This window comes from Labrus bergylta, chromosome 17 (assembly GCF_963930695.1).
Source record: "Labrus bergylta chromosome 17, fLabBer1.1, whole genome shotgun sequence".
Lineage (NCBI taxonomy): Eukaryota > Metazoa > Chordata > Actinopteri > Labriformes > Labridae > Labrus > Labrus bergylta.
The window spans coordinates 21,709,669-21,831,713 of NC_089211.1; the positions used below are offsets into that span (position 1 = coordinate 21,709,669).

The 122,045-nt window shown below is 40.8% G+C and overlaps 5 protein-coding genes across 22 annotated transcripts in view; 4 read left to right on the forward strand and 1 right to left on the reverse strand.

Moving 5' to 3' along the window:
• The window catches only part of LOC109987350 (nucleus accumbens-associated protein 2), a 34,077-nt gene extending 33,782 nt beyond the window's left edge, over nt 1-295 (forward strand). For all 4 annotated transcript variants that reach the window (XM_020638393.3, XM_065965394.1, XM_020638394.3 and 1 more), the window contains exon 7: nt 1-295. This exon is cut by the window's left edge and continues 4,626 nt beyond it. The gene's annotated coding sequence lies outside the window, so the exon portion shown is untranslated.
• Nucleotides 296-3,964: 3,669 nt separating this feature from the next.
• On the forward strand, nt 3,965-57,427 carry nup214 (nucleoporin 214). Of its 3 annotated transcripts, none has more exons than XM_065965362.1 (36): nt 3,965-4,147; nt 6,675-6,870; nt 7,016-7,170; nt 7,938-8,136; nt 8,229-8,299; nt 9,251-9,314; nt 9,492-9,595; nt 10,489-10,595; nt 10,748-10,814; nt 11,102-11,225; nt 14,853-15,011; nt 15,856-16,369; nt 16,596-16,726; nt 16,823-16,911; nt 17,513-17,596; nt 18,236-18,385; nt 19,695-19,853; nt 19,975-20,078; nt 20,178-20,357; nt 21,285-21,373; nt 21,483-21,569; nt 21,776-22,087; nt 22,263-22,445; nt 22,757-22,865; nt 25,628-25,691; nt 26,515-26,551; nt 26,738-26,822; nt 28,143-28,195; nt 28,284-29,762; nt 31,974-32,038; nt 32,135-32,315; nt 32,405-32,557; nt 35,510-35,681; nt 37,439-37,584; nt 38,344-38,377; nt 57,298-57,427. In XM_065965362.1, the coding sequence occupies exons 1-36, from the start codon at nt 4,106-4,108 to the stop codon at nt 57,311-57,313; spliced, it is 5,964 nt and encodes a 1,987-aa protein (XP_065821434.1). In that variant the 5' UTR covers nt 3,965-4,105; the 3' UTR covers nt 57,314-57,427. The 3 variants fall into 3 exon arrangements, with proteins under 3 accessions (XP_065821434.1, XP_065821432.1, XP_065821433.1); XM_065965360.1 differs by lacking the exon at nt 57,298-57,427 and adding an exon at nt 40,572-41,310; XM_065965361.1 differs by lacking the exon at nt 57,298-57,427 and adding an exon at nt 40,572-41,310 and having other exon boundaries at nt 22,263-22,430.
• A 4,139-nt stretch (nt 57,428-61,566) lies between these two features.
• fam78ab (family with sequence similarity 78 member Ab) lies at nt 61,567-85,647 on the reverse strand. Of its 3 annotated transcripts, none has more exons than XM_020638388.3 (3): nt 85,076-85,647; nt 73,805-74,108; nt 61,567-67,206 (listed from the first exon to the last, which is right to left on the reverse strand). In XM_020638388.3, the coding sequence occupies exons 2-3, from the start codon at nt 74,065-74,067 to the stop codon at nt 66,681-66,683; spliced, it is 789 nt and encodes a 262-aa protein (XP_020494044.1). In that variant the 5' UTR covers nt 74,068-74,108; nt 85,076-85,647; the 3' UTR covers nt 61,567-66,680. The 3 variants fall into 3 exon arrangements, with proteins under 3 accessions (XP_020494044.1, XP_020494042.1, XP_020494043.1); XM_020638386.3 differs by lacking the exon at nt 85,076-85,647 and adding an exon at nt 81,869-82,058; XM_020638387.3 differs by lacking the exon at nt 85,076-85,647 and adding an exon at nt 74,985-76,691.
• LOC109987344 (inactive phospholipid phosphatase 7) lies at nt 77,192-86,440 on the forward strand. Its single transcript, XM_020638385.3, has 2 exons — nt 77,192-77,785; nt 83,626-86,440. The coding sequence occupies exons 1-2, from the start codon at nt 77,251-77,253 to the stop codon at nt 84,012-84,014; spliced, it is 924 nt and encodes a 307-aa protein (XP_020494041.2). The 5' UTR covers nt 77,192-77,250; the 3' UTR covers nt 84,015-86,440.
• A 5,309-nt stretch (nt 86,441-91,749) lies between these two features.
• prrc2b (proline-rich coiled-coil 2B) lies at nt 91,750-117,615 on the forward strand. 11 transcript variants are annotated; one of them, XM_065965463.1, is made up of 31 exons: nt 91,750-91,909; nt 97,338-97,515; nt 97,604-97,781; nt 98,206-98,308; nt 99,657-99,720; nt 99,916-100,059; nt 100,548-100,861; nt 101,465-101,589; nt 101,680-101,846; nt 102,448-102,532; nt 102,634-102,793; nt 103,744-104,083; nt 104,185-104,441; nt 105,286-105,487; nt 105,602-105,812; nt 106,223-108,262; nt 109,337-109,500; nt 109,656-109,762; nt 109,876-110,017; nt 110,478-110,554; nt 110,665-110,973; nt 111,072-111,173; nt 111,295-111,484; nt 111,575-111,672; nt 111,761-111,888; nt 111,995-112,235; nt 112,723-112,890; nt 113,548-113,648; nt 113,814-113,895; nt 114,141-114,350; nt 115,066-117,615. In XM_065965463.1, exons 2-31 carry the CDS (start codon nt 97,401-97,403, stop codon nt 115,234-115,236), a joined length of 6,795 nt encoding a protein of 2,264 aa, XP_065821535.1. In that variant the 5' UTR covers nt 91,750-91,909; nt 97,338-97,400; the 3' UTR covers nt 115,237-117,615. The 11 variants fall into 11 exon arrangements, with proteins under 11 accessions (XP_065821535.1, XP_065821542.1, XP_065821541.1 ...); XM_065965470.1 differs by having other exon boundaries at nt 113,569-113,648; XM_065965469.1 differs by having other exon boundaries at nt 110,686-110,973.
• Nucleotides 117,616-122,045: the final 4,430 nt, after the last annotated feature.

Consider the following 122,045-nt stretch of genomic DNA (forward strand, 5'->3'; position numbering starts at 1 on the left):
GAAAAGATACGACATTCACAAACATTTCTTTGCAAATAAATTGTTACTCACTTTGTAAAAACTGTTCATCCCACATTACTGTCAGACCGACGGGCACCGCGGTCTTTGGTGGATGGAGTGATGACTTATCCTGAAAATAATACATTTATATGCAAAGAGACACTTGTATCATAAACTGCATGCCACTCAGACACTCACTCGAACCCGATGAAACCTCTGATCTTTATGCACCATGTATTTTATGCTGAATAACTGTTGTCACTGTTGGCAAACAAAGACGGTGGAGTCTACAAGAGGGGCTGTGTTTTTGTTTTTTTTAACCGCAGACCCCGGCCTTTTAATGAATGTTTGATCAAGTTGAATCTATAAAATAGTGATAAAGAGTGGAATACAATGACTAACTACCCAGTTGAGTGTGCAGGTGAACCTGCAGCAGACTCAGAAAAAATGCACTAAAAAGTTTGTATGTGTATGTGTGTGTCCTCGAAAAATAACGCCAGCACTTTAGAACTACTTAGAAAAAAAAACCAAGAAAAAAAGTCAAAGAGTGGTCGAGGGGGGGTGAGGCGAAAGGAGGAGAAAAAACTTTTAAAGCCATGTGTTCAAGAGCGCTGACAATCAGAATAGGAATGAGACCCAAAGTGCATTATGGGAGATCTGACATGACTTGCTGTGCTCTTGCTGTTCGCTTTGTCTTTCTCCGGCTTGCTTTGGTCTGTGCTAGCTTACTTTCCAGAGTGGAGGGGGGAGGGGGGTGGGGGGAGGGGGGTGGGGGGTGGGGGGGGGGGGGGGGGGGGGGGGAAGGAGGTGGTGTTGCTAACTCCAGCCTTCTTGGTTATAAGTGTGCGTCTCTGCAACATGGACTGATGGACGTTTGACTGACACCTTGGTGCTTCGTGATCAGAGCTTGTCATGAACGATATCTGTTGTGCTCTGGTCGGCACTGGCTGAACTAGGCGATCTGGGAACGGGACAATTTCAGTGTTGATTCTGCTCTTGTGTTTCAAATGAAAAAAAAAAAAAATGTTTATGCGCCTTCTGACTCAAGCATCAATAATATATACAACGGAAATGCAAGTTGCCACTTTTGATGTTGCATAAAATCTACCTTTCATTCCCATCATGGTATCTGCCATCATGAGTTTCAGTTGTGTAGTCCAGGAGTACCTGATTTCTTTAAATGCAATACAGAAAAATCTGCTTTCTAATAAAAGTCCTTACTTCACCAAATACTGCCACACATCTTTCTTTGTCTCTGTTTTCTGTAAAACTGTTTCTTGAATATTTTGGATAGCTCTTACTGCTTGAAAGCAGTGTGTCCAGAGAAGAATGCCCACCTTACGATGCGATACAAATGTACAATATCATACACTATGATTTTATAGAAACTTAACATTACAATATGATACAATAGATACATCAGATCAATTAGATACATTACAAAAGAGACGAAATGATACAGTATGATGCAATACTACACAACAGAAATGGAATGGCACAATAGATACAATATGATGCAAGACCATAATACCACATCCAGTCTGTAGGGACTCGAGTATGGAAGTTGGTCTGGTAGCTGGAGAGGTGTAAGGACACTTCCCGAGTACTGCTGAGGTGCTCTTGAGCAAGGAGCCCCCAGCTGCTCTGGTGCGCTCCCTGAGTAGCAGTGTGCAGCAGCCCCACTCTGACATCTCTCCACTAATGCATGTCCACAGGTCCAGTTTGTGCATGTGTGTGATTCGGGTCTGTGTTTGAGAAGCATGTCTCTCAAAAACAGAGTGGAAACCAGAATTTCCCTCAGGGATTAATAAAGTATTTAACATTTCAAAAAAAGATGGGGTATGGTACGATACGATACAATATGATATTACAGCTTTACAGGTTTACAGCTTTGGGGGAGTGGAGGGGGTGCGGGCAGACGGACGCCGACACAAACACTTGAAGGAATCTTGGTGTTCATGTGTTACTTTTAATGACAGCTGTCCTGTTCTATCGGAAAGGTATCCTTAAATGACTTCTTTCCCTGATTTCCGACTCTATCCACTATCATATCTCTACAATAAAGGCACAAAAAGCCCAAAAATAAATCTAACTTGACCTTCAAGGGGAGGCGGGGGGTGCCATTGGGGGGCCGCCCCCCTAATATAGAGGAAACACTGTGGTAAATGGATGATCTGATACTATAGAATTAAAGCGATACTGTATGATAAGCTAGGGTAATATAATAAGATATGATGCAATGCAATATCATTCATTATTCGCCCTTAAATGCACTATTTAATTTTTATTGCACTATTCACCACTGCACTGTTTCATATTTAGTCTTGTAAATATTAGTCTTTTCTTATTATGTTTATTGTTGATATTTAATGTTGTACCTGTACATAAGAGAGCACAGTTCACCAAAGTTAAATCCCTTGCATGTGTAAGCATATCTGGCCAATAAATCTGATTCTAATTCTGATTCTGAAATATCATTTTACAGAAGAATAAATTGAAAACAGATTTATCCCCAAGGAACCTTGTTTGTGCAGTTTCTGTGAGTTGGCATTCATAGCGTTCTAAAACTTTAGGTAAGGAGCTGCGGACACAGGGAAAGGAGAACAATCCTTCTTATTGTTGGTGCAATACTTCAGCAAAATACTTCAATCAGATTTTCATTGCATTTTGTTGAAAACTTCTCTTGGTATAATCAAAGTATTCAGTATACTGCTTTTGGGACTTCAATGCTACTGAACAGAAACTCTTGGCGTGCATTTTTATTTCATGCTAAATCTGTAGACTAAACAAGTCTTAAATTTGTAATCTCAATGTTTGCAAAAAAATATCTCCAGTAATACAGACACCTTTTGGAAAATGCATGAAAAGTGGAGATTACTAACTTCATGTCAACTCTATGCAGATTACTTTTGAGTGAGAAAATATTTCCATCACAGCACACGAAAGTATTGGAAACTGCAGCATACAGGGACAGATTTCCAATTTACTTGACAGATGCAGGACAAATCATCATTTTGAAAACCGACAATAAGAATTATGACAGATGGCGTAAATATGTTCAACCCCTTCAATGTGAGAGATTATCTTTTGAAAGTAAACTCTTTTCAAAGCCAGTTGCCTAATGACTTTTTAGAAAAGTGTATTCACTTGACAGCAGAAATGAGGGAAACTGTGCATTTCTAAATCTATATGAGACATTAAGTGTTTTCACTATTTCTGTTGAATGTATGTTGAATGTTGAATTTCTGTGGTCCTGTAGTTGTAGCTTTATAGCCTAGGCCTAGTTGTTTTTTTGATCTAATACTATATTTTTAAAAATTATTTTAGTCCACACACACGCGAATCCCCTCCTTGACTCTTACCTCTTTTTGTTATTATTTATCTGGATTTTTATACACCTCTTCTATGTACGTATATTTTTTCTTCTTTTTTACCCTATAATAGAGTTAAGTTATATCTGTCTTGTTGGGTTTTATATTTTTATTTTATTATTGTGTTTATCCTTGTAAACATATAGATACAGCTGTAAACAAAAAAGGAAAATTGAAGAACTGTGAATATCATTGTATAAATAGTTGAATCTGAAATAAAAACTAAGTTTAAAAAAATATAAGTCAAAGTCAACTTTATTGTCTATTTCAAAATATGCCACAACCAAAATAAGGTAAAATAAGATAAGGTAAAATAGATCAAATAAAATGAGGTAAAAATAAGATAAATAATATTTACAGTAATAAATTCTAAATTGTGCAATTGTGCATATATATATATTATTTTTATTTCATTTATTATTTTCTTCAAGCTAAATTCTTTTTTTTTCTGTGATTAAACAAATTATTTATTATATGTGACATCTGTTTTTATGTAGGTTATTCTAAAATATGTAAAAAAAAACAAAAAAACACATCGAGGTTTTGAATACCTCGGTGCTCGGCTTTCCGGATCCTCTGCTCTGGTATCCATTAGTCTTCCCGCTTGCCTGGGTTTGAGTTTCGGCAGATCAGACTCATGTGGCGCATCAGAAATTTGTCTTTAACGCGGAAAAACCAAGGAATAAACTAAATTAACAGACCGGCTGGAGCAGCCACATCTGCTGTCTGTTAAAATGAGTGACGACACGGACTCCCCTCCTGAGAGGGAAATGAAGGTTTCCTCTCTTTATTTATAATCTGTGTTGACAGTTTAGCATGTTGAGCTAATGGCTAACTTCTCTAGTTTGTTTGTCTGCTTTCTTCGTAGTAAAACCAAACACACAAAACATTTACAAACCCGTATCGCTATGAGACACAATTAGCAAGTGGAGTCACCTGTTACAATACAAAAAAAAATGTTATTTGTTGTCACTTTTACATTTTCCGATTCGAGCAAGCTACCTGTTAGCATCATAGCTATTACACTGTTATTGAATTGAGGTTGAGTGGATTCATCATGCACGTCATGAAATACCTTTAGTGGTTAATGCATCTTAATGTAACATGACAACTTATTTAAGTTGAACGTAAGTTCGTAGCATGTTGATTATTCCCCCAAAAGATGATCTAAACTAAAAGATTTATCTCCATGTTTGGTTCTCAAAACGATCAGCTGATCTGATTGGACACACAGGTGCTGACAGGAAGTGACGGCAGTTCTTGAGAGCTCTAATCAGTATAGAAACCATCTTATAAGTCGTCGTTTATCAAACAAAAACCATCGTCATTACCATCATTATCATCAATAATATGGAGACCATCATCATTTAGTTAGTAGGTATTCATGAAAGAGCTGGGTCTTTAGCTTTTTCTTAAAGGTGCAGAGGGACTCATTCCACCTCCGGGGGGCGACAGAGAAGAAGAGTCTAGTCAGCGTCTTAGGACCCGGGCCCTTTCTGAATAGTCACAGTTCAGTATGCAGTACGTACTATTCAGTATGGAGTTTCAGTATACTGAACTTTCGTGGTCATTCAGTGGTCATTTTTTGGGTCCACCTCAGTATACTGAACATTTCAGTATGGATACTAACTTCCGGGTTTCATGCAGTATGGATCGGATGCGTGCTTTCAGGAAATTAATTGTGTTTTACCTCCCACAATGCTGTGCGAAATTAAACGTAAATCGTCACGTCGCGTCCGCCTCCGCCTCCAAATCCAAACAAACGAGCGTGGATTAATTGAATCAATTTTTAATCTTAATTTAAAGTCCCGACTGAAATCACTACTTTTAATTAACAACAGACAATATAACAAATATCTGCATTATTATAAAACCTTTCCCCCTCTATTTAAATAATGATTTAACTATTTAAAAGCGTCTTTATTGGTTTATTTTATATTCTGTATATTACTGTCTCTCAGTTGTACTTTCCTGTATGTACTGTATGTTATTTAGTTATTTAATCTGCCTTTTACTTGATTTACGTTGTGATATTGTTTTTTTGTTTACCTGACTGTATATGCGCATTACTGTTCTTGAATAAAGATAAACAAAAGCAAAAAAATAAACACAAAAAAAACGGGTGAATGCGGCCGGTTCGGGAAACGTAAATGACGCCACTTCCATACTGAATGTATCAGAAGAAGTAGGGACAAATATCTGCCTACTGAATAGTAGGTACTAAACAGTATACAGCACGGATAGTAGGTACTGCCTACTGAAAGATTGAGTATGCACTTGGTAATTCGGATACAGCCCCTGTTGTGAAGGTTGGATCAGACGCCTTTCATTGGCAGAGCGTAGTGGGCGGGAGGGAGTGTAGACCTGGATCAGAGAGTTAAAGTAAGGAGGAGATGTTTTTTGTCGCTGTTTTGTAAGAGAGCAGCAGAGTTTTAAATTTGATGCGAGCAGTAACTGGGAGCCAGTGTAAGGAGATGAACAGCGGAGTGACATGTGCTCTTTTAGGAAGGTTAAAGACCAGTCGTGCTGCTGCATTTTGTATCATCTGCAGAGGTTTGATAGTACATGTAGGAAGACCTGCCAGTAGAGAGTTGTAATAGTCGATGCGTGATATCACAAGAGCCTGTACCAGGAGCTGTGTAGCGTGTTCTGATCTAATCTCATCTAAACTAAAAGATTTATCTCCATGTTTGGTCGTCAAAATGAAACTGAATATTTAGCAGAAAGTAACCAAGTACTTGTTGGAAAGATAAGTATGCCTATTCGTGTTTGTTGGCGTTGAAAAGTTGTTTATCTTATAGGTTTTGGGGTTCCCAAATTGGATCCCCCTGTCGCATTAGCCTCTGACAGGGACCCCTCTTGTAATATTCCTTAAATTTCAACTTAACGGCATGTCAATGTCATTGGTAGCGTTTGCCCGATTTGAATTGGCAAGAGTGGTGTGTGTTATTTTTTAAAAGTGAAAGATTGACATCGAAAAAGAGAACATATTTTGAAATGCAGTGCTCAGTAACATCTAAAAAGTCATTTATTAAAATGTTATTGGCAGAAATAATGTTATAAGTTGATTTTTTATTTTTGTTTAATTTTCTCCAATCTACTAAACAATTTTCCGCAACCCCCTCTACCAACTCCTGTTGATCCCCCAGAGGGGTTGGGACCCCCCCACATTGGAAAACACTATGTTAGGTTGCACTATAAGGACACTGCTTATGTTTTTTTTCTTCCTAGATGGAGGTACATTTGGAGTCATTAAACTGGAACCACATATTTTAACCTCTCACGTTTATCTTTCTTCCCCAGGATTTCCAGTTTCGTCAGATGAAGAAGGCAAGAGTTTTTAAATCATCTGAAGAATTGCCAAAGGACAGATCCAGTCTGCTCACCATCTCAAACAAATTTGGTCTTACATTTGTTGGGCTGTACAACACGTTCAAAGTTTACCTCACTCGAGACATTTTGGGAGCTGATAGAAATGACGGCAACGCCAACGAAATAGGTAAAATGATGTTGATTTTAAATATGTATCCATTCAGTTGTGCACTACTTTGTTGTGTAATTGACCGTCACTAAGAGCACATCAAGCTAAACTTCCATCCATGTCTCTTCCTCACAATTGACTCTAATTTTCCTCTTTCTTCTAGTCGAGGGGATACCAGCGTTGGCAGAGGTGACTGTAGATCTGTGTCTGCACCAATTGGCTCTCAGTTGTGATGAACTAACGTTGTCAGTATGTGGCTCGTCGGAGAATCAGGGTTTATCCCTCACTTTCTACGATGTCCGCACCTTCATGAACAAGGTGACTACTTCACTCAGTTTATTTAGCATGCCATGCATTAAGCCTAGTGAGGGAGTCCAATGTGAGTTAGGGTGTTGTTTGAGCTCTCTGGTTCAACACCTCTAGCACTTTAATAATTGCCCATTACTGATAAAATAATTTATATACATTAAATGCAACTGCAGGAAAATTAACAAAATGTTGTTATTCATGACTACCCTGTATGAGCAGCAGTATTCTTGCAGATATCCCCTCTCATGTCCACATGGCAGCCACAGTTATTTTTCTATAAACTAATGAGCAGATTTAATCATTAAGTCCCCAAACTGATACGATACAATATGATATACGTTTGGGAAATTTGACTTGGACTCCCGTGTTGCCTGCATTTAGCTGCAACAATCCACTTGTAAACAGAGAAGTTCATATCAAAGTAAACCACCAACATTGTTTATAGCACATTACTCAGAAAGCACATGATCTGCATCTAAACCAAACAAAACAAATGCTGATGATAGATAGATATTTATTTTATTTTGGTCCATATATAGGAAAACATCTTCTGCAGATGCAACTAGCTCAAGATATTAAAAGGTGGCAGCTACCTTAAAGAATACTTGAACAGAAATTAAACAAAGAAATCAAGATGTCCCACTTTCCCTTTTTAATTTGAATACTTCTCGTGCATTTTAATGTAAACATATCTTCTAAAGCATTCGACCTGTGTGTTATTTTTCTGACTGTATTTCTTGTCTTTATACTTTTTTTTTTTTGCTCATCTTTTCCAGGGACGACCACAAAAGTTACCTTTTGCCTCACTGGCGCCAACAGTTCCCCCTGGCACATTGGTCCAGGACCTGAAGTGGAATCCTGCACAGGCATCCATGTTGGCTACCTGTCAGTCTGACGGCAGCATGATGATTTTGGGTGTAACTGACAGCGTCACAGTCACGGCCGAGCTACCTGCCGCAAATGGCATCACGTGCCGTGAGTGAGACTTTAACACAGTCGCTGAATTGAACCTGTACTCTGCATCTCTATTGTGGCTGAATTATGTTCATTTATCTTCTTTGACGCAGTGTGCTGGAGTCCAAAAGGAAAACAAGTCGTTGCAGGAAAAATGGACGCCACAGTCTGTCAGTATACACCAGTAAGTGAAACATAATGCTTCCTGTTAAAGTGTTATATGCAATGACAGACAAAACTGTAAGATAATTACTGGAAGAATGATGAACAGCAACTGTAACATACAACATCTTCACCCATTTGAAACCCAACAATGGCAGCTGTTTAGCATTTTAATATAGTAATCAATTGGCTTTTGTCGCTAGCCTCAAGTGGACAGTTTTGTGCTCTTCCTCATTGGCACCAAGCAACACCTTTGCTTGGTTTGAGCTACACTCATCGAGGCCAAGACATACCCGAGACCAGACTGAGAAAAGACTGAGAAAAGACTTTAGAAGAGACCTTAAATAACACTGAGAAAACATCCTCTTGTGTGCAGTGGCCGTGTCACTCACTTAGACCGTAAAACCGTGAAGTTTGTGGCTGTAACTGGGGGGATAGAAATCAAATTATGAATGAATTTAAGTTATTCATTCTTTTAGAAACAAGCTGTTTTCCTTCTAATCACAGTAATGACGTGGAAAAATAACCCATCAGTGGTGGTCATGACCGGTCTTGATTTAAAATCTGAAGTCTGGCCAGTTTGAGAACGAGACAAAACCGAGTAAAAATGCTAGAGACCTTAAAAACCTTTCGAGTACTTCAACACTAGCTGGCTTAAAGCACACCAGAGCTTTACATACATGTTGCTACTTTGAATAAATAACTTTTTTCTATTGATTTGAATAATTTGTGTATTGCTTTATGTGTTGTTGCATTGTGACTTGGTTAAATGGTTTTATGACACTAAATGCTTCATTATGTAATAACACTGCATGTATAAAGACCCAACTAGGGATAAGAGTTGACAAAGAGCAGTCAATCACATCAGTGTCATGCTCTTAAAACGATCTGAAATTGCATTAAATTGACCATATAATTAAAAAAATAATAATAATATGAAGAAGAATAACTGATTCTCTCCTCTAACAAAAAGGCACTAGAACTAAAGAAAGTCATCCCGAGCCCAGACTTCTACACCCCTGATGAACCCGTCAAAGGTAAGATGATCCTGTAGCACTAAATGAGGTTTGTTTTAATTCAAGCTTGGCTTTAATTAATTTCCATATAATGATGATACATAACGTTCACTGATTGACTTATGTTGTGTATTCGTTACTGTTTAAGGTCCGACCTTGTTCCTTACTAATGCCTCTCTCTCCTGTTGTCTCCTTTAGTTCTGGATGTGCTGTGGCTGAAAACCTTTGTGTTTGCAGTGGTGTACGCTGCTGCAGACGGCTCTCTTGAGACCCCTCCTGAGCTAGTGTTGATCTCGCTCCCTGTGAGTACGCCCTACATACAAACATCCACTGCATCCTGAGAAAGACTTTTTGTGTTTTTTGTGAGGTTTTGCCCCCCCCCCTCTCTTTCTCATCACCCCAGAAACAGCTGACCATGTATTTATTTTAAAATTTAACACGACAGTTTGGTTCACGATATTTTCTCTGCAGCCGCAACAAAAAGGCAGAAATGTATTTTGGTTTTACCACGTAGTTGAAAAGTCGTTCTGTAGGGACATCAATCAATTTGGAGACGAGAGACTTAAAAATAAATGAATTCTTACATAGGTAAGGCAAGTTTATGTGTAAAGCACTTTTCATACGTGGAGCCATTCAGCTTGTGTTCCAGAGTAAAAGATCATAGCTTTAAACGCACATTATGTCAGCGCAGCGCCCATCATCTTTTTGTCTGAGCACTTTGAGTTTAAATCTTTCAACTTCACTGCCAACGTCACCGGCGTTCTTTTCAAAATAAATGATATTCCCCGTATTTTTTTGCCCTGTACCCACATCATACTCGCTCCATGTCCAGACAAAGTAAGAGGGCAAGCATCCACTGTTAGATGCTCTAAGAGAAGGGGAAACGACGATCTCCAATATAAAACATACATTGAAAAGCAACGTTTTTAAAAGACTGTTGTCAACACGCACTTGCATCACTTTTGTTCTCAGCACACAAGCACTTCATCTAAGTGCTCCAGAGTGAATTTTTAAATTGATTTTAGACCTTGTGCTTATAGGCAGATCATTAACTCATCACCATTGGCAACCTTTCATGAAACAGCGATACTGATGCTGCTATACAGAAGTTTCATCAGTTGTTCCATATTGTAAATTCACCTAATGCAGATGAATACTAAGAAAGTGCTAAATGCATTTTTTTGTCTTTTTGTAGAAGAAGGATGAGAGAGTGGAGACAAAGTACCTGAACTTCAGTGACACAGTGTACGGCAGCTGCACCGAGAGACAGCATCACTACTTCCTCAGCCACGTAGAGGACTGGTAAGAAGAAGCACATTACGAGCATTGGATGGTGTGCAGCTGAAAGCATGTTTACTGTTGGGATAAAAATCTTTATTTTTTTACATGAAAATGTGTTGAATTGGGTTTATTATTTTTTTTAAATGCTTTGCGTTAATGCTCATTCCATCCAGGGACCTCGTGTTTGCTGCGTCAGCGGCGTCCATTGAAGTCAGCGTCATTTCCAGACAAGATGACAAGGTACCTAAATAACTTAAAATCACACGGCTGTGAATATAAATAGAAATACAGTGTCTTTCACAGTTATGATGTGGGGTCGCTAGTGTTGTATTTGGCTCGATTTGATCTCATCTACAACTGAACACGCAGAGTTCTGATGCTCTGTTTTACATTTTAACACATTTTGTTCTGATCTTTTTTTTTTTTTTTTTTTTTTTAGCTTTGATTTACACTTTGTTTGGTTGCTTACTGACTGATGCAACAAAAACAACAAAATGTCAGACTCAGCCGTTATTTGTCCTTTTTAGATCTGGGAGCTTTGGATCCTTGAAGATGCGAGTCGGGCTGAACTGCCGGTGACCGAGACAAACGAAGACACTCTTCCCCTCGGCTTAGCAATAGACTTCACCAGCCAGCAGGAGATCCCCATCAGTGAGTGATTTTTGTCTTTCTGTGTGCTTTCTCTTTTTTTTCTCCTCTCTGACCAGGTTTTGTACACCTACATCATGTCACAACACTTCAGCTGGGCAAACACAGTGTGCTACAGTATAAATAGTGTTGTGGTATATTGAGTCACATTGTACTAATGGACTGTTTTACGACCCACACCCTCACATATTATCCGCCTTTTCAACCAGTTTAAATAAGTCTCAGAGCTTCCCAAAACATTTCTGTGAAGTTTCTTACTAAAAATCCACTCCTGTATTTGATCATGTCTATAAACCCCTCTGTTTCAGCCCTGCTCAGGACAGGCTGTTTCTGTGTCTGTACCTTTAAATGTAAATGAGCTGTGTCTGACCACGCCCCCTCTCTGGAAGGGCTTCGGTGGCTCGGGTTTTCTCGCCCCATACCCTTTTTTTTACGATGAGAAGGTAGACTCAGAGGGCAGAGCAAACACCTAGCTGTGCGAGTGTCACCCACCTGGGGGAGGAGTTACAGCCCTTTGTGATGTCACAAAGGGAAAATCTGAAAATGGTCTGGTTGAGCACACATTTTCTGAAAAGTGGAGCAGGCAAAAGACAGAGAGGATGGTGGACTTTGCTTATAACTGGGGGGTTTGAAGACAGACTAGAGACACTTTATTAGTGTAAAGTGTATTTTGTAAATATGTGACATTTTAAAAAAAGGACGGTAAAGACAATGAAGATAAAATTGAACCGGTTTAGGCAGATATGTACACCATCTGCCTCAAATAATACTAACCACAATTATAAACCTGTTTATGCTCCAAAGAATTTCAGACTGATACAGTTTAGATAATATTTTTTCTGAGTTAAGTAATATCAAACTAGTCTGTTATGGAGAAGACGTTATGAAACATTTAACAATCATCATTCTCCAAATCAGATCGTCCTACATCCATCAGGTTTCTTTGTGCACGCAGCATCCACTGCAGTGCTCCACCACAGCGTGTGTAAAGAATAGTGATAAGCTACCGTCTCAGTACACTGTTTTATCTTAAATGGCCGAATCTGCCAGACATTCACGTAGAGCTGCTGCCGCTGTCTCGTCACATCCCTCCTCGCTCACTCGAAGAACAACCTCCACCCCCCCACCCCCCACCCCCCCCTCCATAAGCATGAGAAAAACCTGCAATTTGAGCAACATTTTGACGTGATTGTCGAGTGATCAAAACCTTTTATCCAAAGAGAGACATTAGATAAGAAAAAGGCAAGGGAGAGCGTTATCTGTGGAGACAAAAAAAAAAAAAAAGCAGAAAAACACACACTCATTAAAATGGCTCAGACAAGCTCGAGGACCACAACAAACAACAAAGCCCAGACAATCCTGTTGCAGAATGCTGATGAGGTTTACCGTGTGCCTCTCCCCGTCTGTTCATCCTCCAGCTTGTCGCTTCTCACTTTCTTTCAAACTTTAGGTTCATCACTGAGATACAACTAAACTTTAGACTCTCTATTTTCTATTCGGTTGTCTGGGAGAACTTAGGACAACTTAATTCCGGAGAATGGAACTTAAATCTGTCCTTCTGTATGTAAATTTTAAATGTCAAGTTATTTGTGTGGTTGGAAGTGTCTCTTGTAGATATAGGTCTGAATTTATGCAGACAGTAAAACACAAATGCACTGTCATAATGTCAGAAGCGCGCACACACAGTACATGGGATGAATATACAGTAGATGCAAAATAGTAGGTTATAGTCAGAGAGGTGAGTCAGCAGTAATTCATCACACACTGACATGCACTGTTACTGCTTTCCTCCCCCGATGGCAGTGTAAGTTATGCTTGAGAAAAAGTCTAAGATATGACACACCACTCTCCTAGAGGGAACAAAGAAGCACAACGTGTTCAGGAAGTGGACTCTTTTTTTTTTTTTTTTTTTGTGTGTGTGTGTGTGTGTGACAAATCTGAAAATGACTAGTATCATCTCTGACTAATGCATCTTTAATTTGGGGTGTGAATACTCAGTGTAGTCATTTAAATGTCAGTTTAGACTGGATTGGCCATTTTAGTCTGCAGCCCACAGAGCACTGCGTGATTTTAGGAAGTGGGTGTGAAGAGCAGGGATGAGTTTTGGGGGGTTTGGCAGGAAGAGGGTTGCAGTGGACTGTGTTTTACCAAACGAGGCATCTTAGCAGAGTTGTCTCTGTGCACGACTACAGCGTGCCTTTATCCGCTCAATACTGGGTACTTATTTTAACCACTGGAAGGCAGAGCGAGCCAAGGTCGATGGGAAAAGCAGAGCAGCAACGTATACACTCTTTTTGTGCTCGAATGCAATAAACACTTTGAAGATTGAAGTGATCAAAAACATCGTCAAGAGAGCGAGCATAGCGAGCGGACAACACTTGACTGTTAATTGTCTCCTTTGTGCCGTGGTGTGATTTGGAAGCACGGAGCTGTGCAGAACGCTCAATAATTTCTCACATGAATCTGTTACTGTGTTATGAAGCTTGTACACGAATGTAGCTCTTAATTAATTGACTCACGACCAACTCTCCTACCAGAGAGCTGGAGGGATCCTTTATACCTCCATGATATGTGGAAGGTTGTCAAAAGTGTCATAAAGGGAGGAAATAATATTAATAATATTTAATACAGAGCACCTTTTAAAAAAAAAAAAAAAAAAAAAAAAGGGTTTGCATCGCTTTGACATACAAGCAAAATCATACATAGGAACCCAGCGACAAAAAATAATCCTACCAACATATTTAACACTAAGCAACAGAAGAGCCCAACACCATCTAAATCCTTTTTAACATTCTCCCTTTTTGTCAATGGATTATCCGCTAACTTTGATCAACTTCGAACTGGAGCCGGGCCGATATTGAATTTTTGGGGCTGATAGCGATATTAGGAAGAGAAATAAATCTGATGCCAATATTTATCTTAGATCTATGTTTGATCTCTAGAGATAGATTTAGTTATGTACATTTATTGTGTTAATCCCTAAAAAGCATTTATCAAACATTTGTGGAAAAGATATATGAAGGTCACTCAACTTGACAGGAACTGATGATGCTTGTTTTAATCCATATAGCGCCCTCTGCTGGTTAAAGAGAACTGCTAGTGTATTGTAATACAATGAACCTCAAACTAATTGCTATTTGACTGGTGAATAAATCTAGTAATCACGTCTGCGATTAAATTAGCAGATAACAATATTCACTTGCTAATATCGGCTGGCCAAATAATCGGTCGGGCTCTGCAATCGACATCACATAACACCAAGTGAATTTTCAGTTATTTATTTTAAGATAACAACATTTTTTGGCTTTTTACTTTTATTTTGAAAAGACAGTTGATTGAGTAGGAAATCAGGAGAGAGTGGGGAATGACACAGGTCGGACTTGAACGCGGGCGGCGCGCTTGGAGGGATAACGTCCGTACATGGGGTGAGAGCTGAGCACAAGGCCGTCACCCCCCCTAAATGTGATTTAGAATGAGTCGCTGAAGGGGAGTAAGACTCAGTGGCCACTGTGTTTGTCAGAGAATGAGGTCATTTGACTCAAGATTGTATGTCTCTCCATCATCTAGATGACAATATTTCTCTGTCTGATTGCCTTTTTGTCTGTATCCCATCTTTTCGCCCTCCCACAGCTGACGAGAAGACCCTGCCTCCAGCGCCCATTATGCTGATGCTCTCCACCGAGGGATTACTCTGCCCCTTTGCTCTGCTCAATCTCAACCCTGGGGTTAAGCAGCTGGTATCAGCACCAGCAGTACTCGCCCCGGAGGGGGAGAGGCTCCCCAAGCCAGGTAAGATAGCCCTTGAACGTGACAGGTGATTAAGTCGTAGCGAGGACTGCACCCTAACTCTTGCCTAGTCACTAGACTTGCCTTGTTAGAGTTTTTTTAAACGGAGGGTCGCTGGTTCAAGTCCTGGTGCGGTCCAAAAATATAGAAGTTGGTCTGGTGGTTTGGAGAGTAGCAGGGCTCCACAGTACTGCCGATGTGCCCTTGAGCAAGGCACTGAACCCCCGACAGCTCTAGTGCTCTCCCTGCGTAGCGAGCAGTGTGTAGCAGCCCCACCCCGACATCTCTCCACTAAAGCATGTCCACCAATTAAAGTTTGGAAGCTGCATGCACCTTTGCATCATCAAGTAGGGCTTACAAAGTGTGCAGTTGTTTGAGTGTCGTGGTGATTACAACAGTTTTTTTTTTATAACAGAATTATCAGTCATCACACATTTTTAAACCCAAAATGTGATCCTTTTTTTCCCCTGTTACTGAGACGTGAAGAATATCTCTAATCCCATTTCGTTTCCCAGTCGTTTTCCTTTGAGTGCCCGCTTCCATTCATTGAATAAGAACAGCTGTTTTGATTACGCAGGGATCTTTGACCAGACTGTGAAGAGCTTAATTTTCTTCCAGGCAGTCTTTCAATCTTTTATTTTTTGCTCAGCTAAACTCACTAAGAAAAGCTTGATGACATTTTTTTCAAACACCTTTGATGAGCATCTAAGCATGAAAAATTATGACTTTTTTTTTTTCTCTCAAAGGCTAATTCAGTTGTTTCTTCAATTAGCCACCTTCGCTTGTAGACAGATTCTCCCATCATGTGAGGAGATTAAAGGAAAGCTGATGTATTTTCTGTTCGCAGGATCTTTGGCAACACAAGCTCCCGGAGTCGCTGCCTCCGTCCCATCTGCCCCAACCGCATTCCCGAACCTCAGCCTTACTCCAGCAGCTGTTTTCACGCCTCCACCCGCCGCCGCTGCCTCCTTCTCCGCTTCCCCGTTCAACATGGGTCCAACAGCTCCCATATCATCATCGTCATCGTCTGGCTTTACTTTCTCAGTCCCGACTACGTACTCCATCTCTACGCCGTCACCTTTCACCCTGGGGGGAGCTACTACAGCGTTTGCCTCGAGCTTCTCCTCCTCCAAACCTCCCTCTGACACTCCCTCAGCTTCTTCTGCCTTTTCTTTTGCACCAACCATCAAACCGTCAACGGTGGCGGCTCTTGCTCCGGCTCCAGCTCCTGCTCCGGCTCCTGCTCCAACTTTAGCTCCGGCTCCTACTCTTATTCCCGCTTCTGCTCCCGCTCCTGCTCCTACACCGCAGAGCCTTGCTGCTCCCTCTCCGCCCCCTGTGAAACTAAATTTAAGTGGAAGGTAAATCATTTCTTTTGTTTTGACATAGCATTTGTCTCTTTATTTCTTGCCTTTATCTTAATTGCATAGGACAATGAATTAGAGTCTGAAATGGGGGGAGAAACTTGGCGACTGAGCTTAACCGGAGCCTCAACATGTACATTGTTTGTATATTCTGACTGAGACATAATCTATCTATACAGACACACACAGCCTTAGATAAAAATCTGTTCTCTCTCTATCCAAGGTTTTCAGCTTTGGAGGCCCCTGCTTCGGTCCCACAGCCCTTCTCCTTCAATTCCCCACTCCCCAAAACAATCGTCTCCAGTACTTTGACCGCACCGCCACCCTCGACCACGAAGCCGCCTGCTGTTCTGGGTAAAGAAAGCCCTGCCCCTGTTCCTTAAATATTTAAATCTGAACGATTGTGTAATTATCAAATGGTAAATTGTGATTCTCATTTTGTTTTTGCAGCTCCAGTGCGTCCAGTTCAAACCAGCACACCAACCACAGTCGTCCAGAAACCTGCTCCTGCCGCCCAGAGCCGTGTGCAAACCCCACAGGTCCTCTTCTGTTTGTTATGAGGCATTTGTTTTTAGTTTTAAGAATCGCATGTATCGATGAAATGGGAAGGATTGCATGACAGGTCGATTTACTGCACCACCCTGATTCCACTTGGTTATATCTAGCTGTTATTGTTTGTCCTGTTATTCAAAGTGAAATTAACAATTTAATGTACTTGGCTGATAAAGTTGCTTCACTTGAGTTCTCACCCACCTCTCACTCCACACACACACACACACACACACACACAACCACACACAACACTAGGACACACACAAACCCACACATGCAGAAAAGTAACAGAGAGTAGAGAAAAATGCCAAATTTACATGAAAAAAATTATGAATGAAAAAATGTAACTCTAGAACTCTGCTGCTGGTTGCTATTAGCAACAGTGTTAACTGAAACCAGATACAGTTCACAGGAAATAAGTTTGGATTAAATTAGAGAAAATATCTATAGTTTTGTTTAGAGCTTGTGCGTTTTTGTTAGGTTTGTGTATTTTATTTATTCTATTTTTGTTATTTGTTTGTGTTTTTGTTGTGATTTTAACGTCTTACTAGCAGGTGCTGATGTAGATACTTTACCTTTACTTTACAGGCAGCTGTTAGCGTGAAGGCTCTGGAGAAGCAGCTCCAGCAAAAGAAAGACGCGGATCCCATCATGGCTGGTATACTGGACGAGGTGAGACTTATTATTCCATCAGGTGGACTTATTGCCATTTTCATTTGGTCGACTTGTGAAAAAAAGTTTAATACTGGCTACATGTACATGCTCGTGTTTAAAAACTGCAGATTTTCTTGTTTGGAAAATTGTACTGTCAGCCTTTTTGGAGTTTCATTGAGGTCTGCTATGTTGTTTGATTGACAGCGTTTCATCTCAAACTTTCTCGTAGCGTTATTTAGCGTTAAGGCTTGTGTCCACAAAAAGCACTTTTTCAATACAAAACAAGTGTAGCTCAGCGTTTTCAGCTGCGTCAGCTGTTTTTTTTTGTTGCTGTGCTCACATTTGAAAACAGTTCAACTTTTTGAACAGTGCTGCGCTTGTCAATGTCACCTCTCTCTCATCAACCAATCAGAATCAAGACAGGGTGGGTCTTCATATATCAGTTTGTCAACAACAATGGCGGGGGAGAAATTGATCATGGCGCTAACTGATGACCCAGTCATTTATGATCTAAGCTTGGAAGGTTATCATGATGTTCATAAAAAGGCTGAAGCGTGAACAGATGTTGGAACACTATTTGCAGACAGTGTCAAAATGAGATTGGACCAAGTTTCCTTCAATCTGTTTTAACTAAGCATTTCTTTGACTTGTCATCAGATTGCACATTTCCAGAAGGAGTTAGACGACCTCAAGGCACGGAGTGCGAGAGCCGACTTCAAGGTCGGCACCAACGACGAGATGAAGGAGCTGAGGAAGGAGTCGGAGGACCTCCATATTTTCACCTTGGAGATAAAGGAAACTACGGAGGTACGGCCATGGTTCAGAAATGTTATCCAAATTAAAGAATTCAAAAAGAGAATCTCAATATTTGGGTATTCTTAGGGCGCCTTGACATTAGGCACGATTGTTTTGCACCTTTGCCCTAGCATGATTGCTCCCCTCTCCCCCGCTGGTCTGTTTCCAAATTAGTAATATCGTTCTGCACTCGAGTACGGTATGTTTGTGTTCACACTGATCAAATGAAACGGACTTTGGGGTCAAGTGTACTTTGATCCGGGCCCGGGTCCCTAATGTGAAACCAACATTAATTGAGCTGGCCCTTTAAATAAATAACACGTGGAGTAAGTTTTTAGTTTTAGCTCGTTTTTAACTTGTGATGTTGAAATGTGTACCATAAAACCCACCCTTATATTCTATTGATTGTGTTTCTATTGACTTGTTTAGTAATCTATGAAATATAACAGAGGATGTCTCATTGCCTCTCAAACCTTAAATGAATGAATTTTGTGTATGTAGACTCGTATGTGTGACTTTATTTCACACTGCTGGTACATGTCTTACCTCTTAAGGTATTTTATTCTAAGACTGTATCTCCTCTTTGATTAGGTTTATTCTCATTATAACCAGCCTTACTGGCATTTTCCCGCCGCCCTGGTGGACACTTTGTGTATCGCTTGTGTTTTCTTAAGTTTCATTTTCACCCTCAGTTCAGTTTCATTTACACAAACAGCAGACTACAGTGTGCATGCAGCTCAGTTATCTCCTTAGGTTTAAACCTTGAAATTAAATATGTCCGTAAGTAACATGTCATATATTGTTTGAATGTATTTTTATGAAGGGATATTTCTGTTTATGAAGATTACATTAAGCCTCCAGTTGTGATTAAACACAGAGATCTGTTTTGCTAAATAGCTAACATTGAAGCATTGTGTCATGTTGTATGTGTACTACAGAGTACTAACACTTTCCGGACTTGTTTAGCTGCTGAATAAATGTGTGTAAGAATGTTATACAGCAATGTTACATGTGAATACATGGGGTTACAATTCATAAGGATATAAAAAGTAGTTTAATTCATATTTTCATCTCATGTACTTCATACATTTAACTATTTACAGTTTCATTTCATGTGTGTATGCTTTACATGTGCAGTATATTGACACAATATTTGTGCTGTATTTTCAGTTTTACAGAAACGACCATCACTAAAGCCACTTTGTTCAAGAAAAGTTGGAGTTTTTGCTCGCTATCTGTCTAGCCTTGTTTAGAAACGCAATCGTGAGGACAGAGTAAGGGTTTTAATAACTTGATTATCACATCCTTAATGTTTTTTTAGTCTCTCCATGGGGACATTGGTACTCTGAAGACCACCTTACTGGAGGGCTTCGCCGGGGCAGAAGAAGCAAAGGCTCAGAGTGAGCTGAGCAGAGACAGAAATTACCGACAGCTGCTTTACAAAAAGCCTCTGGACCCCCGCAGTGAGGAGCATCTGAAGGTGAAAAGCAGGGCGGATGATTCGCATTATATTTGCATGAATAGATACCTTTTTGTTTAGCACGTATACTCCTAGCACGATCTTCATGTTTTTCTGAATCTTTTCTTTTTTTTTTCTCCAGGAGATCCGCAGGTTGTACCAGTATGTCATGTTTGCTGTGGAAGATGTCAACGATGTGTTGGATGTGGAATGGGAGAAACACCTGGAGAAGAAGAAAAAGCAGAAGTAAGAACAACTAATTAATTATTTGATACTGAAAAGATTTTGTGTGATCTTTTGTCATGGAATAATTCTCTCTTCTTCTTTTTTTTCCCCCCCTCACAGACACATGGTGGTGCCGGGGCGTGAGGGTCTGTTCACCACACTGGCCAACAACCTGTACATCATCAACCAGCAAAAGAACAGGCTGGACCAGCTGGTTAAGGAACTCACTTCACTGCGTCTTTACAAAAAGACCACCACTCCAACTATAGACCACAGGACTGCTACTGCCAACACAGCAGGGTAGGTGCAGGGACTCATGTAAACCAATCTGAGAAGAAAAGAGAAATACATTTTGTGCTGTTTGACCTCGATCTCTACGAGTCTTTACAGAGTATAAGAAGTCGTAAAACAATTAACCAAAACCCCGATAGCAATACAAATTGTTAAGGTCAGTCACACCTCTTACGGAAGTGGGACATCCACAAGGTGGTTGCTCACCCTGTTACAAAGATAAGTTTGCTAATCTCCTTACAGTATACATGTGTATGAGTGGGTTCATTTTGAGTTCCTTCTGATGGTTTCTTAACATACTTTCCTCTGCCGTCCGTGTGTGAATTGGTGTGAATTTTCCATCTTAAATTATAACATTTCAACCTCCTGTGTTTCCTCATTTAGAATTCATGAAAATGTTTTTATCTAGTTTTTTTAGTTGCTTCTTACCTTGTTTATGGATTGTGGGCTGAGGTTGGAGGTGGGTGTCCTGTTGTTCCTGCTTGATTTCTTTATATGTAAATCACTTTGTGCTACCTGACAGTATGAGAAGTGCTATACAGATCAAGTCTGGTTGATTGATTGTATGAGTCGGTGTGACCTGTAGTGCTTTGAATAGTCAGAAGAGTAGGGAAGTGTTATACAAGCTCAAGTCCATTTAAAGTGACTGAAATCTTGTAGAAACGTTTCAGTGGTGCATGTTTGAAAATGACCAAACTTTGTATTTAAAGTTAACCTTTCCTTTTATTTGAGTCTTAACTTTGTTTTGAATCATTTCAGCTTATTTGTTGTTTTGATAAATGTTTTTAACATTATATTTCATTTAGTGTAGCCACCTTCTTAGGACATTCTTTCTTTTGATGTGTTTCTGTGCACTAAAACAGCTGAACTTCGAGGTGTTTTTGTGTGTGTGTGTGTGTTGTTGTAACATGAACTTGTTTCTGTGTTTTCTGACAGCATGGAAAACGAGCTAGAGAGTTTAAGAGAAGCACTCCTGAAGGCCAAGCTGGACACCACCTCTCCTAAGACCAAACCCATTTCTCCAGGTATCAACATGTGCTTTTTTTTTTTCTTTCAACATATATGATAGAAAAAATATAATTTTTTCTTAATTTCTACCTACACTAACTAACTCTACACTAAATGTTTCTTCAGCAGTCAAGATTTCACCAGTGAAACAGTCTCAGCTGCGTAACTTCCTCTCAAAGGGTCAGATGCCTCCTGTCCGCTCGACGGCACCAGGTACTCACGTCTGCTCAGATTGAGTTATCAAAGGTCACACTTACAGGAAGTGGAACCTCTGTTATGTTCTCTTTTGTGTTCACTACCAAAACTGTTAATAATAATAATTTGATGATAATTTGTCAGTTTTAATTTCACTCGCTTTTTTAAAAAACTGCAGAAAATTGACTCAAGTTTTCCCGTTTTCTTCATCGACTCTCTTCTAGCCAATCTGTCTCGCTCAGCCTTCCTGTCTCCTAAATACTACGAGGACCTGGACGATGTGAGCTCGACGTCCTCCCTGTCCCAGTCCCTGGAGCCTCACCCGGCTCACCTGGAGCTGGAGGAAGAAGAGGAGCTACAGTCAGAGCCGTTTCCTCTGCCTGTCCTGCCTCTAGCTTTGACCACGCCTCGCCACCCCACAGTCGTCAGGACCCCCTCGATCCAGCCGGGCTTTGGGGCCATACAGTCGACCCCTTTGACCAAACTTCACTCAGTGCAGGGTATGGGCTTTGGCCTCAGCCCTATTGCCAGCCCTAGTGAGTATTGATTTACTTAAGTTTCTTAAAGCGGGTTGTTATTGTCTTGATGAGCTCACCACATCGTCCTTCATCGAGAACTCTCTGCTCAGGACAAAGGGACTAGTGAATGATGATGTGATTTTCAAATGCAGCCTGTGTTTCTTAACTTCTGCTCTCTGTATCGATATTTCAGTTCCATCCAATAAGATCAACCTGAGCGGGGCGGATAGCACTGCTCTCGCCACAAAAACAGTCAAGCACGGAGCCCCACCGACTGAGAGGAACATCCCCGTCACCATCCCCGCCAAGCAGGCGGCTGCTACTGCCGCTCTACAAAGGCAGATGGCCAATCAGAAGCCAGGTGGGAACACATCCAGTGAGAAGAGTTCTTTGTTTACTTTTAAATGGGAATTATTATTAGTGGCAACACTGTGTGCATTGTTTCATATTGTGCTGCTGTTACCGCTGTGGATCACCAGGGGGAGACACAGACTTCAGACTCAGCTCTGTGACCATCAGTCTGAACACTCTTTCACTCAGCTGATAGTTGCAGTTTAATTCACACTAGGCTTGAGATACCATGGAAACGTTGTGTTCATTTATATACTTTTCAACATAAACATTCTGTGTGTGTATGTGTGTGCAGCCATGTTCGTATTGCTCACACAAGTGTTTGTGTGTTTTCAGCTGTCATCAGTGCAACCTTAACAGAGTCCACTTTGAAGACCGTCCCTCAGGTGGTCAACGTCCAGGAGCTCAAGGACAGAGGGCCTCCGCTGGTTTCCAACATCCTCAGGTAAATAATCAGTCTTTTTTTTTTTTTTAAAGTCATTAAGATCATTCAGGTGGGTGACAGTTTCTGCTGTAAAGACATGGATTAATGTTTCTCCCAAACATAACAGTGGAATTAAAGACAGACTGTATATTACCGTAAAATCTGGTGTATAGGACGCACTTTTAATACAACATTTTTAATCTAAAAAGTTGGCTATGGGCAATACCAGCATAAAAAGCTGACAAGAGTGCCGCCACCATCACACACTGCATGCGACCTGAAGTGATTTCAAAATTCACCTCCACTCATTGTGGGTTGCAAACTTTGGTTATACACAGTGACACAGACCAGTCTTGCAGCGCCGCACGTTATTGATATGCGATCAATCACAAAGCCTTTATGTTTTTTGATTTGTTCTGTAATTGCCTGACAGCTCTGTAAAATACACAAATGCAAAACAGTTAAAAAAAAAAATCGAGGCTTGGAGTTTTAAAGTCAGACTAGTAAAATGTCCAAAAGGTTAAAAATTCATTGAAATAGGGGAGCTATAGTCTTCCGATGATCTGGCCTGACTTGAGGAACATTTCACACGAACTGCTCTGATGCTCGCTCGTGTTGCGTGCTGTTAGGACACTGTGTGAGAAATGTTTTATAATGCTCAACCCCAAAATTCAGAAGTTCTTTTGGGTTTGATGGTAACGTTCCTGTGAGAGCTTTACAAGTCAAAAGATGACAGTGGATATCACGTATTTCCCCGAGAGAAAACCAGAACTGTAAACCATATTCCCCACCCACCATTTTTGTAGTTTTAAGGCACTAACTGATGAGACGTTTTAGCTGCAAGTGTCTGAGTCGTAGCAGAGAGATATGCTGTTCAGAATTTACTCAGGACTTAATAATCAAAATATCTTGTTTTTTTGTTTTTTACATTTCACAACGACTTCATTTATTGTAGTTTATTTAGTACTCGTTCATGTGCCTATCCTGTCCTAACATTCAGCAGGTTATGTAATATTAAGGCGTTAAATTATGCCTGCACCGACTTAGATCTATTTCTGATACAGCGAGTAGACATGCCGTCACTACGACTCCTCGAGGGCTCCAGTGTTTGTTTTGAGAGTGTCTCCTCGCTATAGATTTATCAGGTCACTGACTCCACCTAATCTTAGCCCGCGCACACGACAGGCAGAGAGTCAGTGAGAGCGTCTTACATGCCAGCTCGTTTACTCATGCCTGAAATCTCACTTTAATCATTTTAATTTCATCTTCAAATGGTTTGAATTCAATCACGTCCTCATATTCCCTTTTTTGAGGTCATTAGAGAAAGCTATCGTGTTTGATCCTGCCTTATTCATTTGAAAACCACTTTCTTAAAGAGTGAAGCCGACACTCTTTGGCCACTTGGACTGCTCTGCATGCATGCTGTCTAAAGTTTTGTTTTCACCATGTTACCCTCTTAACCTCCCTCACCTCACGTCACCTATTCGACTCTTTATTCGTGATTCACACACCTTCCTCGTTTTTGCCCCCTCCTGTCCTTTGCATCTTACTCTTTCTGCTTCACTGGGCAGCGCTCCACTTTTTGGGCTCTGTATTTCAACACCGCTCTCCTCGGGGCTTTTCCCAAATGAATCCTGCTTACAATAACAAACGAGCAAAGCAAGGCATTGTGCGGGTAAGATGATTATAAGAGCGAGCTTCCCCCCCCCCCCCCCCCCCCCCCCAATGACGCACTAAAACCTCTGTCAAACAAGAATGGATCAGGCCTTTCTTTAGATATTTTGCAAATTAAGAAGCCTTGAATTTTAAAACAGCTTTGCTCTCAAGATCATTTAAGTGCACCCTGGATTCATTTTGAATTTAGAAGCTGATGGGTACAAGTACTCACTGTTGACCCCATTATTCGAGTAACATTTTGTTACTTGTGCACCTGTGCAAGCGCTGCTTTTGGTTACAAAACTTGAACTCATACAACGTTACATGTGTGACCCAGCTTTTTGTTTTCGCCTAACTGAATATACTAGGTCGGAAAATAATTTACGGGATGCAAACATATGATGTATCTCTGGCCACGGCTTCAGCTTCAGTACACACCGAGCCAGATTTCATTAAAAACAACTGTTTTACGGCAGCTACGGCAACTCTCTAGGAACATATTATTAAACCGAAAGCAAAAGCACAACAAATACAGAACTGTCTGCTACACCATGTCAGTCAAGAAAAGTGATGTCTGAAAGTACTTCGACAAAAACGATGAAGTTAATGTGCAGTGCAAGATATGTGGTGTTAAACTTGGGGACCAGAGAAATACTAGTTTGATGCTTAACCACATGCACTTAAAGCACGAAGAGAAAACAGCGGAGACAGAAAACAGGCAGTCTCGCATCACGTCATTTGCTAGCCCTGTTAGCACACGTCGTTGAAGTTGAAATCGCTTTCTGTTGTTGATTATTTATTTATGTTTAAATATTGGATGTTTATGTCATTTTACAGGCGTAAAGTCTACAATTCCGGTCCGGGAGGTCCGTGTCTGACGGACCCTTTTTTTTGTTTACGGTTAAAAAAAATTAATAATAATCCGCGAGTACTCGTTCATTAGGTAATTCGAGTACAGGGATTACTGTAAATTCCCATCCCTAGATGCTAGTTTGTAAAGAGTTGCTATGACGTGTACACCAGCTTGGTTGTTGTTTAATGTTTGTCTTATATTTGTTTTATGTCAGGCTGATATAAAAACACTGAACCCTCTCCCTCCTCTGTTATTTATTTTTATTTTTTCACAGCTCCTCAATTCCAGATCCTGCAGCTCAAGCCTTCACCACAGTTACTTCCAACCAAGCTAAACGAGTGAGTATATCAGCTGTCCCATTCTCAACAGCGCTCAAATTTAACTTCAGCATGTTACGTTCAACCACAGAGGTTTGGCACTTTATAAATAAAACTGTTATATAGCCTGTCAGTGGTGGTCTTACTGCTCTTGATTTAAAATTCAGAGTCCGTCCAGTCCGAGGCAGAGACAAGACAAGACCAATAAAAACCAAGACCGACTTTGAGTGCCTAGAATACCCTAGAAACCCTAGAAACACACATCTGTAGTTATTTTAGGCTTGATCTAATTGTCCGAGGAACACGTTAGTTGGTTAAAGAAATATTTAAATATCAACTTTCTATTGAAGTTGAGGTTTCCAAGCAGCACTGCAGGGTGCACCCATAAATAATCGTCTTCAGTGTAATTTTTTTAACCTAGATAAATCCTCAAAACAAAAACAAAAAATTCAAGTCAGGGTTCTTCTTCTCTTAACTCGACGTGTGAAAACTCACAGACAGATGATAGTTCTGGTGAGAAGATGCACCATTAACGGCATGGCTGAGAAATGTCCCAGCTTCCTCCCATGTCGATGTTACAAGTCACAGCCGGGCGGCAGGGGAACTCCTCGCACAAATCTTCGTCACTGTTCAGGCTCAAGTTCAGCTCGACGGGGGAATGACCCAAACATTTCTCAGATCTCCAAACGCATGCATACAAACACACTCACTGACTTTACCCAGTTTGTTCAAAGAAACCTGCAAAGTGCTTATCTTTAACTCGTAAACATCATTGCTGTAAAGGTTTTTTTTTTCTGTATTATGACTTTAAATCATGAAGCTCTAACAGACCGTTTCTTTGCAGACTCCTGTACAAGGTATCCAGAAGATGACTATGTTTGGTAAGAACGGATCATTATAAACTTAACGTGTGCATAATTGTCTTTTTTTTTTTACTGTTTACATTGTTTTCTTTTCTTACATTTAAACAGCAAACTTTGTTTTGAAATGACACAGACATAAATCAGACGTGACCTGATACCTTTTATACAACTTTTACTGACTGCATGAACTTCTTCGTCTTCCAGGTCAGCCAGCCAAAACAGATGTTTCTGGATCTCCTGCCAGCTCAACAGAGCAAAGCACCGTCAAAGGTTTCCCCTTCGCGTCAGGGTGAGTCCACTTTTGACAATTCAAGTAGCTGCTGAAGTATAAAGAACGACAAAAACATTGTATATTCATGATTATGTTATTTGTTTTTTTTAAAGATTTATTTTTGGGCTTTTTAATGGAGTGATAGGACAGTGGATAGAGTCAGAAATCAGGGAGAGAGAGAGTAGGGAATGACATGTGGAGCCACGGGTGGGATTTGAACCTGGACTGCCCCCTTGGAGGAGCAAAGCCTTCATACATGGGGCGTGCGCATTTACCACTGCGCCACCAGTACCCCGTATTCATTATTATCTTAATGTCAACACAATGTTAAATCATAAAAATAAAATGATCTTGGCTTAAAAGCATTTTTGAACATAAATGTATCATAATCCCTCTTTTGTGTTCTTCTTTAAAGCTGAAAAATTGTGATGAAGATATGATTTGGTTCAATCAGCTTACATTTTCCATCCCGTTATTTATTTGTAGATATTTTGGTCAAGGACTGAACAATACTTTGTTGAAACATCTTAATTGTGATATGGGCATGGGTAGTTAAGCACATCGCAGGACGTGCAATATCAGTAATGTAATCTGAAATTAGACAATTTGTTAATAAAGTTGATCTTCAGACTACAAGTGTTGCTGGAGCATTTTGACCTCTTCAAGCCTTTCGCTCTTCATGCACCTTGCTATTTTGTGAAGTTGTGCCAGACAAACCCCACTCTGCTTCTTCTGTAACCTGAAGCATGTCAAGCTGCCACGAATCGACAATATAACTCTGACATCATCATCATCATCATCAGTGGCCAGCTAACAGAGTCTGTGTCCCCTTTTATGTTGGATGTAGACGTGCAGGCAACACTGCTGCCGTCACTCATACCTGGACAGTATGCTCAATGCAGGCCCCACATACAGCATGGACTGTTTGCATAAAGGATGTGCCAAAACTTGGGGCAACCCTTAGCTAGTTAAAATGGATTTCGTCCTTACGTTGGGATGGGCCTTTGTTTGAAGTTTTACGGTATGTGAGGAGAGAGAGAGGGGAGTGTCATGCTGGATCAGGAGCTGAACCTGTGACCACCAACTGAGCTAAACAAGTGGCCCAAAAGTTTGATTTGTTTGATTTAAATTTTAGTCGCGGTATTCATGAAAAAGCACACCGCACCTATCTGGTATAATTTCTTTCAATATGTAAACTGCAGAAAGAAAAATATTGTTGTGTGCAGCCCTAGTTTGGTCTACATTCATTACATTATCACTGCTCCTGGCACACACTGTTTACTGGCCCTGAAGATGCTCTCGCTGTAGATTCACTGTTACTTACATTTTCTCTTACAGATCTTCTGGCATCAGCTTTTCTGCAGTGCCACAAGGATCTGCGACCTCACAAGGTAAAACACAGCTGCTTGTTTACAGACAGTTGAGGATTCATGCCACAACATGCATCATTTATGTTTTTCAATTTAATGTGTTTTGCAGCGAAGGATACAAATAAATTCGCCTTTGGTGGAAATGGCAAAATTATGTTTGGCCAGACTGCAGAGGAGCCGTTCTCATTCACCCCAAAGTCCACCTCCCCTGCTCTCGGCACTGCGTCACCCACCCTGCCTGCAAATGCACAAGTAGAAAGACCCTCCTCCGCCCTCAGGGTTGATCCACAGCCCCCTAAGATAGCTGGAGGAGAGACTCTGGGCATTTTTTCCGGGCTACGTGTTGGGCCAGGAGAAGAAGCTAAAGATGCATCCATAAAATCTGCTGCTGCTGCGTCGTTTGCATTTGAAACTGGACTTAGTGCAAGTAAAGTAGCAGCACCATTTAGCTTTGGTCCAGTTCTGCAAAAGTCTGCAGAAGATTCCACAGGAGTGGATTTGTCCAAAGGTGCGGCGTCAGGCAGTCTGTTCAAACCCCCTGAATCGACCCCAAAGCCGGCCTTCTCTGTTCCTCCATCTAGCGCAGCCACCTCGGCTTTACCTACGACTTTCAGCAGCCTTCTTGCTACTTCCTCAGAGCCCACAGAGCCACCAAAGGCCACACCACCGCCGCCAGAGCCCACACCTCCACCTGAAAGAGAACCAGATCCTGAACCAGCTATGGAACAAGCAAGTCCGTCAGTATTACTCGGGCCCGCAGCAGATTCCACCACCACAGACTCCGCTGCAGTTACAGCACCAACACCTGCGCCAGCTGCACCCACCACTGAGCCACCCCCCTATATCCCCCCTCCAGCTGAAGTAACCCCTCCACCACCACCATATACATCGACAACAGAGGCCACTCCTGACAGCACTACCACTGTTCCTGCACCCCCTTCGACGGCTTCCCCTTCAGCCGTCCCACAGGCAGCTCCAGCAGTGTTTCAGGTACCCAGTTCTGACAAACCAGGCTCCATTTTTACCCAGCCTGCACCACCAACAACAGACAGCAGTACTGTTGAAGCCACGCCAGTGATCACTACGGTCGCCACTGCAGCCTCTACTTCCACCGCTTCAGTTGTTAGCAGTACATCAACAACTACAGCTAGCACCGGGTTTGGACAACCTGCTGCAGCTCCAGCTTCTTCAGCCCTCGCAGCCCCGGCAGCAACAGGGTTTGGTTCAACTGGCTTTGGCGCAGCGTCAGGAACTGGTTTTAGCAAATTCGGCCAAGTGAGCGGCTTTGGCCAGCCTGCCAGCAGTACAGGAGCCAGCGGCTTTTCTTTTGGCCCAACAGCATTTGGAGCAACTTCTAACAGCGCGACTACCGGAGGGGGTCTTTTTGGTGCCGCAACTGCGAGCAACGCAAGTTCCTTCTCTTCTGACTCAAGCAGCGCCAACACAGCCAGCAGCACCGGCTCAGGACTGTTTGGACAGATCACAGCACCAGCTTTCGGTCAAAGCTCAGGATTTGGACAGGGGACTGTGTTTGGAAGCAACACGACCACATCCTCGTCTTCTGCATTTGGCTTCAGGCAGCCCTCAGGTGAGAAGGATTCTGCACGTAATTGTACTTTTTTTTCTGTTGAGTTATCTCATGAAACATTTGTGTAACTCAATTGTTTTTTTTTTTTGCTCTAGTAGGGTTGTCATGATACCAGAATTTTAGACTTAGATATAATATCGTTACCTGTTTCAATACCACGGAAACATATTCAGAAGGCCAAGGCACCTATAATTTTTTTGTTTTAATCTTGCCGCAATTCCAGGCAACTCCTGCAAACTGTCTAAATTGCACAAATGCATTGGCAACATTCTGTACCAAATGCATTTGTGCTCTTTCTCTTTAGGTCATAATATGTCTGAAGATCTATAGTTTTTTTTGTTTAAGCTTCTGTACTTCTTGATACAATTGATCCTTGAATAACAGTATCATTTTAAAACATGACAGCCTTAAGATACACAATGAAATGAGACATTGTGTGTCTGTCAGTAAGAGTCCAGGCTGAATCTTAAATGCTGTGTTTCACTAGAACCTGCTGCAGCCACTAAATTTGGAAAACCTTATCGACCCAAACACATGAATTACATCACATCAGGATTGTAAGCAAAGAAAAATTGATTTATAAATATATAAATAAAAGAGAAACCTCTGGAATGGGCCTTCTTAAGATAAGACATCTCACCTTAAAGTCACATCCTCAGTTCATCAACTAAATAATGAGATCCTTTCGATTGAAAAGACACCTTCAGGTTTTTTCTTTTCCATAGTGATGAGTCATTAAAACCCCAGTCAGATAGGCTTGATTAGAACTTCAAATTGTATTGTCTAATCAGAACTACACAGCAAGGTTAATTTGGTTGTTTCTAACAATAGGCTTAACATTGACCTGCAACCTCTGAAGTATGTTGTTATGATTTGTCAAACTGGTAAACCTGCTCATAATGTGGAGGTGGAATGTGACACTTCCTTTGGTGTCAAGGCCAGCAGCCTGCAGGGGGGAGGAGATCATGTTGTCTGCAGTATACTTCCAGCTTAAACGAGTGGAGGTGTGGCAGCTTAAGTATAGAGGCTGGCATGGTGGGAGTTGTCCCATTCCCAAAGATTCCCTAAATTCCCAAAGCGGTTTGGGAATGTCTGAGTCTGGGTGGACAGCTGATGTTAAAGTATGAGCTCAGCAGTTAGACGCAGCTCCACGCTTCTGCTTTCTAGGCCTGCACCACATGAGAAAAGTATGCACTGTGCTATAGTAGTGTTTAATATTGTGATAGGGATATGAAGCCTGACAAATAACAGAAATGTTAGTATATACAGTGAAGTGCATTTTAGCTATAACTTTTTTTTAAGGCCCTACCGATATGAGATTTTGTGGGCCGATACTGATGTCGACAGTGGGGAGACAAATAACCTGATACAAATATATCCGCCAAAATCTTTCTATGTTCGTTCTTTAGAGGTAGATAAATATAAATAGACATTTATTGTGTTGATCCCTCAAATGCAGTAATCAAACACTTGTGGAAACGATATGCTGTATAAAGACTCAACTGGACAGTAACATACGTGCATCTCCGCCTGACACTCTGGAGAGTGAAAATCCTTGTTGTAATCCACATAGCGCCCTCTGTTGGTGAAAGCCAGAAAGAGAACTGCTAGTTTAGTACAATGTAATTTAAATGAAAAGCTATTTGACTGGTGAATAAATCTAATAATATCAACGCATATCTGCGATAAAATTGGCCAATACCGATATTCGCTGGATACATTAATATCGGCCAAATTATCGGCCGGCTGATTAATCGGTTAGGCTCTACTTTTTATCTAACACATTACCTGTGTTTGTAACGTGTTTTTCGTCAATCCAAAATAAAGCCCAAAAGTCTTTTTTTTTTTACCACTAAATTGGCACAAAGTAACCTGAGGGTAACTGATAGCTGGCTTAATTTCATCAGACTGCATCATAACGCTATGACAGCCTCGCCATTATATCCAGGCCTCTGTCCATCAGGTAAAATATACACATGCTGAGTGAAGAAGCATCATTTGTTTACATAAAATATTGTTCTTATTTAGTGCAGATAATTTAAATTCAGACTTTTGCCTTGTGTCTATTGCGATAAATTGTTTAGCCCTACTGTCTACAGATTTAAAGGAGGGCACACTTTCAGAAGCTAGCTCGTGCTTTGCATTACACATGGTCAAGAGAAGGAGGTTGTCGGGTGGTGACAGATTTTTTTTCTTTTCTTTTTATCACAGCTTTTGGCACTTCTGCCGCACCTGTGTTTGGCTCACAGCAAAGCAGTGGCAGTGTGTTTGGACAGGTAGGATTCCCTGATTTTATAGATGTATAAAGAAGCCAATCAATATGACTGTCTTTCTTCTGAACACACATTATAACAAAAACAACATTTCTCTAGCCGCAGCAGCCATCCGCTGGTGGAGGTTTGTTTGGTTCAGGTTCAGCCAATACAGCGGGCTCAGCTGGTGGTGGAGGTTTCTTCGGGGGCTTGGGAGGCAAACCGAGCGAAGAAGCTGCAAACAAGAACCCATTTGGCACCGCCGCGGCCCCTGGAGGGTTCGGACAGACGACTCAGCCAGGTAATATGTCGATGGACTTTTCAGTGGTTGCTGCACCTTAGCCATCCTGTTGGAAAAATTTTCGATGTATCCGCTGATTTGTCCTCTAGGACCCAACAGTCTGTTTGGCAGCAGCGGTGCAAAGAGCTTTGGGTTTGGACAGGCCGCCTTTGGTGAGCAGAAACCCAGTGGGACCTTCAGCACTGGTACAGCGAGTGTGGCATCGCAGGGATTTGGCTCCTTCGCTTCTCCGGCAAAAGCAGGTATAGCTGGCTTCAACTTGTTCTTGATTCTAAAAAGTTCTGACTGTCTTTGCGCGAGAGAAAAGCGTGTTTATAAATGTATTTGTAAAATCACTTACATCTTGCCTTATAAATCAGGTGTATGCCCTGACCAAGTGGACATGCATCCATACATTTTATTTATTCAATTTTCATGTGATATCAGGCAATTTGCTAAATGGTATTTATTTAAACATCTTAATTAATCCCTGAGGATAATTCTCTTACAATCTGTAAGTGAGAGACATGCTTCTCACACACATGCACAAACAGGACATGTGGACAAGCCCGAGTTGAGAGATGTCAGAGTTGTCAGGGGTTTGTTGCCAGACCAACTACCATATTGTGGTACTCACTGGAACTTCAACCGGCAATCCTCCGGTTCCCAACCCAAGTCCCTACAGACCTGAACTACTGCTGCCCCAATATGGACTTGTATAGCGCTATTTGTAATCTTCTAGACTGCTCAAAATGATTCTAAACTACTCGTCACATTGACGTAGCTCAAAAATCAGGGTCATGATAACTTGATTGTGATTATTAAAAAAAAATGAGTCACTAATTTCACAACATCTGGATCACGTGTTTATCAAACCTTAACACTCTGATCCAAACACGTACCACCTCTGACACAGTGCCTATGGACAGGACGAGCGCAGCACAGCACTCAGCACAGTAATCGTTTAATCTCAATTATCTTGTTTCCATGATCGTAAGAAGCAAAAGTTGAAACTGGATTAAGTGCTCAGGGCTTCATTCACCCGCTCGCACCACATTCACACGCCGACGGTTACGTTAAGCGCCCAGCTGCTCGTTATTCCATTCACACGCATACCGACGCTCCTTGTGGCGTATTTGCTGCGTTCTGTGCAACTAAACATCTACAAAAAGTCCATCCCCAGCTTCCACTTTTTGAAAGGAGGGCTACTTAATAAGATACTCTGATCCACTTCATGAAAGTGCCACTTGTTTGTGCGTTGTGTAGACATTTTCCAGACCACACTTTCTTCTTACGCTGCCTAAGGGCGCAGTATTCATTCTATTATCAATAGAATGAATCCTAGCATTGTAAATAGAGCTGTTGTTAGAGATGATTTCCACGCTTGTAATAGCAATGTATGATCTTCTCTGGCTTCAGCAGGGCTTTGGTGTAAAGCTGCGTGAGGCCCCGTGATAGTGAGAGGGCTGCAGGTCACCTATACATAATCCCATTTTGCACAGCAGGCGACTCCTGACATTGCTTTCTCCTTTATCGTCTCAGTTACAAGCGAGCGCCCTTATCGCGTCAGCCCAGCAGAGCACAGAGTGATGAAGTCATGCTCCAGTGTTACCTGCTCCAATACCGCTGATGCAACGTTACCTCTGAGCTGTGCTAAGTCACAGTGCAATGAGTCAAAGATGTGATGTATTTATTTCACAGTCAGGTGCACATACAGTGCAGTACACATACAGCCTGAGGGAATGATTTTCATATACATTATTTCAAGACCTAAAAATTTAAAGCCCCTTTGAGGAGTTTTTAACTGGTCATGAAATTAATACTGATGCCTCTTTATGACCTACAAAGAGACTGAAAGAGACCCTCAGATTAAACATTGACTATTTCTATATTGTTCTTTTTAATGCCTGTAACTGCTTGCCGCGGGGGTAGGTGTCACATGGAGTGAATTACAACAGGCTGCAGGGACATTACTTTTTACATTACATTATACACAGAACTGTCAAAATAAAGCAGGATGCATTTTTTTTTTTAAATTAATTCAAAGGACACAATCAACAGAGATAAGAGATACAGCTTTGTCCACAGGCGGGCGCCTAATATTCCTCCCAGGAGCTTTAAAGAATCCAGCTTGGATAATTGCTATTTAATAAAGCTACACTGCTACGGGCAAAAGTTGTGAGAACACACTTTTTTTTTTTGTTAAATTGTTTAAGATCCAGTCTTACCACCATCTCTGGCTTTTTATATCTTGAGGTATCTCTCCATTAATGTAATTTCCCCTCACGGGCTTAATAAAGTATATCTTCTAATCATGCAGCTCCATGCATGGTGAGAAAAAACAGGAGGAACACAATGTGTCACTCAGTGTGGGCTGAGCCTGAGTAAACAGCATTATGATTTAATTTAATGAATCAGTTCATTGACTCATTAAATCTTGAATGTTGGAACATTTTAAGAAACAAACATGAACTCATCCATCTTGATATTCTACAAAACATTCTAAATGCATGATTATATACCACCTGTTTCATTTTAGCTTTACTCTAATCAATAAAAGTTCATCTTATTGCAGCGTGAGTGAGCAGTTTAGTCCAGTAACCTCTGAAAAGCTCTGTTAGAACATTTATTTTAGTAATTGTCTGGAAAATGAACTTCTTCACACCAGATCATTTTGTTTTCAAGGTCTTATTTTAGCTTTTTGCTCTTTTTTTTTTTTTTTTTTCCTCCACAGTTTTTGCATTTCTAGCTATAAGTCGTTGTAGTAGTAACCATCCAAACTATCTCTTAGCCCCTCTGGTGCATCAGCAGGCCTCGGCTCACTATAGCACCATCACTGGCCCACACACACACACACCAAACAGAGTATAATCTTTTTACATTAGCTCAATCAATTATTTATTGGGGCATGCTGGTAGCCAGGCTGTAATTTCAGACCAGCCTTTCTCCCCTGCGACTCCTGCAGCTGAGGCTTTGAGTTGGTGTGAAGTATCTCCATCCTGTCATTGTGCTGTCGGCGTGTTGTTAAAAAACATGGGGTGGTCATGTTGATGAAGGAGTCAAATAAACAATGGGGTAAAAAGCCATCCACAGAAGAAGTTCAATATCACACTCAGGAACACAGAGAATCAATGCTGAAGGACCATGTGACTCCCTGAAATGTTCTGCTGCTTTGCAAACTATTAAAGCCCCTCTCTTCTCTTTCCCGTCTTCAGGTGGATTTGGGAGTGCTCCAGTGTTTGGGAGCCCCCCGGCCTTCGGCAGCTCCCCTGCGTTTGGTGGCGGCGCTGCATTTGGAGCGAGCCCCTCCTTCAGCAACAACATGGGCTCCTCCGCCGGTAAAGTGTTCGGAGAGGGAACAGCTGCTTCCAGCATGGGAGGATTTGGGTAAGAAATTGAAATTGTTCCATGAAATGTAAAAAAAAAAAAAGATGTGTTGGGTAGTTTATTTTTGGGTGTTACATTGTTGGAGTGAGAAAACAGCAGAGAATGTCACCAGGCTTTTTTTGTTGCACACAGAGGAGGCAGCGGAGCAGCAGGGTTTTTGCCTGCAGCGCGGGGAAGAGCGCTTTATTTTCACGACCCGAACATCTGGGTCCGCTTTAACTCGATGCACAATCACAGAAGCATAACGCATGAACTAGTGAAGGGAAGCATGCACGATCATTGTGAAACAGTCTATTAACATGGTGATGACAGGATGAAATTAAACAAATGGAGCGAGTTTTGAAAGCACCGTTCATTTAAACCTCGTCTGAATACCAAGGGACGCTTTCATGCTGTTTAATACACTTGTTATAAATCTGGGGGAAAAAAATGTATGGGATATGTGGAAGTGTCCGCTTGAGGCTGGCTGCAAAAACACCAGAAGTCACATACACACCATTTAAAAAAAAAAAAAAAACATTTTTTTAGAGTAGAAATTAAAATGTTTACGGCCTGGTTAATAAAACAAAATAGATCTGATTAGCTCATGTCTCCATTGGCACACTCTGTACACTAACAGGGGTGAATTTAAAAAAAAAAAACTCATCCGATTTCTTTTATGAAGGATAAGCATTATTCACAATAAAGCACGTAGCTGACCTGATTGACAGGCGGGCGCAGTGTAACGGTTCGTCAAGAAGCTTAAAACCCGCCTCAGCTCCAGCTCTCAGCCTGTCGTTTGGTTGTCTGAAAGTTAGAGTGAGACAGCAGTTCCAGCATGGCGACTGCCATCGATGGGACTCCAAAGCCCCCTGCAGTATGTGACGTCACTCAAGCGTCGTCCATTTTTATGTCCAGTCTTTGGTTTTAAGTGCATTGAGCTTCTCAGCGTAGGGCCTTTTTTTTGGGTGAAACAAATTGGTTTCACTATTTATATCGTTCTGCAGTCTCTTGCAATGTTTGCCTTCTTTATTAGTCTTGTCTTTGATGTGCTCACCCTGAGTCACTGCAAAATCTTTACTCACTTCGTCCATGTCTGTACGCCTCTCTTCTTCATGTACTTCTTCAGCTGAACCGTGTGTGTGTTTTGGACTTTTTGTGCCTTTAATGGAGAGATAGGACAGTGGATAGAGTCGGAAATCAGGAAGAGAGAGAGAGTGGGGAATGACATGCGGGAAAGGAGCCATAGGTTGGATTTGAACCACTGCGCCGCCAGCTCCCCCCCATGCACACATGTTGCATTGCATTGAGTCTACAACCATGGACTCCTGTGCAGGACTAGATTACCTTCTCAGATAATCTCACTGCTGCCTGCAGATTAAACTGGCCGACTCTCGCTCTGTTTTGCTCATTCTCCCCTTTCTCTCCAATGGGAGTCAGTGGCCGTTGGTACTGCAGAGGGGATTACCGCATAAAGCCCCATTTCTCAATCCTCACATACACACCAACCCACACACACAGACACACACCATCTGACACCTTCTGCCCTCATGGCATGTTTGCTTGGTGGAAGCTTAACAAAAAATATACCACATATTTCTCTTTCTTGTCACTCTTATTTCTTTTTGTTCAAAAATGATAGATCTTGCTCAAAGCAGGGCTGTTGAAGTTTTTTTTTTTTAGCGGTTGTAGTTCCTTTACCTTTCTCTGTTACTGCAATACAACAATATAACATCCTCTCTCTCTCTCTCTCTCTCTCTCTCTGCCTCTGCTTTCAGGTTTGCCTCGCCTCCCAGCGCCCCATCCTTCGGTGCTCTAGCCAATCAGAACCCGCCGTCGTTCGGGGGCCTGGCACAGCAAGGCTCTGGGTTTGGAACTCAGCCCAGCAGCTTCTCAGGCTTTGGACAACAGCCACAGGCAGGAGGTGAGACTACTGCTTCAGTTGCCCCCTATTTTTTTATTTTTTTATCTCCCAATGTCCACTTGCTCACTAGCTCTGCGTTAAGAATTGCAAGCAGCACAGTTTTACACCAGGTGAAGATAAACAAAAAAAATCCGCTCATGTTTTTTGGTAACAGCCTGTTAGCTTGGAAGAACATCCAGACTGCATCCAGACATCTGCATCTAGGTAGATTATTTCTATCAGTGTCACATCTTCACTGATGCCATTTTGCAGATGTGTTGTGCATTGATGGGTTGGAGTTTGCATGCATGATCCTAATAAGTCTGCAGATCATGGCTAGTGTATTTGACATGGTTTACAGACAGCAACTTTCAACCCATAATGCACTGCTTTATGGTTCACTGCCTTCATTTGATTCAAATCGTGTTATCACCGACGGTGTACTGAACTCTGGTGCACATAAGAGCAAATCCAGACTCCTATTTTCAAGTGCTGCACGACGGGATGCCATTCTTCCACCGTTCTGTAGTTTACATTGAATCATATACAGCAGTAGCCACTTACAGGAACTACAGCCCCAACTAGTGGCGGGAGGTTACTGTACACAACATTTGACAGTGTTTGGTGCGCTTGACAAAATGCAGTTTGAAAGCAAACCGAACCAAATGAAATATGCAACGATGTCACAACTTTCACCCTTGAATAGAGTCCACCCAACTTAATTTGTGAAAGTGACCCCTAAGTCACCCAATTAATTACCTTTTCTTCTTATTTCTGCAGGATTCTCTGGAGGCACATTTGGGTCTGCAAACCAGTAAGAGTGCTCAACATATTTACTTTCAACAGATGTCTCTTGTGTGTGTGAACTAATGAGTAGACGGACCCACACTTCTCCCCGGCAGCGGTGTGTTTTGCCTGTGCTGCTTGAACTCTGCTGCTGAAGCTCACATCTCCTTTTCCACAAAACGGCTCCCCATAGAACATGCTCAGATTTAAAAAAAAAAAAAAAAAAAAACAGCTCATCTGCCCTCATTTATTTCCCTTTCTGAGCTTTATTTTTCTGCTTCACTTTATTAGAGAACTTCTCTCTGTTTGGTGCCTTTAACCTTGAGTAAAAAAAACACAAAAAAAACACATGAATAATAATAAAAAAAAACACTGAGAAGTGCTGCTGTTGCTACATCATTCTGATCCCCTTGTGGAGAGTCCCTATCCCTGAAACTGGTGCTGCATGATTGAATGCTCTAGTAGCGCTTTCCTTACTAATTGCCCTCTTGCGATCAGATTTTCATTCCCATCCTACTTTCTCTCCCTTTCTGTCTCATCCCTCATTTCTTCTTCCTCCTATCTCATGCTTCCTCTCCCTTCGGTTTGCTGCTGCGTGTCACATGGCAGCCAGTGTGTACCCCGGGGTGTGTTCCAGAGGAATGCACTCTGAAGTGTTCAGGAGTGTGTGGGGGGACGAGGCTCAGACCATCAGACACATTCACATACTGCTCCTTCTTAACCATTCTTGTTTTTTTTTTAGTTGAATCTTTTGGGTCTCTTTTTTTTCTATACAGTACGTTCAGCTTTGTCATCATTGTGTTTCTTTGCTGTCCTAAACACATTTTATATACTGCATCAACATTAAAATAGAACAGTCACTTACTTTCATGCAAATATGCAAAACAATCATTTAGCATATTGCTGTTGTACATCAATCAAATGGTCCAGCACATCCAAAACCACAAACAAGAAAATACAACAAAACATAATATAACACCGTGTCCTAACAGCATGTGAGCGTTAGATATCGAGTCGTATCAAGCCGTATCGGACCCTCGCGATCCTCACAGCATCCTTTAAATATTTACTTCTGTGCTTTGTGAATGTCAGATTGTCCTTGCAAACAGTATGACAGCTGGTGCTTTTATTTTGAAGGTGGACAAACAAAAGTGTGGTGGTTTGTATTTACAAGCTATTGACTCAAATCACAACACTCAGAGGCTCGTTAATAGATGGCACACAGTGAGCCGTGTAAAGTTTTTTTGGATTGATGGTAGAAATGGAGCGTCTGTGTTAATACGTCACGTCGCACTGCTTCACGTCGCACTGCTTCACGTCGCACTGCTTCACACTGCGTTACTCGTTGGCTGTTTGTTCACTCATAGGAAACAATGGAATCGAGCTGATTTGGTCGTTGACGCTCGCTTGAGTCGAATGCTGTTAAGACACTGTGTGAGTTAAGGTTAAACCACAAACTCAACATACTGAGTGTTTAACTGATTTATCATCTTCAAACTCCAACATATTTACTAAACACATTCTAAATCATATTACTGTTAGAGCCTGACCGATATGAGATTTTTAGGGCCGATACCGATATTGGGGAGGGGGAAAAAAATCCTATCGATGATATATCGGCCGATATCTTTCTTTGATTTATGAACTCTATAGAGATAAATTATTATTATTCCCTCAAATGCGGTTATTAAACACTTGTAGAAAATATGTATAATGAAGACAACATGATCAGTGAACTGGAAAGTAACTGAGCATGTACGTTTGTCACCGCTTGACACTCAAGTACAAGAATACAATGACACTCAAGTGAAATGCTAGTTGACTAGTAAACAAGTCTAGTAATATCGGCATATATCTGCGAAAAAATAGCCGGTACCAATAGTCACTGGATAAGCTAATTTCGGCCGATAGTATCGGCTGGGCTCTAATTACTATATCTTTATCTTGATATTTGAGACGACACAAGACACACAAAACCCCTCAATATCTGTTTGTTTATGTCTATGTGTGTTTATTCCTTTAAATCTACTAGTATTCCCTCACTCACACCCTTTAAAATAAGACAAACCTTAATATTCATATCCACTATAATATAAAGAATGTCAATTACATCACATTACATAAAATAGGGAACTGTAATTCTAATAGTTCTAACAATAATAACCACATCACTTTATCAATAATCTCTCCCTCTCTTCTTTGTCTGTCATCTCTTCTTCCAGATCAGCTCAGCAAACATTTGCCAGTTGGAGAAGCTAGTTTTATTAAACCTCCCTGAGCTAGACGTCACTGCTACAGTGCTTTCTGCAATCAAGCTCTTTGTGTCACACAGCTGTTGTAGGGAAGGGGGGGGGGGGTGTCCAACAGGGGCTATAAAGTGGTCAATAAAGTGAATTAGCGGGAAGATTATCATCTTCCTTGAAGAAAAACTTTTGTTACACACTTGTTAATTTGGGAGTTTTATCCTGTTTTATTTAGCATACAGAGAATCAAGTATAAACTTCCATGCAAGCAGTTTGATGTGAGGTATTAAAGAATTCTACAGTGTTTGAAAAACACAAAAACTGATAATATCTTTATATCCCGCACATTGTTAAAAAATAACCAAGTTACTTCATTTTTAACATTCATTTGGGTTTCTTTTTTTTGTTCTGCATTTTGAATTATCTTTTGGTTTTGGACTTTGAAGCACAGGAATAAACTTCTCAAACTATACTTTTGAATATTCCACTGTTTTCCTACATTATATGAAATGTTCTCTAAGTCAGTCATAATGTTATCTGTCAGTAAAGTCTTGAATGAATAAAGAATATACCAGATTAAGACAAACCAACAATCAACATTAAATCTGTCAGAAAAGTTTTATTTTCCATTTCAAATTATTTTTGCAAAAATACTCCAGTCTGACGTGTATTTTTACAATAAAAAAAAAGTGGAAATAAATGAAAAATGTCAAAGAAATGATTTGTCTTCTAAACATTTTATTCATAAATGCATCCCACTCGGGACTCTTTGACGATGGTAATTATTAGATAAGAGTAATGAGAAGAGAATCTAACATTATTGCTTGATCATAATTCAACTTACCTGCTAACATTTACTGGAAATGTCCTTAAAGGAAGAATGTGCTTGACTTCACTTTTCGATCCAGTAGATGTCGCCCTTGAGCACCAGCATGAAACTAAAACAAACGGCTGTTTGGCCAAAACCTCCGCCATACTGATGCCTCCGCTCTCCTCCAGAGACACCCCTCCAACGTTCACACCAAGGAGTCGAGCGCAAGCGGCGGACTTGTTGTGTTAGCAGGCTAATGTTAGCGCTCTTTAGTTGACACATAGCTTCATATTGAACAAAAATTGACACCGAATGACCGTGATCTAAAAACTCTTAAGCTACATCCAAATTAGCAGTGAGTATGTTTTTCTTCTTTCCTTTAGTCCTTGACTTAAAGGCTTTATATGCGATTTTTTGATCCAGCAGATGTCGCCCTTGATCACCAGCATGAAACCAAAACAACTTGCGCTGCATTGTTGTGTTAGCATGCTAATGCTAGTGATCTTTATCATGCTGGTATCTTCACACTGCATGTAAATTTACCTGAAATGAGCGTGATCTAGAAACACAGTTAAGCAGTGAGTACAGTATGTTATTCTTCTTTTCGCTAGTCCCTCAATTAAACAACTTTTATACGTGAGGGGAGGAGTCAGCCGGCCGTCCAGGCGATGTAAACAAACTGAAGATAGGACTCGGAAAGCATCACAGACAGTGGGACTCGGGTGTTACACCCATTGTAGACAGTCATGACTCACAGAGTTATTTTCAGAGGATATACTTGATTTATATTATATTTAAGTGTGAAAAATCACAAATAAAGCCTTAAAACAGCTTTATACACAAGCCGGATATTGGCCGTCCTGTCCTTATGAACTTGATGTAAACACGGCTCCGACAACAACACAGCCAGCAGGACTTGTGCTTCTCACTCAAACCAATCAGTTCTGGGGACTTTTTGAAGAGGAACTATCCGCTAGAGAGTTCACTGAGAACTACACATCATGGGTACTTTTTTGTCTGTCTACGTTCCCACCGCCATGGTACCTACTCTGAAGCAGGAGCTTAAAAGGTTCCTCTAAACGAGGTTCTAGGAACTAAAATAGTAGTAGTTCCTGCGTTGGGGAATGGATAGAAAAAGGAGGAGGGTTCATAGAACTATGAAGAAGTTCATGCGGTCCGAAAACGACTATTGTAGACAGTCATGACACAGAAAGACCTTTACATAGATATACTTGATTTCTGCTATTTTTATTTGTAAAATATTGCACATTCTTCCTTTTAAGGTTTAATCTTTTTTTATTTTTACTCAACTTAACGTATCATAGCACATTGATAAAAACAGGGCATGATTTTTTTTTAAATACAGGGAAATCTAATCTGAATATAAACCAGATCAACTGAACACAGTTTAATTCGAGGTGGCGTTAAGAGTAACATGGCAGCATGCCTCCGGCCATGTTAAGATGGTTCACTAATTAATGCTAAATCCTCCTTGATATGCAGCTCATTCCTCCATCTTCAGTAAAGAATTCATTGACTCGCATGCAGAGCTATGTCGGCCTGTGGGAGAATGCTGATGGGGATCTTCAGCCCGTATAGGAGCCTTGCTGCTGTGGCATTCGGCCGCCATCAACAGAATTTTCTTTCCCGGCTCGTGGATGTGGAGCATGTCACTGTCACTCTGTCCACCCTTATCTGGCGTCTCTCGGCAGGCGGGGATGGCAGAGGTCCGGGTCACTCTGAAGTGGCACGGGAATGTCAGGGTCATAAAATGTGACCTCAACCACCCACCTGCTCAAACGGTCAAACCCACATTCCCAAATAGTTCTTAGCAGATTAAATCAGTTGCAACATTTGCTCTATTGGCGATAATTCAGTTTAAATGTGTATTAGATTCTGTCTTTTGGATCTACCTTTAACTTTTCTCCTATCCTGAAAGAAAATCCGGATTTCTATCCTGATTTCGATTTCAATACATAGACATGATGATTGGCCGATACCGTGTACCTCTCTAATATCGATACTGTTATTGGTGTAGATATTAGTATTAAAGACAGAAATAATACAGTTACCAGTATAGGTATCCATATCAATGTCTGATATTGATACTGTTGAATATTCATATTAGCATTGAAGTCCGATACAATTCCATTATTGATATAGGTATCAATTGGAGATGCACCGATTGGGAATATCAGGGCCGATATAGAAACCGATGTTTGAAATAACGATTTCGTCGATTGCCGATGTTAGACTTCTTTTGGTGTAAGACTCCTACCAAGAGGGCCACCAATTTTTTTCTCTTATGTTTGACAATGAAAACAAGTCAGCGTTTGTTCAACATGTGACTTCATCTGCCTAAAATCAACCTCTTCTCTGAATCAGTAGGTTTGAAGTGTACTAGATGGCAGCATTATATCGATCTGTAGGACGAGTCGGTGCATCCATGGAATCAATAGCATTGGCTAGAACAGATACCGTTATATCGGCATGGTGACCAGTATAAAGGCAGATACCGATACTGTTATCGGCATAGGTATCAGGATCAAAGAACAGTACTATTGTCTTTTCTGGTAGCAGAATCAGAGGCTGATAAAATAGTTTCAGTATTAAAACAACTCAACTTTAAAGCAACATTATCTTTTGGGGCATTTCACTTATTGGTCGAAGGTTTATAATGAGCAGTTTCATACCCTTTATCTCAACCACAATCAGAGCTATTTGATATCCGGGTAAGGATGCCACACATTGACAGACTACAGAGGCACACGGGCGGTTACGAGCCCAAGGTCTGTAATGCTGTGAGCTTAAGCCGATAAGCCTTAGAGATTTCAGCACCCGCTCTATAACTGGACTTTATGAAAGAATTAAAGCACAATAAAAAAAAACATTTATGTCCCCTTTTATTTCCCAAATATAAATGAAATATTCAAAGTTGACAGTAATTCTATTCTTAGGGATTAAAGTACAACAAAAAAAGTCTTCTGAACACTGTGGACGATGGCAGCTGTCTTCATGTAGTCCAGATAAAAATAGCTCGACCACCCCTCCCCCCTAACCCCCACACTTATTCTGTTTTTTTCTTCCCCCCCCCCCCCCCTAGCACCCTCCCCCACCCTCCAAGTTAGTGATGATTAGCGGTGTCTGAGCACATCATGTATTGCTCTGCTGACATATTCATCACGTCTACATATGCCCCCTGCACTCCCCAGGGTGTGCATCGTATGGGTCTTCAGGCATTGGTCGCTCTAATATCCCCCATACTGAGGATGTTGTATCAGTCAGATTGTTTAGTTAACAAATGTTGTGTTGAATATGTGTTACCCTGTGTGTTTCTCAGCTGCAGCTCTTCTGAGAGAGCATGCTACATTTTTCCCTAATGGGTAATTTTGCCTGCACAGATAATCCAAATCCAATAATCCTCTAACAGACGGGGGACACCTCACCCTCTGTTTCTCTTCACTCTCCACATTGTGCTGACTTGGTGGTGCACTGCGGATCACTTTTTTTCTAAGGCTTAACCCCTATTTGCAGGACCATGCCTCACAACTAGCAAGTAAATGCACTATTATGAAGAGATTGGAATACTTAAGGGTGATTTCTTAAAAAGTGTATTATACAAGAAAATAGTTGGAAAGATAATTAGGGAGGGGAAAGGAGACATATGCCTGTGTTTTTGGTTATTGGCTTTTGCACAGTTGAGTTCTTTCTCTGCAGAGCAACAAAACAGGACCGCTTGACTTTAATTTAAGTTCAATACAAGTTTTTAAACCATGCTTACATGCTTCCATTAGGGATGCCATTGTTGGTCTGACATTGCAATAACGTTTGGTGCAAATATTCATGATAAAGAGAAGATATCCAGACTCTGAAGCTGTTTTCACACATGCACTCAAAAAAATTCAAGAAAATAGCCGGACAGTCTTCAACTTGTAATCTAACTGAGTTGCTGATGTCCATTATAGCGTGAAGTTTTTACTGTCAGATGGGGAGATTTGGGGGGGGGGGGGGTCTCATGTGGCAGGACATGATGAAAAAAAGGTGCTCTGGAAATCCACGATGGCAGACAAGGCGACAGTCTGTCACCATAACAGTTTTTGCCTTCATATTAATGCTACTTATTGGACATATTGACATTATCACCCAGCAAGTGTAAGAAAACATAGTGCTGAGCAGAAAAGAGTAAGAAGCGACTTCATTATGTGCACACACGAACATCAACAACATCCCACAATAATCAGGTAATCCAAATGTCACCATAGCCCCTTACTGGCTCAGGTGAATTTTCCTGAATACTTCCTGCTATGTTCACACATCGGCTCACCCCGACGTCACTCTGAAGTTTTACTAGGGGGCAGACTGGAAAAAAAATTGGGACGAAATCGGGATGAAAATTTCTGCAGACACATGTTGCTCACCCTCAAAGTTTTGTACATGTGTGAAAGCACTATTAAGGATTTTGCCATCTGGGACTTCTTTGATATGTAGGTGAAGGTTTTCACGTCTTGTCGAATACCTCTGGGGACTGCCATAAAATTTTATAAACATTCACGTCTCCCAGAGGATGTATCGTTATGACGTTGGTGAACCCCTACGTTTTTCTTGCTTAGCCCAAAGGTTGACATTTTGGGATTTTAAACTAGTTGTAAAAGAAACAAGTCTCTAGATTGCTATGAAACCCCCCCCCCCCCCCCCCCCTTAGTATGAGTATGCATGTCTTTTTTTTGAGCACCATCATCAGATTGAAATGTCACTTAAGATGCATCAGCAACTTTTCGTGTGCTAAAACTAGCTCAGAGCAGCTAAGTATCAGCAGAACAGCCTTGACATTGCGAGTAGATATCACGCTAATTTTAGCATTTAGCCCATCACTGAGCTCCTAGCATGACTGTAGGCTTTTTAATCTTGTTTAACGTCTCTCTTTTTGGACAGTTTTGAACTTTTCCCGCTTATCATTCCGCTCCATAAATCTCCTGTTAATTCTTGGCTCAGTCCACACATAATGAAGGTAGCTGGATACACCCATTTCCAAGTTTTTGGTTTGGCTGACATATTTTTTTCTGAGATATAAATAGCTAGTGTGGATCAAATCTTTTTTAATTGTGTGCCACTCATCACCTTCAGCTATGTTTGTCCCATTTTTAGCTGCTGTCAAACGTTCCTGCAGATACGGGCAGTATTAAGTTGCAGAACATAAGAGCATGATCACTTTGTATGCCAGTATTTATGCTCAAATGCTAAGCACAGCTTTGAGCAGTGCAGTGGCACTGACGTGAGCATAATGCATGATAGATAACACCCAAAGCCACTGTACCAGTAAGTCCATCCAAACCTCGCAACCTTTAATTATCCACCTGCCTCTCTGCCTCCTCTTCCTTTAACTCACTCTCTGGGATTATACAGTTCAGTGTCATTACTTATCCTGATACTTCAAAGGAGCTTTATTCTGAAGGGCTTTAATTTCAAACTCCATTTAGTCTCAACATTTTTACAGGAAGACTCCTGCATAAGGTGTCAACACTCTTCTTCATTAACATGTGACACGACATGAACAGGTTGCATGCGACATCAATTTCAACACTGACTTGGCATGTGAATGGATTATGCAGAATGGGCTTAAAGTCTTATCTAATAGACTTGATCGTGGATGTCAGGCATTGTCACAGATGTCAAGAGGGGAAGCTTTTAGCATCAGTAGAGTGGCAGTGTTGCTGACTTTCAGGAAGAATGTTTTCCCAAACAGCTTACTCATGGCCTCATGGCAATAGTAAAATGTGAACTCACTCCAAAAGGTAAGATGCAGGACTGTGTTTAAAATGAATAGAATAAAATAAATAGCAACCCAAGGCACATTGTGGGATATGTGTAATATTTAAAAGCCTTACTTTTTATATGTTTTTGCCATGTTTATGAAAGACCCTGCCAAATAAAGTAAGCCAAATCCTACTGTAGGCTTTGGGTTTTACCCATACCCATGTGATGATCCCTGAAATATACGAAACGATATGAATGCAGAATTAACCCATTTAATGAGCTCTAGAATTATAGGAGCCAATATGAAAGGATAAAAATATAAAAAAAATACCCATTCTTTATTTCTTTATTTTTCAAACGATTAAAAAAATAGATGAAAATGATTAAACAAATGGAAAAAAAAATCTGTATAAAATAAAAAAGGCAATTTCAATATAATTCACATTTGACTCGTTCGAAAAGGGATAGGAAGAAGCCTAGGCTTGTCAAGTCCTACCCCCATTCTTCACCATTAACAAATGCAAAATCCAATAAAATAAACTACACGGACAATACAAAAAAATACTCCAATCGAGCTATTAAGATAAACAGAACAAAACAAAAACAAAAAATACCCATTCAATGAGTCCCTAAAAGATTAGATAGGATACCATAGGATTCTAATTCATGCATTGAGCCCACAAACGTGTTGTTCTCAGGGGAAAAAACTGCTTTGACAGTGGTAAAAATAAAACCAAAAAACCAAAAGCAATCCACAACAGCCCAACAAAACTTTAAGAATGACTTTCACATGGAACATTTCACATTACCCATATCTTACATGTTCCAAATAATAAAGAAAATGAAGCTATTGCATAACCCTCACAGTCCCTTTAGGAAAAGAATATTGGACATTTTGGTTGAGATTTCCACAAGTTAGTTTGTAAATCAGTTTGAGTTTCCACTATATCATCTGCAGTCATTCAGTAAGAGTTTATAAGAGTTTACAGTAAGAGCAGAGCACAGTGACGCTCCAAGTATCCAAAGAATAATCCCCTGTGTGTGATATCTACAAAAGCTAAGCAGCTCTTGTACTCCATATCCAAACTTCCTTCAATGAAAACTCAACACTACTACAGTACCAAGGCAAAAACGACATGTTTTAGTTTAAATATCTGATTAAATACTGATAATTCCTCATCCTTAAATTCATTTCCCATGTTTAAATGTTAACATTGGGGAACGGTGAAAATGAGACACCACCAGGAGCAGGAAAATAGCTTCCATTTGGGAGTGTGTTGTCTGCCCATGTAATTGATCCATCCATTATAGCTTATAAATATATGATGACATCATAGCATCTGTCTTTTATTGCAGACAAGCTGTTTGTACCACTGATGTGGGAAAAAGCCACAAAAAGCTGTTTTTCTTTAAAAGGTGAACAAGCTGAAAACACAGCTGGCCTCTCAACATCACCTCTAAATGTCCCACTCAGGTGAGCATTCCTTGTTTCCACAGCACTGAACACGTGTGAGCTTTCAGTGTCTGTCACGGACAACCACAAGGTTGTATCATGGTAGACAGCAGTGACCCAGGAGGTTCTTATGCAGCCTCTTAAAGTTTTTATAAAATCAGTTGTTTTGATGGAATTTCTGATTTTCGGTTTTCTGCAGAAGACTCGATTGATGCAAGTTTCCTTTTTGAAAGTATTTCAGTTTGAGTTTCTAAATCTCATCGAACACTTTTTGGTGTCGGCAGACCGATGTGCACCTTCCTAACTTGGGAGTGCATGATGAAATACTTCTAGATTGTTTTTCAATACAATATATAAAACTTGAAATCTGCTGATGAGACATTGCAAATCTCTCTGCACAAACATTATGACGGCACTTTTGAGACAGAGCACCAAGTCAAAATAAGAAACTGATACTTCTTTTAGTCATTAAAGCTTAATGTGCATCTAAATAATAACTTTACTGTATTTAAAACAGAGACAAACACACAACTATCACATCTGCATCATTCTATTACAGCAATCTGGTCAGAACACCTGTTACCAATGTTGTTGTTTTTTTGATTGGATAAAGAGGATAATCATGTGCATCACAGGCCATGTGCTCTGAAAGCTTTTAGGTTAATTACATCTGAACATCATCGTCATCACATTGCTGACAATGCCACAGTATTTGAGCCGATGTATCCAATTGGTGTTCTGTTATTCTGTTATTATTGTACATTTTAGCCTTTGCTAAAACAGTTTTTAGATAAAGCCATTTTGGTTTAGATTTGTTTTTGTATATTTGAAATGAGTGATTTCGGACCTGCAAATGTATTTGGTTACTGATGCCTTACGATTGATATCTTTGAAGGATTGAACCATTGTTCACTTTCTTATAAGAAGATGATATACCTTATTAATCCCATGAGGGGAAATACCATTTTTACACTCTGTTGTTGAACGCTAGTGGGGCTCAGGAAGTGAACTGGCACCTCTCCAGCTACCAGACCAATTTCCAGATTTGGTCCACACTGGGGTTTGAACCGACGACCCTCCCGTTCCCAACCTAGGTCCCTAAAGACTGAGCTACAGCCACCCCAAAAGATGAACCATTGCTCTTTTGTTCATAACTACGGCCTTTATTTATTGGTAATGAATGATGTTGTAATTATTATATATGATAAATTGGAACATTTGTGCTCTTAAACTTCTCTTTCCTTAAACTACTGTTCACATTCTGGACCCTTCAAACAATCTATTTATAAAACATAAAGCTTCAGATGTTTACAGCATATTTTAACTATTGTGTAAATGTGTAACCTACATTTATCACAATCGCGTTTTTACAGAATACAAACGATCAACACCAGCCGTTAGGAAGTCCAACAACCTAGCAGCCATAAAAATGTTTGTGTTTTCCTTGAGGGCTTGTAACTTACGTATAAAGTATTGTTAAATGATTTAATACTAAAAGACAAACGCAGTGCATCCTTTCTCAGTGGTCCGCACACCTTATAGTTGATATATGAAGGTGCTACACGTTGCACAGCAGCGTGGAATGACGAGACATGCCGGTCCACACCCATGAATTTGGTTTAAGCAAACTGCCGCTGAGGAATGTTTCACACTTTGTCCCCGCTGCTATCAATCAAACAGACATGTTCTTTAAGTTTTTGACAATTCTCAACACGCCCCGAGATTAAAATAAATGAATCAGCCAAGTCAGGAGCAAATACAATATCCTTTAGGGTCGGATCGGCACCCCAACAGAAGGGTACCAAAAAAGTAGGAAGCGACAGCTCCCTTATTTTGGTACCATTCCCAATTTTTGATGGTGGAAACGCCAATAAATGGGTACCAAACCAAACTGAACCGGACCGCATGGCTTTAATATCCTGCTCTGGAAATATAGCAGCGATAACTCACATACCCTCGCAGTTGAAGAATAAATAAAGCCTTAAATAAACAAGTCTTTCAATTGAAATTATTCCTCAAATCTGCTTTTCTTTCGGCTACTTTTTGATGTGCTAATATCCCACTGGAATTAAACGCCCCTTTTGAAAGCTCCTTAAGTAGCGCGAGAGAGATAAATTAAAGAGGGGGAGCTCAGATTGATGTTTTATTAATGCCAGTTAAGGTATTAGTGTTGACAGAAATTAATTATGGAGGAGGCAGGCCCAGGTCAGATGAGGTGTTCAGCTTCTAATTGTGTAACGGATGTGGACGCTCTCCCTCGGGAGCTGCTCTTGATGCCGGAGTTTATAACTCCATCTTTGGCACAGTGTGGGAGGAGTGGGGAGCAGCTACATCACAAGCTGTAATTACATTGATGGTAATTCCAGTTTGTCTATAAGTCCCCCTGTAGCTGCTGGTGGGATGCTCGCCGTTTAATGGCTGTCATTAATTTGAATAGAAAATAGCATTACACAGAACAGGAAGCAACTATTTGCCGCATCCAAGGCTAAGTCATACACTCCAGATGTAGTCCTGATGTAAAGATTGAACACCTATCTCTTATATAAGTGTAAGAGAGGCTCTGAGGGTTACAATGATTTCACAAATTGCTTCAGACAAAATATTGTCTACAACTTATTTGCATGTCTCAAGCCTTACCTTTTGATGTCGACCATACTTCTTTGTTTCAGATACATACTGGTAGGTCCATATCATCACAGTTGGTAAAGTCAGTCGTCTCTCAACTGGAAGGTTGGGGGTTGGATCCCAAGCTCCCGCAGCCACATGTCCGATTTGTCCTTGGGCAAGACACTTAACTCCAACTTACTCCCGCTTCCTCGTCGGCGGTGTGTGAATGTGTATGAGTGGGATTATGATGGTCACTATACAAAGCAGCTTCTACCATCAGTGTGTGAATGTGTAGGTGTGACCTGCGGTGTAAAAGCGCCAGGCAGAGGGAGCTAATGTTAGCCAGGAGGCTAGCGCTAACACTACCGATCGAATGTTCATATGTTGATTTAAATCATATCCTGGGAGGGCCCATTCACCGGCCTTTCATTGGCCTAGCCATTTCTGCAAACAGGCCTGTTAACAACACTACACTTTCTCTTGTCATTGGTTGCTTTTTGGAGGTGATATAAAGCTTTGAACTGAAAATCATAAGGTTACAACAATGGATGTTTTTCATTAGTCACTGTCAGATTTTCTGCAAACACTCCTAGCTAATAATACAGACTTCAGTGGGGGGATAAGTTTCCCATATAGGCAAGTTTCTTTTAGTAATTTTAGTAAAACTATTTTCCTCACAGTTCTCTGCTTGATGATAGTGGGCTGCAGTTTCCAAGCAGCAGATGTTAAAAAAAAAAAACAAATCGGCTTTTATTCCAACATATCTCCGATGTTGGACTTGTCAAGACTCGAAGAGAGATTTTGTTTGTTTCACTTTAACCACTTTTTATGTTTGTTTTACATTCCAAACTGTAGGAATTTTTAGTTTATCGCCAAAGAAATGATTTCGTCCTGTTTCATGTGTTGCCTTTTTTTTTCCAACACTTATCCATGTCCAGGTAGCATCATTTTAATGACCAGAGGGAATTAATGTTATGTAGTCATTATTTTGTAGAGACAGCTAAAAAATAAAGTATTTCATTCTCCCTTTTTTTTTTTTAAATTATAGTTTCATGCGGTTGGTCTGTTTGTAAAACTGGTAAAACAAGTTAACCTGGGGAACCATCAAAACAACCCTGTGACTCATACTATCAAAAAGCAATCTCTGATCTTGTGACTGCAAAAAAAAAAAATGCTTAATAGAAATCTTTTGTTGTTCTTTCTCCATTAAGTAGTGTGTGTGCGTGCATGTGTGGGTAAAATCAAGTTCTCCATTTGCATCTTAAGATAATTCTGACCAGACATGAAAAGAAGTTCTCCACATATTAAAACATCCTGGGCTGTCTTTCTACTTTAATGTTTATTTTTCTGTACATTTTATTTCATAAAGCACAAGTTTACATTCTGTGTCAAAGACCTTTTTGCATTTTGGATATCATTTCTTAAATATAAATTTCTCACTGGTGCTTCCAGGGTAATCTCTTTTTACAGATTGTGCATATATACATATTTATATATAACGAATTAGAAGGTTGCCCAACCACGTGGATTGTGAAGTGGTTTGGTTTCCTTTTAGAGTATGTGGTTTATCGGGCACCAGTGCTTCAGCGAGCGTCGTCTGTAGGCAGGAAATCCGCCCGTCTGGGTTGTAAAAGGAGCAGAAAGCATTCCGCTATTAGCCTTTGACCCATCAGCAATCATCTAAGCTAGCTTTAATTAATGTCTTTAAGTAGACATCTGCACAGAACTTCAATTTATAATCCCTACGTCATCTCAATTTATACTAAAATACAAATGACTCTGAATATCTACTTATTTATATGACGTGTTGGGACTCAGCGACTTTTAGTTTGAAGCCTGTTCCAAACAATACATTAATAGCCACAATCCTGCTACTTGTCAGCTGTCAGATTGTTGAATCCATTCTTAATAAGCCCCGTTATTGTCTCAGAAATCACAATGATTGATAGAAGCCATTGCGGCTCTAACATTGGCACTGTGGGAGTATAAAAAGCACCGTGTGGTGCCAGAGATACAGTGGCACTGTGATTATTTGGTATTACACTTTGGGACAGGTGGATGTATGCACAGGGACACTGCAACATACTCACAGTCTCTGAGCCAAGTAAATATAGCTGTGAATGTGCAGCCCTGGAATGTGACCAGGATAGCAGAGACAGTGGAGGCTGCAGGTTGAACTGGACACACAGACTGCAGCTTGACTTGTTGTCTACACACAAACTTCTCACTTGGAAAAATGATATGACATTGTTTTGCATGTGGCTCTGGACAAATGAAGATAATATATCCAAGAATAGTAACACTTAACCTCATCAGCCTCTTCACAGTTATCCTGCATTTTGACAGTTCTTTATTGAATCCATCCGTGGCTAAATCCCAAAACTGTCTTAAAATGTCTGAATCAAAGTTCTCCGTATCTGCAGTGACTCTCTGCGTCTTTAAGGAATCGGACATCTCTGTAGCTCAGAGATTAACTGCAAGCTTTTTCCCTCTGTGCTAAATGTGGTAATATTATAAACCCAGTGATGATCTGAAAATAAAAGAAGCAGGCGGATAACTTTGCAATCCTTTGAGAACTGCTTAAAGAGTTATGACCAGTGGTGTCGTGGTGCCTAAAGAAGTGGGTTTACTCTTAATTTCCCCCCAAATGTTTTTTTTTAAGTGGCTCATCCAGCAGAGGATAAACGGCCTCTGTTTTAAACAGTGACATGCAAGACTCCTCTTGCATATTAAGTTAGCGTGTACTAGCCAATCAGAGACAGAGTAGGGTCGAGGGAAGGGTCATTGCGTCACCATCCTAGGAAAGAAAATTACAGCACATTAATGAATATTTTCAATCAATCTTTGGTTTGAATCAGAGGAGATTTAGAAGTGGGTAAACCCTATGGAGCGTGAAAAATACACCACTGGTTATGATGGTGCATTGCAGAAGGAATGGAGACGTCTGTTTCTCTTCAGCTTAATGCGCCATCTCTAGCAATTAAAATACTAAGATCAGATTCATGTGTCTCAGTTATGTGACCTCGAGATTATGGGTTTGTAGGATACGGTAAGATGCGGCTCCTTTGAGCTTTATCGATAATAAAGTTTAGTTCTGAGACTGAGAATTTAAATCAATTGTTTCATCTGATCTCCTTTATGTCACCTTTGTAGATATATCAGGGTTCCCGTAGACGCTTAAAAAGTTTGAACTTAGATTTCTTAAATTGAAGGTCTCAAAATCATTAGATCAGTACTAAACACTCTAAACACTCAGCAGAACACCAGATGTGTTTTAATCTGCTGCGGATCCCAAACAAAGGGCCCATTTACTCCTGTAACATTTGCTAGAAACAAAAGTGCCCAGCGCCTTTAGGAAATAACTAAGCCTTTAAAAATAAAGCCCCAAGTGTCTGAAAATATAAAGAAGAGCTTGATCCAAAAATAAGTCTATAAATGAATAATATTGAAGCAAAACTCTGAAAGATTCAAAAGAAAACGAATGACTTTTAGAAAGAGTCGAGAACATAGTTACTACATGGCTTATAAGCCAGTTTCACATCTGCACTCCTGAAACTATCTAGTAAATATCTAAACTTCAACAATTCAACCAATTAATACCATATCCGTCACAGGTTGAGATTATTTGAAGGCCTTGAATTAAATTTCTTTATGTCGTCTGTAATATGTAATAATATATTGGTAGGTTAAGCCTCCAGAAAAAATTCTATGATGTTCATCTATAGATTATAAAATTCACTTAAACTCTATAGAAAGAATACTAACTTTACTAAAGATACACCCTTGTTTTTCATTATGTTGATGGTATAGTTGGTCTAAAAACTCTTGTATGTATTTGAGATCTGATGATTTGTTTGAACTGAGAAAAAAAGATATGTTTTAAGTTCAGGCTGTTACTTTGTTTAATTTGTCCCTCATTGTGAAAGCCTAAAGAATCTCCTTGGAGTCATTTTCTCATTTTTTTTTTTTTTTTAATCCTTTCTTGATTTGGTTTCATTCTTTCTTTACTTCCCACCGATTTTAATCACTGTCATCTGCATAGAAAGACACATTAAACAGACGTAACACCCTGCTTTAGAAATGTCCTGTCATGTGTCATGTCATGTGCTCAGCCATGTATGTGTCGCCTCAGGGTTTGTTTGTATGCATTCAGGCTTTTCAAAATGGCACTTAGGACTGCGTATCTTTGTCCTGGCTCAGTGGGTATCTGGTTCTTTAATTTGTATCGAGTGAATGGGCACAATGTCTAGAATGTTAGAAAAGAAGCCACACTGAAGAACAAGTACGGATGAAAGTACAAGATAGTTTTTGGTGCTGTTTTCCTTGATTTCAAAGAAGCTTTGGATACCTTTAATGATAATTTTCTTTGATCTAAATAGTCAAAGTTTATTTTTTCTAGCAACTCACAGACATGTATGGAGTCATACTTCAATTCAAGTAAACCTTGCACAATCATTAATGGAAACACTTTATGACTACTCTATTAAGCATTTGCAAAACATTAGCATGGGGCGGCAGTATCTCAGTCTGTAGGAGCTTTGGTTTGGAAACAAAAGGTAGCAGGCTCAAGTACCGGTCCAAATCTGGGAGCTGGAGAGGTGCCAGTTCACTTCCTGAACACTGCCCTTGAGCAAGGCAACCGACCCCCATCTGCTCGGGTTCTTCTCTCATGTGCAGCCCCCTCACTCTGACATCTCTCCATCAAAGCATGTCTGTAGGATCCTGTTAGTGCATGTGTGTGTGTTTAGCATGTTTCAACAACAGTGTAAAATAGAATTTCTCCTTCAAATCATTCTTTGATACGTTATTCATCATCTATAAAGCATTAAAAACGTATTTACATGTAATTTATAAACCAGTTATGAATGTTTAATTGCTGATTGATGGATTAATCTATGGGAGTTTTCTTTTTGAGAGTCCACTAGGGAGTTCTCTGAGAACTACACACCATGGGGACTTTTTTTATGTCTGCATTCGCACCACCATAATACCTACTCTGAAGCAGTAGCCAAAAAGGTTCCTTTAAACGGAGTTCTAGGAATGAAAACAGTTCATAGTTCCTGTGGTGAGGAATCAGTAAAAAAAAAAAAAAGGGGGGGGATTTCCAACATTTCCTAGAACTATGAAAAAGTTTGTCCTGCGGTCCGAAAACGCCTTTGTGTTAACTTATTCCATATCTACACTTTAAAAATGATGAATTCACCATTTGTAAGTCAACTATGACATCAGTTTCAAATCAATTATTAAGGAGTTGTCAGTGGTTCATCAAGTCATTTATGTAAATAATTAACTATTTAGTTGAATGTTACAGACATAATGATTCAAACATTTAGTAAGTGTTAGTGAGTCTATATAGAAACTCTACTATGTTTGTCTTATAAAGCATTTATAAATAAGATCTAAGCCCACCAGCACCTTTAAACTCACAAAAGTCTCAGATATTTACTCAACAAGAAAAGGAAACAGACACATCACAAAGTCATATAGAATATATTGTTTTATTTCAACATTTAATGTACCTTAAGATTAAGAGACAAACACTGGTTATGGCGTCCACTGGCTGATGGATGACTTATAAGGTTGTGTTAAAAGCGATTTGATATTATTTGTAATGCATGGACCGAACTAAGCGATGTTGTTCACAAGTTTATATTGTTATGTACGATATCTGGACATGCTGTGTGCATAAATGAGAAAGTTAGAAATGCATTCTAGTTCAAACTAGCCACTTGTTAAAAGACGATGATATTAATAACATTGGCCAACAGGTACCCCATGCACAGTCTATACGTTCTCAGGTGTGCACGGTTGCAGGAACATACCATGAAAAATATATAAAAAATGTGTGGCACTGAAAATAACTTTCCTGTCTTTTATTGTGAGCGAACAATAACACTTATTTTCAGTGTGCCATGGATTTTGGATTTATTTTTCAATATAAATAACAAGTTTAATCTATTCTAACAAGTTCTGAGGTTTAAAACACATGGTATCTAATGAAACACTTAAACGGCTTACATGAACACATTTGTAAGTGTATTTTTTAGGATGGTAAAACAAATATTTTTCTTTTCTTTCAGGAGCTACTTTCAGTAAAACCATCAGTTGGAGAGAAAGATCATCGTTCAGCCGGGGATACTTTAACCAGTGTTTGTGTTTTCCTATTTTTAATTCTTAAATTGCATCTTAAAATAAAACATGTATTCTGTATCACTTTGTGATGTGTCTCTTGTATCTGTTGAGTAGATGTCTGTGACTTTAGTAAGTTTAAAGGTTCTGGTGGGCTTAAATTTAATTTATAAGTGCTTTATAAGGCATACATAATCCTCTCTTTAGATGAGCTCTCGAAATACTGCCCCATGTAGAGGTTGTAGGTTTGAATCCGACCTTGGCCCTTTGCTAAATGTAATTCCCCCCCACCCCCCCCACTCTCTTCTCCCAACATTTCCTGCTTCTCTTCGGCTGTCATCTAGTAAAACCAAAAATACCTTTAAATTACCATACACTAAAATAAGTTTTAATGCTTTATAGATAATGAATACCGTATCAACAAATTATTTGGTAATGCTTTGCAAATCCTTAATAGTGTGTACTTATAAAGTGTTAGCTCTAATGCTTGTGCACGGTTTTCTTAAATTTAAGTATGACCCCATCCATGTCTGTGCATTGACAGAAAAAAATTAACTTTGACAATTTAGATCAAAGAAAATTATGATTAATAGTATCCAAAGCTTTTTTGAAATCAAGGAAAACAGCACCAACAACAATCTTGTTTCATCCATACTTGATCTTCAGTGTGGCTTCTTTTCTAACATGCTAGACATTGTGCCCATTCACTCGATACAAATTAAAGAACCAGATACCCACTGAGCCAGGACAAAGAGACGCAGTCTTTAGTGACATTTTGTAAAGCCTGAATGCATACGAACAAACCCTGTGTGTATATATTGAATCAGGAAACAGATTACCTATTAATCAACAATTTTACATTTAGATCTGTGTTTATAAGCTATATATAAACACATTTTAATGATTTATAGGTTATAAATAAAGTATCAAACAATGATTTACTAATTCTTTACAAACCCTTAATAGTGTGTAGTTATTATAAAGTGTGACCGAATTAATCGTCTTTTGCTGATTGTAATATTGGAGTTCCGCAGGGATCAATCCTCGGACCAATTTTATTTAGTTTTTAATTAATGACCTACTTCTGATTTGCCCAGAGGTTTGTATCCAGATGTACGCAGTTGACGGTTATCCACGCCCATGCTAAAACAAGAGAGCAAGAGGCTTACAAACTCTCTGCACTGTTGAGCAATGTGTCAGATTGGAAAACTCAATGTTTAACTCTAAACGTGAGGAAAACTGTGGGCATTTACTTTTCTATCACGAGAGATAAAACACATCCACCTTTTAGTCAAAGGAGAGGTAACGAAACTTCTTGAGCATTGTATTCTGGGCATAATCATTTTAACCTAACATAAACTTAAAGAAACATATAAAACATGTCTCCTGAAATGTAAGAGCTTGGCTGATGAATTTTAGACATCAGCTAACTTTAGCTGCTGCTAAGATCTCTTCATGCACTCAATGATTTTTAAGCACTTATCGTACTGTCACAAGCTGGTCACAGACATGAGCGACCACACTTTGACCATGTGCACTATCTACAGACAATCTGTGAAAATCTTACCCATATCAGAGCCTGTACAAGCTTCAGTGATTATAAAACAAAAACTTAAAACATGGCTCAGGGCAAACCAATCATGTGATTCAGTTCTTTGTGTGCAAACCATCTTGAAGAGCAGTTTGAAATATGTTTTACCCATGATGCACTGAAGTTTGTCATTATAATGTATGCAATTACAGGGAACTCATTCTAGATTTGTTTAAATTATGAAACTCAGGCCATTAAATTAGGGCACTTATTAAAACATTTAATGTCTTCAGAAGGGTAACAGGGTCACATGCACCTGGAGCTTTAAGTTTTTTTTATTATAACTACACATAACCTGGCAGTTGCCCATTTTAAGTTGTTCTGAGACGACTCTGGGACTGCATGATGTACTTGTATTGTATTCTGCAGCCCCTTCTTCCTTTTAATTCTTCTTTGGTTATTTATTCGTATCAATTTTGCCCACTTCCCTCTCCCCTTGGGGAGGTGGATATCCATTGTTTTGCGTATGTTTCCTTTATTTTCTGTTCCCCGCAATGTTTGGATGTCTTTCGCTAACTGTCGGTATATTGGTTTGATCTAAATATCCCATATATATCGTCCTTTTATTAGTCATAAATCTAGCTTGCTGTGCAAAGCATGTTAAGATATCAGCATGACACATTAAACTCACATACACGCTGTACTTTTATTTAATCTGTGTAGGATCTAGAGCAGGCTGGGAAGTTAAATGGAAGTTTTTGTCTGCGCTTTTCTCTGCCAGATATTCTTTGTTGTTTTGTTTCCACGTGACATTGTTGTATTGCCCTTTTGTAGGATTCCCTGTGGGAGAGGATCTGGAGCGGGCTGGAAAGTGACATGATTACAGAGGTGATCTGGAAGTTTTCGCAGTATTGCTTTACTGGGAAAACTTCCAGATTGCCACTGTCATCTTTATTTCAGTCCTACTGGTTACCAGTTGCGATCCTCAAATGTGTTGCTCTTCACAGTTCCCAGAGTGCTGAAAACACTGCCTTTTCTTATAATGCACCACGGCATGGAATAATCTCCAAAAAAGCTTAAATTAGACACACTGTTCTCACTAAACAAAAATTGAAGCGCATCATAAACTGAGGCATGTGGTTGTTTTTCATGAAAGACCCTTTGTGTGTTAGAATACCATTTTTATAAATGTTTGTGATATTGCCCATGTGGTGTTGAGTTTTTTTTATTGTGACTTTCCCATGTTGTGTTATCTTGTCTTTTAATGTGTTTGTGATGGTGTTGGTCTGCTACCATTACCAGGTCTATCCCGTGATCTTGGGATCTCAGTGGGAATTCCCGGTAAAATAAAGGTTAAAATAAATCCATTAAGGTTTTTGTCTGTGCTTTTCTTCGACAGAGAAAATAAACTTGTTCTATGAAATCAATCTGGGTGTTACAGCATCATTATTCAAAAACTATCACAACAAAGAAGCACACTTGTTACAGATGCTTCTAGGTTTACAAATTCTTACAAATGCTTACCTAGTTAATCATGATTAATGAAGTTCTGAAATGAATGCATTCATTTTCTTTTTTTTTAATAGCGATTAATCACATGCTATTTTGTCCCTTTAGGTACACCGCAACAGTGCTGGAAAAGGACACTGCTGCATCTTTGAATGTCTCATTACACTTTTGAAAAAGACCTAGAGAGCTCACTAATGAGTCAGTAATATCCACCTTATGACATCAAACATGTCACTTTTTACCATTGCTTTTAGCTGTTTTCATTTAGTCTTTGATTTGTAACGAGTTCCATTTTCCGTGGTTAAAAGTCACATATTATGCAAAATACACTTCACCATGTTTTTCAAACACTAATATGTGTCCCTAGTCTGTCTATAAATCCCCAATTATGAGAAAAGTCCATCCTCTCTGTCTTTTGGCCTCTCCACCTTTTAGAAAATGTGTGCTCAAACAGGCTGTTTGGAGATTCACAAACATCACAAAGGGCAGTAACCCCTCCCCAAGGGGGGTGACACTCCCACAGCTAGGTGTTTGTTCTGACCTCTGAGTCTGACTTCTGAGCGTAAACAATAGGGCACGGTGCAAGAAAGCCAGAGTCATCAGGCCCACCAAGCCATTCCAGAGGGGCGTGGTCGAACACAGCTCACTTGCATTTAAAGCAACAGGCACAGAAACAGCCTGTTTTGAGCAGGGCTGAAATAGATGGGTTTATAGGCATGATCAAGTACAGGATCAGAGTGGACTTTTAGTCCACAAAAAAAAAAAAACATCACAGATATGTTTTGGAGAGCTCTGAGACTTATTTAAACTTGTTGAAAAGGAGCATAATATGCGACCTTTAAGCTGATGTCATTACCAGAAGGTCCTTACTTTTTTTTTTCAAAATAAAAGCAGGATTGAATTCAATCAGCAAGGAAAGTACTCTCAGCTTAAGACAGTACAAAAAAATAAAATAAAAGCTTAACGTTTATTTTTAAAAGTGAAATAATTAAATTTTAAAACATGGGATTAAAACGCAATTAACTATTGAAATTTAGCGATGTATCATGCTTAAAGATTTTGGTCATCTGACAGCCCAACTATACATATAACAATAATTTGTCTCTGGTCATTTCAAATGACAACACTAACTTTATGCTGAAACAAGTTTTGCTTAAACAAAGAAACATGAAACAACCAATAGTTTTTGAACTTTTTATTCATTCATGAAAAATACTTTTTATATATTTTGTTTTTTTTTCCCCAGTGTTGTGCATTTTCACAGTTTTAAATATTTGCCAGAACTGACCCATTTTCAAGTATTGGTGTAAAAGTCAAAGCTGAACAACAGAACACAAACTGCTTTCACTATTCCAGTGCTTGATTCCAGAAAAACAAACCAAACAACACGAGAAACACACATGGTTGCTCATATTTTCTTTTGTGCTACATTAAGGGTTGTTTTGAAACCACCGGGTTGCATTGATTTAATTTTGGAAGGAAGGAGAACGGAGAAAGAGAGTCTTACTTTTCTTTTTAATCGTGTAAAATCAAGAAGTAAAAGCAGGAAAATGAAGGCAGGCGGTCCTGAGTGTGAGCTTTGGGATGTGTTATTAATTCAAAGAAAGGGATGGTGATTCACTGATGTCTACTTGAGGGTTGAATAACAACATAAAGATCCGAAGAAAACGATAGCAGCCCTCAGAAGAACTGTAATGGTGTGGGTTTAGGAGAGGAGGCGTTCACTCGCTTGGCACCACCCCTTAAAGAAGATAACACGACAAAAAAAACAACTTACAAATTTCAAGTATGACTTTCCATCTTAAATACCAATATGCTAAATCAATAAAATTATCAAAATATACTAAAAACAGGCCTGTTAGTCAGTGCTCAGCAGTTTGGAAGCTTCTATAGTCACTAAGAATTTCCTACTGCATAGGTTTTGGCTTTGTCCAATTTTTGGCACTTTTGGCCTTCCATACAGCAAACAAACAAACTTAAATGTTGTTTTTCTGTGGCTTAGTTAGGAAGCACATATATTTTTAAAAGCTCTTCTTTTTGTCAACATAAAACACACATAATGAAAACACTTTAATCAGATGCACGCACAGACAGAAGACAGAACCCCTTTCCTCAAATATAACATGAAATGCTACTGATAATGTTGATCGGCATCTAATCAATGACGCCAACACTTCCATTTCGCTTTTAAATAACCACAACAACATAAAAGATACTTCTTGTTAACATCCGAGTGAACAAGTTTGTGTTTTGTGCATATGGCTGCGTAGCATGTGCATGTGTTCAGACGGGCCACGTGCAAGCCTGACAAACGAGTTCACACTGCCAATGTGACACCACTGTGACAATCAGATACCACGCCAGGCCTGCTCCTTTCATCCACCCCGGGGTGTTTGTGCGTGTATATGTGAGACCGAGCTCTGTCCCTGATTCCTGACAAGGACGTTACCTTCCATAAACTGTGTATGAGCGATTGAGGGAGAATCATGACTCAACAACAGTCCAAACACATCAGTGGAACTCCCCCGTCCCACCTAAATCCCTCAAATGGGATTTAACACACATGCTCACATGAACACACATGCATTGTGCGAGCCGCTCGCTCCGCATGTCAAGGTTTAATTGCATTACTTTAAGTCTACCTTGAGTACTACAGGTGTCCATAGGTCATCACCAGACTCTACAAGGCAGTCTGCCGTGCCAAAATAACCACGTACTACAAACAGGTTGGCGAAGGGTCGTGGAGTTCAAAACATGAAACATCACTTTTGTTTGCGGTTGACATCCAAGTTGTGCTTAGCAAAATGTCAACATTATTTCAAGCCGGCTTTAACGTCTAAATAGATTTAAGATGTTGTCATGCCTTCATATTAATTACCCCACACGCCGCTCAACTGTCACCGGAGTCATTTTAGGACCCTGGGCGACTCTCCTCACACAAACATCTTGACCCTAACTTTTGCTATTTGACTTCACTTAAACGTCACCTCTGACTCTTGCTAGCCCTAAGGTTAACACAGCACGCCGGAGCAGTGAAGTCCATCTAGGGCATGCAAGTGTGTCACTGCAGATCTAATTATGATAGCAGTCCTCCGGTAGCCTTTTAACTTCTCCTTCTCCCTTCACCCAGCTGAAACAAAGTAGAGGCTATCGTCGTTACACAACCGAACAGGATTGCTAATGTAGTCATGTGCATGTGTTTTGAAGTTATTATGTGGTGGGACGGAGGGGGGGGGGACGGAGGGGTGTAGCTGCTTGAATCAATTTGACAATATGAATTGATTTTTCGAGTCCAGTTAAAGCTCCTGTGAGGAATTGTTAGTTTGTGTCGATTTTCACGACGCCTGTCGACAAAGGCATCCCGATCGTCTCTCTGCTGATTTTGTCCTGTACCTGTGTATTATAGCCTAGTGTTTTTTTTCCTACACAAATACTGCTCACACATACACATACTGCTTCTTGTAGCAGTCAGCTGTAACCTACCACTTAGCAAGAATTAAGCCGTGGAAAAAGGATGCATGTTTATGACTTCATCTGACGCCTACCGCCCCTGCAGCCATTTCAAGCATGAACAACAACTGTATAGAAAAGATCAATCCTGTCGCTGATGGCCTCTTTTGCTTTTGTAGCTCATAAAGAGGCATACAAATTGAATTCAGTCCGTTTAAAAAATAGCTAAAAAAAAATCCTCACGTGAGCTTTAAAATTTGTGACTGTCTACATTTGCCTGCAGAGTTGTTAGCTTGCTGATTCTGCACAGTTAAATTTAACGTTATAATTTCACTGCAAACTCTATCATACTTTAAAAGCTGATGGGGTTTTTTTTGGCGGGGGGGGAATGTTTGCTATATTGACGAGAATTATAGGAGAATATTGATATAACTGTCATTGCTGCATGCGTAAGGTAAAGACGCAGCCATAGAGCGGTTAGCATAGCGTAGCCTAGCAAAAGACAGGGAACAATATCCGGTGAAGCAAACAGTTGTCATTTCAACTACTTTGTTTTGGTATGGATTCAAAAAAAGTGATATTAGTAAGCTTTACAGAAGCTTTTATACATTTTATTACATTTCGGACGTGGCTGTGTCCACCAGCAGTCTTGCTCGGCTAAGATAACTGCTGGCTGTGGTTTCATATTTAGCACTAGGAGTGGCTTAAACCTCCTCATGTGCAAGAAAGCAAACAGAAAGATTAACTAGTAGTTCATGTAGTTAAGTCCAGGTTTAAAAGAAATGAGCCAAAATCAAAGTAGTAGTAGAGTTTTTAACAGTGTAAAAAGAAACTCTGCCTGAACCAAGTTTGATGGATAAATGATGAACAGTTAAAAGCGAGAAACAGCCGCAGCTTCCTTTGAAAATGCATGCTCGGGTTAAGCTTGTATGCAGATTTTTTTCTTTGATAGGAGCCCATGAGCAGGAACCTGGTGGGAATACTGGACTTGCGAGATGTCTGCTGCTTCTTTAATAAAAGGGGAGTTTTGAAAAAAGACGTTTCTGAAAGTGTTTGTACATAAATTACTTATCAGCCGAATTTCTCTTTCTCATGATTGTGAGATGAAAAGCGTGTTAGAAAAGTTTCATTTTACCGGCCTCAAGGATTTAACCATTTATCAGGCGTCATCTCATTCATCATCGGTGTTTAGCTGAGCAGAGCTGTTTATTTATGCATGTTTGTGTCTTACATTTGCTGGCGGTGTAATAAAGGGAGACAGGCCCCACATTTCTGCAGCGAGAGCTACAACTGGCAAAGAGCGGAAGTGGGTCATCTATATGCCAACCGAGCAGCCGGGATCAAACTTGCATGCCTCCTCTGCTCTGCTTTTCAGCCTCGACAACAGACACAAATAACACGAAAAGAAAAGAGATGGGGAAGGCAGGGGGGAGAGGAGAAACACGGGTGTAGAGGAAGACTACAAATGAATGTTAACATGAACGACAAACATGTAACAATCTTAATAAATATAGAAAGAAAAGGGATGGTGTTGATTGAAGGGAAGGCAACAAAAATCAATGCAATGCGTCAAAGATTGTTGGAAGAATGGAGAAGAAAATAATTTGAAGTTAAGCAGATAACCTGCTGTATTTATTCTCCAGATATTTACCCTCTGAATGCATATTAATCAAAGTATTGATTATTCCAGAAATGCAAACACTGAGTCATTCACAGTGGCTTTGAAGAGGAGGCGAGACAGGATGAATGACAAAAAAAAAGGGGATGGAGAATTGAAAATGGGGCCCTGAGATGAAATGATTAACTGCAAGGAAATCTTGTTCTCGGATGTTGAATGCTCTAACTGCCTGTCGACCAATTATAACAAAAAACGAGGAGTACCTTTTATTACTTTTTGCTTTTGTTGTTATTGTTTTTCAGTTGCATAATGCACATGAAACACTGTTAGTTAGCTCGGTTGTACAGCAGTGGAGCTAGTTGTACTCTTGAGATGCTACATCTGTCACATATGCTGCTGAACCTAAAAGCCTGTATGTCACGTTTGTGTCTTCTTCTGTGGTGTTGTTCCTGTCCTAAACCCACACATACCAGCACCAACGGTCTGGAGGACACGGAACAATTGAGCAAAATACTGCATTGCACTTGGTTTAAGGCTAATAAGTTTGCAGTGGAAAACGATGTAAACTTAAGGCAGCATGGATTGAATGTCTTGCATGTGTTTAAAATAAAAAAAAGTACTAAAATCTAGTATGTCACCCAATACAATTTGTCATGTGTAGCACAGGACGAAATCGACGAAATAAATTCAATGCACTCTCCCAGCCTATAAATAAAAAAACACAATTGGTATTCATACACAAGGTTTGTGCATGTCCATGTATGTACCATGTATGCAGACATGGTCATAGACATGTAAATACTTAAATAAACATAAATCCATCCACACTAACAAACCCCAAAAAACACTTAGCCTATGCGGCCCAAAATATATAAAACTGAAATAAAAAACAAAGAAATTCTCTGGTTTTTCATTTTTGCAATAGTTTCATTTAGCACAGTGCGACCCGACCCGGTTTGAAGGTAGAATGGTTGCAGTTTGTTCACTCCAGTTTAAAGTAAAAGCCCTCAACCCTCAGCTGTTCTTCTCAGAGCTTGGTTCTTTGTCTCCGCCCATTCTTCCTTTCTTCAGCTGTTTTAAACATAAAAGAAAAGAATATCGAGGCCAAAAGGAGGGAAGAAGGTTAAAAAGCTGGTGACGAGCAGGAACAAAATAAAGACAACAACAACAAAATAAAGAGATGATACTGTTAAGGTATCCAAGGCCAGTCTGGTCAGTGAAACAGGTCAGTATTTGGGTGGGATGACCACCACAGGGTCACCATTCTTTGGCCGCCACATCAGCACCTGGGCATCATTGGCGTTAGGCTTGACCATGGCGTTACAGGGGATGGGCTCGTTCTTTCCCAGGATCTGAGGCTGCTCCTGGGCCACGGGCTCATTCAGGACAGCCCTTTCCCCCAGAGGATTCTCCGGGTCCACTTTTATGTGTAGCCGCATCCTCCAGCGAATTGTCTGAAGAACGAGTGTCTCTGACGTGGCCTGGTTGATCGCCACCAGCCAGGTCGTAAAGCTCTGGTCGCGGCGGATGCTGCTAAGCTGAGGCACATTGCAGTCGCTGACGGGCACGCCCCAGGTCACGCTGGGGTAGAAATTGTCATTCATGCTAACAGTGAACTTGCTGTCCTTCTTGGTGGGGCCGACGACGGTGCAGGTCTCCGTGGTGTTGCCGTACCAAGGGTAGTTGACCCCGTCTGAATCACTGATGGCCTGGATTTTCCCATCCCGGAGGTCGGGGAGCTCCCAACTTGACCTGAAAATTGAAAGGAGACACACGTCAAGCTTTACATATAGATGGGGCTTAATTACAACTTTGTTTTTTTCTGGATTTTAACTTTAGGCCATCTTCAACTTTTGCACTCCAGAAATATTCTAGAAAATTTCAGGCAGTTTGCCCCTGAAACTTTTCTGAGTTGCTTCTTCCAACATGTCCCTCACAGCTGGAAGTTTTCCCTGTCGGAGAAGGAGAATTTGAAGGTCTCAGGAGGCAAGACATGACGTACAAAGGACAATGCCAAGGTTGTGGATGAGCACCAAAGTCTGACGATCTGATGGAAGATTTTTGTCTTTATATTACTGCTACGTGAATGTATTCTCAGTACCAACGAACAAGTGAAAAGAACATGCTGAGTAGCAGAAAAGACAATGAAGCAGCTTCATTACTTGCACAAAGAACACACCGGTCCTGCACCAGTCACATGACATAAAAGTCATTACCCATCCCAATGGACTGCGGACATTTTCCCTGAATATTTCTTGCTGCGTTCACACGTCGACTAGGCCCTACTTCTTTTGGAAATTTTGCTAGTAGGCTAGCAGGTAAGATTCCAGATCAGTCAGTGTTCAGTCTACACATGCAGCTTACCAAGGAGTTTCAGGAGTTTTGTACATGTGGATAAAGGACTATTCTTTCCTTAGGCTGAGGCTGAGAAGGGGCCTCAAATTTGCTTGTGAAAGGTTGCATAATGTTGTCTTGTTGCACAGAACTACAATGTATGCACAAGAAGGGCTAACTGTAAGCAGTACAGGAAGTTTTATGTAAACTGAGATGGATGTTTCCAATTGGCAGTTTGGGTCAGAATTTTACTTTGCGTTTTCTTCCAAATAAGTTGTGCTTTTCCACCCGTCATGCTCTTTTCTCTTCTTATCTGATCATTTCTAATACCAATAAGAAATCAGCAGAAAATTATAAAAATAATACCAAAGTTTGGACAAACCACAACTTGAATCTTGTGCTCTAAACCAATCCAAAAGATTCCTCGTGTTAAAAGCCTTCACTGTCTAATCCTTTCTGTGTAGAGAATTAGCATCTCATTAGTCTAGTGACGCTTCCTTTCACAGAGGGATCACAGTTGGATCTTTCCACCAATTTTCTAACTGTTGGGTAGAAATACAAAAGAACAGTAAAATATTGTGACACGCACAGTAGGTGACCCTAAAACTTAAGTGACTTGATACCTCTACTGTGTCCAGTTATTGATTTTCCACGCACAGCAGGAACAAGATTACCTTTCATTCCCTGTGACTGAGGATCAGCAGGACTGACGAGATAACAGTGTGATCACCCAACACATGACTTCCTGGCTGCTTGGCCTGGCCTCACATTGTGATTTATGTATTCACCCAGGGGGCGGGGGGAGATTAGCATGTCGGGCATGATAATAGCTGGCCCGTGTGAGACTGTGTGTGTGTGGGTGTGTGTGAGTGTGCCACTGGGCTCTTGTGTGTGTCCATTTCTGTTGGAAAAAAAATCACTTAATCCTCTCAGCTGGTCCAAAACAATTTGCAGCAATTTTCCATTTTGTCATGACCTCAGACAACTCCAATATCAAAATACCAAAACATTACAACAAGTGAATTTACACATATCTTTCACAGGGAAAACTTTTCTTATTTCTTATTTGTGAGCACATGAAATTGAGCAAATGAAAATGCTTGTTTGTTTGACATGCAATCTGAGACCTGGCCCTGTATATGCAAAACTCCCGCCAAGACTGATAATTATCTAAAAGTAACAGAAACAGTCAAAGTGGAAAGCTGATGAACACTTATCCGAAACCAATATACCAGAGGATTCAACAGTGTGTGTGTGCAAAAACACATTCAGCATATGAGACAGCACACAGAGAAAGACAAGGAGTCATCTAGCCTCAAATTAATTGTTGAATTAGTATCTAATATTAACAAGAGTATATTCACTTAAAACCGCCTAACAGCTTTTCAATTAATTGGTTAGCTGTTTAGTTATCTTTAAAGTAATGGCTGTATTTCTAAAAAGAACATAAAATGATGAATAACGTAATCAGTGGAATTTGCAAACTAAAAGAAACAGTAGTATAGAAAGCTAGAAGTAATGGACAAACGGTTTAAACAATAAGCTAGCAGGCAAATAGTCTTTAGAATAATTTGGTGCTCAGTAGAAATAGCTTGTTCAAAGACGAAAAGCAGCCCCTTTGGATACACGGCTAAAGTAGCTATAGTGTGTTAAACAGTTAGCTAAAAGTTGATGAACGGTTACAGTCGTTAGCTAAAAGATATCAATTAACAGCAGACGAAAGGGGACGATTAAATGGAAAGCTAAAAGTGAAAACCAGTTGGCTTGATTGTAACTGATAAATGGTTACAGTTGTTAGCTAAAAGCTACCAATAAGCAGTTGGCTAAGGAAAAGGGATAATTATTTACGGTAGATTGCTGTAAAAGTGAGACACTGTTAGCTAAAAGAAATATGAAACAACGTCCAGTTTCCATGCAGATTAATTGAACATGTTTGCAACATGACTGGTGATGTTGATCATATGAGTTTAAAAAAAGTTGGAAATGAATACGGTAGCAAATGGTTGCAGTTTCCTGTTCATTTCTATGACTTGAAACCTGAAGTTTTTATCAGCCCCTTGGTTGACATGCCAAAACTGAAAGCTCTTTATCAAAGGTTTAAAAAAAATAAACATTATCATCTGGGCCAAAATTCATCAAGTCTCTCTCAAGTTTTACACATTACAGTACGGAAACCCTAGCAGCTCTGAACACATGCAAGAGACATCTTTATCTTTCTTACATCATATTCTCAATCTCATAAGATTGCACCAACTTTTCAGAAGTAAAGAAGTGTCAGGCAAAGACAAAACTAAAAAATAGAAATGGATTTCAAGACCTGAAATTCACCGAACTTCATCAGTGAGTAAAAAGAAGTTTTGAAAGCTGTCAACACTACTTCGCACATGGCATCACTGAGAATATTTTAGCAAAGTGGAGACAGCTCATTTCCTGTTTACGCCACTGACTGTCACCTCATAAATGTGCATAAGTTTGCATCTTTTAACGAGACATTATAAGGGCATTCAGAAGATGCTTAATTTCACAGATGGTGAAGATTGGGTCAACTTTGTAGGAAAATGGAAGTGATGAAATACGCATCCAAGGGAGTAATTAAACCAATTACAGCATGCTTGTGTCTCCACCTTTAAGTGTGTGAGTGTGTGTTTGTGTGTGTGTGTGTGCGTCTGCATCTGCATGTGTGCATGAGGCTATAATTGAGTATTTGGTTAAATAACTGCCTGGGAAGCCAGCTTCATCACTTATAGACTACCAAATACTCTATCAATAATTTTGACTTTTATTTTATTTTAGGACACATTACTCATCATACTAACATGACAGACGTGTTTCTCTGATGTACTCAGTGTAGGACGCTCAAAGGCGTTTTAATAGCCTACTGTAGCCTTCTGCTGTAATCCAGGTTTTCAAATTAGGAATAGGAAATCTGACAAATCTTCAGAAATGTCCCGCTCATCAATTGATCAGTAACTGTAGTCGATGGATAATAAAAAAACTGGAAGTGACAGAGCATAAATCAAGCTACTTGTTCAAAGATAACTTAACTGTTGGCTAGCTTACATTACTGTTAGCTAATAATGTATGAAAAGGCCATGTTAGCTAGACATTTTTTGGATGCCTAAGTTAACTATTAGCTTACAGTAGCTCAAGTGTTATTAGAAATGTTGATTTAGATTGAAATAGGTACTAAGTAGCTAAAAGAAATGTTAGCTGGGGCGCTGGTGGCGCAGTGGTTAGTGCGCGCGCCCCATGTATGGAGGCTGTCGTCTCGGGTTCACTTCCCCCACCTGTGGCTTCTTTCCCGCATGTCATTCCCTACTCTCTCTCCCTGATTTCCGACTCTATCCACTGTCCTATCTATCCATTAAAGGCACAAAAAGCCCCCCCAAAAAAGAAATGTTAGCTTACTAGTAGAAAGTTAACCAGGAATTGGTTGAATGCTTAATTTAGCTGATGTAGCCCTATATACGGTATTTTCCCGCTTTATTGTCGTTTTGCTTGCTGTTAAGCAGTAAATTCGCCTAATTGTTAAGAAATGTCTACTTCTGTGTGCAGACTCAGCATTAATGACAGTAGTACAGCATTTTAGCATGCAAAACTGAATTTGTAATGAAATTAAAAAAGCTGTATTTTTAATATGATGAATAGCCATACATTTGGTTAGTAGATTTGCAACTGATACATTTGTCTTTCAGTTTTTGCTCCACTTTTGTGGCAGCTTTTCATTCAATCATGTATACAAATACATTAGACGTCTTGTTTGTGTGTTTGCTCACACTCCTCACATACAGCCTGAACCTACAAAACTGTATCTTCTAAAAAGGGCAGTAGAGCAGACCAGAGTAAGGAGGAGAGGAGAGTCGACGAATGTGTCCAGAATCCCAAACACATCATCGAAAAGCCAAATGAGAAATCATCCTCATTACCGTCCTCAGCTGTTCTGTCCAATTACAGCACGCTGAAGCTTTATTGCCATCAAAGAAACTACTTAGTATGAGAATCTCAGTGAGAGCAGACTCATCCCTCGCATCCTAAGAGGGATTTAAAAAAATAAAACGAGCACTGAGAATTGTGGCCTTGGCTGTGGTTGTCAAGTTTTATGACTTTAATATATGAACATATAAAAGAACATTTTTTTGGAGCGCATGAGCTACAGGGGTTGAAAAATTAATGAAAACACTGCATGAACAGGGGATTTGCCTCCTGCAAAGGTGGGTCGGTGCATTCCAACACCCCTATATATTGTGCTATAGAGCCTATATACAAAGGTATCAGTTACATCACCGCTGGTTAGATCCAGCTTTTGATTCTTCTTTGTTGGTGTGCTGTGTAGTAACCATATTTTAAGTGATTTTTGACATATACTGAGAGCTACTTTTTTCCACTTTCAGATTTTTGGTTTATAAAATGGGTGAAATTCTGCTTTATGTTTTTTTTTAAAAAAAGTGAGGTTTTAAACGTGTCTTCCTTCCTGTATACAATCAAACATCAATATCTAAAAATAACTTGACAGAGGAACATGGCAATTAAACTTCAGCTCGATAAATCAATAAGTATTTCACAACCCCCAGTATAAATTGTAGCTAGAATGAAAGAGGGAATAACTGTAAATGCAGCACACACATTGCATTGATCTTACTGGACTTTTGAAGAGTGACGTCTCATTGTCCCTCTCACACACACACAAACACAACATGCATGGCCATACCGGGGTGGGGGTGTCAGGGAGGGAGCAGTGCCTCTAATCTTAGGCATGCAGCACTCACACATCCTCAGCTGCAAGTGTCTGCAGATAAAGAATATTCTGAGTACATGACAGATTGTGGTGTCCCACTACAGAATGAAAATAAACATTCAACCAATACATCTCTCATACGGTCGCATACTCTCTAAGCTTGACAACAAGAGCAGAACCTGTTATCACTCTACGTCTTTAGAATAATTACTTCATGTTGAATTACCTCATGCATGTCCTGTTTTTAACTGTTGTTTCAAAATATCTGTATATCGACAAGTGGAAGGTTCTAAAAGGTCAGAGCAATTATTTCCCATCACAGAGTCCTATTCTCAAATCTGTCAGGTTCTGAAGTACTTTGTAGCATGCAGGCACACAGCCACATACCCTCATACTGCAGATAACCGAGCTACCGGTTGAATATCAAAGTGCACACACACACAGACAAGTCAAGTTATTTTACCTTTTTAAGAAATCCTTTCCCCCTCCTGCCCAATACAGATGTAGACATTAGGAGTGCAATGCACGCTGTGCAATAAATGTTGTAGCCATACAGAAAGTTTCACTGCTTAAAAACTTCCACTGAAGAATATTTTTAGCAGTATTTGCATTTCAAAAAACAGGAAGACGAACAGTTTCACAATTCAGGCCTTGAAAATACATTCAAATACCCTCCTCGGCTCGTTTCAAGGGTTTTAGAATATATGTGCTAAATCAGATATGGGGGTCTCTCTGGATCTGAAATGTCGTCTTCTCAGATGGAAATTTGTTGATTGTGGAGTTTGTGACCTATATTCTTACATATTCGAAACATGTTGTTTTGATGGAAAGTGCTTCTTCTTCAAAACTGTCTTGAGTGCTTTCATGTTTCAATCAAACAATGCACAAAATGTTCTCATATACAAAATAACCAAACCAGAGCTAGAACCATTATTAACTGAATGATGACAGACAATCAGAAGGAATTTATCAACAATTATTTTGAGCATCAATTTAACTGTTTGGTCATTTTTCAAGAATAAATTTGAGAAATTGCTGCACCGCCTCTAAAGTTCAAGCCTTTTTAGATTTCTTGCGGTTTGTCATTAATGATTGTCAAACACAAAAAAATAAAATAAATGGGAATTGTTTCTGCTTTTTTTCCCTCCTTATATATGCAAAGCAGTGCTGTTGTTTCTGTGTAAAATGAATAGTTACTGACACATGTAATGCATGGAGAAGATGGCCTCACAGAAGACCTTTAAAAGCCTTATGTCACAGTAAACAACTTTTGATACTTACATCCCTTTGGTTCCATACGTGTTGTAGAACTCCATGTGGTTACAGGCTTGGATCCAGCCGATGGTCCATGTCTCTTTGCTGGCAACTGGCGGCACCAGGACCCGGGCACAGGCTCGGAAGTGCGGTGTCCGGTAGCGCAGGACCACACTGGATGACTCGTCGATGCTGGTGGGGTTGGGGTCGATGGAACTGTTCACCTCCAGGACGATGATACTGTCTCGGAAACTCTTGGGCTTACACCTGATACTCTGGATGCAGCCCATTGCATTAAATAGCAACACAATCCACAGTAACGTCCCGAGGTCTGGGGGAGAAGAAAGACGCATGGAAACAGCAAGAAAATTACCTCAGTTGAAAGCCCATCATAGTGTCCCAAGAAAAAAAAACTGAAAGGTGTTTATTTATAGCAGACTGTCTCGTAAAAAGCCATGCACCTTTTGATCAAAAAAATACTTTCACAAAAGACGAAAAAGAAGAGCCTAGAGAAGCTTTACATCTGTGGAGCGCATGCTTTCCGGTGCGTAAAAAGCAACTTCATCAAAGAAGCGCAGGTACAATACAATTCCTGATCCGTGCCATGATGTTTCCATGCTGTCAAGTTAGGTCATCGCCACATAAATGCGATTTATCACAGGAAGACTTGACCTGTGGGCAACGTGTATCCATTGGAAAAGGTGTGCGTAAAAGTCCTGGGTAATTATTGGCTGAATAATTTACAGAGGAAGCTACTGTTACACCTTGGCGTCAGGTTCTGTTTTGCGTAATTTAAAAAAAAAATACCCCAGGACTAACTGACGTCTGCAACTCTTATGTCCAGATGGTGACAAAAGTCATAATCACAAATTGCTCTGGACAGGGGGCACGCGGACGGCTAAAAACAGCAAATGGCAGCTCAGATGTGAGAGCTCACACTTAATGTGCAGCAGCCCGTTTAATCCGCCGTGGCCCCAATTCCTCACAATAAAAAGTGTAATTTGACGATTTAAGAGTGTTACACACTGAACGTGCGGATTAAAGGCTCATGCAGTGCAAGTGCATGAATTGTAGTCTATTTTTAGCGGACCAAAAAACAACATGCACTAAAAAAAAACAGAAGTCAACCTAAAAAAAACAAAAAACAAATTCACAGCAGGGCGAGATCCTGGAGGAAAAAAAAATTCAGAGTGAACGGTTTGCTCACAGTTGCTCGGTCAGAGAGGTAATTCCGTTATCTCCAGCACGCCGGCTCCCGTTATTCCTCCGCTACAGCTGCAACTGTATCTCACCGTCCCGCAGAGAGAGGTAGCATGTCCGAGAGCGCCGATCTCTACTCGAGTTTGAAATGGAGCAGCGCCGCAACATCCAGAGGACACCGCCGGGTCAACTTCAGCACCCATCTCAGCGTATCCATTCTTTTCTTTTTTCTTTTTTTTAATTTTTGAAAAGAAATAAAAACATGTTGACGTCTCCGGGGTGGGAGAAGTGTCCGCTCTGTCACATAGTTCGACAGACAAGTCGAGGTTCCTGTCTGCGCTCGGGAGGCTGCTCAGCCTAGATTCTTCCACGAGCTGTCATTTCTCCGTGCTCGTCCCATCGCTGCCACGGCAGGTTCACCCCCGCTACGGATTGGTCTCTCTCAGCTGCCTGAGAAGCAGCTTTATAAGTCTCTGTGAGACGACACTTCCGCTCCGAGCTACAGGCATGCTGGGATATGTAGGCGTTGTGGTGTCACTAGCACAATCTAAACTAACAGTGAGGGTCCCCACTTGATTCTTGAGAAATAATACCCATTGAAGAGGATTTTATTATTTATTTTAAATAGTGGAAATACAATTTAAACAAGATAGTACCTTTATTATTTAGTAAGTATTCCAATTTTAATATTTTAGCTGTTCATCTCACATCTTTAACATTGACAAGGGTTGATTACATTTTGTACACTGCCCTTTAATTTTTATACACTTTTTTTTAATTCGAGTACTATTACTAATAATAAAAATAAAAAAGAAAGAGGAGGAGGAGGCTGATGATATTTCATCTATTTCATCATCTATTAAACAGTAAAGTGGAGCTGATACCAAACCAATAACCTACAATACAACATGACACTTTATTGTCCCTTTGGGGAAATTTGTCTCAGACAGGTGTAATTCTGCTCAACTAAAAAAACTATAAAAGCAAACAACAATCCCCTTGTAAAAAAATAAGCACATGCTTATTCAAATAACAACAACATAAAAACATAAAAACAATAATCAGTAAAAAAAACAATAATCAGTAAAAAAAAAAGTTGTGATTTCATATTCCTCTCTCCAAGATAAATAACTTGGTAATAGTGGGTTGTTGTTTTTTTATTTACACTTCACTTGCCTACATATTATTCAACTTGTGTATATGTGGAACTGGTAGGCCTATTTGTTTTGTATGATTGCTATTTATGTACTATTTAATTTTCTCTTGTAACTGCAGGACACTATAATTTCTCTTAGGGGACATTAAAGTATAACTGAAATTGATCAGATTGTTTTTACAGTGTAAAATCATCTATAATACAAATAAAGTCCTCTAGGATTCAGTATTTTAAAGCACCTCTGAGTCTGGGTGGTTGACTAGTTGATGATGATAGGTTAGCAAGTACTGGTTTGTTTGTTTCTGTTGTCGCCATGTCAAGTGAAAAGCTTCTCCTTGCAGTGACCGATCATATGTTGCACATGTTTTGTTTTAAATCTACATTAACAAATTAATTTAGAAAATGTTCCCCTTGTGTCCGCCGGTCTGAACATCCACTCCTGTCCTGTCTGTGTCTGTTTAAGCACCTTGGAGAACTCCGCTCCACGCGAGAGCTCACCGCAGAGCAGGAATCAGGATCGTGCGTAAATTACGTCAAATCCGGAAGAAAGCAAATGCTGCACTGGACGGGGCTGCGCTGTCTTCACCCTTTGTTGACTATTCCAGCCGACTGTTAACTGTTTACGGGTTTTGCCTGTATCACTTCAACGGATTTATCTTCCTTCACTGCCAGCATATCAGAGGTGTTATGGAGGATTTAGATCAACTTTGAGATTCGGATTCGTCCTTCGTCTGGGTAAGATGAAAAACGCCGTGTGTTACGCATTTCTTGCAACATTTGTCCTGCTTGTTTATCGCAGCAACGCGCGCAGTAAAGCACCTGCGCTTGTGCCATGCTTTGCGTAACAAGATGTTGTTATTTTATCTCCATGCTGTAGATCTTGTTTCGCTGGATTTGCCGAGGCTGATGCCATCCAATACAGCGGCTCACGGTATAAACAGCATGGCCATCGCACATTCCAGTGGGTCTAAATATATCTATTAAGGCCAGAAGAAGGGGGAGGACTGGAGAAGGAAGTGTGTGGGGTCGGGGGGGGACATTTCACTGTCGTGGTGAATTCGCACCACTTGAACCGTCTTCCGGAGTATCAAAGAGGAGAACTTGGCTCTATACAAACATGCCCTCTGGTTACAATGTGAGATCCCGGGCTCGGGAGAGGAACAGCGTCCTGGGAAGACCTGAGTTCATGTCCCTGAACCAGCCGCCCCCCCGCGCAGGCTCCAGCAGCACCGGCGGCGGCAACAGCGGCGGCGGCGGCGGGCAGGGGTCGGGCCCGGGCCCCTCCGAGACCCGAGGCAACGCGAGACGACCGGGTCAGATCAAGCATCAAACCAGCCAGCCCACTGAGGATCCCGTCGACAACGGCAGCAAGGACAGAAGAGAGTCAGGCAAAATGCCCGAGGAGGACTGCATGCTGCTCAATCCTTCCTTCAAGGGGATCGCGAAGAACTCCCTCCTCGCCATTGACATCTGTCTGTCCAAGCGCATGGGGGTCTGCGCCTACACGTCTTCCTCGTGGGGGGGCTGCCGCTCCATGGTGGCCCTGTTGGCGCTCACCGGGCATGGCATCACGTGGATTATTGGCACTATTGTGTGCCTCACGAGGAGTAACACTCTGGCCGGGCAAGAGGTCCTGGTCAACCTGCTGCTCGGTAAATGTCACAACAACACTCTGCACATATCTTAGCAGCGGGTTCAATACCCACAATGCACCACGAAGGTGGATGACTACTTTTAACCTAACACACATTGGCTGTGTCCAAAAAAGCCTCATACTGTTCTTGTGAAATATGACGTCACAATAAGGAGTGTGTGCATCCAAATTCCTTGTATGCAAGAAGTCACCGGCTGTAAACTAGATGGGTCAGATTTTTCTTTTTTTTTAAAGCAGATACAGGAGCTCACTTGTCATACTCAACTGCTCCACAATGCATTGCAGCTCTTCAGTCTATCCAGCCATCCAATGAACAGCATACAAATACAAATAACTGTACTGTAAGGCTACTGTGTCCGAAAACCACAAACTAACATACTGCCATACTCAAACAGTATTTACTGCATTCTGCCTACTAATGTTACTAACTAAAATGTTTCAGAGAACGGTTCATCTCAATTGTATGCCACTAGTTGGCTGGCTGGCGAGCTCCCCCATTGGTTAGTCGGAGGGCCGCAATGCATTTTGGGGCAGTTTAGTATGAGCAGTGTGTTCCTATTTTCGACTTAAAAAGTCTGTCCATTTAGTTTACATCGACGCATTTCTCACACACACAAAATTTCATGCTTTGATTAAGATACTACATACTCAATGTGACGTCATATTTAGTATGAAAGTATGCAGTTTTGAACATCGCCTATAATACATTTTATATGTGGTAAAATAATATTCTAATAAGTAATGAGCTTGTTTTTGTTGTTAAAGGAGCAATATGTAAGATATCTACTGAATTTGATCTTAAAATGACATCATCAGACATTAAGGAAACAAACATAAGCAGGTTTTTTTTTGTAAAATGTCACATTCCCATCTCATTTTAACAGTCAAATGTGTCCCTCATTTTGAGTATTTGTTGTGGGAAATGTAAGAAAAGGGCTGTCTGACACCTACCCTGCTGCAGAGGTTTCACACTTAAAACATGACTACATAGAAATAACCAATCTTCTTCCTGATGGCCTTGGTTGCTTTTATAGGTCATACAGTGGCATCAGTGTTAATTTCAGTCGCTTTAATAAACAGCTAAAAGTTCCTCGCAGTAGCTTTAAAGAGTCCTGACATAAGTCCACCATGAGTAAGATCTTGGCAGCAATAGAAAGGAAAAACTTCAATCTAACAGGCAGAACCGGACTCACTGGTCGATAGCCATCTACCGCCACTGTAGATAGATGGCTATGTAGATGTAGAAACACTGTACTGTGTTTTAAAGCAGGTGCACATGCGCGCACACTTACACAGTCTGGACCCCAAAAAACAGATTATGCACCAAAAAGTAGTTGAAATCTGCCGGCTGTAGCTACAACGAACTCCGATTAGAAGCTAGTAAATCCCTGGATTTAGCACACTGTTGTATTGTGTTTGCGACACTGTTCAGCCTCGAGGATTTGGTCATTATTTGTAGATCCAGGATCATTGGTAGCCTATTTAAGTCCGTCTGGAGAAAATCTGCACGAGCACTGAACTGTGGGTGGGGGACTTGTATTTAATAGTGACTGAAATTCTGTTGTGTTTTCATCTAAGAGAAAAGTAATCAGCCTCGACCGGCCCGTCAGCGCTGGTTTAATTCAGTCCAGCACCATTAGAATATGAGCTATGCAGTGCAGAAACACTTCCCTTAAAATGTTTTTAGAAAGCCGAGTTTATTCACACAATGGCTTGTACTGTCTAAAAGACTACTGAGCATGCCTGAGACTCCACTGCAGACCTTGGCTGTGCAGAGGATGTTCCCTTCCTTATCAAGTGCAGTGTACTGTTTGGTTTTAGACTTCTGTGAATCTCGCTTAGTGCACTTTTCAAAGAAAACATATTCACTTCACATCATGCACAATCCATTAATTCAGAAGGGAACGATGTAGACATCTGGTAGATGCTCAAGGCATAAAATGGTGCTAAAACATCCCGGTCCTGTTTTCACTTTTTATAACCTCAGCATGAAGGAGGTCCTTTCAGAACAGTTTACTCACAAACATGTGCTCTGTTTCAATATTTTATAGTTTGAAACTGGAGTGCCACAACGTTTTAAGCATAAAAATGTGGTGAAACAGACTTGCATGAAACCCTTTTCAGAAATTCACCAACTTTCCCCTAAAAGTTTATACTTGATATATTAATGGAAGATTTTCAAATCATGTTGCGTCAGTTAAAAGCCGCTTCTTGTAAATTCTGTGCGATACAAACACATGATTGCAACAACATCCATGCCATTACTTTCCCCACTTGTGCAAGGATAAACGAGGCACAGCCTTGTGTGAAACGCCAAACTACTTTGTACTGTTGTTGAGACCTCAGGGAGGGTTCGAGGCCATGCTCACACAGCTGTTGTCTTTGATTAATCTTTCATCATGCTCCGTGGAGCACACAGATAACTCAGTATCTCGAGTTTTATTACCTGTGTGCAGCTCTTCACTTTCTGTTAGTAAAAGATTCCACAACACCGCAATCTTTAATGCGCCTTTTATCACTTATCATGTCCTTATTTACAATTTTCTAGATTGATTATGTTGCTGTTTTGGTGTGAAAGGAGTTGCTGCTAGTATAGGGACAAAACCAGAGGAAATAATGTCCCTGCCTCTAGAACACCCCTTAACTCAAATATATTTGTTGGCTATTTTTGCCTTTAATAGATAGGACAGCTGAGGAGATACAGGGAATGCTGGGAGGTGAGAGTGGGGGTCAACACCTTTTTAGGTCAATTAAAAGTCCAGCTGTGGTAGCATTTATAGGATCCTATAAATTTAGGGGCATGTTGACTCCCTCTGGAATTTGACCTCAGAAGAAATATCATAAACATCTTAGCTTGGTATTATCAGACACAATGGGCATTATTGGATTTCCTCACAATGCAAGTGGATCTGTGGCAGCCGCACCAATTATCTGACCACAACTGTTGGACTTTCCATCCTCAATATAGCAAGTTCCCCCCTGAACAAATCCATGTTCAGCACTTAGGATGTGACTCACCAATGAGGAGTGTTTGACTTCTCTAAACAGGTTTTGTGTCGTTGATAACTGCGCACTGACCAACTTAGGAGTTCACATCAAGGGCTGGTTGAGCTCGTGCAACGTGGCAGACTTGAACAGAAGTTGGAGAAGGCAATGGTTGGGATATATTTGGAAAAGCTATGGTGCTATAAAAAGGCTTCTGTAAATGTCTGGTATGTGTACTCAAAGCAAGTGCTACCAGTATTGTATGCCTTATTGGTTATTCTTGGTCACCAGGATATCTGTTTACATGGGAACAACAGTTGTTTTCTACTTCACAGTATATGTGATTAACATTATAAAAAAGTCCAGATTGTTCCAATGGGGCCGTTTGTTGATCTTGTAGGTTATTAATCTATTTTTTAATTAAATTACCATTATGCTTTCTGACATTGTTCACAGATTAGCCAGACTAGGCTGTATTTGGGCATAAAAGTTGCTTGGAGCTAAATGTTAACATCAACATGCTAACATACTGTAAACTACAATGCGGACATGCTGATCTCTTTTGTAGCTCTCCAGAGAAATTCAAGTCTCCCAGTTTCTGACTCCATCCACTGTCCTGTCTCTAAAATAAAGGCTTAAAAAGCCCAAGAAGTTATTGTTTTCAAAACCTTTTACTTTTTAATACCAGGTGTTTTAAACCAATATGCTCTCTGTCATTGAATCAGTCCTCCAGGAAGGGCATTTGTATAGAGCGGGGGGGGGCAACTGGCGGCCCGGGGGCTACATGCGGCCCCCATCAACCCTCAATGTGGCCCCTCAAGTCAATTTTTGCATATCAACTAATTGGAAACATTGAAGAAAACATGACAAAAATCTGCCATGAAATCATGAAAACCAGAAATATGTCCATAATAATATTTGGTCACTGGTATATGTCGAGTTAAATTTGAGACATAATTGACTGTAATCGTTTTTGTGTACTACAATTTGGCCCTCTGGCAGTGAGAATTCATTAAATGTGGCCCTTGCTGTGACCAAAGTTGCCCATCCCTAGTATAGAGTCATTGAAAGAAAGTCAGTGAAGGAGAAGTGTTACCTCGGCATAGAGCATGTTTGAAAGTCCGTGTTATATCCATTTTGGGTGACATCTTCGTTGCTGTCAGGCCGATTCCCGGTTGGATTTGTTTATTTCCCTGTTCCTGGCGGATCAGCTGATCCCTGGAGTCAGGAGATGCCGGTCGCAATGGAGCAAAGCCCAACTCTGACTTAACCTCCTGACTGACTTAAAAACTGGTACCGTGAGTACCTGCTGTGTCTTTTGTTTGTTTGTGTTTTGATTGTCGCACCGCTGGTTTTCTTTTGAGTTTGTTTCCTTATTTGTTTTCGTGGCCCTGCGGTAAAACCCGGAGCGGAGTTTTGGTTTTGCAGTTTGAACATTGGACTGAAATGGACTGAACTGTGGGTTGTGGGTATACCGGAGCGGACTTTTGAACTTTGCTTTAGAAACACAGATTGTGAAAAGCGCACACACATTGCGCACATTCATTTTGTTTGCGGTGTGGTTGATACATATATCTATACATACATATATAATATATATGTATATATTTGAAAGCGCATTGCTGTTTTGTTTGATTGTTTTGTGGCTCTTGCTTGTGTCATATTTTGTGCAGATTGACTATTATTTGTTTGCATTTAATTTTTATTTGTCAGACTTGACTCTGACTGGCACCCCAAATTCAAACCTTGTCAAACCTGCTACAGATTGATCGTATCAAATAGTACTGAAGTTTTAGAAAAAAACTTTAGATCTTACACACATATTTTTAACTAAAAGCTTCCACAAACTAAAGAGAGGACACTGTCTTAATCACACATACAGGGCGGCAACGTATCCGTACCCAGAAATTGCCTTTGTATTGCAACATTATATTGTTGTGCAATTCCGACAGAGTCGGGGAGTTTGTTGGAAAGTTTTGCCGATGAACAGCATGGAATTACCCAACGTTGGGTGCCTATGACTTACATTTTTATTGCCATGGATTTGAAACAGATATCAATATCACAGCCTAAAGGAAAGCTTCTGAAGCACATGGTCAATTAAGGAAGTTTAATATGGTGCAAACAGACTGATGTTTCGACACAGGCAGCAGGTGTCTTCCTTCAGAGTCAACAGGGAACGATGTGTGAATGGCTTCTTTAAAAAGTCATTGACAGTTTTATGGAGGCTTATTCAATACGTCACTCATGCAGCTCATATGATACCACAATTAAAGCTACAAAAACATCTTAATAAACATCTCAGAACACAAATCAAAGAAAACAAGAAAATGTATTTCTTCATTAAGACCGTCTGGCTTCAGTTGGTGTTCAGTGTAAATATCAAGGAAGCTTCTCTCCGGAGGAGTTTAGTAATAATTTCACCGCCTCTTGATGATGGGGAGATTCCCTCGAGCCACCAAAATTTTAGAGCAGCCTCTTAACCACACAAGTGGTGGACAAACAGGCAGATTATTCCCCTCTAAAAGACGTTGATAGTTTTCTTTAGATAGATGTCCTCGACTTGAGATGTAAAGTTAACCAATATTTTAGAAAAAAAAACCCACAGATTTGAAAAAAAGCCCCAAACAGAAAATGAACTTGTGTAGCAGAACGTCTTCTGTTGTCCATCTTCAATATTTCCTCAGATGTTTGGATACATCTAAAGGTCGTGTAGATTAAGTTAGAACAAGATCAACATCCGGCAGCTACATCAGTAAAATGCTGTTTTGATGTGTCAGTATTTACATCTTTTGCTTTCCGCGTTGGTTCTACATTCACTGATACTGATCTGAATCCCTTCTTTCATGACAGCCCTCATTTTTGACGTCATAACCGTGGCCGGAGTTCAGAGACTGGTGAAGCGCAGAGGGCCCTGGGAGATGATGCCGGGCTTCATGGACTGTGTCGCCATGGACACCTACTCCTTCCCCGCCGCTCACGCGAGCCGGGCGGCCATGGTGTCCAAGTTCCTGCTGTCCCACTTGGTCCTGGCAGTGCCGCTCCGCATCCTGCTGGTGCTGTGGGCCTTCCTGGTGGGCATGTCCCGGGTGCTGCTGGGAAAACACCACCTAACTGATATGGTGTGTGGGTTCGCCCTGGGCCTGCTCCACTTCAGCTTGATGGAGACGGTGTGGCTCTCGTCAAGCATGTGTCAGACTCTGATTTCCATTAGCACGCTCAGCTGGAGCCCCTTTTTCTGAGGCTTTTCCTATAAGGCTATGCTAGCACGCAAGGCTGATTTGATACACTAACTCTGCTATGGAAGGGTCTTGTAAGGATATTTTTGAATTGCAGGTTCTGATAAAGAGGAGCCTTAATATTCGGAGTAGGATGCTGGCTTGCATGTTACATCAAAGACAGACTGGTCGAATGATCGTAAAGACCTCCAAAATGCTGCATAAATCTTACTTTCTTCAATCAACTCTATTAACACGTTTACTGCTCTTTTATTTTAATAAAGTACTGAAGAAGAAATTAGCTGCAAAACTGGCAATGATGTGAAAAAAAAGTACATTACATTTTTATGACCACGCCTCATTTTGGCCTCTCTGGACATGTTCAGATTTGTTCAGCTTGCCTTTAACGTAACACTCTACACTACAATGCTGCGTTCATGTGCTCATCAGACGGTCCCAGTTTCCGAGGTGGGAAGTCGTTCTTCCAACTTCACGTGTGTCCGCGTCGTTTCAGTTCGGAAAGTCGGAATGTTGTTACAACAGCGTGGATTGCCGCGAAGAAGATGTGAGGAAGGTCTCTGTTACGAGTTATATTTAAGAAAACGTTGATGTGCAATACGTGAATTATTTAAAAAGTATCTTAACATTAACAAAAAACGATTTTGCCCCCCATGTGATGACGATCAGACGTCAATTCAGCAAGTTGAGGACCTAATACGAAGTGCGTTTTACAACTCGGAAAGTCGTTTTTTTCCAATGCTTCCGACATCCCATGAATGCACCATGGCAGTTAAAGGCAGGGTTGGTAATTTTTTTCCAGAAACACTTTTTTAAGAATTTTGGTTGAAATTGTCTTTAGGTCCTGACAGAAATTAATAACTCATGTGCTCTGAAAAAAGGAACAAAAAAAATCTGTCATCTGTAGCATTTGTAAGAATGTAAAAACGTCAACCAATGTCTGCCACGAGGTACCAATCTGATGAACCAATCACACGCCTCCCTGCTCGTTCTCTACCCCTCGCGTGCTCCAGCCCACACTCAAAGCGCGCCACAGATGATGGAGTTTATACACTGAGTTCACTTACCGCTGAATGAGACATGAGATGACGTCGTTTCTACACAATGCAAGCGATGAGCTGAGGTCCGCTTCTGGAGCAACGGCGGTCGTGCATCTAAGTGAGGGGGGCGTGGCTTTAGAGGGAGCACAGAGGGGAGGGGGTGCAGACGTAGCACTGAGGGAATGCTACTTTCAAAATCATGCTTGTTTTTCCAAAATTACCAACCCTGCCTTTTAACAATTGATTTAACATTTCAAATCATTTCAATCACGTGTAATCATTACTATACATCATAAGGAAACACTTTGTTTAATCATCTTACTCGTTTGATTTGTGGCTAAATGATCTGTGTGGTATTGAATGCGTATTACTCACATCACTGGGGTTTCCACTCTTAATCATATTAATTAGATAAGCTATAAAGCTATTTTTGCTTCTTCTTGAAAAGGCATTGAATGGGCGGTAAAGCGACCTCAACCCGTCTTGACATCTTCTATTTATTCTCCTGTATTCCTGTAATCTCGCACAGTACGCATACTGATACTGTTAATGCTAAACTGACCCTCTTTCTGTTTACCAAATTCTCTCTCTCGTGTGTGTGTGTGTGCCTCTTCCTCTTTAGCCTTCTTTCTACTTCCTCCTCCTCTGATCCCTCTTCCTCTTTTCTCACTCTTATCTTGTTATTTTTGAATTGTCGTGCTTTTATTTGAAACTCTTACAGGAAGACACGTTGAAAAACACTGAACAGAGTTTGGTGCCTGAGACTGTAATAATGGATGTAACACTAAAATAAATCAAGTGACTGTTTTCCTACCTGGCATGACTACCACGTTTCTGATGGAGAAACTGTTCTTTTTTTTTTGTATCTTCAAACAAAACATGGACTTGTTTCTGATGCTGCTGAATTGTTGGATGCCCGTGTAAAGAAATGTTGCGCTTGCACCGAATTTGATATTTTTCTTAAATGGTTAAATATAATTTTCATTAATGTGCTTTCATTCTTTTTATTGGTTATTTTTCTGTTCAGTGCTTTGATATCAGGCGGTTGCAGTCAGTACATTTGCTGTACAGATGCGTAGGATTCTCAGTGAAGTTTATTCTTTGTGGCCCATAAAACAACTAAACCATCTGTGGAGGTGTGTGTGTGTGAGAATGTGGCATCTTAAAAACATTTGTTGAAAAAATGTAACATTTATTTGTGTGTGTGTTTTTTTTTTTTGTTAAAGTTCACTTGAATTCAATCTTGTGGCACCGCTATTGAGGTGCGTTGGTTTGGTGTGTAAATACAATTTGTGTACATTAGTTTACTTTTATTATTAAAAGGGATCTGTACATCATGTTTTTACTCTGTTGTTCCATCTCATTAATAAAAGGAGTTGGGCTGTCAGTAAAGCACTGTTCATTTTTCTTTTTCTTATTATCTGATAGAAAAGATGCAAGGATTGTGGATAAATAGTGGTTACTGTGTACTGTCTGTCTGTGCTATCAACCAATCAACCAATCATCATTTGTAAGAGCAGGTAAGAGACCTTACTCATTGTTATGTTAATAAAGTCAAATGGGATGGGGGGAGGTGTCGGGATAAGAAGCAGGAAGGAAAGTTTTAAGTCTATTCTAAAAAGTACAGTGTGTCCACCTCCCAGACCCTGACTGGTAGATGATTCCAAAAGAGAGGGGCCTGATAACCAAATGCACTACCTCCCCTAGTACATTTAGAGACTGTCGGTACCTCGAGCAGGCCTGATAACTGAAGGCTCTACCTCCCCTAGTACATTTAGAGACTGTCGGTACCTCGAGCAGGCCTGATAACCAAATGCTCTACCTCCCCTAGTACATTTAGAGACTGTCGGTACCTCGAGCAGGCCTGATAACTGAAGGCTCTACCTCCCCTAGTACATTTAGAGACTGTTGGTACCTTGAGCAGGCCTGATAACCAAATGCTCTACCTCCCCTAGTACATTTAGAGACTGTCGGTACCTCGAGCAGGCCTGATAACCAAATGCTCTACCTCCCCTAGTACATTTAGAGACTGTCGGTACCTCGAGCAGGCCTGATAACTGAAGGCTCTACCTCCCCTAGTACATTTAGAGACTGTTGGTACCTTGAGCAGGCCTGATAACCAAATGCTCTACCTCCCCTAGTACATTTAGAGACTGTCGGTACCTCGAGCAGGCCTGATAACCAAATGCTCTACCTCCCCTAGTACATTTAGAGACTGTCGGTACCTCGAGCAGGCCTGATAACTGAAGGCTCTACCTCCCGTAGTACATTTAGAGACTGTCGGTACCTCGAGCAGGCCTGATAACTGAAGGCTCTACCTCCCCTAGTACATTTAGAGACTGTCGGTACCTCGAGCAGGCCTGATAACTGAAGGCTCTACCTCCCGTAGTACATTTAGGTAGGGACCGTAGGTAACACGAGCAGGCCTGCATTCTGTATTCTGTTAGCATAATGCTACAGTGCATGGTCATGCAGATATTATTAATTTGAATCTGACTCTGCATGCCAGCTAGAAGGAAGAACAAACTGATGATATACAAATAGTTCAGTGATTTATTTGCATCAGCTGAATCGCTCGTGTAGATCAGCTTAACGCAGCAAGTTGTTTAAACATCACATGGGTGGACTGTACAGTGAAGCATCACAAGGTAAAAAACCTCGGTCAGCGAAATATAGAACTGTGGTGTGATGAAACATGAAATGCATGACACACATTTTGACTGTAAAAAAAAAAGGTGGGGGAGGACTTCATGCAAAGAGGTGAAACAAAAACTTTACAATCAAAACTGTTAATCTTCTGTAACTGAAATATGTTATATAGAAATTTTAGTTAGATCAGATTATATAAACATGCTCTTCTATTAGTGTATTTTCTGTCCTGACATCACACTCAAGACGAATGTCAAGATGCAACTTGTAGAGTCCCTTTGCACCTTTAAGAAAAAGCTAAAAAAGCTAAAAAGCTAAGTGTGGCTTTATTGGACGGCATACTTGTCTTTAAGGGTGACTGCTTTGCTTAACTGATTTGTCACTAACAGATAGTGTTTGTCTTAGTCCTGTACGGTGGCCGACAAGGGCCATTAACCTGTGACAGCCAAAACTCAGTACATTATTAGAAAAAGCATGCATTAAATCCTGAAATCGTCAACCGCCCTCACAACCCTAGCTCAGCTCTCTCGTATCCCAGTATCAGAGTCCAGGCCGGACTCGCTTTTATTCTCCTATCTGCTGTTATTTCAATGTTACTCTCTGTCTTCTAACTATGCAATTTCCCCATCTAAACAATACATTCAGTGACTGGTCTCCCTCATGCTTTCCACTTCAATAATAAAATGGTCCACTGAGCGCACCCACAGGCCTTGGGCACTTCCACTCAGATGGATTTGCAGCATGATTCTTTTGCAGTTGTTTTTGTGTATGTGTGTGTTTTTTGACGATGCATTTTTTTGTGTAGTTGCAACACATTTTATGTTGATGCAGTTGTTCCAGCTCCACATTTTCTTCATTTGCAGCACTTTTACGGCATGACATTTATTATGGACTTTAATCCCTGTGTTTTGAATGTGCAGCGTTGTTGAATTTGCCCTTGTGGGTCACCATATAGCTTACGGTTGTCAACTAAAAGCGTTCACATATCTTTACGCTCAAATAAAACACTTACATGACCGAGACAGAGAGAGAGAGAGAGAGAGAGAAGTGTCACATCTTTGCAAGATAAAGAGTGTCTTCACTGCTTTTGACACATGTTTCCTGTCACATTTGCCTTAACCGCAGAAAAGTCTGACAGGAACTAACAGCGATGCAATGGCATGTGCTCTGAAACTGTTCACTTAGCCGGAATTGAAACTGCCTGTGAAACACTTTCTGGCAGAGAGAGTGTCAGAGGGTAAGAGTTTCACTGTCTTCAAACTTTGAAGTTTGGTATGAACTCTAAGCGAATAAAGTCTGAAATAGTGCAGAGCTGAATGAGTTTTTGTCCTCAATAGGATTTCACATTTTACACATTTTACAGATTTTTCTTTGTTGATACTCTTAAATTAAAAAGTCAGAAGTCAAACAGGATGATTTGCTTCTCTTTTAAGAGTAAATAGACATAAAAACAACTTTTCTCAGTGTAGGTTGAATTTGCGCCAAAATCAAGGCCACTGCAACCCTGCAGAGCATGTACCCAAAATATCCCTGTGAGTAAGAGCTGATATCACCTGCAGGCCTGTTTCTGCAGGGACCTCATGCACTGACTCAGCAGACACCACACTGCATGCAGCTGTGTCTTTATTCTCGGTTTGTGTCATGCATAACGGATAGATAAAACATTTAGACATCACAACTTTACATCTGCCTCTGACCTCTTTACGTATGCAACTTTGAGCGGGAACAGGTATTCTAGTTTTGATCTGCATTAGGATAAAAAATATATAGATGAGCTCTGAATACACTGCATGCTAATAAAAGTATTTTAGCTGCATAAAAATGATTTTCCAACAACAAAGATATTCTGGAGCTGGAGGGTTCAAAGGCATGGTTGAGAAGGGTGAGACAAGTGCTCCCTCTAGAGGAGTATGCATGTCAGTGCTCCAGTGGCCTGAATAAGCACTAAAAAAGTGACAAAACGTACAAAACAAAAGTTACCATATCTATGCAGATGACACATAGATGTATATTATAATGTCCCCAGGAGGTTACCATGTCCCCCTACAAGCACTGGGTAAATGCACAGAAGAAATCAATGAGTGGATGTGCCAACATTTTCTTCAGCTAAATAAAGGAAAAAAACTAAGGTAGTTGTGTTTGGAGCCAAGGAGGAGTGGATAAAGTCAGCGCATAGCTTCAGTCCATAAAATTAATATATCTTGAAATTAGAGGACTTGTCCATGCATTTATCTTCAGTCGCGTTGATAACTGTCACCGTGTCTTTACAGGTCTGCCTGAAAATAATCAATCAACATTGCTCTGCAATGCACTGGAAATTTTACTCTTATTGTTTTCTCCCACAACTTTTCACATGTTTTAGCTTCTTTTTAGCTGTTTTTCCTCTCTTTGATTTTTCAGGCTTTGTTTGAATGATTCTCAACTGTCCTGTTTTAATGTGTTTTCTGATCTTCGCCATTATGTTTTTGATGTCTTGTGTGAATAGAATAGAATAGAATAGAATAGAATAGAATAGAATTACTTTATTGATCCCAAACTGGGAAATTGTGGTGTTACAGCAGCAGGTTGTCCAAACACACAATATCAGCAAAAAACACAATATTAGCAAATCTAAACACAATATAATATTAAATACAAAGTAAATAAGCACTAAAAATATCAAAACTAAGAATGTGAATATATACAACCAGGATTTAACTTAGCATTACTGGTCTTAAATATGAAAATATTACAACATACTTTGCTGTAGATAAATGTAAATGTGCAAAAACAGAGTTGTAAATGGACAGTATTGACATAGGGCGCTGTCCAGAGCTGTGCAATCAGTGATACATAACTTAAAGTGCAGGGGTGTTGACATGTTATTAGCAGAAACTATTCAATATAAGGGCGAGTAGACAGACAAATGAAGTGAACTTAGGATAGGATAGGATAGGATAGGATAATACTTTATTGATCCCCAGAGGGGAAATTCGGGCGTTACAGCAGCACAGACACGAAAGCTCAAAATACACATTAAACAGAATAGATAAGATAAAGAAAAAGAAAAAGAAAAAGAAAAAGAAAAATACAAGTACAGTACAAAATGAATGATGAAGTTAACTGGGGGGAATTGAGAATTGAGACAGTATTTGCAGAAAATTACAAGATGAAGTGACAAGTGATGATTAAAGTGACTTGGTATGATAAAATAGCAGCAAGTAATGTAAACAGCAGAGAAGAGAGGCAGTGTTGTACCACAGTAATGCAGAGTGCAGTTATATAATATAATGTAGTATAATATAATATAATATAGTGCAATATGAACAATATAGTGTAAGATAATTAAATGTTATATAATATAGACTAGTATAATAATATAATAAAAATATATAGAATGTACAGTATATATGTATTGATGCTAAATAATAATAATAATACAGTATAATAATACAATGTTAGTAATGATAATAATGAAGCAGGTCATGTTGGTAGTGTTTTATGTGGGTGAAGTTTTGTGTCAAGGACATACTGTTATTGTTGTCATAGGCTGCTGTTGTAACTTGAGTGCAGGGATAATTTGTAAATTTAACATGTGCAGAACAGATTACAGCAAGGTAAGGTAAGCACTTTGAATTGCCTAATTAATGAAAGATGCTGGTCTATATGAATAAATAAATGTGCTTTGCCCATCCTTGCTTCGCTGCCTTAAAAAAAACAAAAAACAAGAGGGTGCAGGGTTTATTTTATTTTTAATTTTAATTTTTAATTTTAATTTTTAATTTTTAATTTTAATTTTAATTTTAATTGAATTTTTTATTTTTTTTAATCTATTTTTTTTCTACATTCTTAATTTTTCTTTGAATATTTAAATTGCACTGTGTTCACTTTTTGTTCGCAATCTTTGCTCTTTGCTGCTGTAACACTGTAAATTTTAATAAATAAAGGATTATCTTTATTTTATCTTAGCTTAGAAGTCAGCCAGCAGGGGGCGCTATTTCGATTCCCAGCGGACGCTGTGGTGGTGACGTATGACGCACTCAGGCGAGCGGATCCAGCCTACACACAGCCCTGTTCATTTTCAGGCCGGGTCGGACCCCAGCAACAACATAGCTAATCGGTTCAACCTATGAAGATTGGGCTTTACAATCGCCATCCATCCTTTGATTAGACAGCATTTCGTGGAAATATATCACTGCCACTGATCAGAAGACAAACCAAGTCGTTGAATCGGTGAGTAAAATACGCGGATAGTTGCCGTTTTAATCTCGTTTCGCTTGTCTTCGCTGCCTTTAGTTTTTATTGTTGCTTTGTTCTGTGCAGCAGCCATTTTTAATCGCCTTGTCCTACATTCCCCCCATCACTGTCGTCTTGACCGTCCCGAAAGCAAAAGAACACTTTTAAAAACGGTTACCTGAAACCTTTCTGTAGCTTTCACCCACGAATAAAGAGCGTGTTAAATAAAGCCGAACAAAAACCCCCCGCTGCACTGGAACATCCCGAACCGGCCTGTCAAGGTTGTTTTGAACATCAAGACGGGATTTTGTCGTTTCGCCTGTCGAAGCTAGCTAGCTGCTAAATCAAAGCAAATGATTGTGTTTCGCTGTGTCTACGCGGATTAAACGAAAAGCAGCAACCAGCCGGTATCCTCACACACTTTAAACCGTGGTAAAGAACACATCTTGTTGGGGCCTTGGCCTCTGAACACTGGATGTTTACATAGCCGTTTTGTCTTCAGCTAGCATTAACGCCTAGGCTGCTTAGCAACTACACCTGGGGGGTCCTCCTTTTTGATTTCAGGTGGGGTTTTTTAAGCATTTTTTTTAAAAGGATGCCGAGTTACCTTGACAACCTGAAATAGCAGGTAAGGCTCCTTTATTTTTATGAATTAAAATCGTCAGACTTTGTTGTTGTTTTCGCGCAGAGGAAACTGTTTGGGTGTCAGTTTCATGTGCTAGCGTTAGCATTAGCTAACAAGGAGTGAACGACATTTAAAACTCACAATAGAGAATTAAAAACAATGATTCGCGCTTATAAAAGAAGTCAAACGGGATTATCAGACTATTATATTACAATTTTGCTAGCGAATGGGTCGTTTTCGTTGAGTTTTGTGGCGTTATTGATGTGGAAGATTTTGCAAAAATCAAGTGTGGATGTCGTTACGCATTCAGCGTTAACAAGAGGGGTTTTTTCTAACTTTATATTTCGGTGGTTCTTTGTTGAATCTCTGCACGATTGTGGGTTTAACGTAGGAACACAAACATGCATTGACTTTAACATCTTAATACTCGAGCTAAATCGAGTCAAAATGGTGATATTGTTCTTTTTTTCCAGTGCCTGTAAAACGCCTATGCAGAGCTTTAACTCAGCGGCCTCCGATACGCGCAGGATGGTCTGCTGTTCAGCTCCATGGATGATATTTATTTACACAGCTTTTTGTTCATTATAGTCAAAACACCAGCTGTGGGTTGAAGCCAAGTTTAATACAAACTGGGAGGAAAAAAAAATCAAATTTTCTCAAACTGCTTACTCATTTTTTCACCCTATTTAATTTGACGATTTTTATGTTTTGATTCTTAGAAATAGGATCGCCATCACTAAAATCTTCCATTGTGTGTTATTGCTTTTGCTGGTTTATTTTTTCCCCCCACATTTAAATGTTGCTTTAGTTATAAAACAATACTCCTTCTCATATTTCATATTTCCTGTCATCCTATAAATAATAGCTTTACTGATGAATACATGAGCGAGTTGTTGCCATACTTCCCTTTTTACATCTTTTAGACTAGTCCAAATATTTGAGATATCCAAAGCTGAAACTTCGTGATTTGTTTTGTGGCGTTCAGAGTGTCTTATTTATTTTCCAGGTTTCTCAGAATACTCTTCATGCATTTCCACAGTAATCTTTCGATCAATGTTACTCTGAGTTGTGTCTGGTATTCAGCTCTCTTGGATGATATTTATTTACACAGTTTTTTGTTCATTATAGTCAAAACACCAGCTGTGGGCTGCTGTGTTGAAGCTAAGTGGGGGAAAGAAATCAAATTTTACTCAAACTGCTGATTTTTTTCACCCCATTTCACGTCTCTTACTATTTTTATGTTTTGATTCTTTGACATAGGATCGCCATTAACCGTCACAAAAATCTCCCATTGTGTGTTATTGCTTTTGCTGGTTTATTTTTTCCCACACTTAAATGTTGCTTTAGTTATAAAATAATACTCCTTCTCATATTTCAGCCAAGCCTGTCACAGGGCTGGGAAATATATCGAGTTTTTAAGACATATCGATGTATTTTCAAACAAGATATAGGGTAAGACAATATTGTTAATGTAGATATAGTTTATGTTACATTAAAATAACGTTACAGAGGTGCCAGGTCACTTTTTCCCTCATCTCACTGATGATGACTGACTGTCTCTCCCTCTTCACCCTGCTCCTCCTCTCTCTCTCTTTTATTGTATTTAAGGAACATTTTTATTTTATAATATTACTTTTTAAATTCACAAACAGGTAGTTTATTTTTCTATGTGTTTTCACTGTTAATAAAATACATATCGATATATATCGAGTATCGCCATTCAGCTGAACAATATTGAGATATGAGTTTTGGTCCATATCGCCCAGCCCTAGCCTGTCATCCTATAAATAATAGCTTTACTGATGAATGTATGATCGAGTTGTTGCCATACTTCCCTTTTACGTCTTTTAGGCTTAAGCATGACGTTTAATCAAGATATTAGTCAAAATATTTGAGATATCCAAAGCTGAAACTTACTGATTTGTTTTGTGGTGTTCGGAGTGTCTTATTTATTTTACTTGATACACATTTTCCAGGTTTCTCAGAATAATCTTCATGCATTTCCACAATAATCTTTCTGTCAATATTACTTATCAGGGGGGAAAGTTTTGATTTTCTGAGTTGTGTCTGGTTGCATTACTTTTACTTAACCAGGGAACAGAGAAAAGGGAACAAACTAACCTAGTTTTATAGGTTCATGAAGGGCAGCACATCTGCATCTTTGGCTTTAATTACAGCAGCTCACAGCACTCATGCTAAACAAGGAGCTGTGCCTCTTACAAGTCTTAAGACTGTTTCCACCAGTCGTTCGGGTTCAGTTTGGTTCGGTACGGTACGGTTCACATTTATTACAGTCAAAAGTTGGGAATTTTCCCAAAATCATCAACCAGTACCCTCCTACATTTTTGCTACTCACGGTGGTTGGGATGCCAAGCGTACCAATCCCCCATAGAGGGTGGAGCTTGACACACTGCATCCGTTGCAATCTGTTGATTGGTCGAAGGAATCGTCACGTCCCGTGCAACAGCGGTAGTAAAGGACACAAATCGTGCCATGTTTAAGTTTCACATAGCTTTCGAGTGATTATTTTCATGCCCTTAAGCTGTCCAGCTTTCTCTCACTTAAATCTTGTCTTCTTGTGATGAAAGCCAAATGCCAAGAAGAGGGAACACAAAGATGCTGAACCCTCCATTGTTGCCCTTTCGTTTAAGTTTACTGTGTCTCATACTTCTTCATTTTATTTATTGGCGAGCTACACTGTGTCGTGCTGCTTGGTGGAAACAGGGCTTTAGACAAGTAAGATATGTTGACTTCTACCCCGTTGGGTCAGGATATCGAATAAACAAAAATGTAATCAAGATACGACAGACAACAGATGTAAACACAGAGCAAATCAGAGCTTTTCATTTAACCTGAAATATGCATATAAGGAGCGTCTTTGATTAGTTTAGCGCTTTCTTTTTTACAGCTTTTATTTTCATGAGTAATCATGGCAAACACCTAATGATCCAGGACGCCATACTACTCTCACAGTTGCAGAATCATGTTTTTATTGTCACTGCATATAAGTGAGGTGATGGTTATGGTTGGTCACGTATGAAAAAGCAGGTTATTTTTAGCCGTCAAGCTTCAGTCACTCTTGTTGCATGACAACCTTCATGGGCAAAGTTTAACCAGCCATAGCTAATAACTGTTAAACAGTCTGTTAAAGAAAACACATCATTGCTGTGACTAGCTGCACATATATTTTATTGTATTTAAATATCTCCTCTATATGTAATGTTACCAGCTTTGTCCAATGTTGACTATCAAAAAATTGTCCTGCAAAAACACCTTTGTAAAGGAAAAAAAAAAGCAAACAGTGATTCACTAAAAAAAGAATTCCCTGACTTGACATCTTCCCTGTAACATTTCCACGGTAGGTAGTAGTGACTTAAACACAAGGTGTGCACAAGTAAGACAGCTGTACATCTGAATCAATATATTATAACATGTTTACACCAGGAAAAAAAACATTGTTGCTGATAACATATTTTGTTGATTAAAGCCGTTGAGAAGTAATAGGGTGTACACAGGCTGTAGTCCTGTGGCCCGGGTTCAAATCCGACGTGTAGCTTTATTCCCCACTATCTAATCGGTATGTCTCCTGTCCTGATTCGATCCACTGTCCTATCTCTACTATAAAGGCTGAAAAAAATATATTTTTAAAGCATTACTTTGGTCTTATTATTATAACAATTACAGTTTCCATAAAAACTACAAATAAAAAGCAGAAAAAAACTACTAACATGGTGTAGCTTTCAGTTTTTGTCCATAACACTTTCACTCTTTAGATGTCCGATTCCCATTGAACACACTTTTTAAGTTTTTATAGGAACTTAACAAAAATAAAAGTTTAAAGGACACTATGCAAAAACAAGATTTCCAACAGTTAATAAACAATAACAATAATACCTCCAATTTTTTGTAGCTTTGCCTTACTGCCTTGTTTTTTCAGCTTTTATAATGTAACGGCCTGTCCTAAACACCCTCGAGCGACGCAGTGCGTATGTAATAGTTTGAGCATTACATTACATGCAATGTTCTTTTACTGTAAACTTGTTGGCCAGTGAGAAATGATGCAAAATATTGAAATGAAGTATTTGAGTGCTGATGAAACACGATTTGAATAAAATTGCACACTGACACCGCTAGATAAAACTCCTCTGTTCAAGGGAGAAAAATATCCTCCATGGCTACAGTTAATGTTGGAACTTGAAGGTCACATATTATGCAAAATACAGTTTACCCATGTTTTTCTAACTCTCATGTTTCCCTGTCTGTCTATTAACTTCCCAAATTATGAGAAAATTCTGTCCGGTCTGTCTTTTGCCCGCTCCACTTTTCAGAAAATAGTTTGCTCAAACAGGCCGTTCAGAGAAGTAACTCCTCCCCCAGTGGGGTGACACTCCCACAGCTAGGTGTTTGTTCTGCCCCTCTGAGTCTGCCTTCTCACCGTAAACAATCAGACATGGTGCAAGAACGCCCGAGCCCTTCCAGAGATGGACGTGGCTACGGACACAGAAACGGCCTGTTCTGAGCAGGGCTTAAATAGACGGCTTTATAGGTGTTGCGCTGCTATGATGTCACGCTATTATGTAGCTGACACGGCCATCCAGGGCACACCCCATCTACCAAGAAAGAGTACAGTCTGCTGTGGAAACTCATTAACATAAAGGTTTACCGTACCTAACCGGGCTGCTTGGTGGAAACGATATGGAATAAACAGAAAACTAAATCAAGGTTCCCTGACAGATGTAGACGTTTTTAGTAAGAATAGGAGGATATGTGATCTTTAATAATTTTTTTCCCTTTTCACAGAATCTGAAGGCACTGGGAAAAGGCGCATAGAAAAATTTCCATACTCGATGACATTACATCGCAATGTCCGATCGTTTGGGGCAAATAACCAAGTCCAAGGATGGGAAAAGCAAATATTCCTCACTCAGCCTATTTGACAAGTACAAGGGAAAATCAATAGAAACTCAGAAAAACACAGGTAAGGATGAATTTATTAAGTGAATATTTACTTTTCTTCTATTACCGTTTTTTTTTTTTGGCTTTACCGTCCTGTTTCTCTCTTCTAGCAGTTCCGCGACATGGCTTACAGAGTCTTGGCAAAGTGGCCGCAGCCCGGCGCATGCCCCCACCTGCTCACCTGCCGAGCTTGAAATCCGAAAACAAAGGAAACGATCCCAACGTGATTATTGTGCCTAAAGACGGTACAGGATGGGCGAACAAGCAGGAACAACCCGATCAAAAGAGGTAAGGGGAGAAATATACTATCTCGTCTCATCTTTTATTCAAACTTCATGTGAAGTCACAATACTTAAAGTTCTAATTTATTATATGATTTTGCATTTTATTTTGGTACTTTGAAGGCTTTTGTACGGTGTGGTTTTCAGTCAAATAAAACAACTTAACCACCCTCAGTGCAATGAAGAAGTGCACTCTTGGAGATATGCAGCAGCTTACATCACTCTTTTTGTTTTGTGTAAGGCAGCATCATGAAAATTAGAACACAGCTTTGAGCTTTGTAGCGCTCAGCTGTAGTTTCAAAGCTGCTACCCCGTGTTTACAGTGAGTTGCTGTATTAACACCTGCTCAGCGGTTCAGACTTCCATCCTCTGGTGTTACGTCAATGTGTCTGTGCTCGCTTTGACCCTTTCTTTTTCTGTCTTGTGTGCAGTTCTATTGCATCAATACCACAGCTGCCGGAGTCGCAGCCGCAGCCGGCTTCACAGAAATCTGTCTCCAATCTTCAGAAGCCCTCACCGGGAGCCAACCAAGAGGTGCGTACGTGCAGCCAGGGTCATGATGTGGACATTTCCATTCATTTCTCAATATCACAAGGATTTTTCTTGACCCTTTGTCCTAAACTCAAAGAGCTCCTTCACAAAGAGCTGTAGATTAAGTGCTAGATCTTATTAATAAATACTTTCAAACTGTTGCATTTTTTATGACTGAATTAGTTCTATGAAGTGTGAGCAATACCTGTTTCAATACCACAGCAACAAACAGAAGCCCCAGACAGCTAATATTAGATCCATGCACAGTGCTAGTACAGCACACAGACACACACACAAAAGCGGTTATAGACCAATTTTTATCTTACTTTTGTAATTAACCAAGCAGCCCTGTTGAAAAAAGTGAAGGCAATGCGGAAGTGCAAAAAACTGCAGTTCCAAGAGTGTCCACTAGAGGATTGCTGCAAATGCCCCGTCACATACACAACTGTTCTAAAATGCCTGTTTTAAAATGTTAACCTGTTTCATGCAGCTTAAGCATGCTTAATAAGGAGCTTGACGGAGGTTTAAGGCACGCCTGTGCTCCACCTCTTTGTTACTAGTTTGTCGGAAAGCTTCGTTGAGACAGCATTGTCAATATGTTGACCGCCATTGTTAGTCCTCAAAATTCCCTTTCAGTAACCAAAGGCTGATGTCACTGAGGCTACGTCCATGTTTAATACAGTCCATGTAATTAACACAAACCCTCTTCTCAGGAAATCTCTGTTTCCTCGATTTGGCTACCTGGAGAGACTTTAGGCTATGCGTGAACGCAAACAGCCACATTTTTGGCGCAGACTTTACCCGGAGTTTCCCGGCCAGACCCCTAGTATTTTTTCCGCAGAAAATCCGAGTGAGCTGATGTCTGAACGCGGCAGCATATACTCCGGGGATTTCAATTTGAGCCAATAGAAAGAGAATGACGTTTATATACAGTGACTGCCTAAAGTGTCTGCACGCGACCACTACGATCTCCGTGCACGTAATTAAACGGCTGCACTATGTTTTCTGTTCGTCAGTATGTTGTCCGGGTTGTTTATTTACGTCACGTCTTACCTTGGGAAATCCCCCGAGCCCCCTCCCCTCTGAAAGGGATAGTCCCCCGCTGTGAGGAGCATATGTGAACAGCTAGGTCGGGAGAATCTCCAGAGAAGTCCTCCTGTAAATATCTAGATATTACCCGGAGTGCATATGTGAAAACGGCAACAGATTGGCTTCATTTTAGAAGCTGCAGAACTCTAAATGCTGCATATACTTTCCATATGTCAGAAGAAGTACAATATTCTGTATGCAGGTCAGAGATCTAATGCATCTATCAGCATGTGACTTTGTTTTTTTTGCTTTGTTTCCTCAGACCACAAACACAGGTGGACCAAAGCAATGGGCCCAGCTAAATGGAAAGGCAGTAGAGCCAGATGGTGAGTCATCCTAGCTCTGTAATTAAGCATGAAATGTGTTTAAAATCACATTTCATGCTACCGGGGAACGATTTGCTGTTCAAACTTGGACCCCTACTTGTCTTTGCCAATTTGTAAAAATGCTCTTCTGTTTGCACGAGTCAGACTGACACCTCTTCCTTTTTTCCTCTCATCATCTTTTAACCACAACAACAGGTTCAAGGGCCTCAAACCGACTTCAGCCCTTCTCTCACGAGGAATTTCCCACGCTAAAGGCAGCTGGAGAACAGGACAAGGCTGGCAAGGAAAGAAGCGGCTTCGATCCGTCGTATGGGCCCGGACCAAGCCTCCGCCCCCAGAGTAGGTCTACGCTCGTAGGACTTGGCAGGCTCACAAACACAGGATAAACTCTGCTGGAAACAAATTGTTAAATTGTCTGCGAGAGTTCTGTCTTTCTGGCAGCTTAACTGTATTTTTGAAACACATGAACATCTCCTTGATAAACTTAAAGAAACAATTTACAGCAGTGAGAGGAAGAGAGCAGTTTGTTTAGGTTTTATAAGTCAATGCTACACTGTGTCCTCTACAGTTCTTTTTTTAAAGCAGCTTCACAACCGACATGCTGCCATTTTTCTCAAAGACTTGTTTCCCTTAGTGCCAGAGTACATAACAGCTGTCATTTATGAAGTTTTAGGACAATTAATCAGGTTTTAGAGTGGCTGTTTCAGTGATACAGAGAGCCTTGATTCCCTTCAAACAGGGCAGTATTTCTGGTAATTCAAGACTTTTGTCAATCTTTCCATTCAGATTTTGTAATTCTGTTTGCCCAAACCTCTCTTTCTCCTCAGACGTGACGAGCTGGAGGGAAGGTGGTGGCAGGAACCTTCAGCCCTCGACCCTGACCCTCGGCCTGCCAGCAGACCCTGAGGGTAAGATCACTGCCCTGGGTGAGAGCGGCACCCCTCCAGCCTCATCTCACCCCCCCTCTGCCACCGTCACGACCTCCTCTAGCGTGGTGACGGCTCCGTCTCCGGTCCTCGACCCCAAGGAGCCTTCCCTACGACCCGCCCAGCCTGTCCGCAGAACAACCGTCCCCACTGCGCTGCAGTACCAGCTTCACCACACCTCCACGGCTGTCTACCATGACATGTTGCCCGCTTTTGTAAGTACCTTTAAATCCGCCAGCTAACAACACAGATGTGTGGAAGGTTAGAACTATGAGGGTGTTTTATTACGTATGTTTCAGGTACTATGGTGGTGGCTGAGGTCAACCCTTCAGTTCTTATTTCCTAACTTAAAAAACAGTGTTTTATAACTTTGTCTTTTGGACAGTATTTATTCATTGCTGCACATAATGATCAAAGTATAAACTGTTGGCTGGAGCAGAACTGCTCTCGCTCCCTTTTACCTTTTGTACATTACTATGATTACTGGACATTGAGTTACTATGGATGCAGGAACATGCTGTGTCTGTTCTTCATTTTGCTGTCATACAGTATGACTCAAAGAAATAGATAAAATCCTGTAATAGTCTCCAATCTTCTTTTTGGCACATAATGACACTCAAATCATTCGCATCAGATAATAGAAGATCATTGCACTTGAACAAGAGACTGAAGGTCTTATATTCATCCACCTAAAGTATCGAAGTATGCTGCGCCCCGATCTTTGCTCCGTATATTTTTCAGCTGTTTTGGTCTTTGACAATCCTGTGCCTGATGTATTTCTACTGAACTACACATTTTTATCCCTCTGCTGTTTTCAGATGTGTTCCAAAGATACACGTGAAGCCCCAGGTACAGAAACTGTTCCCACCACTGTTGCAGCCCCCGCCCGATTTGAAAGCAAACCCACTTTTAGACAGAGCTACCCCAAACCTGATGTTGTCAAGTAAGTTTGTCCACATGGTGACGGTTGAACCTAGACGTTTAAGACAACTGGCATTTGCTTTATGGTTATTTTTACCGTCTCTTTCTGCAGTGGTGATGTAAAGAGAGAGGCCCGCTTCGCCCGTGCTGCACCTCGACTCGTCTCTTCTCAGCCCATCCGCAGGCCTGGTGAGAGACCGCAGCGCCCGGCCATCGTCAATCCGGAGGACCTGAAGGATCTGGATGAGCTTGACATTGACTGTGAGGATGGATGGGCTGGTAGGTGTTTCTTAAACTGGTTCAACTGCCTCCAGGTTTCTCTGTGGAGAAGCACCTGATTATTCACTGTTTGCACAACCAATCAGTACAATGGCTCCTTCAAACACAGACTGAAAAAATATTCTGCAATTCTGTGAGCAAATTCCAAGCGCATTGGTGCGTCACATAAACTGGAAAATTATGGGAAAACTTTGAATATTTGTGCAATTTAGAAAGTTCACAAGAGTTAACCTGCAATTTTAAGTGATTAAAAAAAAGAAATGACCCAATATTTGGTGCCTAGGATTTGTATATTTGTCACTCTGGCATTGAAAAAAGGTGTTGATATATCATTTGGTTTTGACTAGAATTGTATCAAAGATTAAAATTTAGATTCTGTGACAACCCTACAAGATATTGGGGTTCATTTGGGCAGTTTTGTTGTTTTGTTGGGATTAAAGATCGCTTTCTATAAATCTTTGTTGGTAACAAAACACAGTATAAGTCCGGCTACATATCGAGTGTGACCCGTTTACAGCCTGAGGAACACCCACTGGATGCTCCAAGCGTTCAACATCTTGTCCCTCTACGCATCTGCTCACTGTTACTTTGTTTTTTTCAGGACTCCACGAGGAAGTGGATTATAGTGAGAAGCTGAAGTTCAGTGATGATGAAGAAGAACACTCCAGTGAAAAAAACAAAATGTGGTGAGACCTCTTTCCTCATTGCTCTGTTTTACGCTCACACTTTTAGGGAATTGTCATGATTTAAAGGGCTCCTGGTTGAATTTGGATGTACTGCTCTTTAGGACTGAATGGGAGAGGGAGAGAGAGAACTGCCAATCCTCCCTGAGTGCAGGTGAGGCGGCGTACACCCAGGAGGGCCTCGAGGAGGGTTATTCTTACCAACATCACCACCACGAGTCTCTGAGGAAGACCAGCAGCAGATATCTCTCTCCGGACCCCTCGGTAACCACACACAACGCTTTGTTATTTCCACTTTCACCCCTCCCCTTCTGAGATTACTTATTTAAGATTAACTCATTATGATGTTTTCCTCTGTTAAAACACACTGTTCTTTAATCCCTCTGTGCCTGCTGAGGATAAGGCAACACTACAGAGCATATGAATAGCAGCAGCCTTCGCACGCCCTCGAGTGAGACTGTCATTATGAATAAGAAGGGATGACCTTGCAGTAACCATAGAGATACATCTCACTTCTTTTCACTTGCAAAGTATTTTGCTTGGCAAGTGAAAAGGGTGTTAAAGACATAATGGCAATACGAGTTTGCTCCTGCTTTTTTGACCTGTTTCAAAATGTGAAAAATTGAATCACTTCCAGGAAAAATCTGCAAGTAAAGATTCATGTTTAAGCCTCTGAAGTTATTATTTTACAAAACAAGATTTTGAGGCTTTTAGGCTCTTTACGTGAGTGGGTGGGCTTAACAGGCAAAATAATAACAGGGTATATTGTAAGTGTCAAATCCTTCCGTCTCCCTATCAACATGCTTCCATCCTTTAGAGTTCTGAATCATTATATCAATGATTTAAATGTATATGCTCTGTGCACCCGCACAGGTGTTAGTGATTAGAACATGTTTAGACCTCTTCCCAGGAATATGTTGGTTTGGACCTGAGTCCAGACTCTCAAAACTGGAAGTCTCAAAGTCTCTAGCAGTCATACTCAACTTGAGAGCAAAGAAACATGGCAGTGATAGTTTTTGTAGTACTTTTTAACAAATAATTCATGAACAAAACAAAAAAAAAACAATGCATAAATTCATGACTGTGTTTGAATTAGCTGTACATGCTACAGCAGTGTGCTGTACTGTACATGTACAGAGTGCGTGCTCAGCTGTGATACCCATCATTTTTAAAGCATCAGTCTCCCCCTTAAACTGCATCTCTTCCATCTCTAGGCCCTGCAGAAAATTCCAGGTGAGCCACCAGCTGACCAGGATGAACACCAGCGCCAGTCTCAGGGTCCAGCCAGGGCCAAGTACGTGTCCCCTGAGCTGTCGGAGGCCGTGGAGAGGGCCCGCAGACGCAGGGAGGAAGAAGAGAGGCGTGCCCGTGAGGAACGGCTGGCTGCCTGTGCTGAGAAACTGAAGAAGCTGGACGAGAAATTTGGGAAGACCGAAAGGCAGATGTCAAAGACGGAGGAGATCCTGAAAGAAGGAGAGGGCAAAGAAGCTCCTCTCTCTCCACCCAGGGAGCAGAGTAAAGGCCACCCTGAGACCTGGCAATACAGCACAAAGGGTAAAGAAGAAAAATCTAAATTTAACCTGACGTGTTAAACGTGTGTTATGAAAGTTATAAAAGTAATATCTAAGCATTTCTTCGTATCAAATCATCTCCAGATGGAAGTGATGGTGCCCCGGACCACTCTCCTGGCCACAGCTACCGAGAGGAACCTGGGTTCTCTAACTATCGGGGCAGCGAGGATGATAGCCAGGAGCCGTCCTCCCCGTCAGGAGACTACAATGGACGCCATCCCTCCAAACCGATGCCACCCCGCTTTCAAAAGCAGCCGCAGCAGCCGCAGCCGCAGCCGCAGCCACCGCAGCAGCAGCAGCAGCAGCAGCAGCACCACCAGCAGCAGCAGCAGCAGCAGCAGGTGAGTGCCAGATGATGTCCCTTCTTAACCCATAAAGTCCTAATCCTTCACTAATGGCTCATGGAGTAGTGGCTGCTTTGTGAGAAGAGATTTTTTAAGGTAACGGTCATCAGCTTGCAAACATGACCAGCAGGGGACCATGTGAAGGGGTGTAATCTGTTTACCTTTGATTGGATTGTCTGTTGTTTATTCTCTTCAGATCACGATCAGTTTACGTATCACTAGACCTTAAACAAAACAGTTGAGCACAGTTTTATTCTTTTATAGAAATTGACGCAATACAACAGAAAAGAACCGGTGTTACATACACGTTAAAAAAAAGGTCTAAATGACATTTAGCTGCTGTTGCTTGATTTGGTTCTGACATGACTTTCAGAACGAGCCCATTTCAAGACTGTTTGTTATTCGGAGCCAGAATCAAAGAAATTACCAACCACTGTATGATGCTGCATGTGATGTGAAAAGTTCCTCCTGTAAAATGTTCATTTTTCGTCCAAAATTTAATCAAGTAGTTCCTTGCTAGCTGCAATATTACCATCCTTACATTTTATATAAAACATAGAAGATTTTAACAGATCGATTCAAAATTAGGGATGCTCCGATCTATCAGTTGAATACCAGTGTTACTCTATACTCACCCTGTTTTTCAGACTTTTAAAAATAATGTAACATGCGATGTGTGTCTGTCATGTCGGGTCAAAAAGAAGACTGTTACAGTGGAAGATATCCTCCTGTCCTTTTTGACTCAGAAGTCTACAATGATGTGTCCGTGTCCCTTTTTCACAGGGACTGTGGGTTTTGTTCTTGACCTCATGCGAGTGTGTTTGTTGTGAACTCTTTTCAGGAGCAGGTATACAAGATGCAGCACTGGCCGCAGTCCGGTCACCCTGCCTCGTCTGGCTCGAGCCACAGCCAACGTGGCTTCTATCCACCGCATGTCCTCGGGTTTGATCCCCGCTGGATGATGATGCCGCCTTTCATGGATCCCCGCATGGCCCAAGGACGATCCCCTGTGGATTACTATCCAGGGGCTGTCCACTCTTCAGGTAATGAACCGAGGAGATGAACGCAGGTCTTTTAAATGTAAAAACAAAGAAAGTCTCTTAGTTTTTGGAGCATGACAAAAAGTTTTCAATTTGAAAAACGTGTTTTGTTTTCAGCAGGAATGATGAAACCCATGATGCATCAAGACCACTTGAATAGTCCCGGATCTGATGAGGGATGCCACCATCCCAGCCTGCACCAGGAGAGAAGAGCCCCTTCCACTGAACCGTACCCTATGTGGAACCAAGATGGCTACCCCTTACGCAGCTTTACTCCACCTTACCAGAGACAGCATGAAAGCTCAGATGGTGGGCAGCCGGATGACAGGTCAGTTATTGTGTCAAAAATGGGAGATGGAGGCAGACTTACAATTTTGTCAGTTCAAAACAGTACTTGAACTATTCCCTTTTTTTTTTTTTTTTTATCGCTTTTATGTAATAACTGTATCTTTCACCAGAGCAGTTAATTTCCGGGCAGACGGGGAATATAGTTCTTCCAATTAGACTTTTTCGTCATGTCTTTCCTTCTGAGACCCCCCTTCCATCTGATATGGAGAACAGTCACACTTTGACGGACATATTTGAATAAGCAACTCAGGAAGATATCAGTGGCAGGATGTCCTGAAAATTTGGATTTCCAGGAGTGCATGTGTGAAAACAGCTTTAGAGCAAAATCCTGCAAAGCAACCTTTCTGTCTTTGTCTTTCTTCATCTTTATCAAATCCTCTTTTTCTACAGAAGTGATTTGGCCGGCTCCCAACAGGACTCCTATGAAGACAGAGCAAACGAGTGCTTAAACCAAGACGATCTCCCCCATCATGCTTACCAGAGCCGAGGCTCAGACAGGGAACACAGACACCGTGACCAAGGCTTACTGACCACTGCCCAGAACCTCCCGCAGAATCATGCAGATAGTGATTACCCGAAACAAGACTCCCGAGAAAAGCATCTGAAAGATAGCCCTGATTCACACGATGAGATCTTGGAAGGCTCTAAGGACAGCTGGAAAAGAGATGGGGGTCAGAAACAAGAAGAAAGACTCGGCAATGCTCAAAACCAGTGGTCTGAGTCCAGTTCCAGTTCCAGCAGTAGTGTCAGCCAGCCGTCTGAGACCAGCGGGCGCACTCTGATCCGCAGAACTGGACCCATCAAGAAACCAGTTCTCAAGGCTCTCAAAGTGGAAGACAAAGAAAATGAGAAGCCCAAACCTGAGCCGGAGGAGAAGACTGTCCCTTACCGCCTGGAGAAAGAAATCCTTACTAATGTTTACGACTTAAAGAAGGATAACCAACCAGCCAGCAGCAGGCGCTCAGCTTCACCTGTTGTCGAGAAACAGCCGGAAGAGAGGCAGCGTCAGTCACCAGCTCCCACTAAAACAGAGAGGCCCTTAAGCACCCACAGTGACGACTCCCCCAAAGAGAACGCCTGGGACAGCGGGAAGAGCCAGTCGCCCAGAGAAAGCCAGGACAACCGGGAGCCCCACGCACCACGGCGCAATAACTGGATCTTTATCGATGAGGAACAGGCCTTCGGTGCAGTCAGGGGAACCGGCAGAGGCCGCAGCCGAGGCTTCAGGGAATTCAGCTCTAGAGGTGGAACCCGGGGCGGCCGAGGTGGTGACAATCTTAGAGGGTCTTACAACAACAACAACAACAGCAGCGGAGCTCAGCGCACAGGCAGAGGCCGAGCCATACCCAGGGACCTCGTCAAGGTGGACGAGTTCCAGAGGGGCAAGCCCAGAAGGCGAAACGTCAGCGAGACTTTGAGTGAAACCTCCGAGTACGAGGAACTGCCAAAGAGGCGACGCCAGAAGGGGTCTGAGAATGGAGAGGGTTACACAGAGTCTGGAGAAGTCCGTAAAGCTGACAGGGATTCCTGGAGGTCCAACAAGGTGTACACAGAGGACCAGGCAGCCCAAGATTCACGGGATAAGACCAAGAACAGCCGAGGTTTTGGAGGTCGCATGCTTCCCCCCAGACTGAACACCACTGCAAGTTACAATCGAGGCTTTGGAGGGTCAAGGGACATTTCTACTTGGAGGGGGCGTGGACCCCAGTTCATTAGCAGTGGTGGCTCCGTGCAAGAAAACGGTTATGGCCCTGGAGCCGAGACAACCTACTCCCGCAGACCCCCTGTTGAACGCGAGGCTCTAAAGTACGCCCCTAAATTCACTGGATCCTTCATGGAAAACGGCACAGAGGACCGGGAAGGAGAATACTACTTTGACAACGACAACCCAGACAGGCAGATGTTGAGGAGACGACGACCACCCCGTCAAGACAAACCTCCCAGGTTCCGACGACTACAACAAGAACGTGAACCCGGCTCAAACCAGTGGACGAGTGATGAGTACATCAACGGAGACTTTGCAAATCCCTGGCCCAGTCGTCCCAAAGGCAGTGGGGAGGAAACCTGGCCCAGTGGGCACTACACCGCCGGACGACCCAGCCAACATGGTCAGACCGAGGAATGGGAGACGGGATCAGAGAACAGCGACTTTGGCGACTGGAGAGAGAAGCGAGGTGGGAGTGGAGGCCCGGCTCCACAGGGACACGGCGATGCTCCCTCAGACTCGGGTCACAATGAACCGGGTTCCGGTGAGAAGAGGGAGCTTTGCAAGAGAAGCTTCTCTAGCCAGAGACCGCTGGTGGAGCGGCAGAACAGGAAAGGAGAGCCGTCCCTGCTGGAAGCGAGCAGGATGGTGCGCACACCTGACCCACCAACATCCTCCTCCAACAGGAGTGACAGCTGGCAGAATGGAGGCCCGAGTTGTAAGAGGTGAGGAAATAAAAGAACAAATCAAGAACCGGTTTGTTACAAAATGCTCTGTCTAGATGTACTGCTCCTGGTAATTTGAGTCCTCTATATGTGCATGGAAATATTCTTAACGCTCCATTGTCTTGTTTTACTGATTGTTGCCTAGAATGCATTAACAGTGTTTCACCTGTATTGATTTGACCTAAACATTTTGGCCGACACTCTTAAAGTGACAGGAACAAACAAGTTTCTGTCCTCTTTCATTTTGGGAAACCAAAAATTCAGTTAAAAATATTTGAAAATAAAAGGTAACTTTACATAAACATAGAAAAGCTGAAGCAGTTCAGTTATAGTTGTAGCTTTAATTTGACACTTTATTGACTCCTTTAGGGAATTTATTTCCTGGACTCCAATGCTGTGCACATTTAGCTTCCCCAAAAGAAGAATTAAAAGAAAAATAGAAACAAACAACATTCCATGTTATCAGGAAATCAGAAACAATCAAAATTATGATAGAGGTGAGCACAAATCAAAACAGTTCAGTATGCATTGGGGACTCTGTCATCTGTCAGATGGTTCCAGCTCCGAGTGGAGGATGTGCAGAGACAACACTCTCTGGGCATGCCTGAGAATGGAGGGAGAGGTTTTCACTCCCCCCTCATAACCTGCATGACAGTCTGTATCAGACAAGCGAGCCTAATTTTCTAACTGTGTTGGGAGTTGGTAATTATGCTGACCTCCCTTACGTGAGGTTACTCTCCAAAACACCCTGAGTCTATGATAAGAAATAGTCTTTGCTGTAAACAAGAACACAATAATCAATGATTAAACTACATCAGGAACATCTTTCTGGACAACTTGTTCTTATTGATTCCTTTTCTAGTTTGTTTTTGTGCCGAAAATAGCTGAGATGATGGTTCATTAACGCTGGCCTCTTGGGTTTGGAATAGTGCATTTTTTAATGTAATTGATACAAACACCAGTATTATGTAGACAGTTTCTTCTGTGGACACGGCTCCATCCGGCTGCATTGGTTAAGGATGTAAAATAACCTCCTTGTGACCCCCCTTGTCTCTCCTTTTCTCTGTTTTTCAGTAGAGGCCCAGATGAGTCAGGCCCGGTCTACAGCATCGAGCAGCAAGAGGAGAGGGAGCCCACTGAGCCTTCTGGGAAGAAATTAGAAAAAGAGCTGAAGCAAGGAGCTGTGAAGACCGACATAGTTGAACCGCTGTCTCAGTATGAGCTCAGCAGCTACCCAAGTAAGTCCAATGTTTTAAAGTTCTCTCTTCCTTTTCATGTTGATAGAAATAGAAACAGTGGTGCCCATCTAAAGTGGTTAAAAACATGGCTTTTAGAGAATGCATCTCTTACCTTCTTATATAGTCTTTGCATTAACCATATGCCTGTTTTGTAGTTGAGGGAGATCTTGGGGGACCCGTTTCGTCTGCAGATGGATACCAGGATGCCTTGTCCAAAAAGCAAAGACGCCCCCAGGAGGATGACAGGAGGAGGAAAGAACAAGTAAATGCTGTACTAAATACTCAAGCTGTAAATAATCAGCCCAGATGCTTGAAAAGTGACCATGCAAAGAGTTTGCAGTTGATTAAACCATTCTGAATGTTGCCTGCATTCAGGTGCCGGTGAAGAACAGGACCATCACATCCAAGATACCGCCCCGCTTCGCTAAGAAGCAGGGAAGTATGAGCCTCGAGCAGCAGGAGGATGCGCTCACTTCTAACAACCTGGGAACTGAAATCTGGGAGACCAACAGCTCAGGTAATTGTCACGCTCATTATTCTGTGAAAGCTTTTTTATTATTAATACTAGAAGAAGTCAACTTAGAGACACATTACAATAACACACTCTGAAGCGCTGCCAGAGCACAAAGCATTGTCAATGAGCACACGTCCTTATGGATGTTAAAGTAGGATTAGGCTCTACATTAACATCCCTTTATATACACAATAGATACAATAAGATATTAAACCAGTGAGATGAGATATTTGCAAAGGACTTATTAAAATGTGCATTTTATGACTATTTATAAAGTAGAAGGAATGCTCTGTAAACTTTAATCAGTTTCATAGTTGATTTAGTCCTTTTATTCTGAATAGGCTCTCTATAAAAAAAAAAAATATATATATATATGTATATGTATATGTGTGTATGTATATGTGAATGGCATTTTTCACTAACATTTACTAATGGGATTTTTTATCTTCTTTTTTTTTTTTAGCTCTTTCTGTTCAGTCTTCAGGAGGAGACTCGTGGACCAAACAAGTGTCCTACACTGGAAGCGAGCCAAACTCTGAGGTAGGGTCAGGTCATCCTTTCAGCATATTCCTCTTTGTATCCCTATCTCCACAAAACAAACAAACTGAAGTTAATCTGGTCACTTTCAGAAACTTAAGCAAATAATTCAGTGTCCTCTTGTTCCTCGCCAGGACTCTGACGCGGGCCCTGAGCAGGCTAAAGAACAGCACAAGCCGGGGCCCATCGGGAACGAGCGCTCCCTGAAGCACCGCAAAGGCTCCGAAGGCGTGGATCGTCTGGAAGGTGGCCCCATCACACCAGTCAACGGTGTGGACCTCCACGTGGACTCTGTGCTGCCAGTGCCTCCCATTGAGTTCGGAGTCAGTGCCAAAGACTCTGATTTCAGCCTTCCACCGGGCTCCACCCCGGTGCCCGTGTCCAATCCTGTCAACAAGCTGCAGGATGCGCTCACCACCAACGTGAGAGACTACTCTACATTTATGAAAAAATGTTTAAAGATTAGTGTGACAATAACTGAGTGTTTTTAATTGATTCTGATCTTTTTCTTTCTAAACAGACGGCTCTCAATCAGAGTATCCCCATGCTGCGTTCCAACCACCTGCAGCCAGGCATTAACCTCAACCCCATCTCCTTCCCCAGTGCTGACCTCACTCTCAAGGTAATTCAATTACAACCCTGCAAAGGAATCCCCTGCAGACATTTTCTGTGCATTGAAACTTGTGTGTAATTTGTGTCCTCGTATATACATTTCAGCTTTGAATTTTTTTTATTTTTCTCAGATGGAATCAGCCCGAAAGGCATGGGAGAACTCTCAGTCCCTCCCCGAGCAGGGCTCTCCTGGCGGGGGTGCCTCAGGTGCTCAGCCTCCCTGCAGTGTTGGCTCATCCAGTGTCAGCTACAGCACGTTTGGAGGGGTCTCCATGCCTCAGATGCCTGTGGCTTCAGTCGCACCTTCCATGTCCATGCAAGGTAAAGCTGCCTCTCATAGTCACTGATAGATGATGGCTCAATATGTATATGAAGCTAAACTAAGTCTGTGTTTTCTGCTTTCTTCCATAGGAAATCATATCCCTCCGTTGTATCTGGACGGTCACGTCTTTCCCAGCCAGCCACGCCTCGTTCCTCCAACCATGACCCAGCAGCAGACATACCAACAGGTAGAGATCAAAACACTCTCACACAGGTCACATGCTTAATTGTGTTTCAGCTGAATGGTTATTATATTAAATGCATTTTCCAATTCAGGCTGCTGCAGCCCAGCAGATCCCCATTTCTTTACACACGTCTCTTCAGGCTCAGGCTCAGTTGGGGCTTCGTGGAGGTCTGCCTGTCTCCCAATCACAGGAGATGTTCAACTCTATCCCCCCCTTCAGGTACTGCTACCTCAAAGTTTTTATCTTACTTTCACTTTATCGTTCATCATGTTTGTTGGATCATGATTAACTTTCCATTCATCCTGTTGCCCCCTTTGCCTCTCAGGTCCCAGGTCTACATGCATCCCAACCTGTCCCAGGCCAGCCCCATGGTGCTGTCCGGCGGAGCCCCTCTCAAGGGGCCCTACTCGGCTTTCCCCGGCATGCAGCCCTCGGACATGGTCAAGCAGCAGTCAGGCTCGCACTACCAGCCAATGAACGGCAGCCAGCAGCTGGTCTACGACAGCCAGATGAACCAGGGCCCGGGTATGGGTTCCTCTCAGCTGATGGACTCCCAGCTCATCCAGGTGAGTGGATTAGTAAAGCTCAGAGTCCATTGAGGGCGACACAAAGGGAAGGTTCCTCAAAGGAGCTTTAAGGTACTGTACTACTCCTGGTGTACAAAGCATTGACACCACGTTTTCTGAAAGGCCTCTAAGTATAATCAGACCAATGACTATATAAAGATGGACAACGCCTCAACCTCTGACATATTGTGAATTTGAAGCCAGAGTCTTTGCAGTAGGGATTGGCTGGAGGAGCCACACAAACGAAAACACACAGTAAACTTAGAGATAAAAGGACAGAGATCCGTCAGGTCGGTACAGTATTACAGTTTCTTGTATTTAGATTTGATAGTTTTACCCATGTTCCATCTGTTAACAAGAAAGAAGCAAGGTGTATGAGCTAAAAATAAATCTTTTGGCTTCACTTCAGGCGGCATGTTGTGCTGTACATTCTTTATACAGTTTATATCTGTGAAGACGTTTATTATAATGATCCTTTCTCCTGCAGGTGACCATGCCTCTACCCGGCTCTCAGCTGCGCTACGGCTCAGCTCAGCAACACCTCATCCTCCCTCAGTCGATCCAGCTGCAGCAGGGACAGAACCTGTCAGTCGGTGCTCCACGCCGCATGTTGCCACCCGGCTCTCAGCCTGGTGTCATGACCGGCAGTCGAGAGGTGAGACTTGTTTCTATATATTCAAATCAAAAACTGTTCTGATAAAACATCAGAGCAGTTAAGGGCCTGTTTCCACTAACGCCATTTATTGCGCTGGCAGCACCCGTTCTCAATCCAAAACTGCATATTTAATACGAAACCATAGATATTCAGCGTTTTCAGTGCTCGGCGGACAGAGTGTAAAAGCGCCCTTTTTTTGTCGCTGCATTCGCGGCACTCTCAGTTTCCAAAAAAACAGCGTTGCGCTCGTCAATGTCTCTTCTCCCTCACCGACCAATCATAATCAAGAAGGGGTGGGACTTCTGCTATCAGCTTTGTCAACAACACTGGCGGGGAAGAAAATTATCTGACTTGTCCTTCGAGGGAACATGATTCCTCTACTTTATTTCCACGTTCTCTTGTTGATATTTCCTGCAATAAAAGCAAATAATAAGCACGCAGAGCGACCTCAAACAGACCTAACGCTCACTACCGAGGGATGGAGAATTAAACTTTCGTAACCTAGCAACAATAGGCTCAGGTGACAAGCGCTTTTACACCAGGGTCGTGAGTGCTGCCAGTGCTTAAAGCTCCGTTAATGGACACAGGCCCCAAAAATTCAAACACAATTGCTGTATTTCTCTTCTCTAATTAATTAATCCTCATTGACAATGTCAGTGCTTTCATCTTTATTCCCAGGGCTCACAGATGGAAATGAAAGGTTTCCAGTTCGCTGAGAAGCCCAGTCATTCCCCTGGTTTATCAGGAGGGTCCTACAGGTAGGAATGATAGAAGTGCTTTGCGTTGTCGACGAGTGAGATATGATGAATCAAAAATACACAGTTTAGGAAATAGAAATTAAATCAGCATTTTCTTTTCATTTTGAACATGTTGGAATTTGTTCATTGGATTGTAAAGTCATCTGTCTTCCTCCTTCTCATCAGGCCCGGGTCTGCCAGTCCCAGCGGGAAGCCCTCTGGTCCTGGGGGGCCTGTTGGTCCTCTGCCCACCCATTTTGCTCAACAGGTGTGTGTTTCTCAAATGTATATATATAAATAAATACATTGGGCTGTGTTTAATCTGAGCAATTCTAAACTCTAAAACATTTGGAAAGGATGTGATTTAAAAAAACAAACCTGTGACAGAGCTTGACTTTTTTGGAAATGACCTGAAATACCAACATGCTAACTAATTCTTTTCATTCATTTCCAACCCCTTCATCAACCCCCCCTCCCCCCTCCCTCCTCCTCCTGCTCACCCATGACCAACAGGTCCCCCCCTCTCAGGGCAGCATGGTGATGCACATGCGCCCCCCCACCACTGGCCCTTTCCCCAACCCCATCCAGAGACCCGTCATGCAGGTCAAACAGCCTGTCATCATCCGCTCCCCCCCTTACCCCAACCCCGGCCGTGACCCCTCCCACTCCACCCCTCCCTCTGCCCCTGAGCCCGCTGTTAAAGGGCCAGAGGATGGCATGAAGGTGAGCCACCCACTGTAAATATAGGTAATTTGATTTTTATCCATTTTTCTTTCTCTCTCTTTACCTTTTCTTACCGTGTGGAAGTGTTTGCATTTACTTAAATTGATAGTTTTTATCTGACAAGAATAGAAATAATCTAATTTCTTCTGCTGTAAGACTTTAAGATTATTTTAAACTATTTATAATATCACTGGTAATATTTATGTATCTACTTACTCTACTATGATATTAAAAAATGTGTCATATCAGCTAAAATAATATTTTTCAAGTGTGAAAGTAGTAACTTTTGTCTTCCTCAGTATCAGAATGTGCATAAAGCTGCTCATGTTTTTGGATGGTTTAAAGCTGATGAATTTCAAGTGACGATAATGTTTCAATAATAATGGAACAGTTAAGATGGGTCATATATAAGATTGAGTTTAAGTTTCTTACCTTGCTCCTCGTACCGTTTTATGAAGAGTGAACCCATATTTTCAACAGTCACTGCTAAAGCTTCTCTTAGGAGACATATAAAATGATCTTGAATCAGCTAAGTAGCTGTTAAAAATGTTGGAAAAGTGTGCCAACTGAGAAATTAAAACGGCTGTGAAGCACTTTCCTCTTTCTCCTGATATCTGAGCGTCAGCTTCTGACTATCCAAAACACCTGTTGATGTAAATGTGTGTGCTGGGCGCTGCCACGCGTGTAAGCTCCTCTTCCGTTTTCTGTGTTGCAGAATAAAACCCTGCGAGACGTGCGCACGGCAGTGGGCGAGATCAAGACACCACCCGGGGGCATGACCAGCAAACTCCAGGAGCTCCCCCTGCCCTCCACAGGGCAAGCCAAACCAGCACGCACTGGAGCCATCAAACCCCAGGCTGTCAAAGTAGAGGAGGGCAAGGCATAACAATGGACCTTAAAAAAAATCCTCATCAACACCCAGCCTGCCGATACAAAGCCCCCCCCCACTGACCAACGTCTGAGTCTCCTTAGACCCAGCCTATCTCGAGGCAAGGAGGGGGGGGGGGAGGGCTTCAAGCAGACATCATACTGAATTACTCCTCTTGAACTGTCAGAACTGGACACTATAATTTCACACCACGTATAGAGATATATAAATATATATAAATATATACATAGACACAAACAGTCTTTTAAGCAGATCTCTTCAAGGTTCTCTTTAATTTATTATTAGTCACTTTTAAGGGGAGATTGGTGAGAAGAAAAAAAAAAGAAGATATTTGCTTTTCTTTTCTTTTTTTTTTGTTTCTCTCTGCGGCGGGGGAAAAAGGAAAGTGGCCGACTCAGACGGATGGTTCATTTTCACACCATTTTGCCAAACTGTATTTACTCCCCGTTTATGGACTGTAGCCCTTAAGACCAGGCAGACAATACATACATCGGACTACCAGAAAGAAAAGTCTGTTTCATATTTTTAAAACACATTTGAAAATGCAGTGGGGCACTCTTTTTTTTTTTTTTGTTCATTCTTTCATTGGCATTTTTACTCGTAAATAAAATATTTAAGTCATCACCCACTCCTCCTCCTCTTGCTAAAGGACTTCTTTTTATTAACCTTTAAAAAAATTAACCTCTAATTTGTGGACATCATTGCATGTCAAACACCCTGGAAGTGCATCCCCCCCCCCCCTTTTGAAATGCACCCGGCCCATCCATGAACTGTCGGCTTTGATTGGTGGAAAATGATCTCTTCTCTTAAAGCTCTGTTCTTTGCTTTTTACATTCTGTCGCTCGCTCTCTTCTGTATGTTCAAGTGAAACCAGAAAAAGTGGGACATTTTTGAACCCGAATCATGTTGCTTCCACGGAAAAAAAAAAAACAAACTTCACGGTGTGTGCATGTGACCTGCTGAACGTGTGTGTAAACTGGCAGCAACATTTTCACAACAAAAGACTGCACCTGAACTCGGCCCTTCATTGTGCTGCCAACGACTGCCTGGATTTATCGAAAACGACCAAGCTGGCAAGCGTTTTTCTTTTGGGGGCTCAATGTGAAGTTGAATACGAGTGGAGAGGGGGGAGGGGCTTCATTCACGCCCCCCCCCCCCCCCCCCCCCTTTTTTTCAAAATAGCTGATTGAAATGTGTGCTTTCTTATCGCTTTGTTTGGGTTGTAATTAATCAAACTGTCTGTTGATGAACATGTGACGTAAGTGATGATTTTTACGCCCCTCTGCCTTGGGGGGAGGGGGGGGGGTTTTTGCTTTTTCTTTTCATTGCTCTTAAAAGACTCTCTCTTACTCCGTTAAAAAAATCCCACTCTGTCTGACAGTACAGTGGGCGACATCATTTTGATTCTTCTGATCTCTGAGATGGCACTAGCAATAAATGCAGCCTCACTATAATCACAATCAGGGTCCAAATAGCGTTTTGCTGTTCCGAGCTAATAATCACAACCGAGGGGCGTTTGCTGTTGCTTGCTGCATTAAAACCTGATCTCCGCTTACGCTTTTTTTTTTTTTTTTGTGAGCACTGCAGTTCCAGTGGATTACGAAGGACTTTTTAAAGTGTTTGTTCTATTTGAAAAAATGTGAAGCTGTTGGAATTCTCCTTCATTTCGTTTGTTCTTTTTTTTGTAACAGACTCTTTTTGTTTTTGAAGCTCATAATGCCAACGACGTCATAACTGGTTCAATGTTACTGCTTAACCACGCGGCTCCACCACACTACAAAAACTGTTGCGATTTATCTTTGACAGTGTTTCACTGGTATATATGTATATGCATACTTAACTGTACAGTCAGTCGAGCCCGGTCAGCGAGGAGGGGGTTTAGACCCACATTTCATTTTAGATATTGTGGCACTATTAAAGGATTAAATGTTGAAAAGGTCACTGTGTTCTCAGAATGGACTGCTTTCACTTGTTGATAGGTTTATCAGGCTTGGAGTGCTTCTCTCTCTCTCTCTCTCTCTCGCTCACTCTCTCTCTCTCTCTCTCATCTTAACCCTTACTGTAAAAGATCTCGATGCTTCATTGTATCTGCACCAAAATTTGCCCCTGACTTTTTTTTTTTGTACTTTTAAGATGCATATTTAATTTGTGTCAGAGGACCAGTGCTTTCTTACAGCTGATCCAGCATTCTATTTATCCCACCTGATCTCTATCCTTTCAGATATTTGGTCATTACTCGCCCTTGTAAAAAAAAAAAAAAAAAAGAAGAAAAAAAAAAAGAGCTTATTGAAAGAAAAAGAAATAAAGCAGTTGTGATTTCTTAAATGTACTGTTGATTCTGTATTCTCACTTTGTCATATTAAAATCATGCATCAACTCTTTGTGAAAGCAGAAATTGCGGGGGGGGGGGGGGGGATTATTCTTGGTGGTGTTGGGCACAGTTAAGAAGAAAACTCCTTCATTCACGTGTTTTGTTTTAAGGGTTTTAAAATCGAATGTTCATCTTGAAGCAAAAATACAAGCGTTTCATGCAGGTGTCCAAGAAACGCACTCAAATATGTCATTTATGGTGCATCAGGGTCTCCAACAAAACTAAAGGAGAAACTCAAGTTGACTTAATTCAGGCAGATATCTTGTTCTCGGCTTATTCCCTGCCTCACCATTACGTCTTTAGAAGAAATGTAAACTTTGAATATCTACGCTGTCCTCTTTGAAGATGATTAGTTTAACTAAAAGATTGACGTGCAGTTTTGCAGCACATGGTTTCACTGTAACACCATAATATCCTGTTATCTAAATGATTCAACGGCACATTAATGCAGAATATTCGTTTTTGGATGTTTTGGTGTAAGTTGAACATACCCATTATTATTATTTTTTTGATTTACCTTTTTGTGATAGTTTGCAAAACCTGTTTAAAATAAGAAAAAAAAAAGTCTAAAAGCAGAAAAGACTCGAAAGCCAAGGAAGCTTTTGTTCCTGCAGCGTTTAAGTTCATGTCTACATTTTAACATTACCTCATTTGTAATGTAATAACTTTTACATTTCATATTTAATGTGAAGAAAAATAAAAGAATATGCTTTGCACTTCAAGTTTGACTTCAAACCCACTTGTAAGTTGAAATGACAGTGAAGTTATTTTTACTCTTTGCTTTTTAATTGTCGTAAAGTCCTTATAGCATACATAAAAATTACAGTACAGGAATAATGCACCTTTTATAATTTTAAAATTTACAACACAGCAGCAGAATACCACAAAAAATACACAAAAACAAGCAAAATATGAAGAAAAATGACAAACTTTATACATAGGGGTATCAAAAAACGAGAACTCAAGTAACATTTAAGGTTTCACAAAATGTTCAGTGATTTCCCCCTTTTTTTTTTTAAATAGTCCTTCAGTCCATGTAATGATTGGATCCATCTAGTTGTTCTATTTCTATGTTTAAAAGTTTTCTTTTGGGGTATTTTTTGGTTCCATTTCCATTTGTGAATACGATACTTCCCATACAAAATAATTAAATTAAGGTGGATATTTTTTACAGTTCGTAGGGTTAGGTAATATATTATACAGTATGCACCTGTAAAAAAAAGAAAAAACCAAAAAAACAGGCCAGGTGACGTCAGCAGAAGTAAATTCCAGAGATGTTTTGCAGGACAAAGAAAGCTTGTCTGGTCTGGACGGAGAAAAGTTTCCGCGTCGTGACTGCAGAGTGAGGAAGTCGTCTTTCTCACAGCAGGGTGTCTTTGCATTGTTTGTACCAACAAAGAAAAGTGCCTTTACAACAGATAAAAGAGGTAATTGATCTTTGGTTTGAAACTTTCTCCTGTCTCTACGTTTGATGTCCCGCATATGTCTCGTCTGATGTGTTATCATGTTACATTTCAGAGGCTCGACACTGTTGTTTTAAGTGTGTAGCGCTACTGCAGGGTCGTGTTAATGTAATATATATATATATATATATATATATATATATATATATATATATATATATATATATATATATATATACAACTATGACGTGTTATAAAAGCTGAACACATATGGGGGAAGCGTTTTAGTCGCTTTCTTGAACGTCTCTGGCTGCAGCTCCATCATACAAACGCTGCATGTTAGAAAAACAAAGTAGGCCGACAAAACGACATAATCTTTGTTACAGTGATGCACTTACTGATGAACTCAGTTGTAAAATGTGTCTTTATTGTCACTAATGTTCATCGGTTGTTTCCAAATGTTGAGAGAAATGTATAGTAGCCTATCTAAAATCTGCAGCAGAGAAGATCCCCCTGGAGGAAATTTGCATTTGACAAAAAGAGGACTGTGTCTCCCCCTGGTGGTTGTACAGTGTACTGAACTCTTCATAAGGACAAGTAAAAGATAAAGATAAACTTTATTGAACCTTGTGAACTCATGATTTGGGTCATTAGTTTAACTCAAATGACAACATGCTGCCTACTTGATTGTCTTTTATTTACGTGTCATGCATACAAAGTGCTGACCCCTCATGGCTTTACAGAACACCAGGACTACAGTGTCTGTGGTTCAACACATCATAACATTACAAAGCTGCATGCTCTTAAATGTTGTACAGCAACACATAGAGCTGCACTTCAGAAGTACTCGATCAAGCTTGATCCAAAGACAACTGGATGACTGAGAACCTACACAGACTACCAGATCAGTTGATGCTAGTCTGTCATTTAACCATTTAACAGGTTTTTTTTCTGCCGCTTGAATTTTTATATTCAGTATAATTGTTTGTTGCTGGTCTGTTTTTTAATCCACTAATCGTTTTCCGTTTGCTACTGTAACTACTTTTAAGCCACCTTCTTGTGACTACATTTAATGTCTTGTCTCAAAAGCCTTCAGCATCAACTTGACTTGGCAGGATCTAAACCGGTCCCCATTTCATAAACCAGTATGTTTCAGTCCTCTTTAAATACCAGTGTGTGTTTTTACAACCCAGAATGACGACAAAGAGCAGAGTGAGGCCCGATGAAGGCTTGATGATGATGCAGGAGCTCGACGATCGGCTGAAAGAGCAGATTGACAAAATGGAACACGTTCGCCTTGCCGCGGTTGAACTTAAGGACAACTTGTCATGCGTAGGTTACAGAGGCCAAAAAAATCCTCATGTATTATAAAAACTGTTCAACCAAAAACCCAGTTTCCTTGAGTCTCTCTTCTGCTTTTCTTCAAACACAGAGCAACAGTGATCTAAGCCAGTCCATCGCTGAACATCTGGAATGGTTGACTCACTTGTCAGAGCGAGTGGAGACTCTTCACATGAACACGACAGTTTTTGTTCAGGTGAGAAATGGAAAGTTATTCTGTGGTTTTGTTCTTGTTTGAGGACGTGTACCATGCAAGCTTGAAACTGACTAGAACATGATTGATATCAAAACTAGATTTGGATGCAGGTTTTTTTTTTAGAACATCTTAAATCTTGTGTTCCAGATGAATCCCAAACCTCGGGCATGGGCAGGAAAACAGGGTTCCAAACACGGCTACCGCTTGGGACGTCTCCACCAGGCCGAGGACGCCCAGTCGGAGTTCGGCTGGTCCCCCATCCGAACGCGACGAAACAGTGATGCTGCCTCTGAAATGTCTTGTAACTGGTGACCTGCTAGATTGTGGCTTCCAGATCGACTGAGCTTGCAAAATACTTTTCAAACCCCAAATCTTTGCACATATATTTTTTACAGAAACATTTTCACTCCCAAGTTTCAATTAAGAGTAAAACTAAACATTTTTTACAAGTCCTGTATTGTTATGTTGTTGATCAAACAAGGTTTTTAATAAAATCACAGCTGTCAAATGTCAGTGTACGTTTAACTTGTGTGTGGAATTGTCCAAACTACATCTATTTTTAACATGTTTGTAAAATGATAAACATTTATCATTTAATTTAGGTGAAGTCTGTACTGTAGTATTCAGATTAAAGCCTTTAAAGCCAGATTAAAGCCTTTTTAAAGCTGTTTTTGTTTGATAATGACGACTTATAAGATGGTTTCTATACTGATTAGAGCTCTCAAGAACTGACCTCAATGTTGTGCTTTGCCTCTGGTCACTTCCTGTCAGCACCTGTGTGTCCAATCAGACTCAAAGCTGATCGTTTGCTCTTACTCACATTGTTTCCTTTTTTCTAGATCCTTGCTTGTGTTGTTCTTACTCTCTGATGTACGTCGCTTTGGATAAAAGCGTCTGCTAAGTGAATTGTAGAATTAAAGCCAAACTATGTTTTAATGGAAGCCCATCTCTACTCGGAAAGAAATATGAAAAGTTTGGGGCGCAGGTGACCTAGTGGTTCAGACAAACCCCAAGTACGAAGGATATTCCTCAAAGCTGGCTGCCCGGGTTCAAGTCCTGTAGCTCCTGTACAACATGTCACTCCCCACTCTATCTCTTGATTTCTAATTCTATCAACTGTACTCTCTAATGAAGAAAGTAAAGCGCACAAATAATTCTTGTAAGATTGGGTAATGAGAAAAATATATTAATGGTAAAACATGATCATGCGATAAAACGCCTTAATTACGAGATTATTTTTTAAATGATAATTCAGATATTTAAATCAACAAGTCAGACTTATTTTCATTTTATTCAAGTTTAAGTTGAATTCTTGTTTTCATCTTGATTGAACAAATTGATGTTTTGTCACAAAAATAAAGACTTTTGGGTTACTTTGTTGACTGATGTAAGGAGATAATTTTTTTAATGATAATTCAGATTTTTACATCCAGATTTATTTTCCTTTTAATTTTCAAGGCTAAGTTTTATTCTTGTTTTCCTCTTGATTGAACAA

Excerpts from the sequence above, each read along its gene's own strand:
- nup214 (XM_065965360.1), top strand. The coding sequence starts at position 4,106 with ATGAGTGACGACACGGACTCCCCTCCTGAGAGGGAAATGAAG. Across the intron at positions 10,596-10,747 it reads CTCAGCCACGTAGAGGACTG|GGACCTCGTGTTTGCTGCGT; the intron begins GTAAGAAGAAGC and ends CATTCCATCCAG. Across the intron at positions 16,727-16,822 it reads GAAGCCGCCTGCTGTTCTGG|CTCCAGTGCGTCCAGTTCAA; the intron begins GTAAAGAAAGCC and ends TTGTTTTTGCAG.
- LOC109987344 (XM_020638385.3), top strand. The coding sequence starts at position 77,251 with ATGCCCTCTGGTTACAATGTGAGATCCCGGGCTCGGGAGAGGAACAGC. Across the intron at positions 77,786-83,625 it reads CCTGGTCAACCTGCTGCTCG|CCCTCATTTTTGACGTCATA; the intron begins GTAAATGTCACA and ends CTTTCATGACAG.
- fam78ab (XM_020638386.3), bottom strand. The coding sequence starts at position 81,920 with ATGTCACCCAAAATGGATATAACACGGACTTTCAAACATGCTCTATGC. Across the intron at positions 74,109-81,868 it reads CAAACATGCTCTATGCCGAG|ACCTCGGGACGTTACTGTGG; the intron begins GTAACACTTCTC and ends CTTCTCCCCCAG. Across the intron at positions 67,207-73,804 it reads ACGTATGGAACCAAAGGGAT|GTCAAGTTGGGAGCTCCCCG; the intron begins GTAAGTATCAAA and ends TTCAATTTTCAG.
- prrc2b (XM_065965463.1), top strand. The coding sequence starts at position 97,401 with ATGTCCGATCGTTTGGGGCAAATAACCAAGTCCAAGGATGGGAAAAGC. Across the intron at positions 102,794-103,743 it reads ATCTCTCTCCGGACCCCTCG|GCCCTGCAGAAAATTCCAGG; the intron begins GTAACCACACAC and ends TTCCATCTCTAG. Across the intron at positions 104,442-105,285 it reads AGCAGCAGCAGCAGCAGCAG|GAGCAGGTATACAAGATGCA; the intron begins GTGAGTGCCAGA and ends AACTCTTTTCAG.